The sequence below is a fragment of the Nipponia nippon genome, unplaced genomic scaffold (assembly GCF_047370975.1).
Source record: "Nipponia nippon isolate SJK-2023a ecotype South Korea unplaced genomic scaffold, ASM4737097v1 scaffold_1, whole genome shotgun sequence".
NCBI lineage: Eukaryota > Metazoa > Chordata > Aves > Pelecaniformes > Threskiornithidae > Nipponia > Nipponia nippon.
Genome location: NW_028262290.1, coordinates 76,572,497 through 76,716,675, shown reverse-complemented (window position 1 = coordinate 76,716,675; position 144,179 = coordinate 76,572,497). Strand labels below are relative to the sequence as shown.

At 41.2% G+C, this 144,179-nt stretch overlaps 1 protein-coding gene across 4 annotated transcripts; it reads left to right on the top strand.

Annotated features, from left to right (window-relative positions):
- Positions 1-74,595: 74,595 nt before the first annotated feature.
- On the top strand, positions 74,596-139,050 carry VWC2 (von Willebrand factor C domain containing 2). 4 transcript variants are annotated; one of them, XM_087736669.1, is made up of 5 exons: positions 74,596-74,722; positions 75,810-76,591; positions 83,317-83,446; positions 85,835-85,916; positions 138,577-139,050. In XM_087736669.1, exons 2-5 carry the CDS (start codon positions 75,878-75,880, stop codon positions 138,632-138,634), a joined length of 984 nt encoding a protein of 327 aa, XP_087592795.1. In that variant the 5' UTR covers positions 74,596-74,722; positions 75,810-75,877; the 3' UTR covers positions 138,635-139,050. The 4 variants fall into 4 exon arrangements, with proteins under 4 accessions (XP_087592795.1, XP_087592783.1, XP_087592802.1 ...); XM_087736657.1 differs by lacking the exon at positions 138,577-139,050 and adding an exon at positions 86,012-86,135; XM_087736676.1 differs by lacking the exon at positions 138,577-139,050 and adding an exon at positions 86,001-86,112.
- The last annotated feature ends 5,129 nt before the right edge of the window (positions 139,051-144,179 follow it).

Here is a 144,179-nt window from a genome sequence, read left to right as displayed (position 1 = left end):
ATTTTTTAAGAGATGTGTGTTATTAGAAAATTGAACCATCTCAAGGAAGAAGCACAGCTACATGCTAAGAGTATTAGAAAAAGATAGCCTGAGAGAGAATGTAAGTGGCTGGCTGAGAAAAAGTGAAATGTGAGTCATTACACCAGCAGAAAATACAAACTAAAAAATTGCATTAATTCATGCTGGATTGAAATGGGAAAGTAACTGAACTTAGTTATTTTGTTTTCCAGTTATTCTGAAAGACAGAATGAACCCTACGCTACAAGGCAAGAGAGATGCTTTAAGGTGCATAAGTGTGTAAAAGTTGATTAAAATAGTAAAGAGACATTGTTTGTAATAGTAAGCAGCCTTAGTTTTTTGCAGACAATGGTCTAAAAGTTTAAGAGTCAGCAAGGTACCACTCACTGCAGGATGAGGAGTAACACAGTTGTTGTTCTGTTAAAATTTTACTTTAACCTGAGAAGCTGTAGCACTGAGACAGAGGACTTACTTACAAACAACTTTGGAGAAGGCAAGCTGCCACAGCCTCTGCAGTCATTGCAGGCAGTGCTCATCATCAGCGCCCAAAGGCTGTATGCAGGAGACTAATTACTGAAACTGTCAAGATGGTATGGGAGATGCAGAAGTCACAAGAGCTGACCTGGAGAAGACCCTGAGGGTTCAGCAGAACATACAAACATCTGTCACCCAAACACCTCCAGGGAAAGAGTCACATCCAAAGTCCTCCAATCTCAGCTGAGGAATGCCAAGCAAGCTTATATTGATGAAGACCAAGCAAAACAAGGTTTAATTTGAAAGACTCCATTAGCTGGTGTTCCACTCTAAGAAGATGTTTGAAAGTCACCTCTCAGCTGTAGTGTTGAATATCTCCTAATATGTTAACCACCTCTTCATAAAGCAACTTTTCAACAGTTCTGCACACTACAAACTCTTTCTAAATTAATACAATCCCCTATCAGTATCAGGACATAGAAGTAAATTACTTTATTGGTGTGCAGATGTGTATGCATGGAAGCTCAATCAAAACCCCAGTATGCATAAAATTTTCTCCATTCAAGAAATGGTTTTGCACTATCTTACAGTTTCTCAGCAACTTTCCCACAATTATGTTGATTATAGACAACATTTGAAATGATACCTGGCCATAGATGTTGGGCCAACCATCTTTCCAGCAGTCCATTCTAAATGAATAATTTTGGCATCTTTAACATTTGATGAATTGTTAAAACAAGGAGAAAAGGCACTGCTTTCTGTTACTGCATTTGTTACACATTTCAGGCAAGTTATGTCTATGAGTTATTTACACATTGTATTTCCACTAATTTCTATGCATGGTGTGATCCTCTAAATCTCATAGTTTGTTTCTGCTCCTATTAGGGAGCCCAAAATGTCTTAAACAGGAGCACAACAAATATTGAATTACAAATATCAGACAATGAAATACACTTCTTCAACACCAACTTTAATAGATGAACAATTGTTTTTCTATTATTCTTGAAACATGCTGGATTTAGCAAGGCAAATTCACTGCCGGTTATTTGTAACATCTTTTGGAAGCATTTTTTTAAAAAAACATTGAAAAGTTCTAATTTCAAATATAATGTCTTCTGTTGTACAGTTATATAAATCAATGATGCTGACTGAGGGTATCTAAATAAGTGGAAGCACTTACATGACTATTCAGATCTGGTAATCTCAAGTTTTCTTTCATTTTAATCACATTTCATTCTTTAGAACTACTCCATTTTTTCACATCAGAGGATAAGATGAATTAACTGATTGACATGTCTATCCCTGTTCTTTAGAATAAGCACTGTAATTGCTTGGTCACTATCTATAATTGTATCATTTAATTGACGTTATAAGAAGGGGCAGTTTTAGTCTATGTGTTGTCCCATTTGACTCTCTTTACCCCAAAAGAGGAGAGAAGCAACAGGGATGAGACATGGATTTCAGTTTCTGCATATGCACAGGGCAGATCCTCAAACAGGGGAGCTCAGAAAGATCCAGTGGGAGGGAGCAGTAGGAGATGCACATGACTGGGCTACGCTTCTACTGGCATGCATTCCTAGGAGGACCCATTCTTTTTAGTTCAGAGAATCAAAGGTGAGAAAATTTGTTTCTTCTGTGCATGTCACAAGTACCAAAGAGTAAGACGTTGGAAAGAATGTGCTTTGACAGAGCAATATCTCTCCAAGACTCTCCTTTGCCACCAGGTCACAACATGGTCTGGCAAATTCACCTGCTTGGAAGGAGATTCTTTGCATCACTTTATCTGCTGCAGGCAAATAACACAGATTATATGATATAATCTCATGATATAAGAAAAGAAAATGAGACTCGTGGAGCCAAGATACCGAAAAACTAACATTCTCAGTGGATGAAAATGGTGTGACAGCTGCTCTCATGAGGGAATTTGCCTCAACAGTCTTAGCCAAAATGTTAGTTTGTCCCTGTGATAGCTGAAGTTGCTGTTTTGCTAGCTTCCTAACCTCTCAGAGATGACGGAATCTCAATGTTGATGTAAGTGAATCCAGTTCATAAGAGAGATCATTTATGTTGAAAGATGGTATATAAGTATGATTTTTTGAAATAAATGTACTGTAAATTATGGGAGAACTTTGATTTAAAACTACTTAAGGGGTTTTAAATGTTATATTTCACACAGTCACTTTAAGAATTTGGATGCTACCAGACTTAGTAGTCCAGAGCAATGCAAAGCCAGAGGGAGAGAATATTAAAGGCCCGTGATTTTTTCTCTTTCTTTTTAAGGATAAGGTTCACCAAAACCCACATTTAAAACAAAATGGCATTTTCATTGGTCAGTCATTTGAGGAAATAAAAGCAATTAAATGGCACATTGATTTTAGATTTCCTTCTTCCACACTTCAACTGTATCTTCTTTGAGAACTAACAATGAAATATTGTTATTTTACATCCACTTCTAGCTATGGTACAGTACTTCACAAACCATGCTTGCACAGTGTTATGCAACATGGAGCCCAGCAAATTAAGCTGACCTCATATTCCCCTTAAGTAAATAAAGTAGTGAGGGATGAGATGCCATTTTAGGAATAATTGTGTTTAGGTTAAGCTAGGGACAGGCAGCTTAAGTAGCTTAAATGTTGTGTTGAAAAATTTGTCAGAACAGATCTTCTAAGTAATGCTGAGCACTAGACCAGCTTTTCTCTCGTATGACAAGGGAAGTATCTAGATGGACTCTGCCTGTATTAACCATAAGGCCAGAAGAACTGCTATATCCAGTCCAGTTAAAGATTCCTGTTGCCCAGCAGCCTGCCTCTGACAGCACCCAAGATCAGGCATTGAGGGAAGAGTGTAAGATCAGTTAAACTACATGCTCATATTCTCCCAGTCTCCAAAAATTTGCAGCTCATATTTGAGCCAAAGGTGGTATTTATATTTAATAGTCCTTGGTGGATTTTTTAACGAATTTGACCATTCATTTCGAACCCATATAAATATTACTATCCACAGTATTCTGCAATAAGCAGCTTAGGTAGCTAGTTCATGCACTAAACCTTTGGGAAAAAATGGCCTTTTAATGTGAATTTTTACTTCATGCAAATAAAATTAAACAACTTATAAAGAAGGTTAAGGTTCATTTATAGGCAGAAAAGGTACTTCAAAATATGATTCCTTTCATTATGTTTTCTCAAATCAATTTGGACCATAGGAAGAAGCTGGTAAACTGTGTATACTTCACAAAACAGCAATATAATAGATTGTTTAGCACAAACCAACTAACAAGGATACTTGCTTTCAGGTAAGGAATCCCTTTGTTGTAAATCAAAGAAATTTTTTTTTTTCTTTTATTTGGAAGAGTTGGCTTACAGTCAAGGAATACAATGTTGAATTTTGGATGGACAATAACTATAACAAAGTTATCAGATTAATTTTCAGTAAGTTGATAGTTTTAACCGGGAAACTATTTTTCCTTTAAAGTGTTGTGCATTTTTTTTTAAAGAAATTGATCTAAAAATATTCTGTGTCTTTTGTTCTTTTTGTGATGAACAAAATTTAACTTTCCTTAGATATAAGTGAACTATGATCTCCAGGTTATAAAAAATAGCTTCCAACTCATTTGCTTCTTATGTGGATGCACTCCTGAACTCAGTTCAGTTGAAACACTGGAATCCAGTCATAATTTACAGACTTGTGATCGAGACATGTCTCTCTGCATTTTCAATGGCAAAGGTTGCTCTGTTATCAGGTATGATACCAGCTGCACTCTTGACAGCCTACTTTGGGGTATTTACTTCCACGGCAGGCAGACAGCTCAGATGATTAAAGAAAAGCTACTGTGTGTGAGCTATCGGTAATCAAATCCTTCATATGCCCTTAGTGAAGAAAAATGGATTTTAAAATTCAAAGTTAGATAGGACGAAATGAAAAAGGAAGAAAGAAATCCCCCATCTTCATAGTCAGAAATTCAAGTTTGGAATTGTTATTTTGTGTTTCCTCTCCCATAAGAGAGAGGGAAACACAGTTATCATCATTAAACACAATAGTAAATCCAAGGAATTATACAGTACTCTCCATCTCAAGACCCTGGGCAGTTTATAATCACTAATTAATTAAGCCCTGCAGCATTTCTGGAAAGGATATGCAACTTGAATAATGCATTTCTCAGGGGATCCAAATTGTAGGCTTTTTGTGTGACCCACAAGATAACTGGGAAATTCTGGATCCCGTATATCTCAAGACCTGAGATGTTAATGTATTTTTAAACTCTTTCAACTCCAGTGAAATTGTCCCACTGTGATGCCTGTGCCACAGAGGGGGAGGAAATAGAACACAAACAGGGGTGTGTGGTTATAGTGACTACAAAGTAATGGAGAAGGAAAGTGATGGGAATTTGAGCCAATTGCACTTTACTCCACATGTTCAGAATTTCATTTAAGGTTTGGTTGTCAGGTGTGTTTTTCCAGAGAATTTCTTATCATGCAAAGCAGGCCTGTAAAAAATTGTACAATGATTATATGTGCCCCACCTTCATTAACGCCTTCCATAGATATAAGGTATAACACAGCTACTTTATACCTAAGGGCCACAAATACTTTTACAGATAGCATATTTGCGGTATCAAAACCCCAGTCTGGTGTACAGTCTGCTGTCACTTAGGTCAGTAATCTAGAACAACTTTGATGAAGTCGTTAAGTGGGTTCAGATCAGCACTTATGAAGTCTAGTCCAAATGTAAACTGACAATATTAAACAATAATGGTCTCTGAGAGAGACAGAGGGAGAAAAAATATGAATAATTTTGGCCTAAATACCAGTGAAAGCTTTCAGTAAAGCATTTTCTGATTCCCACTCAACTGGATTTTTTCCTTTCAGATATATCCAAAGCACAAACATGCCTCTAACATTCCTCCAATCTTTCAATAAACCTAAATTCTGCTGCTGATTTATAAAATACTTTCTTATAATTTACAGTACTTAAAGGACTATAGATCCAAAAGTGTACAGAGAGATTCTGAGCTGCCGCCACAGTAAAAGCAGATGTCTCTTTTACTTAAAATATTAATTATCTGATCTATCGTCAGAATTTGAATGACTGTTAAATGATATATTGATGATCAGTTTGTAGTACTGAGTTATAAAAACCTGAACCACCCTCTTAGAGGCTGGCAGAAGGGAAGATTTATGTTAAAGTACTGCTGTGCTAGTATAATGTGTGCTAACCAAGAAGACGACAAGACACATTTTAAACAGTGCACATACTAATAGAGTAGAGATAACAAAAGGGAAAAATAAAGCAAACTGTAAAACTAAAGGCATGATCTGAATTCTTCTCAATTTAGAAACATGACACTTGAATGGGATTTTCTCCAGGTTAGGAGAAGGAAACTATCCTTCCCTGGTTTAATATCTGGTCCTCACCAAAACTGATTAATCTAAGGAACACTCTCATATTCTGAGGAAGTGGTCAAAAGTTCCAAGGTAATTAAAAGTGAAAACCAACAACAACAAAAAAACCCCACAAAAAACCCAAGAATGTTGACTGTTTATTAGTTTAACAGTCTCCCAGTACATAAGTAGGTGAGACAGATAATCAGTTGTGTTTATTCTGTTCAATATATCTCCATTTTGCATGAATCCAACTATGATCTGTAGATCTCTTGGATTCATCCTGTGATAAACCTAAGATTTGACTTTTTTCTTTAATGCATGTGCTAGCTACCTGCATGGCTACGTGACTGTGCTTTGCAGAAACATTTGCCTGAAACTGTCCTAATGCTAGCATGTTTCCATATTAAGTCATTGGTACAGAATTACTCCATGCAGTCTAGTCAATCTATTTGATAATCCAGACGTCATCCTAATTTTATTATTCTCAAATCTGGATACCTTCTCGGCATATCCAAAATGATAGCAGCCTCTTGGCAACTGTTCAGTATGCTCCTGTTCCCCTTTCCCAGTTTTAAACTAAGACCAGACAAAGAAAACCACACACATATACTTTGAAAAGGTCAAGTTCTGTGCTCAGCGACAGCAGCGTACCTGAATATAGATTTAGGCCCTAATGGCTGCTGTCTGTCAGACTATGTGATGACTAAAAATGACAATAATTTCTCCCTTTCAGTAGGTAATGAGTTATAAAAAATAATATTAGAACAATAAAAGTGCTGATGATGAGTGAAGCTTTGATTAGAAGGACATAAATATGTTCTCATTGATCTAAATAAGAAAGTAGTAGAAAAATAGTCATAGTGAGTATATCAACACAGATGATGGTTTGTGGCTTGCATAGCATAACTTCTGCATGTATATCCTATAGCACTTTTGCATAAATAGAAAAAAACACACGTCACTGTAGCTCCACTTAGTCTGAAGTAGGCCACTTAAAGGCCACCACATCATGATATGGCTGTGACTCAGTTAAACCACCATCACCACAAACCTGTGTAGAAGACAATTAATCACTAGTTTTATGAAAATCTATCAACTGACTTGGCTGCATAAATATTTTTGTTCTTGTTATTGTTGGTAGTTTACAAATTTGGATATGATTCATTTATTTACTTCTCCTTAACTGGTTGTCATCTTGCAATATTGAGACAGATTTAGGTTTTCTTTATGTCTGTGTTCTGTAGAAGTTTTTGTTCTAAACCAGTATATTTCCATACGCCTCAGAGCACCACCCGCACAAGAGACAGCCACGTCCTCTGCTAAAATGAAATCATACAATTTGTCAGTGCTTTTTCAATTAAAGTCAAAATAAGCAAAACCCAAAACTTTGTGAATCCTTTTTTACTGGGTCTAGCATTTATGCATAAAAACCTTACAAAGTGTCAGCTAGGGAAAAAATCTTGTGAATACTCAAAAAAATCAATGTCTATTTTCTTTTAATGTCAACTAAAATAATTTGTGAAAAGCATCTTCTGGAATTGACTCACAACAGGTGAAAAAGGAACTTTAAATTCAGTGAAAGAATTAGTCATGTAATCTGAAACTTGGGGCTGTGAGATAAAATCAAGTGGAAAGAAGGGATGCACAGGTCTGATTCTTGATAGCAGTAAATTAATGAAGCTCCTTTGCAGTAGACCTTTACCAAAGGAAAGCAATGAAGAAAGTAATGACATGATGACATATGGGGTTTGCTATACGAGTTCCTTCTATGCAAGATTTTTCTACGGAATTTCTCTGTCACTATGTATTCTTCTGTATTCTTCAAAAGAAGTATTTAAAAATATGGTTATGCTACTATTTTATTATTTTTATTTATGTCATTATTTTTATTATGTACTACCAGCAAGCTCCAGCTGGGTTGGGACATCACTTGTTTCAGGCACTTCAGGTTTCATAAACCTGAACTGACTGTTTTCATCCATGAGTTGATCAGATAAGAAATATATTGGGTTTTGGGAAAGGTATTTGAGACATGAATAGAGTGAAAAATATGGTGTTCTGCAAGTCTAACTCAAGTGTCATTTTACCTGCTGGTTTTTTACTTTCAGCTGAGACTGGAGGAAAAAGGGCAATAAAGAGTAAGTGGCTTCAGCTGAGGACAAGAGACCTTGAAGGAGAAAACTGGAACAAGACTGTTGACAGAACAAAGAGTAAAAACTGTGTCTTGGCAATAGAAAATGGATGCTTCTCTGCTCATCCACTCATTGCTATTGCTATGCAGTCTCCACTCACTTCTCTCTAATATTCTGACTGGCAGCCTCTAGAAATTTTTTCTAGACATGCGATCACACTATTTTTGAGGTAGGCTGTCTGGAAAAGCAGACTGCACAGTTTGAAAGGAGTTTGTTGGATTTTGTTTCTCATTCACAGAGAACAGTACCACTGGTAATATTGGAGTTGTGAATATGGATTCCTGATGACTATTTGTTTATGATTAATATTTTGTATTTACCTCCTGTTGATGCATCTATCGGTTTCAAAGTGCAGCAGGATGCAGGAGTAGCTCAATCTGTAGGTAGGAGGGGCAAGCAGACCCAGCAGAGCTGCCTGGGTGCTCCTGTGCCGCTGTGCATCTAGCCAGAACGCACACACGTGCATGCGCGGTACTTGCCTGTGTACTGTGGCAAGACCCCAAGGCTTACGCTCAGTAATGGGGGTCATAAAATGCTTTAAAAAGGCTTTTTTAGGGCCTTCAAAAGGTAAAAAAGAGAAGTCTCCCACTCATTGGGAAACAAGCCTTTGTTTCCCAGTCTCAATGGGATGTTGGTGCAGAAAGCTCCAAGAAAGAGGATGAATCCTACTGCCTGAAATTATGTATGATTTGAATATTACACGGTCAAGGAACAAAGGTAGCTGCAGCCTTTAGAACTTGTGTGTGCATCCTGGAATGATTTTAGGTATTTCCAGTAAATCCACAGTGCTGTTCAGATTCTCCTGTGTATTACCAACAAGAACATTCTTTTGTTTCTTTTTTCATCAAACCTAGGTGAGCTTCTGTAAGGATATCCGCAGACCCTGACTGACCGCAGGACTTCCTATGTTTCAGACTTTGGACTTTCTACCTGATGGCTCCACTATATATTGGTGCTGGAAAATTAAGATGAATGTAGCCCCAATATTTAAATGGCTTGGTGTTACACATGCACTGTCTGCAAGTCAGGGAGGAATTGAAGTACACTGAATATCACCAATATTGTAAAACTGAGGATTTATGTAGAAAAAAAGACTGATATTCCTGAAATATCAGTTCTGACAGAACAGCATTTTCTCACCCCTAAGTGACTTAGCTCCAGGAAAAACAGAACAGTTTTTGATCAAACTTTGCTGGGACTGAGAATAACAGATAAAGACCAAACTTGAAAAAATAAAATTAAGCATGTATACTGTGATAAAGTTACAAGCAACTGAAAGAAGGGTAATAATGGAAAGTGTTGGCCTCTTAACATATCTGTTGCTACCAGCTTCAGACATACTCTAAAAAAAAACCCTAGATAAACATATAAAGACACTCAGACAGCTTTGGTCTCCATCTGGGCTTCCTCCAAGTTCTCTGAGCTCTAATTGAGACAACAAAGAATTGTGTTGGTTTCCAATGTGTCACTTATCTGAAGTCACAGAAACATTATCTTTACTCAGCAAAATGTACTTTGCTTTTGAAAATCAGTTCATTGAACGAAATGACCTGCTGCTGGCATGACTAGATGGAAAAAGATTTGATGTGCACAGTATCTAGTTCTTCAAAAATACATATAAGCTCACTTATTTCTGTTGCTTAAAAAGATCCAAATATTTCCTGTTCACAATAACATTTGAAATGTGGAACAGAAAATATAAAGCTTCAGCTTTTGCCAGTTTTCATAATTTGATGTAAACCCCTGTATTGCTTTCCTTACTAAAAATAGAAAATACTGAAATGATGTGCGTTACAGCATCATGGATTTGTCAACAAGCCATGAAATCTTCCCTTGACTTAAACAAAGGCAGATTATTTGGTATGGGTATTCTTTAGGCACAGTAATATTTGCCTAAAATTGCATAGAGCCTGAAAAACAATTCCACAGAAACATAAAGAAGGAAAGAATTTATAATCATAATTATGAAGCCATGCCTCAGAAGATGATCGGTCCTCAAAGTGAATTGCAAATTGGAAAAAGCAAATACATGAAAGGTATATTTGTTGATTATTTATTTATTTTAGATTGTGTATTAAGTCTTACACAAAATTGTTCCTTAAAGTGTATCTGGCAGTAGGAGGCCAAAGTTTTTGTGGTTTCTTTTATAAACTCTATTTGTGATAAAGGCTAGCCACAGCTCATAAGAAGGAACATTGATAGGACGTTAGTACTTAGAAATAAATTCGGCCCTGTTGTATGGAGCAGCATATTTCATGTGGGAGAAACAGTAATCTATTTTTAGTTCAGCTGTACTCCTAAGGAGTGCACCTTTACTCCCACCGTAAGAACGTATTGTACTTTCACACCTCAGTGGACTGTTAGTAAAATATTTCAAGCACAAAATCAAGTAAGACTCAGTCAAGTGTATTACAGACTTCAAAGTCACTCACTGAAAATTGCAAATTCTCTATATGAGTTAGTTAAGTCTAATTCCTCCCTGATTAGTACAAATACTTCAGCTCTTCCTTCTCATTCTTTGGGCAAATCCCTCATGTGCAGTATAAACCCCTTTTCAGTTTGTTTGTTTGTTTGTGTTTTGTCTTATGATATTAAAAAATCACTCATTCAAATTCTGCTTATTTAGCAAGTTAAGTTTCCAATGGCATTCTGTAGATAATATGCAGCTCAAGCTAAGCTTTCAAAAGTCATGTTATATCTAATGAGCTTTATACAGAGGTTTTTCCACTGTTAGGAATAATATTCTGTCCACAGAATAAATTAGGCAGTCTTATAATTGAAAAAAAAACTAGTAACGTCAAACACTTTTCATCATATAACCTCTTTCTGAATTGCTTATAATAGTAACTATTTGAAACTATTAGTAACTTATTGCTTAGTATAGTAACTATTTGAAATGAAAACTTGTCATAAGTGCATCAAGTATTTTTGTGTGGTTTTTTAAATGATTTTATTGAAAGTAGTTTGTCTATTGTGAAATATACAACAATACAGTTCTGTCAAAATTTAAGATTTCCTTAGCTGTCTCTTTGAAGAAGAGAATCTACTCCGTGCTTTGGAAGATGTGCTTTTGAAGCCGGCACAAGCATAATCCTAGAGAGAGTGGTAAGATAATCAAACAAGATTTGGTCAGGCTGCACTTCTAGGAAAAACATCCACTTGCACAAGTTCAGTAGTTGGCAACATGCCCTTGCTAAAGTTTCTTCAGGTTTACCTAAAGTCAGTCAATCCAAATGATCTCACCTATACTAAAACAGTACCAGACTACACCTGAGCACCAGCATGCAATCAGCTGTGTCCTCTGATAACTCACACTCTTCCAAGCAATTCCTAGGAATAGGTCAGAGTTTAGCACAGATCAGGGATGAGTCCCAGATAGACAGAAAAGTTGGTGCTACTCTGGCATGCTTCTCTGTCTTGATTCCCCAGCCATATCTTAGCAGGCCTTGCCTGTTCACTTGCACATGCAATCCCAATCCACCTGCAGGAGCGGTGGAGATGCCCTCATTATTTTCCACAGACAGGGAGGAGATATGATCAAAGGAGAGCCTCTCCTCATTCCAGGGGCCCTCCACTGGGCTTGCTCCAGGAAGTCACTGCCTGGCATGCACTGACAGGAAAGCCCAAACTGGATATGGTCCTCCCAGCAAGGTCTCACATGGGCCAAAGAGAGGGGAGGAATCAGCTTCCTCGAGTTGCTGACTACACTCTAGAGTCTTGTGTGAGTATCCTCCATCATCATAGAGGTGCACCGTTAACTTGTGGTCAGCTGCTTCTCCACCAGGACCCAAAAGTGTTTTTCTGCAAGGCTGATCCCCACCCAGTCTGTCCCCAGCCCACACTGCTGCATGGGGTTACTCCATCCCAGGTGCAGGACCGTTCTCTTACCCTCGTTAAATTTTATGAGGTTTCTGTTAGCCCGATTCTCCAGTTTGTGGAGGCTCTTTTGAATGGCAGCCCTGCTCTCCAAAGTATTCACCTATGGCCAGTTTAGTGTCACCCACAAATTTGCTAAGGGTTGTGACATTACCCAGTATTGGTCCTAATGTTGTCCTGTGATGGCACCACTAGTAGCCACCTGTCAATTTTGTACTGCCTTTGATGCCTTGTGATCCAGCCAGTAGTCAAGCAACTTGTAGTCCTTTTCTCAAGTCCATGTCTCACCCATTTCTCTTGCTAAAGTCAAAGTAAACAACATTGTTTACCTTGCTTACATTACCTTTTCTCTTGCCCACCAAGCCAGTCTCACAAGTGCCAAGCAGAGGGGCAAGAATCTCTTCCCTCAGCCTGCTGGCTGTCCTCTTCCATGTGAAGGAGCTGACTACTGCCCAGCTTGCTGTCCACCAGGACCCCCAGGTCTTATTCTGCAAAGTTGCTTTCTAGGCAGCCAGCTCCCAGTTTGTATTTTGCTGCTTGGATCCATATCGGGAACCATTGCTCCTGTACAGGTTGGTATAGATACCCTTTTGTGCTCCTTAACTCTACTGGATGTCTGGCCAAAGGGATAGTGTCTAGTGATCCGTGGCCTGGGGTTTCAATTTAGTGGGTGCCCTGACCCACATCAGAACTGGGCCTCATTTGGCCTAGGATCATGGGAGAAAGTGAGGATGCCCGGGAGAATTGTACTCTTGGCTACCTCTGTTCATTACCATCACTTGATCACCTATTCCTATGGCAAAAGCGAGACCATATCTCAGATAACATGTAGCCACAGAGGTGTACCTCTGCATAACTACCAGCTATGTCACATCTCAGGGTACCCACCTAGGAGCATCTGTGCCACAACTGAGGTAAACATAGTCAGATACACAGGCCTACCAAACATGAATGATCCTTTCAGACATCTATAAATGGCTATGCCTGAAAATCTCCCCTGACCTGTTCATCCTCAGTAAAAGGACAGGCTGCTGCTTTCAGCATAGTCCCAAAGCCACTCAGAAAACCCCCTGATTTTCCACATAACCCCAGAAGCAAGAAGTAGAGCTGGCAAATCCAGATTTTTCTTGATTTGCAGGACATAATTTATACAAAGAAATTGCTATAGTAACCTACCCACCTCTTTCATTCCTGTGTTTTTAATAGTCTGCAGCCCAAAGTTCTTGCAGTCTACCACAAAATCGCAATTTTCGTTGCCTGCTCCCTTACCTGATGCATGTCTTCCCCTACCCCCAGTTCCTTTTTCTTCTGGCACCTGCTCCATTTACCACTCTCCATCAGGGCTTTGTAGAGGCCATATTTGCACATTAGGCAGCAGGCCTGTGCCTCATCTGTCATTCAGGAGCCAGGTCCTCAGACCCTCAGACAGGGAAGGTTCAGAGCCCAGAAATGAAGAGCAGGAGAGGTAAATCTGGGTGTGGACTCTTCCATTAACCACCATCTGCACTCCCATCTGCACCCTCACTGTCTAACGAATCATGGTATTCATGGTTATCTGTAGAAGAATAGCCCTTTCAGTGGCCCCAGTGGATGTCTGGGAATAGCAGGAATTCAGAGGTGCCCTGAGGTGTGTTGGCAGCAACAGTGAGCAGGATGCTCAAAGGGCAGCCTCCTAAACCTTACAGACAGGTTGATGTGTCATGAATGGGACAAACAAGAAAGGAAAATATACCCTTAAGATGTATAGAAAGTAGGTGCCAAGGCCAATGACAACTAACAGAGTTACAACAGGCCAGTTACACCAGGGAGTAATGAGTTTAACAGCCTAGGTGTGAGTTATCAGCTGTGCCATGCCAATTAACCTCAAGAGCAAATAATGGGTTTGGACATGTCCTATTTATTGGTGTAAACATAGCAAGGAAGTTCCCATCCTCAGTAACTTTGCTTCATGAAAGCACTGGTTCAGGGCATATAACAACAAAAACCACTTTGTTTTGCAGTTGTACTTGGTTGCAAGCCTTGAGGAAACCTGTTAGTCTCAAATTGTATGGCAACTATCCTTTACTTTGTACACTTAATACTCCTTTTTCTAGTGAGCAAGACTTCACATTGCTACCTTGTGAAACAAATAAGGATGTCATTTATATGTTAGAAAGAAGGTTGAAAATTAATAGAAAGTAAGACAATCAGTAGTTTGTGCAAAATTATGCTTTCTAGCGTAGAAAATCTAGGTCTTACATAGCCTCAGGGCCTTTTAGGATGAATGGGGCACAGTTTGGAACTTGACTCTGTTCTCTGGAGTAACCTAGTTAATTACTTCCACAAAGGAAATATACCCACTTTCCAGTGTTTCTCTGCTCTTTAGCCAGCATGATTAGGAAAGTGGGGCATGTCCCCCTCGACTGGTTAGTACTTGTTAAAGGTAATACTACACCTACTATGTATTTGAAGGTGACCTGTGCTGTAAGTATTAGGGGATTGTACTCCAGCCTGTTGACAAGAATGTATTTGGAAAATAAGGCAAAGAGGCTTCCAAGTTCAATGAATCCAGCATCCTGCTATTTCTGGCAACCATGGTGATAATTTGCCTAATTTGTTGTTGATAATCACTAAATGAATTGATCTTTTTTTTTTAATTCTTGCTGTATTTTTTGTTTTGGTAATTTCCTGTGGCAGTAAGTTCCACAGTTTAAGTTAATGAATGGAAATCTCCTTGAATCAGTTTTTAATTGACAACTTTTCAATGTCATCACATTTCTTTGCATTTGCATTATGAGACAAAGGAACAGAATTTTCTAATTTCTAATGCTTTTCTTATATAATGAACTTTTATCATGCCTCTTTCAACTCTTTCTTCAGTGATCAGTCCTAATTGCTCAGTTTCTTTTCATATGCAAGCACTTCTAGACCACTGGTTATACTTTTCAATATCCTAAGAACTAACCTAAGTTCTGGAATGCCCCTTTTGGGACAGGTGGTCAGCACTGTGCACTCCAAATGAGGTCGTATCATTAATTATAAAAAGGCATTATATGCCAATGTTAATTACCCTATTAGTCTTCATGTAACCTAAATTCTTTTTGGACTCCCAGCTACATCTGCATATCAAGCAACCTATCGCAATTTCCAGGTCTGCTGTAGGAATTTCTTCCATAAATTTAGACTCCTCTGAGATGTCAGAGAAGTGTGAACTTTCCTTTTCAATGTGAAATGAAACATTTATTATGTTGATGAGTAAACTACTTGAATTAGGCCTCTTCAAAGTTTCTTTCAACCTCTGTAACCTTTCACGACTTAAATGACTTAGTGATACCCGCAAACTTTAATAAGTAGAATCACCACTGTCCTACAGTTCTTTTGGAACTATTGATAGGCTTTAAACAATAAAAGCTTGAGTGTGGTAAAGTGCTTGCTGTGTTTGGTGGGTTGGGTTGGTTTGGTTTGGTTTGGTTTGGTTTGGTTTGGTTTGGTTTTTAACTGGTCATTTAATTGTGCTCTTTGGCCTTTTCTGCATGACAATGTTGCCACTCAAGATTATTTTATTTCGTAGAATCATAGAATATTTCAAGTTGGAGGGGACCCATAAGGATCATTGAGTTCAACTCCGTGCTCCTTGAAGGACTACCTAAAGGTAAATTACATGACTAGGAGCGTTGTCCAGATGCTTCTCGAACTCTGACAGACTTGATGTTGTGAGCACTTCCCTGGGGAGCCTCTTCCAGTGAGCAACCACCCTCTCAGTGAAGAACCTTTTCCTAATGTCCCATTTGAACTTCCCCTGACACAGCTTCATTCCATTTCGTCGTGTCCTGTCGCTGGTCACGAGAGAGTGGAGATCAGCACTTCCCCCTCTGCTGGCCCCCTTGGGGAAGATGTAGACTGCGATGACATCACCCCTCAGCCTTCTCTTCTCTAAGATGAACGAGCCAGGCAATCTCAGCTGCTCTTCGTAAGTCTTGCCCTCGAGGCCTTTCATCATCTTGGTTGTCCTCCTCTCAACATACTCTAATAGTTTGATGTCCTTCTTAAATTGAGGTGCCCAAAACGGCGCACAGTACTTGAGTTGGGCCACACCAGTGCAGTGTAGAGTGAGACAATCACCTCCCTTGACTGGCTAGCTCTGATGTGCTTGATGCACCCCAGGACACAGTTGGCCCTTTTGGCTTGTTTCTTCTATAGAATCTTATTCAAGGACGATGTTAAAGGCTCTTCAGTAGTTTTATTAAATTATGTAAACCAGTTTTCCTTCATCTATCCCTTTATAGATATGGTCAGAGAACTAAAAAAAAAAAAAATTATTAAATAAGATTTTCCTTTGCAGAAACCATGCTGGTTTTACTCTACTTCATGATATCCCAGACACTTTATTTTTCTCCCTTGGTAAGTGTCATTTCAACTAATCTGCTAGGTACAGGTTTAGGCCTTAATTATCTAAATATTTTGAAGAGCTTTTTAAAGAGTAAAATTCTTACTATGAACTGGTACAGCTGGCTAATCTAAGAATTCTGCTGAAAATAGCTCTACCAATATAACAAAATTTAGGTATTCCTAAAGAATAGTACTGATGTTATGGCTTTAATGAACAATAGAAGAAGATTAATTAGCCTAGAGTGGGCACTGTGCTAGTAAGTTCACTAACTCAGGTCTTATTCTATCTGGCGTTGCTTGGAATAGTTGTACTCTGAGATTTCCACTACTTAAAATGCTTCTTTTAGTTTGAAGAAGAAAACAAGGACAAGAAAATCATTTTCTTGAAAACTGTCAATACCTTTTTCCTAATATAAGAATTGATGACACCGAAGGTCTATTGAGTTGAACAACTATGACTATGGTCAATAGAAGGTATCTAAGATAAAGCATAAGAACAGGACAAGTAAGCAGTGATATTTCTTGAAAATACTCTGCGGCCTTCAGAAATGTGTACTTAGGGATTTCTTCAGCTAGATACCTTAACTGTCTGTTTAATAACCCTCAATGGAATTTTCTATAATATTTTTCAATCACTCTAAACTTCTGTAAACTTTTAGCATCCACATTATCCTTGCTAGCTGGAGATCAGGTGCTGAGTAAAATTGTTAAGTCTGTACTTTTTAGTTCAACCCTTCAGTGAATCTCAACAAAAGTGAATTAAGTTTTATTGGTTTGTGAAAGGTGTTCAAACCACTCTACTGATGTTAGATATGGTTTAGTAAAAGAAGTATAGCTTTTTTCCAGCACCGAAAAGACCTTAGGATTTACAGTGAAATTCTGTCTTGTTGGAGGGGTTGTTTCTGCTGCTATTAATGACTATTTTGCACTTGGCATCAGAGCAGAATCAGTCCATTAGGGAATAAGGTTTCTGCAGAATAGATGTGATATTATAAGATTCCATGATTTCACCATTAGAGCCAATGTATACACAGAGGTGCTTATACTCTTTTTAGCATCAATTTGCATATATTCCTCCTGCCTGGTATAGTTCCAGAGGTGATTAGTCTTCAATAAAGGCCCTGAGTAGTGATTTTAGCAAAAAAGGCAGAGCCTTCTATCACATTCTCAAAGCAACCTTTGTGCAAATGGAGAAAAAATGGAAGAGCTCAAAGCAGAAAGTTATACTGTAATAACCTCCCGTATAATTTCACTGCAATGAAATTTTCCAATTATAGGGTCATGTTTCCCTCAATTAGTATGTGAAACTTTTGTTGTCACTTTCAGTGGTGTCAAGAATGTCACCTCTGAAGTATCAAGAAACACTTTTCAGTTCTGTAATGACAGCTTTGCTTGGCATCAAAGTTTTGTTAACCAGAATCTCTCCTGTCCTTGCCTTGTAAGTAGACAATCAAATCAGACAGTTTTAGACTTTCTGAAACTAGCTGAGGTCCATGGATTTCTGCCTGTTTGAGGACAAGAACATCAGGATAAAGTGTGATATAAAAGAAGTCATACTTTAACCAAATGTTTCTAAGATTTGTCCTGATTTTTGACGGAGGCAATAACAAACAAAAGCAAACATTTAGCTTAAAATAAAAGATCCTGACATGCTCTAGAGATGTGTTACCAACATGATGGCAAATCATTTCACTTCTCTTTCCTTCTAGTTTGAAACCTACAAATTCGCAAAGCTGCTACTTAAGTCATCTTTCCATGTAAATTGCTTTAAGGTAGCTACATGTAAAGATTCACAGAAAGAATTAGTAATTATCATTGCAGACAGCTCAAGCTGAAGAGAACTCTACACTTCACAGCAGCAATTAAAGAAAGCAAACTTGGTAAGATGGATAATGAACAGGATATAAAGCACACAAGCATCACATTGGAAATCAATGGAACACTCTCTTCAGATTTGATCCTGAAAAGGATGAAGAAATAGAGAGTGTTCAGAAATGAACAGTGAGAATTATTAGGTGTATGGCATACAGAAAATTATTTTACAAAGACATTATGACATCAAGATTGAGTTATTTGGGAAGTTGATTCATACAAGCTACCCATTTAAATATATATCACAGAGAATCACAGCATAGTTTAGGTTGAAGGGACCTTTGGAAATCATCAGTCAAGTCCCCTACTCAAGCGGGGTCAGCTAGAGCAGGTTTCCCAGGACCACGTCCAGTCAGGTTTTAAATATCTCTACAGATGGAGACTCCACAGCCTCTCTGGGTAACCTGTTCCACTGTTTTACAACCCTCATTGTGAAAAAAGGGACGGGGTGCTGGGGAAGGTGTATATATAGAGACAGACATGGGTAGGTAGATATAGATATAGATATAGATATAGATATAGATATAGATATAGATATAGATATAGATATAGATATAGATACAGCTACATAAGTACAGACACATGTATTTACCTTTATCCTGCAATCCTGTCTGTGTAGGAGTGGTATGTGTGTGCAGGTAAGGTTAAATTTATCTAAGAATTCCTACTTACTGAATCTTTGTTTCTTCCTGCCATTTTATATGTGATATCAGGCAAAGCGGTTACCAGAGGCTGTGGGTTTGCTAAGAATTTATTTTCAAGTTCCAGTACCTATAAAGAGATATGAATTGTCTGAGGTGAGTATTAATTGTATGAAAATATGATTGCTTGTTTAACTCATTCTCAAAAGATAACTCAGAAGCTTGGTAGGATACTAAGCAAGTCATTGCTGATGTTATTCTCATTTTAAATAGTCATTTAAATTGATAAAAGGATATGTCTTTCAGAATCAGATTTAGAATTTCATTCTTTTAAGTTTGAAGATATTTTGGAGGAATACTTCCAAAGATAGAAATATTTTAAACTTAAAGCAGATTTTTCTGTAACTGACTACTGAAGGATTTCAGAATCTTCCCCTAAAATATCAGCTATACTTTAGTGCCAGAGATTTGTCACTGGACTGTGGAAATGTTGTCTCTGCTCTGTTGTAGTCATTCCTGGGTAAGCACAAACATCACTGGATTTTTCCAGCAAAATGTTTTGCAGTATTTTACCATTTCTCTTGATTTCTGTCTGTAAATAGTAATTTCAAAAATATAATTGTAAATTTTACATAATGTGAGAAATACCCCACAGTGACCTACCAGCACATTTTTCTCAGTAAATGACATAGAATGGTTTACCAAATAATAAAATGAAAGAGTACTTTTTTCCAGAATATTCAAAAAGCAAATTTTACAAATCCTTTTCCCTTTTTGGTTTAGGTTTCTTAAGTATCCAAATTTATGTGGTCCAAATTAATCTCTGCAGCCTCTCCTATTATTCCCACATTGTATTCTGATCCCAGATACATGAACATTTCCCAAAAAACAAATGTCTTGTTTGCAGTGCAGAAAAATACGAAAGTATCCTGGGGCATTTCTTGTGTATTAATTATAGCTCTGGTTGGTTTCCAGGAACAACTGTTTTAGAAACCTGCCTGTGGAAAGTGACACTGATGAAAGAATTTGTTATTGAAAATACTGCTTATTAAAAACAATCAGATGGATTACTTTCAGACAGAAAACAGAATAGTGGATACGGAGATTTAGACATAATATTCATGAAGAAAAAAGAAGGAAATAAGAAAGCCAAAGACTTGAAGCATCTTTAGGGACATAGCAGGAGATATATAGATATAAAACATGTATACATAGACACACACAAACACACACACATGCATGCACACACACATATCCTTCCACTTGTTTTGTTCTCTGGGTATTGCTTAGTATCTTGTCAAACATCATCTGCAAAGATAATACAATATTTTGTGTACTAACCTATCCTCTGGTCCAGAACTGTGCCATACGCGTCATTATATATTAAAAGTTTTCCAGAGCAGCGTCCAATTTTTACATCTGTCTCAGATTTTCAGTGTGCTGTTTGAGTCTGATTTCAAAAAACCTGCATATTCTTAACCATAGCCAGAGAGAAAAAAAGCTGCAGAATCCTAGAAGTAGATGGGAAATAGACATCTATTGGGTATCAGACATAGGCTGGTAAAAGAAGATCTTCTTGCCCTACTATATCACGGTACTTAAGGAGAGCATGCAAAAAACATCGAATTATCAGCTGGTACCTGGGAATTATGGATGATGTGGCATAGCCAAACATGAGAAAGATTTAGCTCCACCACTCTCAAAAGTTGCTAGTAAAATGTTGAATCAACTATCCTTCCCTAATGTAATCATCAGGTCAACTAGGAAAGGTTATCCCTTTAAAGTGATGTCCATTACAAAAACCACTGATCTACAACTTCTTTGATACCACATTGTTTATTAAAACAGTGGTCCCCTGCTTGCAAGGTGATTCGTGCCATTTCCAGTATAAAGCTACCAGACCCATTTAAACTCTGTCTTCACTACTGCGTGATCTTGTGCAAAAGAAAATGGCATGATCTTGCCATATCAAGGTAGACCTAAAAACATAAACATGCCTAGAAACTGTAGAGTGCAATGCAAAAAGATTATTGATAGTGTGCCATAGGCTGTTTCTGAAGATCTCAAGCATTTTATGCTCCACTCACGATTGTTCAGGACTTCTCTCTGGGATTCAGAATAACCATTAGCCTTCATTTTAGGAAGAATTCCAAATCGTTCACAACTGCTGAATTCAGCATTGCTGGGTTAATGCATTGTTGTAAAATCTTCATTGAGCAGTCCATGAAACCTCTGGTGACAGAAGGAGAATGACCACAAGGATGGTGGCTTACCATAGTCAGCTCTGCTGTAGTAACATGACTGTATATTTCAGGTTAAGGCATCTAGCCTGTAGGTGCTTATTTTTTCTAACTCACACAGATTACAATGGAAATACCAAGTTCCCAACAGTTCAGTTTGGTTTTTGTCTAAATTTTTAAGAATGGCATACTTTTAATCACCTTATATAAGTAAAAAGTTATGGTCCTCTTTTGCTCTGTTTTCACTTCCATCCTATGAAACAAAGAGTTCTTGTCTGCTTCTTTGAGGGAGGATGAAAAGGCACTTTAGTAACTAGTGTTTGCAAAGTTCTAAGAAGTAGAAGTCCTAAATTTCAGTCACTGGGATCAAAATAATATGAAAAATTCTCTGTTCTAGAACCTCTGTAAATGTCCCCAAGTATACACAGCCTTTGATCACATGATCAAGAATGTTCTGACAGCTTTACTCACGTGGAGTAGATTATCGTACAGCATAAATAGTCCTATAGAAATCCCACTGAAAGTATTTGTGGTTTGCAGTAGTATTCAATGCAAACAAGAGCATCTACTACCAATTGATAATGAGTAAAGAGGGTCCACTTCAATTTTAATTAAATCAATAGGAGTATTTTCATTTGCTTCGCTAGATAGGTGCTTTTCCCTTTTTACAAGCTTTCTAATAGTCCATTTTAAAATATGTTTCTCTCTAGTGAGATCAAAATGCATCCTGTATTGTCATTAACAGAGCACATTCTCACTGCCATTCTTCTGATCAAAAAGGATTTTCAATATGGTTGCAGTCATTGTGCTATTTACAGAGTGTAGCATTTACAATGCTTCTTTGGTCATTTGTGTGCCACTGAAATAACGAGACAGACACAGAGTGTGACGTGCAAATAGTAAAGAATACTTTCCTTAAGCTACAGAACAGATAATAACATGCTCAGCCCCTTTAAATAAAAAAGCATCACTGTTTTTAACCATAAAAGAATAGGAAAAAAAATTGTTACATTGACTAAGTAATGTAAAGGATGCAGTACCTCCACCCCCTAGACAGTTCTTAAAAACTGATAGGTCTTGTAGCTTGCCAAAGCTTCAAGCTATTTCAATACACAATGGTTTTTCTAACAACTGAAAAAAACCCTCAGAACAGACTCATTAAAGTGCATGCAAATATTCAAACAGAACTTTCACCTAGTAGAGCTTTCTCTTTAAAATGTAAATGAGGCTATGAAGTTAGCAGTTTAGAAAAAACAAAACAAACCCCTTGAACATTTTTAATAAAGATCTACATTATCTGAAAGTGATTGGGATGAGTAGTGCTCAAAAGGAAAGAAATGGATGGCTTGTGTATATGCTAATACTCGTGCTATTGTAGCTCATATACATTCCTGCCAGCAACTGTTTACATTGTCTTTTCATGTAATACTGAGAATCAGACTTGAAGCGGAACTCTTATTGGTTTTTAGGGCCATGTTGTGAAATAATGTCTTGAATTCTGTTAGGCCACCCATGCAATTTCTCACTACTACACAACCACCTGGATAACATTTTTAAAAATAGATGTATTTTCACAGCCAACTGTTTCTCCATTTAGGGTTAATTATTATGACCCAGAATTTTAGCTTGCAATATACAAAATACAAGGCTACTAGTAACCTACAGACATTTGCTCATTTCTAATTTAAATAATGGATAGATTTACTCTCCCACAATTGCTGGAGTGAGTCACTCAGTGGCCCAGAGTCACTGCGGCTGTACACATGCAAATGAGAAGACAATTTGGCCTGCCATCTGGGCTTTGCAGTGTAGATTTACCTATGTTCCGTGAATACAAACCAGTTCTGCTTTCCTTTTGTTTAGCAGGCAACATACTATCATAGTTATTCATTTAACAGCGTCACACTACTGTCTGTAGCAAGCAAGTAGTTTCCAGTGTCTTTAGAACACTTCCTCTGTCACACAGCAGCCAGGCTGCAGCTCTTGAGCATAAAACTTGAGGAAAAAACATGCACATGATGAGTACATTTTGTGTATGATCTCTATATGCAAGTAAAAATGCTGCAGGAAAGAAAGCTAAGTTCCTTGAAAGTTTCAGGAATTTTCTAGTATACTCCATGAATGCGAATTCCAAGTTCTAAACCTGTCTGCCCATATTATTTTGGTAATCTACTTTAAGTTTTTTTATAAGACCGGATTCTACAAAGAGACAGCCTTGAAAAAAGTGAATGCACTGATTGAGCTCAATTGAATTAGCTTACCGAGAAGAGTAACTATAAATGCCTGTAGAAAAGAAAAAAAAATCACCTTGATTTACTTGGTTACAAATATGCTTTTCCATAACTGCAGTTAAAAGCGAAGTCCTAGTTGCGTGCTCCCTTTGAGTACTCTAGTGAGCAAGGACAATATAGGTAATCCTTTAAAGTGGACAGTGATAAAGCACTTTTTCTCAGCACAGGTGATGTCAGCAATTCAGCAATGGCATCGTAGGACTTTGGACCATCTATGAAATCCATTTGAAAAACCTGAGTAGACTCTCAGGTGAGTAATCCACGCTCATCTCAACCAGGTATTACAGGCCGTATAAAAAAGGACTATCTTTCCTTTGACAGATTACCACTGACTCTTTCTTTTCCACCTCTCCTTTTAGTTACTTTTGCTAAGTCTTTAAACCTGGAAGAGCCTACTAACTGCAGCCCCCAGGGAGCCCTTACATATTCTTGCAATTTAGTGGTGGATCCTCTGATTTCTTTTCTCTCTATCCACTAAATGTTTGGACTTTTGTTGCTTGTGGTGGTTTTTTCTTGGGTCTTGTCTCCAGCTGCTGGTAACTATTTGTGTCTTGATGTAGCTGCCTGGATGTTTTGGAAAAGGATTAATTTTTCCATGGGGTGGTTTAAGGGCTTTGGTACTCTGGTTTTTTTGGGGTGAGTTTGATGAAGAGTTTTTCCCCGAGTGTTTACTTTGCCTTTGCTACCCTGAAACCGGTACTGAAGGTAGCAGGGAATGTCCTCCTGACATGTGTGTGTATAGCTGTTCTTCTTAGCAGGGTTGAATATTGCTCTTTATTTTATTACATGTATAATTTACCTTGGGTTAAAGTAAACTCCAGGTTAGCTCATGAAAGGGGGTTAAAGTAAACTCCAGGTTAGCCTGTGGAGGGGGAAGTATTTCACTGCCCACAGGTCTGTCCAAGATTTTTTACAAATTCAAAATAAGGACATAAACTGTATCTGGTCTAAAGAAGTTACTACTTAGCAAACTCTGTAGAAGTGTTTATAGCCTTATGTCTCAGTATTTATGATTGAACTCTGTTCAATCTGCACAAAAGTAAGAGTAGGATTAAATGAGGTGTGTTTGGTATGATTCTTTCCTTCTATTGACTCCATCTCCTTTGTATTTTCTCTTTCAGTTTACTATGGTTTACCAGGTTGGCTTGGATCTAATTGCTGAGTTTCATCTTGATTTGGCAGGTTCTCATTTATTGTCCTAATATAATACTGATAGTGTTTGGGTTTGTTACTTTACAAATACCCTGTAATATATAAAATATATTGTATTTTTCCAGTGGTAAATGCACAGAAGAAGGATGCTTTGTAAATCTTCTAGTATTAGGCTCTGTAACCAAGGTTGGTTTTTTTCTGAAATTCAATGTAATTTTCTTTTTGAAATTAATAAGAATCTTGATTTTCAAAACATATATAAGAATTTTTGTTGGCAAAGTTCTACTTACTACCCTATGACAGGCCCAGCTATAGTCTTTTCTCATTGAGGATTATATATTTATTAAGCCATTACAAATAATTGGAAAGTATCTGAAGAATTGACTTAAATTCCACAGTGAATTTAATCTGGCATATGTTCGTGCTGTTGCTGAAAAGGTCATTTCTACTCTTGTTTTTATGATGGAGCTAATGTTTATGTGGCCTCAGCATGAACTGATTAAAATAGTGCAAGGTGAAAACTAAGCCAGAGGGGAAGTGGGGGGAAGCTTGTTCAGGATGAGCAGCATTTTTGTGAAGAAGTTTGTGGCTGCATGAATGCCAGCCTTGGCACTTGGGAACACAGAGAAGGAGCTGCAGGACACGATGGCTGTGACTGCTTCTTTGGGTACTAGCCCATGCCAGATTTAAACCTGAATCACTGAAAGACAGCGTTTAACCCTCTGTTTCCATAGCTTGCGCTCTGTTAAACATCTGTTCCTCTGCCTCAGAGATGTGACTAAGCTTCTTTGTACTGAGCCACTTAAACATGAAAACAAACAGCACCCAGCCAAGAAGTAATTTCTCTTGTGGTGAAATAAAATGTAAATCTTGATATAGCACACTGTATTCCCCAAATCCGTAGGCTGGTTTTACTTGTGACCTAGCAGACAGTGACCTATGTATTTTTCACTAATTTAAGTGATTTCTGACCATGTCAATTTTGTTTCACGGTAAAGTAAACATATAATTTAACAGTCCCAATAAAGGGAGGGTCTGCAGAAGCACAGCTAACATTACTGTGAATCCTTACGAAACAGTGAAGATTGTGTGTCCTAATGTGTTTGGGACTAGTCTGAGATAACACTGTCTCTGCCCACTGTGTTTATTCTTCTCAAAATGAGCATAACTGAATTTTAGCTCTAAAGCCTTTACAAATTACAGGCATCTTCCTTTGACAAATATTGTTTGGTTAGGGTTTTTTTTACATTTAGACTGAATGAATGTGTGTTTATTTTCTAAATCATAATCCCATTCCTGTCTCCAATTTTTGGTTTGTTTTGGTCCTCTGACTTGAGAAAAATTTAATTTCAAAGACCCTGCAGAAGTAGTATAAAAATGTACTGTTCCATACATTAAAAAGTACTCCCTTTGTCTTCTACCATAGTGATTTATAAGAACAAAGAAAAATACCTGTTCACTACACATGAAAATCCCTGGTGAGTTAAATTTTTCCATTTATAGTGCTGGTTTTGAGTGATTTATGGTCTATGATGTATGGGAGTGTATGATGCATGGGTGGAAATACACAAACATTTAATATGTTTGTTCCAAAACCTGAGCAACTTAAGAAAGACTGAATATGGATTGCACATGCTATGTGTTGTGATCAGTATTTAACCTTATGTGTAACAAGAGCCACTACCTTATGACAGCAGCTGATGTCAATACAACGTATTCTGACTCACAGAAGTAAATTTGTGGATTTCTGTGCCCAGTATTCCAATCAGAGATTGCTTTTAAGTCTTGCAGGAAGAACATACTTCTGGCTGTGCTCACCGGAGAGGTGTTGTCATTAAGAACTTGTTTAAGCTAAATTTTGTGTATGGTGAGGAAGGGTGAAATGCATATAGTTTTTTCCCTGTGCCAGTGTCTCCCAGCTCACTCTCACTGGCATTACAGTGCCTAGTGATGGCTCTAAGATAAAAATGCACTTCTGTTCCAGCATGCTGTGTGTTGCTCTTATTAGCCATGGGACAGCCTTTCATTACTGTTTCTGCACAAACCAGTAATATCTTAAGTGTATTTTTATCATTTTCCTTCTTTATTTACAGCACTATGAATAGTTAAATGTTTCTTATTGCCTCTACATACATACGTACATATGTACTTCCTTCTCTCATAGTTATTTGCGACATAGTCAGTGAAATTATAGCATGAAACCAATGAAAGTAAATGCTTTTTCCACTTATATTGTAGAACTGATGTTTAAGGCTATATCTATGGTTTTAGTGTCAAAAGATAGTATGCCATATTGTCTCTATTGCATTGCACATTCTTTCTTCTTTTTAACACAGCCACACTGAAAAGAAGGGCAGATAGCACAGTAAATGCATACAGAATCATTGACACTTGAAAGGTGTGAAGCTGGGTCAAAACAAACAAGCAAATCTTAATTTATCAATCAGTTTTAATCAATGTTTATTCACATAAAAGCTTATATAGTAGCTTAAAAAATAACAAATGACACATAGCTGCTGGATATTAACCTGTTCACCTAGACTACAGCAAAGTAAAATATTCTGTGGTGCTGCAAGGCTAAAATGAGTGAACACTTTTCAGTCCTCAAATAGGAGGTGCCATGTAAAAGTAGTGTATGATCTTAGATGTTACACCTTTGATGCACCTTTTGACGTTGATAATTTTGTGATCCTGTCACTAGTGGAAGCAATCCGTGCTTACAATTTGTTTCTGTGTCACACCTTGGGTCCAGTAGAAGTGATCTGTTGAAATGTAGTCCTACAAAATGCCTTAGAGCATGAATGAAGCTGGAGAGACGGAGGGTTCTTGCATCGACCATGTGAACTGAACCTTTAGAAGTGTAGCGATTACAAGACAGTAATTGGTATTTCATTGATGATGCTATTGAGACAAGAGCTCAGAACAGAATGCACTTCCACACACCCCCTTCATTTGAAACACTACTGACTGGGAAACAGATTGAAGTGCCTACAGCTGAACCTTGATTTGGCCCCATACTGATTTCATGTATCATTTGCCTTTGTTTTTCGAATACAGTTATGAAATTGCTCTGTATAAATGGGAGTGGTACAAGCATGGGAAAGAATTATCCACTTAATTCCAGCCTGTGAACATGATCTATAATAATTTAATGGAAAACCATGCTCTCATGTAAATGTTCTCAGGGCTAAGGAATTTAATAAACCCTCCGTATGAGCATCCAGGATTCTGAACTGGGTCCCTTGCTTCAGGATTATAGCCAGAATATATGATTATAATTAAAATTTGCTTATTTCAACAATAAAAAAATCCCTTCCCCCTCAACATATTTGTGATAGAGATTTCATTTTCAGAAAAACAAGGCTTTTTAAATGCCTCGATAGCAGATGTTGCTGTTAACAAAGTATCCCAAGGATATATGCATTATGAAACAATCACCTGGAAAGGATGTAAACTGAGCAAGGAAATTTCACTGCAGAGTCGTAAATATCTCATTCTGCATAAAGTAACTGCTTGATACTGCTATCTATATAAAACAGCCATGTAACACAGAAAGAAAAACAAATGTAAAACAAATTAGCCATAGACACCTGGTCAATGAGAAGAATTGTTGCCAGGGCTAAAGCAAGTAAAACGAAGCTGCAGGCAGGTCAAGAAAGCTTCCAACAAGACAGACCTGTCAAGTCTCAGTCTTGAGGCCTTGCAAACTCACTACAAAGTACCAGCAATACTGTATTACAGGGCTACCCAGTTACATATGTAAAGTAATCATATTAATGGGTGAAATTTAACAGTGAGTCAGGAGAACATGTAGGGACCACTGACTCCTTAATAAATTAAATGAACAGATGAATGTTTCAATATGTAATTTTACTTCTTGTTAATGGTAAATGTGAAGTCTTAAATTGATGCATGTAATTCTGACCCTGTAGTTATTATTACAGTTGATTAACTCCTTACTGCAAGTCATGATCTTTTTTAAGTCTCTCTGGATATCATTGAATGACTTTGTGTTTTACATTACCGCTGCTAAAATGTTTGAGGTGAAACAGAAGTGAACCTCATCTGTATTTCAGGGAATAATGAAATAAATATATTGCACTTCTCTGCACTTGACCTTGTTTATAGGTGTATATCCTGCAAAGAGAGACTGGTCTTCCATGGCCTTTGCAGAACCAGAGAGCACTGGGAAAGCAATAAAGAGACCAGTCCTAGTCAGCCAAAAGGAAATCAAAAGAGGATCTGAATGGGAACACTGATTTAATCTCATTAGCCTCTGTAAGGTCATGGGTCCTTCATGACCTCATGAGACTTTCTCTTGTTCTGTAAAAATGAGTGACATTTCTGTAAGGAAGCTCTACCTCCATACACTGTCCACTTGCAAAAGGCAGTAGGAAAACTGAGTTGTCATTCTTGTGACTCACTTTGTTGGCAGTTGCAGGTTCATACCCTTCATGACTGTCAACAAGGAACAATACTACGTAAGAGCTCTATGATGTGAGTTGTTCTTTTCCACCTTTCATTTTGCCTTTCTTTCCTGTGCGTGCTTCACGGTCCAAGTTCATTAGTTTCTAATAGAAAACTCTCTTATTATACATTCTTTCAAAACTGCAATGCAGTCAAACAGATGCGAAATCTCTTCCTACATTTTGGGCACATCTTAAGCTGCCAACAAAGTGCTCTTGTTTTGGTGTTCTGTGGTCTGCTCAACTCTTCTGCATGAATAATTCCAGATTTTACATGAATTTTCTTAGCAAACATCTAGATCTTGGCCTCCATCTCTCACAGTCTGCTTTTGGGACTTTTTTTTTAAACCTTTCACCATCCTTTCCATTTGGATATCAACTCTCCAAACACCTGCAACCTACTGCTATAGCAGTGGCTCCAATTCTTGAGCATTCTCTTTGCTTCTCCTTAGCTAGGAGCTAAAAGTCTAAGTTCAGTGTTACAGCACTAGTCTTGAAATCCAGAGCGCAACATGTTGTGCCTTGGATTTTAAGCAGGAGACTCACTCTTCATGATGCCTTGTGCTCCCCCACTGTGTGGCTTCTGGTGCACTATCTCTGCCCCTTCTTGCTCTGGGTCTCCGTAAGCTAGATGAAGGTCATTAGCAGATCTGTCATGCATCGACCAAGTGAAGCTGGTTCAGGGAGCCTGAAGGAAAGCAGAGAAAGCTGAAAAAATATTTTAAAGGAAGCCATACTCCCTAAAAGTAGCTTAACACTGTGAACCCAGGCCTAGATATGATACATAAACTTATGTGATACACAAAATCATTATATAGTCTTTCTGCAACAAGGCATCCATTCCAAGAGTTGAAACTTGTCTCACAGACTACTTACTCTTGCAGTAGTTCAAGAAGTACTGACTTCTCTTCAGTCCTATAAATGGAACTGTAGTACCTCTAACTCCATGAGAAATGTATGAGTGTTTCTGTCATGTTTTATGACACTAATTTAATCACTTTTGTACGGGGTTAACTCATCCTTTCTCCACAAGAAGCTATTGTGTTTGAAATAGGGAAGTCCTTGCTGAATTTGTATGCAAAATGGAAGTACACAGAAGGTGGCAACAGGGGTAGTCTGCCCAGGAGCAGTACAGGAACATTGCCTGAGCATGCAGGGCATGTGGACAACGTCATCACAAGGCTGCTGCCTATCGCCTTTCAGAAGTTATGGCAATCAGGGAAGTTCCCAAAGACTGAAAGGAAACAACTGCTATGACAGTCTTTAAGAACAAAAAAGAAGATCCAGGTCAGCCTCACCTCAGTTCCTGGGAAGGCCGTGGAACAAATACTTCTCAAAGCCATTTTTAGCTACTTGAAGTACGAGTTTATTGTGAATGGCTAGCATGGATTTAGAGAGGGCATATCATGCCTGGCTAACCTTATTGCCTTCTGCAATGAGATCAATGGCTCTGTGAATAACGGAAACATTAGATATTGTGTACCTTGACTATAGTAAGGCCATGGTCTTCCATAGTGTCTCTATAGCCAAAGTGATAAATTTTTGTCTGGATAAGTGGACAAGAAGGTGGATGGAAAATTGGCTGAACCATCACTCTCAAAAGGTGTTCATCAGTGTCACAAAATTCAACTGGTTCCCTGTTACGAGTGGCATCCCTCAGGGACAAATACTGAGGCCGACAACATTTAATGTCTTCATTAATGACCTGTGTAATTTTGCAAGTCTGCAAATGACACTAAAATAGGGAGGAGGAGGAGGAGGAGGAGGTCTGATATGCTGGGGGCAGGACTGCTATTTACAGGGTCCTCCATAAGAACCCATTTTGCTTAGTCAAAATACTCCAAGGTCTTTAGTTTTTCATTTTCTAAAGCATTTTGGCTGAATCATGATTTTCCAAAAGCAGCTCTCCAAGGAAGGGAAATGTAAGGATTTTATAGAGAACAGCAACACGGGAAAACAGCATTGCAGTTTGGCAAAAGCTGACTCTAAAATAAGCAGCAGAGAAGTTGATCCAGTTGTAATCCCCAAGGAGCTGTACCAGCAAGTACTGATTTGGCCCTAGGAGCAAAGAAACTATCCTCTTCCTTCTCTTCTCTTGCATATGTCTCTTACTATCTTTTCTCCACCTGATGGTGAGGAGGAGGAGAGAGGAGAGCAACAGTTATCAAGATTCCTTAATTCTGAATCTCAGGGGAATTGCCTCACCTTATTTTACCCCATTCCCTATTATTTTTCTTGGTTTTGCTAAGAAGAATCTCTTAGATTTAAAAACAACAAAATCTCAATTGAAAAACCTGTGGAAAGACGTGACCTACTATTAAGGATAAGAATACCCAGTGTTCCTGAGCTAAGTTGGGGGTGAGAAGACAACCTGTTTGGCTACATTTATAGTTTTATGTATGATTACAGCTTTGTTTAGTTCCAGTTAAATATAATTATTTCCATGTTAATTTATTAATAATGCAGAAGAAACTTTTAAAAATTTTTCCTTTAAAATTGAAGCTTTAAACCAGAAGAAAACATAGGTGTTTTGGTTTGGGGACTGTGTATCCATCACTGTGTTAGGAGAATAAAGGCCGATCCGTTACAGGATGCTTATGCAGATATGAAATGGTACCATTTGCAGAACAGTTTTATTACATGAATTATTTTGAGTCAATTATTATTTACTCTTGGAATTTAACACTCAGCTGAAGGCTTTGAAGGCAGCCTCTGGAGAACTGTTCCCTCTACTCTACTCACTTGGTGCTTGCTTATGTTTAATATAATCAGCTTGTAGCATACACTGTGGCAAAAACAGCAGTAAAGGATTCATGACATGTAGTTAGGCAAAATTCCAGCCATGCTTAACGTCAGCAAAGTGATGTATTTGGGGATCAGCACAGTCCCTGGGTACAGATGACAAAGTCAACAAGTGATTAGGAGGATAAGTGTGCAAGGTCTGAGAGGAAAAATTTCTAGATGAGAAAAGAATACATCTGGGGGGGAGGGATGTTACAGAGACTTTCCCTGAACTGGTGACAGTCTTTGATTTAGAGATGGAGTTTATAATTTAAGAAACATCAGCCAAAATGAGATGTAAGCAAAACCCCAAGGGACAGCATGGGGTGAGTGAATCTCCTAGGCAGCAGATGTAATTAGCATCATCCTGGCCAGAGCCTGCAGGTAGGCACATGCCTCCCAGGACTGGGTCGGCAGTGGGTGCATCAGCACGATGCTTATAGCAGCTAGCCTGAATTCAACGAGCCTCTGGACCCTCTTATAGATTTGCTTGTCGTGAACCTGTACAAAATGGTACATAGTAAGAAGTTACTGAACTCCTGGAGGTAGGAACTCCACGGCTGTGCAGCTGCTTTAACACTGTCTTAAGAGTTGTGACTGCATGTTGTATCGCAGCCCTCAGTTCTGCATGCATGTGTACTAGGAGAACATTAAACACTTTACATATGCAGCAACCTTTGTCCTGTGTTGTACTTTCTCATTTACATCAGTTTTGCTGTCATGGCATGGTAGTGACTGAGCAATCTGACGTGCTCTATCCTCATGACCTAAACAGAAATTGAGTTACTCTTGTAAGTCAGGTTCTGTGTGCTGTGGGCACTTAAAGTCTTCATTTAATTCACTAGGAAAAAAAATATGCTCATTATCTGTCAGAATTTGGCCCTCTTATTGATTGTCTACCTTTCTGCATTTGATTTTCTAATATTTTTCTTACTGCATATTTGAATACTAAAGGATATTTTAATGCCACTCCGAAACATAATTTCTAGACTTAAAATTAAGACCCTGCTTCATTGTGCAAAACATACGCAGTGGGTGAACCTGAAGTATTTTCTATTTTAATGATTTCTTTTCTTCCCAGTGATATTTAGTCCAAATCACTAAATTCCTCCTCTTGGTTATTAGAAGCTTCAGTCCTAATAGTTCCCCAAAACTGATAGAATCTAGCAATATTCAATTACATTCTACTTAATTCAGTGAGTAGATTATTTGTTTCCTTATGTGAACACGTTTTGTGGCAGAATATGCTCGCATTGCTGTGGTGACTGAGCTTGATTCTTTCAGGTCAGGTATTTTTGCACTTACATCATCTTTTCAGAGATATGTGCTACGTGCACCTTGCTCCTTTTCTAATAACCACTGCTTACAGTGGCATGAAAAGCGGTGTCAGGGCTGGTGCCAAAGCTGCTGTGGCTTGGAAGCTTCCACATCACACTTCTATGTGTGTGCGTGATGCTGCTTCTGCCTGAAAAACCTCCCTGAGAGCCAGGAGCTGCTGCCACGTTCCCCATAGCACACAATTAACCCGTGGGGAGTTACTGCCGCAACCTGCAATCCAGATCAAGCGTTTCCAGTAGAGCTGACTCGTTCTGAGGACGACGAAATAATTCATCGTTTCATAGGATGAGATTCCCTTTCCAGCGCTGCCTTCAGTTTAAGAAGTAGGAAGCTGACTGTGATGCTGTAAGTGCCGAGCTGTGGTTGGGAGCACTTGCTACATCTGTGCTTAAAAAGGAACGAACCATTTCTTAGAGCGCAGCGCTGTTGTCCTGTGAAACAAAGTGTGAGGGAGAGCAAAGAACCTGGAATGGACCCGATGCGAAGGAAGTCACAGTAGGCAGGGCACTGAAAAGACAGGTGGAGCAGAATGGACTATGGCAGGCCACTGGGAGTTACAGAGAGGGGGGAGGAAGAAGAAGGGAAGGATGCGCAAAAGCTGGTTAGACAGATGGAGAGTGTAAGTCAGCAGGGAACCTTCCTGGGAAATGCAAGCACCCTTGCATGAGAAACAAAAGAGCAGGGCTGACGTGTAAAATATGTTAGTCACCATCCTATTTCCACAGATCTCTATTATTCTGGTTTTTAAGGATTTAAGGATTTGGCCAAACCTGCAAGGACATTAAGCAAACTGGCAACAGTTCTTAGGAAAAACATTGAGCTCGGAGATTAGAAAAATCGGTATTGACAGTAGCCGTGCTTCTCACACTTTCCAATATGCCACGTTATCTGTTCTATCTCCCACCCCCCAGGCTTTAAGCCTGCTTCACCACTATCATACCATAATGGGTTGCATTATATGAGAACAAGGAATATACGAAGATTTCAGGCTTTTGGCTTTTGCGAGTTTTTTGTTATCTTTCTTTAATAAGCCTCTCTTCGTTGCTTGAAAATGTCATTCTAGCCAAAGATCTTCTATAATTAAAGAGCAAAACTGTCCAACTAATTAGAAGTTTTCTCTTGCCCTGAGCATAGCTCTGGGCACAGAAACAGTGAGTTTAAGGCAAACTGCACAGCAGTAGGAGTAATTGAATTATTTAAAATGAATGCCTACTTTCTAAGCCATATTCCATGGAAAAAAAATAAACAGCAAGATCAGGAACAACAGAAAAATATAGGGGATTTTCCTCAGTAAAGTAATCAAACAAAAAGTTACAAAAATCCTCTCTAAATTGCATTGAAACAGTGGGATCCTGTGAAAGCCACTGGCTGTCAGGCCCCTAGGGCTTCTGGCCTTGATTATGCAATTGCTGCACACTCAGGACTGGCTGCCAGCAGTGACTTTCATATGAATTTCCTAAAGAAAATACTACAATAAAATACACATTTAGGTGCTTTTCATTCAGAAGATATTGCCTGCGGTAGAAATCCTTGGGTTTGTTCTCACTTTCTGATGATGGAGGGAGAGAAGAGACTTGTCTAATTAGGTACATCTCATCCAAGATTCCCTCTTGCAAATCTCCCATCTCTGATAATGAGGTGTTCCTGCTCCCTCTGCAGGGGCTAAGCAGGCTGCAGTCATAAAACAGCCAGCTTTTGCATGCCTGAGAACCAGGTGAAGGCACAAACCCAACCATAATTGTCCTCTCATTAGTGCAGCATTGAAAAATTTCCTCAGCTGAATGTTTGGGGCAAGTATTATTTGGGGTATTTTATAACTGCCTTTCTCACTGTTTTTTGCAGTGTGATAGTGGCAAAAGCATAAGTTAGTTTATTTTGTGCTTGTGCTGATTGCATTTTCTGGTTTGCTAGGCTGGTTTTCAGGGTATGGGATGGTATGGCATCCTCAGGGACCAGCAACTTACCTTCTTTCACTGGTGGAACATCAGTGCTATCAATGCTGCTTGGTAGAAAGGAGGCAGTTAAATGTGACAGAACAAAAGAGAAGCAATATATAAGCATGCCTGTGCTAGCTGCAGCAAAAGTTCCTTATAGCAAACTTTTTGAACAAAACTCTGCTTAGTGTGCAAAGTCCTGGACTGCACCCATGCATTTCAATAGAGTTTCATTCCTTTAATGAAGTTGCACTTCACTTATTTACCTTAAAATACTTATGTGGCTGTCACCCAAGTGTTTGGAATAGAGATAACAACTACTCCCCTTTCTTCTTCCTTGGAGACAGGAGAAATGGCTTGATTAATTTATTATAGGCTTTTGTTTGCTTTATGTTTGTATGGATGACTGGGCACAATGTGTTGGAGACTGAGTGGGAATAAATTATCAAAGGAGAGCTGTAGCAGAGTTGAAAAAAGGGAGATCTGTGAATGTTCCTTTCACCTGAGGGTGCTTTCCATAACCTGAAGTCGTTCTCCCAGCGAGTTCTCTTACTAATAGGATGTATTTGCTAACAATTTTGAATTTTCATGCTGTCTGGCTTCCTGTCTATATTTTGTTTGCTACCATCCATTCTGGCACCCATCACACATATTTTATTAGTTTATACTCTTCCTCATAGCGATCATCACAATTTTTTGTTACTTGAATTCTTTGAGCAATGTGCTCATCATCATGTACATATTCTCAGACTTTGCATGAAAAAAGACTTACAATTAAATTCTAATTTGCTATGATGTAAATATAGTGTTCTTAGAATACAGGCTAAAAAGGTATCCTTTCTTGTAACTCCTTAGCTGTGACAAGTGCAAGAGGAAATTTATTTCTCACTCCCCTCTGTGGGAAAGGAAGAGGAGGCTTCCATTAGAGATTGAAAAGATGCCCATCTCCTAAGGGAGCTTTTAGCTGGAAAAGGGAGATAACTGGTCTTTAAATGATGCTCTACAATTATTTGGACCCAAAGTGGTGGAATTTTGTCAATAAACTCAGTGAAAACTTCAGCCTTGGCTTTGAAGAAAGTCTCTTCATCCAAAGCTAGTAAATCCCTTTCCAGTGGTGAACAGGCTGTAACGATGCCTCTAGGGTGAAGAGAAGTGTAAACTGGCCAGAGAGACCTTTCCTTATCACACTGGAATTGCAGTGATGGGGAGCTGGGAGGAGCACCGCGACAAACCACACCGCTGCAAGGGGGCCTTACCTGCACAGAGAAAATGATGTGAACGCTTGTTCTTGGCATCCCTGACGCCTCTTTGGAGTGCTGTACGTATGTACAGTTATCAGCCAACTGTGCACAAGCAGCACGAGAGACAAAAAGGCCAGTCCGGCACCAGGTAGAGCCTGGAAGCAACTCTGTTAAAAACACTGTTGAAATTTCATGCCTTTGTCTCTTGGGGTTTTAAAAAACACTTTATTATCCCAAACTGCATTCACCTAAATGTCTGCACACACATTTCACTGGTGCAAGATTTTGATTGTGTTAATATTTTCCTAAAAGCTGAGGCAAAGACAGGAACTGGTACCTGCTCAGTGAACTCTCTTGCCTGCTTTCTAAGATAGCAAAGATGACTGATTAGTATGAAATGAAATTGTGCAGCCATATTAAAACCTAGAGATTTTGTAGGCTGACTTATCTTTCTATTACCCTTCAAATTAGCTTGTGATTTCCTTTTAGTTCTTTCCTGCACTGTCAATGGGTTTGTGTTCACCCTTGCTGATTATTTTTTCAACTGTTCTTCCCTCTGCTCCAATAGAATACATAGTATAAACAAACACTGTAAAATTTAAAAAATTGCAAGACTAAGAAAACAAGCAAAGGAAGGAGGAGGCAGAAAACAGTGAGAATTTAAAACACAAAGGAAAGAGAAATTAAAAAGACTTTACCGCTAAATTTATATAAGTATATAACCCCTCTAAAATGGATTTTTACTTTGAGGCAAACAAACCCTCAGACTATGGCCAAAAAAAAAAGTTAGCAATTTTATATGACCAACTGGAGATACCAGGTAAGGACAGAAGTATTCAGGAACAAGTGACTAGGACCTTCTGAAATGTTCAAATTTGATATCTAGATATTTAAACACTAAGTAGTTCTGAAAATTTCAGGCCATATTTGTATGATAGGGTATTAATATTATTATTATTATTGTCTATGGCCTGTAAGTGGATTGGGGAAAACTATTTTGGGGCACGTAAGATTCTCTGTTTTCCACAGTCAACCTTTCGGAGCTCAGAGACATACCCCAAAATTCAGGATGCTCGTTCAAATGGACATGTAGATTTCCAGTTCATCTATCTCTGGAGATCTGCATTAACCGTGCATTTGAATCCCTTTGTAGAGAATCTAGGCACTTAATTTCTGATACATTTATTCTTCCCCTTGAGGAGTCAAAAGAGATCTATAGATCTTTTGGGGAAATGGCTGGCTTTATAAATTATTGAGGCATAACTGCACTAATTAGCTAGCTTTTGTCAGCATCAGACTCCATATATAGCAGAGCTGCTAATCTCTTACTGGTTTTCAGTGCTTTTGTCTCCTTAGTAGATTATATCTGTATGATTGGTTTTGATCACTTCATAATGAATATTGTATCACAGTGTGCTAAATAGACTAGTACCAACGTTACTTACTTCTTTAGGATTAAAATGTATGTGGGTAGTTTTAAAAGGTATTTGCATCAACTAGAAAAATCCAGTGCTTTCCAAACGATTAGATACTGCAGATTAGGACAGTCTTTGATTGTACGGGATATTACTCCGATGTTATTGGCCATAGTAAGTCCACGTGAAGCTGTTTTGGATCTAAATTGGCTCACAAAGACAATTCATCATTGTCTCCATCCTGAGGTGTATACATCCATCGTGTGCTTCAGGGGATGGTGGCAAGTATTTTAATCCTGCTTTACAGATGAAAAAAATCAACAATGAGAGCTGAACAGGTTTATCAGACACCACAGCGCAGGCCAAGTGAAGCAAGAAATGTAGCTATAGGAAACTCTGATGTCCTAACCGTTAGAAGTACGTGGCCTTCCTAGAAAAGTTCGATAAAGATGGATCCGCATTTTACTTAATTATCCAGACTCAGCTTTTGAGAACTTCTAGCTGAGAAATTAATCTGATTTATTTCAGCATGCTAATAGCTGCAAGTGTCTCAGATGTAACTCACTATGTCCACCCTCCTGGCTTTTCTCAATTCCTCTTTGTGCTTATACAGTGTTAATTTGGGTTGGTTTTTAAAAACTCCTAGGGCATGTACAGTTTCTCTTCTGTGGCAGATGGTGCTAGGTTTGCATGTTGCAGGGCTGATGCTGCAAAGTGATGATCTTGCTGAGTGTGGCCTTGTAATGTTTCAGTGGTTTGCTTCTCCAGTCACCATGCTTCAACGGGCCATAGAAAATAGCTTTGGGCGACCTGTTGACCAACCTACACACTCTGAAATATGGCAGAGGGTAGAGTCAAATGTCAGATATGATGCCCTGTAGCCCCCTGATGCATCTGACTATTTAAATAAAGATGATGCTCATGAAACATCAGTTAATGTGTGCTGAACTGAGCCTACAACTTCTGTATCTGGTTTAGATGCTCTTCTACAGAGTTGAACAGACATCGAATCCCAAATGACAGAGCCATTTGTCACCGCTGTCCAGAACCATTCTTTCAACTCAGGCCTGTGAAATGAATCAAAATGCTGCACTCAAACTCTTGAAAGCATTTCACACACAGAGCATTGCTCTGCTTAACACATTTCAAACTACAGTAACTGCTAATAAGATAAAAAGCAGTGACAAATCAGAGAATATTGCCTCCAACAATCATGCATGGCGAACACATCCTCGCTGAGGAAGGAAAGTGCTCAGCGTCCGTTTCAGGCCTCCTGCTGCAGCCTTTTATGCTTTTTATTTTTATCCCGTTTGTCAAAATAACAGCCCTTTATCAGTGCTGATTGCAGAGATTTTGACTCCTCGCCTGCTGGGTTCCCCCTCTGCTCCATAGGGGTTTCCTAATTGAATATTTCCCCTGTGAATAGAAAAGCTTTGAATAAGAACAGGAAAAAAAATACTAACAGTCTTGAAACCTCCCCCAAATCTTCCACCCCAGTCCTACACACAAGCTCCATTTCTCTCCCCAAAGTGCAGAATATTCTTTCAGTGAGCAGCCTCAGCTCCTTTTCTGAAACTAATCACATTTATTATACGCTGAACGTTGTAAATGAATGGTAGTAAGATCCTAACATAAGGACCAGGGGAAGGAGAGAGAGATATTCATTCAAAATAAGCTATAAAGGGTGTCTGGTTTGGTTAGAGTCATCAGTGCCTCATTTCTCACATTTGTGAGTCAAAAGCAAGGAATCATTTACTGCCTGCGTTGAGACCTTGCATTAACAATTTCTACCCATGTCTTGGTGGATGGCATAGGACTTTGAATTCATCAAAGGATGAATTGTAAACTCTCTTTTCTGGCACTATTATTCCTATTAAAGCAACAGCAGGCTGCATGCTGTGGTTCATTTGAGGAAGGGCCAAAAACTTCTGTTTCAGGTCTCAATGTGTGCGGGAGCTGGCACTTTGAATTAAGACACGAGGAGGGCTTCATCTGCCAAGTTCTTATCCTGACCATGACGGATACTGCAAATGCTCACGCTTCCTCCTTTCTCATCAGAAGATGCTGCTCAGATGACCTCACTGCATCCCTCAGCAGAAGAGGCACAAAAAGCCGCGGCTTCAAAGCCAGCTATGCAGAATGGAACCTGCCTGACTTGTCTGTGAAAAAAAAAAAAAAAAAACAACAAATAAAAAATGTCAATGAGGCTGTTGTGCACACCTGGCCTCTTTAAAGCAAGGCAGACTTTCATAGAAAAGGGAGGCTCTGCTGTATTGTTCCCTGGGATTTCTCAGCTAAGTGTTTCCCCAAGTTTCGGAAAGCTCCCTACCCCTCTGTGTGCACGTGCGCGCGCACGCACACACACACACACGGTACAATGGATGGGGAGGATGTATGAAAAAGGAGGGAATGGGAGAGGATACATAAGCATGGAAGGACTTAAAAGGGCTGAAGGGAAATTTTTCTCTTTACAGCCCTGCTTCTTCAGCCTCTATGCCAGCATGGATTTATTTTTTCTTCTTTTTTAAAGGGCACTTTGTTCTTCAGATGCTTGTGTCAATAGTCTCACAAAGATATTCCATGTAATCTTTCAATAGCATCAGCTCACAATAATGAGAAAACCTGAGGTGTTCCCACTCTCCAATTTAGGCCAATTATATCCTATCAAGGGAGGGCAATCTGCACATTCTGCTCCTGCTGTCCCATCTCCAGGGCTATACATCCCTTAGCGCCTTTTCCCATATCATTTCTGCATTGTATGAAGCAGGTTGGTGAATCCATTTATCTGTTACCCAGCTGCATGTGCTGCAAGAAGATTACAGCTGGCAGTTATCTCTCCTAGTGAGAGTGAGCAAAAGGGCACCCCTCAGTACCCATCTTCAAAAATCATCTGGTCTCCTATCAAGTGACCAGCTGTTGAATTTCAGCTTTGAAGCAAAACAATCTTGAGAGGAATGCCCATTAGGGATAGTTAACTGGACTCTGGTACTCTCCATAGATCATTAACAAGAGGTTAATTAGATCCTAATTCCTTGCACAAGCCAGCTGAAAAAAGCAGATTTCAGCAAGTTTTGCTATGTGTGTACATTGTTCTGCACAGCCAACTCTGGCTCAACAGAAAGGGAACGCCCAGAGAGAACTGCATCTGCAGCAGAGCAGGCTCAGGTGTTTTCATGTGGGTAGGTAACACAGGATTTTTTTTGCAGGACGGATTCAGCCATCACCTGAGGAGGAGAATGGGCTGGGCGAGATGACCAAGGTGGGGGAGTCCTATGGCCACAGGCTGACTAGACAGTCGGGTTTGGGGGAACTCCTGAGCACCTGAGTCTGCTGCCTCTCCTGTCAACATGAGGGTAGGAGACAGGTTGCAATCACTGCTGGAAAGCACTGGAGGGAGCCTGCCGTCTTACACCCCAGCTCTGCTTTTGTCCCTTATCTGAGCAAAGCAGTGATGGCCCTGGCTTTGTAGAGTGCATGAGCATTGGGGAGAACAAGGTCCTGGACATTTAGCTGCTGCTGAGAGCTTGCTGCCAGTTTTGATTGTGCCTGGAAACAGCTCTGGCTGCAGGCAAGAAAAAGTAAATCATTCTTTTGTAAATGAAGTAGTTTGATACAGCTAGGTACAGAGACTAAACGTGGGACCAGAGCTTTGAATTCCCACAGGTGCTCTTTAGTGTGCCTCTTCTTATGAGTCCCCACCAGATACGTGGAAGAGCATAGCAAGTACTTTGCTCTGTGTAATCACATATGTTGAGTAGCAGAGAAATGGTTAAAGGCCATAGCAGAAGGACACATAGTGCTACGTTGCTGCGGTTCTTCTGGCTATTCACAAGTTGCTCAGTAAGTGCAGCACGAGAGAGCGAGCTATTAATAGTTCTGCTCATCATGGCTGCACAGTGAAACAGCATAATCCTAGCACATGGGAAGATGTGAGCCATGAACTGTAAAGCAAAAACTTCAGGCACAGAAGACAGCCTCAAAACTATAAAATAATTAACAAAAGAGGGAAACAATATGTTTAATAGGGGCTAGTCATGAAGCTACAGAAGAACGCCTCTGCATTAAATAAAATTTAAATGAAGCCTTGCACCTGAGCCAGAGAGCAGAGTGTCCCAGCTCACTCTCACAAACTCTATAAATGTTTTTGTGAACAGATCAATTAAAGTGTTTGGCATACAGGTACCTAAAAAATATTATGTGTGCTGGAACATGTTCATCTCATTTTGATACACATCCATGTCTTCATTAAGGTTCATGTGTGCCTCTACAGCTATGAACTAATTCTACAAGTCATATGCTTCTAGAAATTGTTGGCAGAAGAGTACAGGCCTGCATTTCTATCAAAAGCATTGATAGAAAAATGCCCATATGGTCAGTTTGACCGTGTCCTTAGATAGTAATTTCCAATGAAGTCTGTGATAAAATAGATTTCCATTATTTGTACATGCCAAAGACTTACATAAATACGCATCTAATTTTACTGCATAAAGTGCATTCACAGTTTCCTGAAATTACCAATGTTATGGTCATGACTCTCAGACAAGAAGAAGAAAACCCTATTAGTGCATTCCCACAGAGAAAAACAGTATGCTTTGGAATAACCGAAGGCCTTGAAGATAATATATGTAGGAGGTAATATTTGAGTAAATATTATAATATTTGTATGTGAGTATTATGCACTATATTTATGAAAAAACCTTCTCTGTTAAATGCTTATGCCTTGATTAAATTCTGTAAAAAATGCTAAGTATGTTTCCAAGCATATTTCTATTACCACTTTACAACATTTGGATCACTTGTATTCAGAAGGTATGCAAATGGCCTTAGCTGGGTCATCCTTTATCTAGTATTTCTAACAAATATAACGCCATGGGGCATTCCTCTCATCAGAACACATTTATTTTATTATCTAGATGACTATGGCTGTATTTTTTCCTCACATATTCTACCTTGATGATATGCTGAATTCTCAGATTTTCAACAAACGCTTACGATGCAATTACTTTAAATATAACATGATTCAATATACGGTGTCTTTTATCCCCAATTTTCACAGACCTTTAAAGTTATTAAGTTTCTATCAAAACTAACAAAGCGAACAAATTGGTTATGGCCCTTCTACATAGGTGGAACTATCATTGATATTAGGCCAAAATATTGTCATAAATGTTAAAAACATGTACAGTAAAGTATGCAAATGCTCACACACAGAGTTTAGAAAAGATAGAGCTATAGGCTACTTATTTCAATATTTCCATTTAATTAATAATAACAATTCCAATTTATAGGAAATGTTATTGTTGAAGAATCTGTTTTAATTCAAGATGTGGAACAAAAAGAAAAAGCAATTTATACTTTAAAAATGGGGAGTTGAATGTGAGCTCTCACCCTCCAAAATGTCTTATTAATCAAGCCCTAGTGCCATTTCTATTACTGCTTTAACATGAACAGTCACTGGGAAAAAGAAATAAGAAGGTATTTGAAATCATGTCCCCCACATTCTTGCTGACTGGCTTTTCAGCTGCTAGGCTAATAACTCATTTCTAATGGCTCTCATTTGTTTCACATTCTCTCAGCTTTCTGTTAAGGCTTTATCAACATTTTTATTTTTATTTTTTATTTTAATTCACTCTCTTCTTTCTCCAAATACATAAACATTAACGTTTGAAAAATAGCCTGGCTAGGAAGGAAATATATCTGCAGTACAGAATACAAACTGTCTTGGGTAAGGTTTATCAGAGGAGAAAGCACAGGTTTACGAAACAATAAAAATTCAGATATACCAGAAGTGGGGTTTTTCCGAGTCACCATGCTCCTCTAGAAATAGCTTATTTGCAATGAACAGGAAAAGAGAGTAACATAAGTAATTAATACCAAATTCATGTAAATCTTCTGTCAATAATTTCATTAATAATGTGATTCATGTACTGTAACCTTTGTCCTGGTTGTAAAAATGACCATCAAATAATTAATTAATCCTTCTATGATGAACAATAGGCAGGATTAGACAAATCTGTCTGGACCAAAACCTGGGCAGCCTAACTCCAGGTGAGGTCCTGTCAGTAGGTGTCAGTATGTTGAAGGTGTCAGTATGGGAGATGCCCCAACCATGCACCAAACAACCTCTACTATAATAGAGCCTTTGACCTTAAAACCAGATTAGGGTGGGTTTGGTCTCCTACCTGGCAACTGTAATATAGGCATATACTTAAATGTTGTCATTTTATGGCTATTTTATCAGTTTGCTACAGGCAGTATGAAAATATTGGAAAAAGTAAAGTCTGCAATGATATTAGAGCCAAATAAAAGTTTCAGAAATGGATCCTGAGTGTCTGGATCTCTATTTCCATCTAACCATGATTGCAAAGCATAAAGGCTATGCCAGTGGTACTACAAGAAGGCTACATTTCTAGGGAATCCAGTCTTTGGTCTCTGCTAGCCATAAAACATTCCCAGAATAATTATTTTGAACGTGCTGTGAGTTTTTTTCATGTTAACAATACTGCAATCCTTTAACTTCTTAAACACGTCATGCCATGTGATTGAGAAGAAGCTCAGAGGAGGACAAATGAGGATGTGATGTATAGGGCAGCACCTCTGTGAGTGGGGGATGATGCTCGTGTCCGCCAGCATCTGCCTTTGTGTGGCTGCCACCCTCCCTGTGTGGCACGGTGCTGCCTCGTGGGCTTGGCCCCTTGGAGACTGTCAGCAGGAGATGGGCTGGCACCATTTGGAGAGGAGCAGGGCATCTGGCAAATGCCTTCCACTTTCTTTCAATGGCATAGCATGTTTTCCAGAAGAAAGCATTCTCCAGAGGAGCACACAGGCACCAAATATTCACCTGTTTGGAAAAAAGAAAAAAAAAGTTTTCATGAATTGTTTCAGTAGTGTAGACGTATTAATCCCCTGTTGCTTAGACTGATATCAGTCCATCCCACATTTTATGTACTATCTTTGCTTAAAAAAAAATAAAAGGAAAGAAACGCCGTGAAATAAAGTGATGTACTATTGAGCTTGAGCCACTCCCTCTGAGCAGGGCTTGTTGCTATGTGCTGTTAGTCAACAAGGGAAGAACAACCACAGAGCTGCTTTAATTACTTGAACTATTCACCTAAAATCCAGATAAACTGACTCTCCAAAGAGAAGGAAATCATTGTTTTCTCTGCTACTGGAAAGGAAAATGCTGAGCTAAAAAAAAAAAAAAAAAAAAAAAGCTTCATTTGCCTCAGGTTTCTACTTAGAATTCCTCCCATGACAGTTGGATAGGGGAAGTGAATATACAAGACGCACAAAAAGGGATCCCATTTTTGGCAGGAAAGGTACTGCCAGCAGCACCTCCTGCACTCCAGCCTTAGTCTTCTGTCACTAGGGGAGAAACGACATGAAGCTGGCGTCTCTGTGTGATAACATGCAATACCACTGTCTTTTTGTCCAGACATTCAGGGACAGTCTTCCCTGCTAAAGAAAGTTGAAATCATGAGAGCGGGACTAGCCTTTTCCCAAGGTGCTGGAGACAGTTTTGCCTGAAGGCACCTGAGATTTGGAGAACAGACTACTGTGGTCCTGGAGAACTGATAGAGACCAGTGGGATGCACTGCTTAGTTGCTTAGAGGTAAGAAATCAATCTAAAGGTCTCTGCTCCGCCTTTTATCAGTAACCCCCTGCGGACCTCTCTTTCTGTGCTTGAGTTCATACTTTTCCTACCCACAGACAGGTCATAATATGTTTTTGTAACTCCTTTATGCTAATGCAGTAAACTTTGTAGAACAACTCTCCTTTTCTGAGGAGCTGTTCAGCAATTAACTGTTGATGGAGACATGTCAGCAGACTTTATCAGTGTTGTGGTTTAACCCCAGCCAGCAACTAAGCACCACACAGATGCTTGCTCACTCCCCTGCGGTGGGATGGGGGAGAGAATCAGAAGAGTAAAAGTGAGAAAACTCAGGGGTTGAGATAAAGACAGTTTAATAGGTAAAGCAAAAGCCGTGCAGGCAAACAAAGCAAAGCAAGGAATTCATTCACTACTTCCCATCATCAGGCAGGTGTTCAGCCATCTCCAGGAAAGCAGGGCTCCATCACAAGTTATGGTTACTTGGGAAGACAAAACGCCATAACTCCGAACATCCCCCCTTCCTTCTTCTTGCCCCAGCTTTTATTGCTGAGCATGACGTCATATGGTGTGGCATAGCCCTTGGGTCAGTTGGGGTCAGCTGTCCCAGCTGTGTCCCCTCTCAGCTTCTTGTGCATCTCCAGCCTCCTCACTGGCAGGGCAGTATGAGAAGCTGAAAACTCCTTGACTTAGTGTAAGCACGGCTCAGCAACAACTAAAACATCAGTGTGTTATCAATATTATTCTCAGCACAAATCCAAAACATAGCCTCATAACAGCTACTATGAAGAAAATTAACTGTATCCCAGCCAAAACCAGCACAATCAGACAAGGTACAAGAGAAATGATATGGCAAGGAGACATTTACTTATTGAAAGCCAAACTGCAAAGGGGGAAGAAGGAGTTAATTGCTGCTAAAGTTGCTTCTGGTAAGGGGCGTGTTTTTTTTTCATATAACCACTTACTGTGTTTCTGCAAGTTGAGGCTGCACCTTCCATAATAGATTATTCCTGGATACTCTAGAAACTAATCAGGAATTAATTTCAAAGAAATAACAAGATGCAGAGAGCTAAAGTCTATTTTCACTGTGAAAACCTATTTTTCTGCAATATTAATCAACATGGCTCAGCCTTTGAGTACAAATTTTTCAATTTACTTTTTCTGTCAGAAGGTGCTAGAAAACACACGTCCCATTCTGGAAACACACAAGAAAGACAAAGTCAAAATCAAATTGCAATCATTTCTGAAACTGGGGCTGAGGGGTTATGCAAGCCCAACTACTGAAGTCTATGCAAGCCCCTTTGGCCCAAAGAGGCTGCCAGATAATCTCCTAGGCTGTCAAATAAAACTGGAAAGAAAGTTGTGTTGTTGACTTTTCAAGTTGATTGCTGTGAGAATGGAGGTAATTTTCTTGCACTTGACAAAACAGACACAAAAGAGAAAGAGACAGTGTAGCAAAAAGTAGGGAAGCATGTTTTTGTGTTCATGTTCTCAGGGTATGTGGCAGCTGGTCAGTCACAGATGAATGCTCTGGGCTGGCAGGTCGGCCATGACAGCTGTTGCTTTAAACCTTGGCTTGTTTCCCTGGTCCACAGCATCATCAGGATGGGTTGAATAAATCTCTTTTCTTCCCTCATTCCTTGCAGGCTAGGCTCAAGTGAAGGGGTCACTCTGTGCTATGGCATTGGTGGGACGCAATGCAGCTCACTTCCAGGACAAGAGGAATGATGAGAGAGAGGACTGGACAAGGTTGGGATCAGTGAATAAGGATGTACAGCCGCGGGATGATGGACCAAGAGCTCATGCAGCTCAGAGCATTCGAGCTGGATAGCCCAACAGCTGATACTTGTGCATAAAGATCTGAGTTATCCAGCCCTGCCAGCCTTATGCCTGTGCATGCTGCAGCAACTCATCACCTCTTCGTTTTGGTCCATAGTGTTGTGTTTCTCTTTGGGTGTGTATATGTAAAGCTCCCCAGACTCTAGACTAATGTCTGATATAAATAAAGTAATATATATTGGAGTCACCAATTAGACCTAATTTTTCTCCTTCACTTAAAGGTCTTGACAATACCACAGCCCTTGAAAATTAATAGTTTATTGTGTTAGAATTATCCTATATTTGTCTCCTCTTTGTATGCCTTCTGTCATTAGTCATTAGAGACTATCTAATGACTACTGACTACTGTCATGGGTAATGACATATAACATATGATGAACTTTCACCAGTTTCCTACAGCTAGCAGATCAGTGGCCTCAGTTAATACCAGTATCTTTTTCTATTACACACAATTGCTACTCATAATCAACCATTTCTTCACAAGACTGCAAACACAAAAGGAAGAAATAAGAAAAATATAACTGATAGCTTTGTGTTCCTTGCCCCAGATTGCCCCAGAGAGAGTGAGTTATGTACCAAACCTCTATTAATGCCCCTTTCCTCTCCAACTTTTGAATGCTTGCAACCCTTGATCCAGCAATCACTGTCCTGATGTCACCAGGCAGGACTGGCCAAATGAACAACATTTTTAAGTCTCAGCTTAGGTCTTCCTAAGCTCTCAGCCCCATGGTACACATCTTTGCAGTGAGACATGCTACAGTGTGGGATGTCTGATGTGAAGCCACTGCTAAAAATATCAGCTAGCTGTGCTTCCTGGGTAGGAAGTCCCATGAGGAGAAACTTCCTCCCTTGGATGCAGAGCTGTAACTTCTCTATTGCTTGGGGACCACAAGAGCAGCTGTGAGAACCTGTGGCAGGGAAGGGGAGATGTAAGACCGGGACAGCTAAATGAACTCTGTGCTCGAGGTATAAGACATGACGTCTCATGCGTCGAACGCTGCTGAACAGTAGGGAAATATCTGTGTACTCTGAACTTGCAGCTGCCGAGACAGAAACGTTTTATTTGTCATTTCTAGCAAAGTCTGAGAGCACATGCTGAAGAACCAGAGGAGCTCTGTTGCCTCCAGGAAATTCCAAAAGACTTTTGGATTTTGGTGAAATCACGACTGGGATGTCCTGAAAGAGATTTGCTTCAGTACACTGTACCAGGGGACGAATGTAATGGTAGTGCACTTACTTTCGCCAAATGTCACTAAAATGTCATTTGTCTCACTGTTCTGGTAGTAATTGTTGAGGTATAAGTATTATCACAGTCAATGTTTACTAAAACAGATTACAGAGATGCCAATCTACATACCTAAATAGTGCTACAGCATGGCTAGTATTGAATTAAATAATGTTCACAGTCTCATGTTGGTTTGGTATTGGAAGATATTTATTCATTTGTATTATTTAAAACTTTTTTTTTTACACAAATGCACTCATTAGAGAAAGAACGTTCTGTATGGCTAAAGAAATAAAAGGATCTTTAACAATTAATCTTAAAAACAGGATATGTATGTATCTAATGCATATACGCATAGTATTTATATAAGTATATGCATATAACTCTATTATATGTGCAGATTTTTAATATGGAAATTCAGGAATGACAAAGTGTTTTCAGTTCAAATAGCATGAGCATATTAAATTTGAAAGCACAAACAAGAGCAAAATATAGCATTTGGTCTTCCAAACCTGAGAGAATATTCCAGTTAAGAGGAAATGGGGGCCAAAGCATTTCAGCATTTGGAGAATGCAAATTATCATGTAGCTAATTTACCCTGGGCAAATGAGCTGCATTTCCTAGAGGGCAGGACTTCTATCTAGACTAAAAAACACGCAGATTAGATCAAGTTTACATTTATGAAAAGGAAAAGGTAAATTTGTTTACAAAAACTGAGTACAGAGACTTTCCCGTGTGCAGAAAATGATGTCTTCTGATTTCATTATGCATGCTTTTTGCTGTGCTGGGAGTCAGGAGCTAAGCAGTGCTTTTCTCTGCTCCTCTAGCCCCCGTCCCCAAGACACATGAGGAAACTCTTGGCAGCCTTCAGCTCCTGGGGACCACTGCAGAGACGCTGACCAGCCTGCTTGGTTTTGTAGCCTACCACAGATAGAATAAAAATATAATGACAAACTGGGATTCCTGGAAGAGCAAATCTGATAACCTGGCCGTGATGGTAGCAGAGGAGGGATTTGTGCCTCTGCCACACGTTGCAGCCAGGCTGCCTTGCAAGCACGGGAAGAGGGAGATGCACTCTGTACCAAAACCTGTGTAAAGTACACCACGGAGCACTCCTGATGAGGGAAGTACAACTTCCTTGCTGCCCTCTGCCCAGCAGAACAAAAAGAGGGAAAACCAGCTTCTCCCTCAGGGACTTCAGAGCCCTGCTGACAAGGAAAATACGTCGTCAGTGCTTCAGTTTAACAAACCTGTGGCTAGACAAATGAAAGAACGACATTTCCCACAAAGCAAGGCCTCCTTTGATGTAAAAGTAAATCTAAATTAACTTTTCTGTAGAGAACGAGATTACACAGGGTTAATTTCTATTTCAGAGAGGAAGATGAACTGAAAAATGCTGAAAGTGAATACATGTATAAGAATTTCTTTAGAGTATATATTCCTCTACAGCAGATTGTGCAGCCAGGCTGTGTGTAAGACTTTGCCTGCTGAGGCTGTGCTTTTTTTTTCAGTTTTACTCTAAGTAGCATCCATAGAAACCTTGCCAAGCAAGACTCTGGTGCCAACTCATATGCTGCATATGGCCTGAAGTGCTGGGCTGTTTGGGGTTTTGTCTGGGCACTGGGAGGAGAACAACGTTGTTCTGGTTCACATGCACGATCCCCGAGTTCTCCCATTTCACTGAGTTTTCAGGAAATGAACATATGGCTTTGGAAAACCCAGCTCTTCTTCTTGGGCTGTCAGCTGTAATGAGGAGAGGAGCAGCACAAAACACAGGCAAGTCACTCACACATATGTGTCTAGCACAGGAGAAATAACTTCAAAGAATGCTGAAGGAGTCAGATATTTCATTCAGGAAGACAGCACTCGGATTTGGGTATTAAACACTGTCATCATCTTTTTGGAAGTCACAGACATATGCTTTCAAAATGTGCTGCAGAAGGGACTGTATTGATCTGCTGTGCATCGTTAGTGAACAATTCTCACAATCTCTTAATTCTCAGGTCAAAAAAATGGTCTTCAGAAGGAAAACAGATGTTCACCTTTATGAGGGTTGGGCTTCAAACCACGATTTGTCTGTGATGCTGCTCAAAAAAAGGGCACAATTTATTTTTTTAACATAAGGAAATACTTTCTCTTCCACCTCTCACCCACCAGTGGCTGAAACTGTGATATTTTCAGACCTGAGAATGCAACAAGTATAGATAAACAATTGAAACTCTAGGGATTTTCAACTTGATAGCTGGAAATTTTAGCAAGTTAAGTAAAGAAAAGAGTATTATTTAGTGTCTCTGGACACTGTAGAAGTGACAGCTTCTGCTGTTTGCTGCAATAGGTACAGATCAGGCCATCCATTAAATATCACTAGCCCTGCTGTCGCATGCTGTATTAAGAGAGTGAATGTTTGCAAATAATAAGAGAGAATAAAATTCTTGTCTACTTAGGTTAACGTCAGTAATTATTTCATTTCTGCTTTTCTTCTGAACTCCCTCACTGAAGACTCTTATCACAAATGTCAAGAAAATAAGTGCTTCCCCAGGAATTTCTAAGGCTATCAGAGATGGGAAGCGCCGTACTGTAAAATCCATTGTCATTAAACTAAAGCTCAATAACTGATAAATCCCACTATTATGCAAATTTGTGGTCCCAGTATTGGAGGAAAACAGTTAGTACTTTGCTAGTCTGCTTCGAGCCTTGTCAGTTAAATGAGCGGCTATAACTTCTTGTTCCATGCACGGTATCTTCACAATTTCTACCCAGTGAACTTCAAGGGTGGACATTTGAAATGAAAATGTAAATGAATGAAGTCAAGCTTCCAGCACCAGCTAGGCAGTAAAAGACAGCTGTAGTACTGAGAACTACAAACCAAGATCAATGGCATTTCAAAAGTACCCTGAAATTGTTTACTGCCATTAAAGCACAAACGCCTTTGACTGGACGTGACACTAGAGTATTAGGTGTCTGCTCTTGTTCCGATGTCTCTTAAATGAACAGGCTTTAAATACATTGCTTTTTATATGCTGCACTTTTGTTTCCTCTTATGTAATGGATTATTCAGAGCACTTTCTTTGGGGTAGAGTTTGTCAGTCAGATGGAAGTTATTTGATTTCACAAACACATTCACATAGCAAGACGTATGCCTTTTATACTGAACATTAATGCAAATACATGCAGTCTACCTAATTCAAGGAGATGCCATTCTGTTAGAGCTTCTGTGCTGATCTGCAGCTTTGCTCTGGCTCCTTTAAGCAAAACCAAAGTGAAGAAAAGGTATGAAGATGTTCAAAAGTCCCTGGCAATAGCAACTGGGGAACTCCTCTGACCATGCACAGCAGAAGCAACCATGAAATTGCCCTTTGAGTACTTCATGCAAGTTTAAACATGGAAATGATAAGTGTAGGACCTGACAGATGGGTATCAAAGATGATACAGAGTTTTAGGGCGAGTCTGTATTACATGGGACAACCCCAGGGAGATGACTGGAGTTTAAACATTCCCAGAGCTGTCTAAGTTACATGGCCGCCAGGGCAGACTGAAACACGCAAGTATTTATGCCCTATTTTAATGACCTGCTGTCAGTTCCAGAGCCCTGTTGTTCTGCCTACCTGTGGACAGCAGGATGAAGCTCACTATGATTTTTTTTTCCCCTCCCCATAGGGATTTTCTGGCCAGGAAGACGAAAAAATCAAACCTGCTGCAGTGTGTTATGTAACTTCTTTTTTTTTTTTCTTCAGATGAGAAAGTGTTGATCCTTTCCTTTTTCACAGGCTGGCTTCCCAGCTGCTGGCTTCCTCACTTTTATTACAAAGCTCTGCCACTTTAATCTGATCCTTTCTTTGTGCCACATCATTCTCTCACTTTAGCTTGTGAAGTTTGTTCCAAGTGGACTTCATTCATTTTAGACAAATTGACTGCTTTCAACTTTAACCAGCTGAGGTTGTGATTGTGTGCTGTTTACCCATAGTATGAAGGGGGAAAACTCTTTTTGCTTGGGAGAGATCAGAGGAGATCGTTTAGCCTGAACTGTCTCCAACTCCCAGGACTGAGACTTCTTTCGGTAAGCTTGCTGACACATGGAACATCACTTTCTTTACTCATCTGCATTATTTCCTCTGCCATTTTAATATTCCTCCCCCAACTACCTATCAAGGTTACACACTACTATCCTGAGATTTGGTTTATTTGCTGCTGCAAGCAGTTTAAGTTCTGTAGCATCCTATATTATTTCTTCATTCATTGCAGGCACAAGGTGGTATATTTTCAGAGAGTTTCACTGGGTTTTAGCTGAGAGATTTCCATCAACACAGCTGCTTTCTACGCAGCTACAACATTTGAAAAGCTAAGGCTTATGCATAGCAGCCAGAGCCACTTGTAAGAGGTGCTTCATGGCCCATTAACAAACCTGTCATATATGGCTTGCCTTTAATTAAATATTGATAGTGATTTAGTCTTGGTGCAACATTTCAGATTAATATGGAAAAATCCTTTTAATCTGCATGACAGATAAACATGCCACTACACTGCTCACCCCTGTACTTCTGGCTGGATGAAGCTGAGGCACACAAAATGAGAAAGTTCTTCAGCCTTTGGTGCCAGTTGAGTCCCTACTGTCTTTACTAGCACTATAATTAAGCATGCCAGTTAATGTCAGCGATGGTTTATGTGAATGGTTGTTTATACACTATGGGATTTTAATTCTCATGAGGGGAATCACCAACCTCTTTCACAACAGTTCATCAGTAGGGTTTTTTCCTGCGTTTGAATCTACTCTCGAAAAATTAAGAGGTCTGTAAAAGTTTCCCAGTTCAGTATCAGCCTTATGCAATTCAATAAATGAATAGTTTTCCAACTGAATGGTTCTCATCCTGAGAAGAATTTCATTACATGCTGCCCACTCCCTTGCACACAGCAGGTACTCCTGAAGATCGCATGTCTTTTTGGAACACTTGCCTTTAAGTTAATTGTCTGTGTGTGCAATTGCCATGGCTGCTAAAGGGTCTCATGTGATTTAGATGGACAATGCTGTAATGCACAAGAAAGAAAGGCAACTCCTTTTTTTTAAGCTGTAGCCCATGTATTCGAGATTCTTTCACTTTTAGGCCTGCCTTTTTTCATTAGCCATTTAATAAGTACTTGTAACTAGAGAGCTCTAACCATTTTTTTCATTGCTTGGAAAAAAAGAAAGATAATGTGCTGACTGTCAATCTGAGTGCAGCATTGAGGACTTCTTTTCAGTTTTTTAAGAACACATTTCAGCCTCAGGAGACATTCCACAGAATCAGCAAATTCTGACAAGTATGAATGATTCACTTACGCTGTATTTTTCTATTGTGTGGTACTCATTTCTTCTGATGCTCAATTTTACTGGCAAAATTGTCTTTGAAGAGTACAAATGAGCTCCTACCTGGATGTACAACATGCTTTGTGTTGCAATTTTGCATGAATGGATCAGTCTACTTCTAACATGGATTTCTTCTAAATTTGGGTATTTTCACTATATTCAGTCTCACTTAAATATTTTCCTTTCTGAATTGATACAGAATTTAATGAAAGAAAAACATTAACAAGCTTTTTTCTATCGCTTAGAGCATTTTATTATCTTCATATCTCGTCCATAGGAATGGCATTCTTTTCTCACCCCTAAGCTTATAAACATCAGCCATAGCAGTATTGCACAAAATAAGCATAAGGAAAATGCAGCTATAGAAACATTTAACTTTAAGAACAAACAATTTCAAGCAATTTACTTATTGGAGTCTGATCTGTAAAATCTGGTCCTGGCATTTTGCTCAGGAACCGTTTCAGGCTAGTAGTGCTTGATAGAGGTCCTGTTTGCTGATGTATTTCCAAGTGCTGTTATTACTAGACCGTGTAGTTCTACACCTGCCTTCCTCCAGTGAGGAAACTAGTCTTTTTAAAGGAGCAATCTCTAATGCCGTGGTCATAGAATTATAGAATCATAGAATCGTTAAGGTTGGAAAAGATCCTTAAGATCATCGAGTCCAACCGTTAACCTAGCACTGCCAAGTCCACCACTAAACCATGTCCCTAAGCACCACGTTTACCCATCTTTTAAATACCTCCAGGGATGGAGGCTCAACCACTTCCCTGGGCAGCCTGTTCCAATAAATGGTCAATGGATTCTACTTCTTTGTGCACTTACCATGTGGTTTTGAGTTGTACTGAATGAACAAATCCTATAGCACTAGGTCTTCTTTCAGGATCTGAGCACTGGCTGGAGGTAAATCCAGCTCTGCAGATGTTTTGTTTTGGCAGGACTAATATTCAGCAAAACTGTACTTTGATTATTGGGTACACTTCTTCCAGCACTCGGTTCTGAGTTGTTAGTTTGTGGAACCATGTCCTGAGATATAAAAGGCCCTTACTTTATTTCCAAACCCCTGAGCAATGGATAGTCTTTATAACTGTTTCAAAACCCCTTCACATTTGTGTTCTTTTGGCCTGCTCTGCATCTGGATGCATCTGCATCACCTTACATTACGGGGAAAAAAAAATACAAACGAAAACTGAAATTAAACTAAAAAAAAACAAAACAACAAAATAAACAAAAAAAACTTTGAAAACCCCAAGATGCTCCAAGAGCTAAAGAAAATGGAGCAAATTAATAAATAGTAGTTAAGCATTACTTTGTATTGGGGAGTCACAGAAATATTAGGCAAACAAGCACCGCATGAGTTTATCTAATAATTCTGCAAGGCATAATGGCAATGTTGGTCTATTTAGCAGCTATTACAGAGCAAGGAAGCTGAAAGAAACTCGTAGGAAGCAAAATAAGTGGTAGCAAATTCTTCTCAAGAGAGTTTAAGAATCCTGCCTATTCTGTAAGAAGAAATTTTATTCAGTGATGCTGAATAGCACCTGTAAAGTAGAACACTTTTCAGTAAGAGACGATGAATATTGCAGCTTCAAGAATGTATTGATTACTGCAGCGACAAGGGAGGTTGTGCCAGTGAAACTGTGATATGTTCATTCTTCTGAATCCAAATAATGGGATCATGTGTTGTGCCTCTGCAAGAGGTATTTGAGTACATGTAACATTCACTAATGGGTCTTTATAATCCTCAAAAACACATATGGGATAGATAAACAGTTTCCCTATTCTGTACACGTAGAATTGAAGGGTAGGCTAGATTAAAAGACTTGCCCAAGGGCATAGAGGAAGACTGAATCCAACCATTGCTCTTGTCAACTGGCGCACCATTTATCAGGTTGCTGATTAAGTGGAGGGTCCTACATTCTATTATTGGTGATGCTGGTCTGACAAGAAGGATGCATTAGTCCTGGTAAGGTGGCATACAAATGAACCATGTTAATTTAAGTACCATTAGAAAGACAAGACAGAAGGAAGAAAATCAATGCTTTGTTTTATAGTAAAGAAAAAATCAATAAGGAAAGAAATGGTATTTTATAGGATCTCAGAAAATGTGTTGGACAATGGGGAATAGTTAGAGGGAATTAAAACTATTTAATATAAGTTGCTGGTGTCCTTTTAGAGAACGATGGTCTAGAGCTATCATTCTGTAATAAAAACCTGAGTAAAATCCAAAAGTACAAAGTTGTGAGAAGGAAACAATATGAAGTAGAGCCTGGTGTTTGTTTGTTTGGGGTTTTTTTTAATTAAACTGGCAGCCAGTTGCAGTGAATCTGTGAAAACTGCAGAAAAGATGCTAACATATCAAATTTAAAAATAAACATGTATGGCAAATGAGAGGCTACATATAATCCCAAAAAACACAAGGCAGGCTTATGTAAGAAAGCTGCCAAAGGTCCATGTCTAGACTTGTTTTTCTGTCTCTTACAGTAGCCCATAGCAGATGGCTAGGGAAAAAATGTAAAAACAAGCCAAAAATGGAATAAAGTTTTCGTGGTGTTGACTCTTGCTCTTGGCAGTCTCCAGTTTAGAGACATCGTGAACCAGTGGTTGCATCTGGACCATCCTATTTAATAGTCTTTGGCATTACTTCCATAATTTTTTAACTGCTCTTTGAAGACAATATTCTGTCAAAACAAATCCCACCATTTAAGTATGTATTATATTAAAATCAGTGGGTTTGGTTTGCTTTAAACTTGTTTACTTGTCATTGGGTACCCCTACTTCCAATAGCACAACAAATGTTGAAAAATTGTTCCCTTAACTCCTTCCTCATAGAGTTTCACAGTTATCCAACAGATTTCTTTTTCCCCTTGCTCCCTGTGCCCAAAAGTCATTTCTTTGTTAAATTGTTGTGGTCTTTGGCATTTATTTTCTCTGAAATATAAATCATTCAATACCTTTAAATATCATTTTGCTCTTCTGTTTATCTTCATAGGTACCTTGGATACCATACATAACATTTAGGATATGAATTTATGCAGTGTCATAATGATGGTCTCCTATTTGTTTTCTGTTTCTTCCTAGTAGTTCCTAATGTTTCTTTTTTTCTTTTTGACTGCCAGTGAGTTTTGTACAGTAGATTTAGAATACCTACCAACAGTGCCTCAGGAGTCTTTCCTAAGTGATAATATACCTGATGTTGAGTCCATCAGCTGTTTGCCCTTTGTTTTAATGTTGATTGTCACACTGTATGAAACTTTGTCACTCCTATTTTCACCCCTTCTCCAGACCTCTCTTATTATGGTGAAAAAAAAAAAAGAGCTGGCCCTGAGGAATGCTGCCACTCCTGCCTGTCCCTGTTGCTTCCTGCCTTTTAGCTAGTTTTCTGTACACAAGCAGATCTTTCTCCTGTATCACACTAGTTTAATTTTTAGCACCTTTTGGTGAAGGACTTTGTCTAAAGTTTTACAGAAAACTCCAATTTAGTCCACTTAACTAGTTGGATCATTATTTGCCATATTTCCATGGACTTTTTTTTGAAAAATTTTAAGGAATTTGTGAGGCATGATTTATTCCTCATTATAACACATTTGCCATCTGTTTATACATTCATGCATGTATTATGGACTCACATAATTTGCGTGTCAGATGAATCAAAACTGCTGATCCATAAGTACTTTTGGGTGCCTTTTAAAAAATATGTAACTGGCATTATAAAAATATCCTCTGTTTCTCTCACAGCAAGGCCAATATAAGTGGTATACCACACAGAGTACTTAACGGTTACCAATTTCATATTTAAATTATTTTAGAATTCCTGGAATTCCATTAGAAATCTTAGAACTCTCTTCAGATGGTTTATTAAGAATTTTATTTATTTGTTGCAAAGGCTCTTTTGCTGACACTTCAGTTTTGGCCACAGTTTCATAAAACAGCATCCTGTAAAGAAGGACTCTGGCCCAGAAATCTACCTAAGTTTGTTTCATGGCAATAAAATAAGATTACTTTGATTTTTTTTCCCTATAGTCTTATGCCCCCTCACTACTCCTATTGCATTTAATTTTCTATCTGGTATTTTACTAATTTTCTCATTTTTAAAGTTTTGGAAAAAGTTCTTAACAGATTTGAATTGTTTTACCAAGTGTTCCTCAAAAATCCTTCTTTTGGTCTGTATGTTGTGGGTTTACATTTAACTTGCCGGTTTTGTAGTTTTATAATTTATAACATCTCTGTGTGTGTATATACTATAAATATATTGTGTTAACATATCCCTGTAATACATTCTGTATTGTATACAATATATTTTATTGAAGTTCTACATTTATACCACCAGTTTCTTATTTCCTTCATTTGAACACAATTTCAAACTTTGAAGTAGTCTACTAATTCTGTTAACCTCCTCTACTTTGCTATTAAAACTACGCCATCTTTTTCTTCTTGTTCTAGTAATTTCTTCTTGACAGGAAATCTTGGTTTAGTCTGGGCCACCAACACAGTGTCTCTAAACAGTTTTCCTAGTATCTGAAAGCATCTTACCCTTTCCAATGCTTCTTTCAGTCCTTTTTCATAGCTGTTTATGTAGTTCCCATTTTTGAACCTAAATGTTATGTAGTGGATGCTTTGGCTTTTTAACTACTGTGACAGAGTGGATCATTGTCAGATACACATTTACCAAGTTCTGTGTTGCTTGGGATTAAATTTTCCTTTTATAGATTCTTATTGTTCCAAAAAATAGTCTAACATAATATGCAAATCCATTATAATGCCTAAAAATCTAGTCTCTGCATCACTTCTTGTGAAATGTATCCAAATGCTTACCACTGGGGATAAGTGAGTTCTTCGATTATTGAATTTTCTATACTTCTACTATATGTAATAGTTTTCAGCATTATGCAGTCTTTACCACCATCCTGGCTGGGTGGTCAGTTATACCTTATGTCACATATTTAATACATACTGATTGTATTTAGGAATGGAATTTTAATACATAATGATTCTGTATGGTCAAAGTCTCCCAATTCTTTCATATTTTATCTGTATCCTTTTGCTCCATTCCACCTTGTTCTTTTTTTCTTTCCTATATTTAGAAAAAACTGTCCTAAAAGACGTATCATTCTTCTTGGCAATCTATCATAATCTGTCTCCAAATTTAGACAGGTCAAAGTTGGTCATAAGCACTAACCTAATTTTCAAAAATGGTTAGAAAAATTGAAATTATAAACATTACCACGTGGCCCAACACTGTAAGCATTTCTGAGACAATCCTAAAATCATAAAACACATGAAATACCACAAGGCAGTATCGTGTAGAAAATTGGAGGTGAAGTACTGCATTGTGCCAGAAGTTGCATTGAAACTGGAAGCTTCCCACCGCTCTGAACATAAGATTAACTTCAGAGGGACTAGGCACTGTTGGGAAAGAAGTTCAGAACATGCAGAATAATTCCTGAAATATCAGTTCACTGGCCTCCTAGAGGAGATGGAGGATACACAACTCCTTGCTAGTGCAGTGAAGGACACAAAAACAGCTGTTGTGTTCTAGATTAAAACTCCAAAGTTGGGTATCTTCCCTCTGAAAGGGGACAGTAGTAAATGACAAGGGGAGAGTAGAGCTAGCACACTGTAGAGTTGTATATTTGTATCTAACTGAGTTTGTTTCCTGAACCCATTTCCACCCGCAAGATCTTTTGGCAATGAATTTCACAGTTCAATATGGAAGGTATGGCCAAAATATGTCTTCATTTGCTTTCTTCTAATTCTGCTATTATGAAAAAGGGTGAATCATCATTCTCTATTCAACTTCTTCATGTCACTCTTGACTGTCATGTGTTCATAGAGTCATCTCTTTTATAGGTTGAGGAGACTTGGTATACGCAGTCTTTCCTTGTTGGCTGAATTATTTGTTCGCGCTTGTCGCATTTTTCTGTTCCTTTCCTCAGCCAACTGTATTCATTAGGAGATGATGGGAATCAAAACTGCATGTATGGCAGCTCTCCATACTCTTCAAAATAATGTCTAACATCCTAGTCCCCTTTTGATTAGCATCAAGCGATATTTTCTTAGAGCTATCCATTATAACTCCAAAATCTCTTTCCTTAGTGGTACTAGCTACTTTACAGTTCATCATTATGGACTAGCTGGAATTCTTTTTTTTTTTTCTTTTTCCCCTCATGCTTTACTTTGCTTTACTGATGCAGAGTTTCATCTGCCATTTTATTGCTGATATTTTTTCGGTATAAGACATCCTCTGCAACGGCTTTCAGTCAGCTTCTGTTTTTACCACTCAGACTACTTTCTTCCCATCCAATCTCTTTTCCAGATCATTTATGAATACAGTAGATCGAATAGGACCCAGCACAGATGCCTATTTCCTTCCATCGTGAAAACTAATGCTTTATTCCTGTCCTTTTTTTCTATGCTTTAGTCCATTATTAGTTCATGAGAATGCCTTCCCTTTTACCCACCTTAGTTAAAGTCTTTTGGGAAAGAACTTTAAAAGCTTTCTCCCCTCCAGATTGATGTTTTCAGCTGGATCACGTTAATCTACACCCTTCTCAGTTTCCTCAAAGAATGCCAACAGATGTGTGAGGCATAAATATCCTGCTTGACTCTCCCATAGTATATTATTTTGCTTATATGCCTACTGTTTTTATTCTTCAGTATTGTTTTAGCCAGTACATAAGTCAGATTTTCTTCTACAGATTTTCACCTACAGATTTTCACATTATGTCAGGCTTTTCTGGTGCCATCTCTGGAACCCCACGAAACCCTTAAAGTTCATATTACATTCTTCTGATAACAAGGCTGATGTGAGAAATTGCATGTTGCTGTTATAGTTCAGTATTAGGCTAGAGCTCTTGGCTGAATCCTGAGAAATCACTGCTGTATTTTACATCAACTTTGTTCTGAAACCTTCAGTTTGTGATACAACCTTTGATGCACCCCTGTAAAGAAAGATTCTCCCACAGTGAACAGAGACAAAAAATTCATTTAGCTTCTCTGTTACGGCCTTGTTTCTGCCAAGAGCTCCTGTTGTAGTTTGTTTCAAAGAGATGTGTAGGTTTCTATTTCCTTTTCAAAACTAAAATATTTTATTCTCCAGTTAGAGGAATCAAGGAATAGAATACACTGGGTCATCCTGTTGTGGTCAGTACCAAGAACGTACATGCACTGACACATACATGCACTCTTGGGTTGTACCCACATTTTGGATACTATGGAGGAGAAGGGTGTATGGCATAGAAGAATCATAGAATCATAGAATCATTAAGGTTGGAAAAGACCCTTAAGATCATCAAGTCCAATCGTTAACATAGCACTGCCAAGTCCACCACTAAACCATGTCCTCGAGCACCACATCTACCCATCTTTTAAATACCTCCAGGGATGGAGACTCAACCACTTTCCTGGGCAGCCTGTTCCAGTGCCTGACTACCCTTTCGGTGAAGAAGTTTTTCCTAATATCCAACCTAAACCTCCCCTGGCGCAGCTTCAGGCCGTTTCCTCTCGTCCTATCACTTGTTACTAGGGAGAAGAGACCGACCCCGACCTTGCTACAACCTCCTTTCAGGTAGTTGTAGAGAGCCATAAGGTCTCCCCTCAGCCTTATCTTCTCCAGACTAAACAACCCCAGCTCCCTCAGCCGCTCCTCATAAGACTTGTGCTCTAACCCTTCACCAACTTCGTTGCCCTTCTTTGGACACGCTCCAGCACCTCGATGTCCTTCTTGTAGTGAGGGGCCCAAAACTGAACACAGCACTCGAGGTGCGGCCTCAGCAGTGCCAAGTACAGGGGCACTATCACCTCCCTGGTCCTGAACTGCACTCCGCTGGAAGACTTTTTAATCAGAAGTTTCTGACAAACAAACAGATTGATTGAGTCAGACTGAATGCAGCCACGGAAGTGTAGCTGCTTCACTGGGATTTTCATCAGGAGGTATTTGAACAGCAGTGGAATAACTGTTACTTGGGGATTGGGCAGTTGCATAGGATGCAGGAAATCTTCATGTTTATGCTTTACTGCCCTTGCTAGTGAGTTAGTTCCATTGGGTGATCTTTGATGCATGTATTTCTTTCTCCACACTTATGTAAAAAATCCTTGATTTGGAGAGAGATGTTGAGGTCTATAAATCATAGATATGGGGCTGGACAATATGAAGATGCAGCACTGAGAGTGTTACTGAAGTAACTGTGGCTTTTGAGAATGAAAATTAGATATTCTGGGATGTCATTCAGCCCTTCACCACCAAACACAATTTAATATGAATTATTTAATTTGATCACAAATCCACACATTTGATCACAATCCAACTTTCTACTTCTTAAAAAGGATGGAAAATCAATTTACTTATTATACGTCAGTGATCCAGAAACACTGCAGAAGTCTCTCTCAGATGTATTCCCCCTCCTGAACACATCCTTTCATATTCTACCTTTCATGGTGTGATGATCTCAAACCTGTAAATAGAGACAGCTAACCAGAAGATTCCGCTCGTTCAGTAAACTTTCTAACCATACTTTTCTATGAATTTACATACCTGTCAAAAATCAAAGGCTTTTGCAAACACAGTGTGATGATGCTGAAGTTCCAGCGCAGCCTTCCCTGCGAAACTTGCCCACTTGTGCTCTGCCGCCTTCTTGCTTCCCCGCCTTTCTCCCAGGCAGGCCACTTGCTGCATTGCCAGAGCAATTCTACAGGCAGAGTTGAGGCATTTTTTATTTTTCATTCCAGTGAGGTTTTATTGTGTGGGGGAGGGAAAAGATCAGAGGAAGGAAGAGGATTTTTTGTTTTGTTTTTTGTAGGGTTTGGTTTTGTTTTCCTTTACTGTTTAAAGTATGCAATTCTGGGATGACATTTTCAGGTCTATTGCCCAAATTCTTCTTAGGTGACTAGAGCTAAAATAATTCACTATTTCTTTATGCTAGTTGTATTCTGAGTATGAAAAATCCAAGTTGTGATGCCCCAGCAAGTTGGACAAAGCACTCCAGCTTTGCCTGTATTACTACTTCTTTCTCTCCCTGATGCAGCATCAATGCAGCTGACAAAACATTGCATATATCTGTGCTGAGAGATTTGACCTGAGGCTTGTCATCAAGCTCCTACAGCCTTGATATAATTGACTGTTTGGCTTTGACAGCCCTTTTCAGCAATTGTATCAATTAACCCTGAGGACTGAGGGCTCCTCAACACCAGCACAACACTAAATTTCTCTCCTCTAGACAAGAACTTAATGGATCATCTAAAGGAGGTTTCTTCCTGAATCACCTACTGAAACCTCTGTTTAAGATGAAGAAGAATTGTGGGACCCATTTGCCATAACTCAACAACCAAATAATAAAACATTTCTAATAATTCAAGAGCCCTTGATTGTCCAGCTGCCAACTGGCAAGTAAAAAGAGTAACATATCTATCCACGCAGCTTCTTTTATCTTGTGGTGTGTTTGGCAATCTTGAGTTGCTAAGAATAAGGGAAAAATGTTATTCTTTAATTTGAACCCAACTTCCCGGCAAATTAATCTCTCTCAGGTACACATCAAAACAGAGTAACTTTTTCTTGTGTAATCTGAGCACTGCAGCACAAAAGAGCACAGAAATTAAATTACAGTTGTGATCTGTGCAATGCAGACTCTAAAAAGCAACGTATAACACCAAACCTGGAAACCAAACATATGAACTAAGGCAGCAAAGGAAGCTGTGAACATATTCTCATTAAATCTTGCTTCTATCAAAAGCCTCAGTCAACCTATCAAAGAAATCCCATTAGTACCAACGCCAGAGCCTAGATACAGACCCGGTGAACTACTACTGGATTTTTGCCTCTGCTGCAGGGATTTTTCTTCCATCTACAATACACCGTGGATTTGTTTAACTGCAGGAACTGTTTGTTTAAAACCTCAGGTGTGCTTGATATTTTCTTTTTCCAAAAGCAGTTATAACCTCTATTTTTCTAAAGAAAAATTAATCCCAACTGAGAAAAAAACATTGGAGAAGGAAGGAGGGTTTTTTTTCCCCTTTATCTCATTCACTTCTGTTTAATTGAAAAAGTAGAAAAGTTCTGAGAGCCTGTTCTTACATGTTTACTCCTTACTTAAGGCCTCACTAGAAAAAAAATGGGGTTTAAAATAAACTCCAGGCAAAAACCTTTGAGAAGGAGAGTTGGGAGTCTGTGCCATAATCAACCATCTCACTTCTGTGAAAAGCACAAAAGTGTTTTTCACTAGGCTTTTAGCCAAAGATAGCTAGCTCGTATTAATAAATTATTCGTACTCTAGGAGAAATCCAGCCTAGGGGTCTGAACTATAGAGGCACCGGTGACCTGCAGCTCTGATCAACTTCAATGGGAAGCAGATGTCTCTGTAGATCAGAATTTACTGGAACAGAAATTCAGCCTCAGGATAAAATGAGACTTTTTAAAGAAATTTAATTTACAGTGAGAAATGTGACTGCTTAGGGTGGTTGCAAGCTGCTATGTATAGGATGTCTCCAAAGGCCCCAGCCAGTGTTTGATGGAGTAGTGGCAAGGGCATCTACTGTTGTGGCTACAACTCATATAAATTGTTAGTCTCCTTAATTAAAAAAAAGAAAAAAAAACCAAAAAAACAAACCCACAATTGGAATTGATTGATTTCCAACAGATACAGGAGGAAAAAGAAACTCCAACAGAATATCAGGCATAAAAGAGTGAATGGTATTATAGCTTTAGCACTAAGGAGTAACTTAGGTTCCCAGTCCTTTGAATGATCTTTATGTAGAAATTACTGGTGTCAAACAAAGCCTAATTTCTTGAATAAAAGTTCTAGAATTCATCCCAATAGTCCATGAAAATTGTAAATGTGCAAATAAACACCTGTTCTTGAATCTGTCAGGAAAAAGAAATTTAAGTGGAGCCTTGTAATAAAAGGAAGGCAAAAGATGACACGAGGAAAAAAGAATTGTAATTGCCTAAGTTTCAGAAATCAAACAGCTAGGGAAACAAAGCTCATTTCAATGTCAACACCTAGATTGCTTTCTCAGCTGATAGCTATTTTGGAGAAAATAGTGACAAGGGATGAACTGTTGTTAGGAACCAAGTAAAAGTACTAGGCAGCGCTTTTAGGGCATGCTAAGGGCTAAATTTTTAGAAGTCCTGGACATTTGTTTCCACTGTGATTCGAATTGCTACATTTTTCAGAGCAGTTCAGTGCCCAGTAGGCTGAGGTCCTTTGACAAACTGGCTCCTTGTTATTGTATTTACTTGCTTGGCTAGCTAGGACTGTGGAAAGGCTTCCTGAGCCTTGAAGGTACCAGATGCATTGATCTTCCTTTTCTTCTTCTCTACTCCTGCTGCAGTTCTTAGGCAGAAGCTGAGGTATAGCTCTCTATGAAATTACCACACTGCTTCAGCAGCCTGAATCTGCTTTAGCAGTCCATAATTGTGTTAAAGCTGCATTAATTTTAATAATGGGGGAAGGCAGGATGTATTTTGAAAACCTTTGAAGGCAAGAGTTTAACACTCTGTGAGGATTACCAAGTTAGGGCTGGTTGGTTCAGGCAAACCAATTTATGGCTGATTCAGTTTAATATCCTCATATGTCTCCAACAACCATTTTACCCCTAGAGCAGGATGCAACTTTTTATTTTTTTTTTTAGCCAGAGTTTTTGGCAGTTCTTGCTCAATGACCTCTGTTCTAAAACCAAGTTGAACAGGCTTTGCAGAAGTAGGGACTGACACCTTAGGACACAAGTTCACATGAAAATTTATTTGGGTCATGTCTATGGAACATTTTCTGGTTACGGTTAGATTTCACAGAACTATTTGAAGAACACGTCTCAAATCCAATCTGTTTCTAAGCTCTGAGCAGAGATGTAGACCAGCGTTAGACGAGGTTTGCTTACATTTTCCTGGTGGAGTTGTTCTGCCTTGACAGTGGTGATGACTGAGTCCTGGCCTCTTCTCCAACAAAATGTTTCATGTGTATAAAGCAGAACAGTATTAAGTGAGAAACTAATCACCAGTAGCCTGGTGCTTAGGGAAGGTAGGACTATGGGGTTAAATGTCCTCAGGCAGGGGAGGGAGAAACCTTGTAGCTCTGCATGGTGTTTGGTCCCTGGTTTACTGGTCACTAGTGTCATAGGGGAGTTTTTGTGAGCATCTAAGCTGTCACTTTCTTCACTGACCTTGCAAGCACCTAATCCGAAAAGTCAATTATTTACCAGGCCCTGCCTGTAATAACTCTCAAGCAGTACTGTCGGTAGTGAGGGACATTGCATTGTTCCCTTTTATCTTCTTCCAACAAATAGTAAACTCGAGCAGCATGACCAGCTTGCATTCATTATCACAATTACAGAACCCCTCTATTTCTTTCATGTTAGACCTTGTAACGTGGTGCTTGAGCACCCTGCTTGTTACAGTGGTCCTAAGGACATCAGTACGTCAAGGCCTGGTGGTAACAACCAAACAAGGCACCAAGTTTTTTGCACAAATGAGCACCTAAATTTTTGTACACATATAAGGACATAGTATACCAGCTACTCAGCTATGCACTCAATATCTTACCAGGGAATAAAGTCAACATGGAGTAGTAAATGGTGCATTGAAAAGGGAAGACGAGGGAAAACCAGGAGCTTTATATTAACTTCTCAACTCAGTTACTGACCTGCTGTACGACTTCAGGCCACTCATTTCTGCTCTCCTTTCCCTTCTTTCCTGGTCACTGGAGAACGTACAGTTCTAGGGATACCAGCCAATTTGTTAAGCGTTTGTGCAGTGCCTACACATGGGGGACCCAGTTGCATCTGGGGTGTCTACATCCTGTGTGCAAACAGAAAAAATAATTCTTCTGTTTGTTTCCCAACTCAAGTTCTAGCCCAAAGATTGTTTACTCTGACTTTTTTTGCTCTGCTCTGACAGCTCGTAGCCTAAATCATGATTTCTGAGGCATGTAACTTTTTTCATTAGAGAGAAAACTATATCACTAGCCTCTGTGATTGCAGAAGGTCCTGGATGTAATCATCTCCAGTAATTAGATCTAAAGACAGAACACTGGGGAATCTGCAATTCATGAAACTTTCAATATCTTACAAATCATAATTTGCCCAGTTTTTAAAACGATGACATTATCAAATGTATATGAATTAATTTAAAGGCCTCACTGGGCCTTTAATTTAAAAAGAGCAACAAAATAATCCATTGCTTACCTGGTACTGTAGTAGAGGCACTTGCTAAGGGACACAGGGACTTCTACAGTAATGTAGGGAAGGGTAATGACAGGAAAGCAAAAGGATTTGAACACCAGAATTAGCAGAATTTTCTTGTAGATTGGTGTTTTTAGATCAGTTAACTCCAGCATCCAAGGAGGTGTAAGCTCTACTCGTCTAGCATAGCCTGGGCATTTATATGGGTACTGCCCCACGTGGAGCTGCGGGTATGTAACAAGGCATGAGGTCACAGCACATCTTCAGTGACAACCAGTATAAGGTTGCTCTTCTCTACCAATCCACCTCTTTTTGTGAAACTTTAAGAATTCAATTCCTTCGTCAAGTTTGGTTGAACTTAGCCAGCAGGTTCAAAAAGTAAGGACGGCAGCAGGATAAGATGTGTATGCATTATGCATGAAGTGTCATTGCAAAAGCTTCAATTTTTACAAACTGGATAGTAACAATGAGAGAAAAGGAGGGCAAAGAATAGGAAAAGTTTGAAGATATGTTCTAGAAAACATATCACTGAAGGCTTCATATCTAGGGGTTTATGCTCAGTAAGTTTTGAAGAATATCCTGTAAGAGGCATGATGGTTCTCTGAGCCTGCAAACAGTTACATTACAGGATCAGATGTCTGGTGGTTGTATTTTAATTCTATAAACCATGGGAAGAACGCAGGCTTTTCAACATGTACTGTGAATTCCTTAACTTTGGAATTCTTGACTTGACAAACTTAATTTCAACATATATTTCATCAGCTTGTCCAACAAAAATGAAAAAAATGTAAAAAAAACCGTTCAGTTATGATATAAAGCATTTTACATGTTTGATGATGCAAAAAATGTAGAAGACATTTTTAAAATTATTTTTAAGGGCTTGTCATTGTGCGAGACAAGACTTTAAAATTACCAACCACACAATAAATGTTTTTACTCTACACTAATTCAAATGCTCTACACAGAGCATTCGAATCAGAATAATGTCTCTTAAAACATTTTTATTTCTTATACATATATTGTCCAGAAAACAACCTATGTTGTTTTTCAAATAATTTAAAGAAAAACAAATACTAAACAGTACAATTCCTGTTATGGAAGTTTTAAAGAAAGCTAGAGAATGGAAGTAAATATTGGTGTGAACTACAGTGCTAAATCAGTTCTGACAATAATAGCTTTTATTTTTCCCTACCTTACTATAAGCTACATAAGAACTTTTTTCTTCAATCCCATTTATTCATTAAATTTAGTTCAATGATTAATACAATAAAAGTCAGAAGTCCTGTGAGTACTGAAGAGAGAGCAAAGCTGGGGTTTTGTTTTGGGGTGTGTGTGTGTTTTTCCTCTAGTAATATTAAAGAGCAGTGAAATGATGAGATCTATTAACTTAAAATGTGGAACAATACAGGAACAGATTTTCTTTCATAAACCTTGGGATAGTTGATGTTGCCTTTATTGAAGAAATTTACTGTAAACACCAATGTATCTAGAGAAACTTAAATATTATAAATAAACAAGAATGCAATTATAAATAATAAAGGGAAAAGTAATACTGATCTGTACTTTTAACTGAATTTCAGATTCTATCTGAAGAGAGCTAAACAGAACCTTAAGAAATACTTTGTTCAGTTTTCCAACAAAATAACTATGTAAAAACTAAAAATATTAGTAGTGTATCCTTGGGCTTTGCAAAGGGGAAGAACAAGGTATAGTATTAAGACCTGTTTATGCAAAAGATTGTGTATTTAAATGTTTCATGTTATTTTGTGCATGTCCATGTGTATGTACATGCAAAAACATTTTCTTACCTCTTTTCAAGCAAAAAGGCACAAATTTCAAATAACATTGTGAGCCATGATTAACATTCAATTTCTCCAGCCTACTGAAATTGTGGTGAAAATAGGTGCATCAAAATCCATTTATAATCACTCTTGTGTCCTGTAATTACAAGCACAAAGTACTGAGCTTTGAATAGACAATTATTTTTTCCTCAGAATGAGCCCATACGCACAGGTCCTGAATTGAATCCTCCTTGCTCTCCAAAGGTTTCACTATGCAATTTTTAATATTATTTAACTACAGTGGTTAAGATGGTAGTAACACTTTTCTGAAGTTTATATTGACAAAACCTCTATTAGAGATGCAACAGGCATGTAAGAATAGAAAAGTGATTTAAAGTGGTAGAACTTGTAGACATCTCGTATACAAAAAGGCAGCATGTATTTCCCTCTCTCTTTCATGGACCTAGAAGGGAACCGTTGCTGAGGTGAAATAGGTGCATTAGAGTCTCCTCAGAGCTTACAGGGCATAGAAATTGATCTTGTCACAGAAAGAGAGCCTTTCTGAGTTGTTTTAAACAAAACCAGTCGTCTTTCCCACATTTTAGTACAAGCCGCGTTGTGAATACTTTTAATTAGGATATTTTAAATTTAAAAAAAGAATGAAGTATTTTATTTCCATTTGTCGTGGTTTAACCCCAGCGGGCAGCCAAGCCCCACACAGCCGCTCACTCACTCCCCTGCGGTGGGATGGGGGAGAGAATCAGAAGAGTAAAAGTGAGAGAACTCACGGGTTGAGGTAAAGACAGTTTAATAAGTAAAGCAAAAGCCGCACACGCAAACAAAGCAAAACAAGGAATTCATTCACTGCTTCCCATGGGCAGGCAGGTGTTCAGCCATCCCCAGGAAAGCAGGGCTCCATCACGTGTAATGGTGACTTGGGAAGACAAACGCCATCACTCCAAACATCCTCCCCCTTCCTTCTTCTTCCCCCAGCTCATATACTGAGCATGACGTCATACGGTGTGGCGTAGCCCTTGGGTCAGCTGGGGTCAGCTGTCCCGGCTGTGTCCCCTCCCAGCTTCTTGTGCACCCCCAGCCTGCTCGCTGGTGGGGTGGGGTGAGGAGCAGAAAAGGCCCTGACTCCGTGTAAGCGCTGCTCAGCAGTAACTAAAACATCCCTGTATTATCAACACTGTTTTCAGCACAAATCCAAACCATAGCCCCATACTAGCTACTGTGAAGAAAATTAACGCCATCCCAGCCAAAACCAGCACACCATTATATTTACATTTTCCTTAATAATGAGAGAAATCATAAGAGTTCTTAGAACATCAACCATTAGCAGCAAAATTCTCCTTTAAAAGATGTTTCATAAATTTATGACCTCTAAAGGTTAATCTCCCACTGGTCTAGAGAGATTAGTTTTTATTACAAGTAATAAGCAAAATTTAAAATAAAAAATCATTATTTATTTCCCAGCATGCAAACTGTGATTTACAGAAGTGTAAAGAGAGTCCTTGTACTGAAGATCCTAAACTCTAAATGACAGAGGGTTTTTTTTAAGTTTTGTTTTCACGCATGCAAAGCAGAAAAAATAATGTTGTAACCTGTGAAAAACTGAATAATTTAAAAACAATTAATGAAAACACGATTGTAACTACAGCTTGTGTAATACTTCTTCAACAACTACTTATCAGTCAACTAAAGAGACATCAGACTAGTGAAAAAAGAAAGAAGTGGAGCAGTACATGTTCAGTATCCTTTGACAAGTGCCATAAAGAAAATAGAAGAAATAAAAATGAAAAGATGAAAGCTAACCTAGTTTAAAAATAGTTATGGAAGCTTCCTTTTTTATTTTTTTTTAAGAGTTGTTTAAACTGCTTATTTATAAGCGAGCCTTTCAAATCCACATGATTTGTTAGAGTAATATGTACTTTGCCTTTGTCTCTCTCTTTCTGCCTTCAGACTGACTGCTATTTGAAGGCCTTATTTTATATGGCCAGACTAATACTATTGCACAAATTGCTAGCTTTCGAAGGCTGTGATGTGAACCTGCCTGAACAACTGCCACTTTAGCACCACAATAAAAAATACCTTTCATATAACAACTCTCTTCCTTTCAGGAGGAATAATGACACGAAGCAAAATAAAAAGGCGCAATCATCCGTTTTCCCAGAGGAGTCAGGCTTTGGGGACGTTTTCTCCCCTCTCAGCTTCTGGAGTTTCAGAGCTGCTAAGCTGAGATGGGCACCGGCGGCCCGCACCTCCTGCTGCACGGCTCCCCGGAGCGTGCCCTGTCCTCTCCCGGGTCTCAGCAGACGCCCTGCCACCGAAGCCAATCGCGCTATTGTGTGGGGTTTTCTATACACCCCTCCTGCTCCCCAATTGCACTGGGGCTCCTCTTCTGCCCCCCTAGCCCTGCCCTGCCCAGCTCCGCAGGCTCTCAGGGAGCTTCCTCCTCCTTTCTCTCTCCCTGTCTTCTCAGTGAAGACGGGGGACACTTTTATTAAAATAGGAAAGATGGGGCACGCTCCCTGCATGAGATCACATGAAGGGATGCATGTGTTTGTTAGGTGATCCCCTGGTGTGTGGGGGCTGCATACCCATGTTGGGGTGAGTATGTGCATATCCCGGGCCTCACTTTATCCATATATTAGGCTAAAAGTGGTTGTCTTCAGTGCTCTTAGATGTCCAGATGAAGTGTCTGCATGGCTGTGACGTTTTGTTTTCATATTGCTGTTAACCAGGCAGAGAACCAATTTTAACTTGGTAAAAGATACTCCTACATTCGGGTTCTTGTCATTCACACCAAGGCCACTCTTAAAAAATATTTTTCAAAATTTCAGTCCCCCTGATCTCATGGAGTAGATGTTTACTTAAGTTTTTCTGACTAATAGCCAGCTATCTTCAGCATGGATGCCCACTCTCACTGTCCTGAGTCTGGTCTAATGGAGACGGTCATCACACCAGTTTAATTTAAGTCATTCCTCACCAGCACCATTTTTATTTCAGCTACTGAGTTCCTTTTTGTTTTCCCTTCAACAGCTTCCTAGTAAAATTAAGCTAAAACCAGCATAAGCCATTTTGTGCACGACAGCTCTGATTTAGCTAATGCAAAGTTCTTTCTCATCATGCAGACAAGACCCAGCAGAAGGGAAAGCGTCTTGAACGGGATGCAGAATTTGATTCTCATCCAGAGACACAGTTGTCCTTGCTACTGTTGCCTAAGGGGAGAGCAGAGTGGGGAAACTTGGACCTGTGTTTTTGTGCCGTGTCTATCCTGTGAATAAACAGAAGGACTTCAGTCTCCAGGGCCTTACATGTTATACCAGAACTATAAAACTCACATTAAAGACATTGTTAAAAGCAGCCTTCAAATAACAGATTTTCATGTTTCTTCTTCTAGATCACAATTCACACTGAAGAAAACACCAAACATTTCTTACATATCTGCTGTTTGCCCATTTGGACTAGAATATATCGCAATTTGGTACTACGACACTAATGAAGCGGTCAGGTGTCCGTTCTGCAAGGGTCCTAAGGTCAGGTACAATCTACCACCTAATATACCTATGAATCTGAATAAACAGAGGCTGAAGTCCAATGAGAAATCTTTTAGAAAAAGAAACGAGGGTATTTACTTCTTAACTTTGCCAAGAAGGCTAGGATGGGCTGCAGATCGTGGCTATGAAAGTGCTCTGAGGCTTTGCCCATCTTGTTACACAGCGGTATCTTGAAACTTCAGCCCTGGCTGATCTGTGTGCAGTGTAGCTAGGTCTGGGAGAGGCAGAGCTCCTACAGAGAGTGCCCCGGATGCTGAAAATCTCAGATTTTGTACAGAAGTTTCACCTGGGAACACGTGAAAAAGTCAGAACCATAAATTGGCTTCTCTCTCCTCTTTATCACAGGCGTAGCATTGCCTTCCCAAGTCCCCTATTTCCTTCTGTCTTGCTCTAGCCATAACTGGCTGCTGCTCGGCAGCAAAGCTTACAGCCTTGTGAATGCAAAGTAAGGACGGTCCTTCGACTTGTTTTTCTAGAATTAGCGATGTGGTGTACTGCTTGCCCACCCCATAGCAGGGTTTAAGCTATATAGGGCATAAAATTACTTTTTTTCAGAAAAGATTCAATTCTTTATTCAGAGGTAACGAGATGATAATTTGAAGGCAAATACTTCTTAATGATTATTAGTCAGGTGATGAGAAAGGTCTAGCTTAACTTTGTAATACTTTGTCTAGAAACCCCACAGCAATCTGGAATTTCATTTTACTAGTGCAAACTATGGAAACATTTGACTTCTTTGTATCCTTCAAAACTTTAGTCTTGTATTTTAAAGTTTCAGAAGACTAAACCATTATTTAGCTGCTGAATATCTGACTGAGCGATAAGAGATGGTGTCAATAGAAATAATTTTGTAAACTAGACAGGACTCATAGATGTTTATAGCGAGAAACCAGCAGCCAAAAGAGTTTAGCACCTGCATCCTCCTGTGGAGGAGTTTAAGTGTCTGGGTTTTCACAAATAACAGGCACTCATGAAGGTACTTAACAGTGAAACATTGGTATCCAGCAGATTTTCATTGCTGTCCTGAGTACTGATATTGCAGTGCTACCATTTTAATGAAAAACAAAACAAAACAAAACAAAAAACCCTGAAAATTTTACCTAGCCTAAAAATTTCAGTTCTAGTGCCAAGTACTTTGGGAAATCCAGCCCTAGCCACGAGTAAGGCACAGGAGGCTGCTAAAGAGCTACTGTGGCAGAAGGGTTAGTGCAGCTGGGACTGCCCTGGAACATCCATAAAGCAAAACTCATAGAAGAAGATTATAGTGGTACGTCATCTAGTGCAGCTTAAAAATAAATACATAAATAAATAACCTTTTGGGTTCCGAGCCCTTGCTCAGCTCCAGAGTAAAAGCACCTCTGGCTTTTCTTTGCGTTCCTGTCCCACCAGCCTGACTATCCGTGGTTCAGCCATCATCTTTAAAATAGACCGTTCTGTCCCTTTTTCTGTATCAAAAATTATAAAGGAGAAAAATGCAATTATATTTAAGCACAAAAGCGCCCATCGGCCATTCAAAAGCGTAAGTAAACATTGCAACAGTGAACCACGCACCACTTCACCGCCAGAACAGGCCAGCGGGAGAGAGTTAAAGCAGCGCCATCCGATGCTGCAGCGCGGACGGCCAGAGACGGGCGCAGCCTGCGCTGCCCCGGTTCAACGCCGCTTAACGGCCCCTGCCCGCGCCCCGGGCTCGGCTACAGCGCGGGTCTGCGGCCGGGCCCGCACCCGCACCCGCGCTCCCCCCCAGCGGCCGAGGCCCGGGCGGCGGGTGGGCGCCGGGCACAGCGCGGGAGAGCGCCCGTCCCTGCCGCGCCGAGCCGAGCCGCGGGCTTTGCGCGGGCAGGGCAGGGCAGGGCAGGGCAGGGCAGGGCAGGGCAGGGCAGGGCAGGGCAGGGCAGGCAGCCGACGCCCCGAGCGGACGCCCGGGCACCGGCAAAAGTTTCCACCGTCGGTGCGGGGGCTGACCCCGAAGCAGCCCGCGCCGCCCCGCGCGCCCTCCCGCTGTCTGAGCCCCCCCCCCCCCCCCGACCCCCGCGCCGCTGCGCGGCCCGGACCGTGCCCGCCGCGAGGCCCTGCGGGACCCGTGGGTCTGCCCCCCACGCGCCGCCGGCGGGGAGGGGCGGGCAGGGGCGCGGCGCGGCCCCACCGGGTGCTGCCGCCCCCCGGCGAGCGCCGAGTCCCCTCCCCGCGCCCGGCCCGGCGGCGGAGGGAGGGAGGGGGCGTCCCGTCCGGCCCCGCTGCCACCGCCCCCGCGGACGGGGGCGCACGGCCGCCATGTGAGAGAAACGGGGGCCGCGGCGGAGCCCGCCCCCGGGGCGGCGGGGCCGGATCGGCTGGCCGCCGCGCTGCGCTGCAGGCTTTGCAGGTCCGCGGAGGAGGAGGCGGCGGCGGCGGCGGCGGGCGGGCAGCAACAAGGCGACGCCGGCCGCCCGCCCGCGGCCCCGCCATGGGAGCTGGGCGGGGGGCGAGGCTCGCCGCCCCCAGCCGCCGGCGGGGCTGAGCCCGGCTCCAGCGCAGGTAGGGAGCCGCCGGGCCGGGCCCCGGGGGAGGCCGCCGGGCTGGGGAAGGGGGTGGCCCCGGCTGCCCCCCACCCCAGCGGGAGGGGGTCGGGCGGCGCTGCCCGGCCCGCCGGAAAGTTTGGGCGGGCGGCGCAGAGCCCCGGCTCCCCCGCGGCGGCCGGGCCGGCGGTGAGGGCCGGGGGAGGCGGGCGGGCAGAGAGGGAGGCTTTAAAATGGCTTTGAGGAGCGGTGGCTCGGAGGTGGGGCCGCGCCGGGAGGCTGGGGCGCCTTTGCTTGTCGTGGCCGGAGTAGTGTACGTATTTTGGTTCGGTGTGGGGTTTTTTTTTCCGCTTTAGTGTGCAGCGTTTTAAGGACAGGAGCCGGGAGCGCTGCTGAACTCCTGGAGGATGGGGGTTAAATGAGCCTCTGCTGCGGAAACTCTGAGCGGCTCCGCTCTGCTTTAAAACGGGGAGAAGGAGGTGCTGTGGGCTTGTTCGGGTACTTCGGAGGACAGGTAGTTCGGCTCTGCTCGCTTTAGCGTGCTCGTTTTTAGTTGTCTTTGACAGAAATGTGCTCACTGGTGGGTATTAAAAAAAAACAAACAAACAATAAACAAGCCCAAACAAAACAACAGCACACTTCAGGCTGAATAAGAGGTTAATGAAAATCATCGTGCATGCAGTCAGCGAATAGGACTCAGTTGGGTGATTTCTGTTCCGGACTCTGCTGTGTTTTGGGGAGCTGCATTTCATTCGGCATGCGTCCATCCTCTTCACGTGTTGTCATTTGAAAGGAAAAATAACCCCCAGATGTTCTGCTTTTTGCATGCACCTGCCTTTGCAAATCCCAGCTCCCCGGAGTTCTGCGTGGTGCCCTCACGGAGCCGAAGGCGCCCGGTCGGTGTCCAGAGCCCTGCTATTTATAAGACTTGGCAGAGCGGGGGAGGAGGAGGAGGGATGCAGCACCAGGCTGTTGTTTGCCTTTTGCATAAACTACCGAGACAGGTTGCATATTGTTTGAGATGTTGCATCGGTGGAGGGGGGGGGAGGGGGTGCAGGGGGGAAGAAGTGCAGAAGCTGAAGTGTTCCTAATCCTTCTCTTCCTAGGGAGTGTGGATCTGTGAAGCGCTTCCCTCCGATGTGAATGCAGTGTCCCCTGTGGGATGCAGTAGGTGATGCCCAGCTCTACTGCAATGGCAATTGGAGCTCTCTCTAGTTCTCTTCTTGTAACCTGCTGCCTCATGGTTGCCCTTTGTAGCTCCACCATACCTGTACAAAAACTGGCCAAGGCTCAAGACAAACAGGAGATAAAGGCGAGCCAGGAAAAGAGGGATCACACGTCTACAAGGGACAGCCAGACAGGCCCGGGGAAAATGAATGAGATCGGCAGGAGCGGGAGGGAGGAGGGTAGCAGAGACTGGAAGAGCAAAGGAAACAGGAACTACTCGAACAAGGAGTCGTGGACTAAGCAAAAGCAGGCTTGGAACAGCCAGGGGACGAGCAGTAAATCCGGGAGCATTCAAGTGCAAGAGCAACGGGACGCCACTCCCGAGGAACCTCAGGTGGCTGAAGATTTGCCTCTCCCAGAAGCTGTTGCGAGTGTCACTCCTGAGCCTCCGGAGGAGTACGCCTACCCGGACTACCGGGGGAAAGGCTGCGTGGACGAGAGCGGCTTCGTCTATGCCATCGGGGAGAAGTTTGCGCCGGGCCCCTCTGCCTGCCCCTGCCTCTGCACTGAAGAGGGCCCGCTGTGCATCCAGCCCGAGTGCCCCAGGCTCCACCCTCGCTGCGTCCATGTGGACACCACGCAGTGCTGCCCGCAGTGCAAGGAGAGGAAGAACTACTGCGAGTTTCGAGGGAAAACCTACCAGACCCTAGAGGAGTTCATGGTAAGGGCTGAAGCCAAAAGTCATTTTGTGGGTCCGTCTGTCATTTGAAGGGGCGTTACGTTCTTCAAGTGGTTTCGCAGAAGGCGTTCTGGGTCTCCCCCTCCCCTTTTCATTTCTGTGTTAATACTACTTCTGCAGTGCTGTAAAATATTCCCCTTAAACATGACCTTTCTTGCTCTATGAAACTGTAACATTTTTAAATGAGGGGGCTGATCTTTATTAATTCCTTTGGTATTTACAGTAAAAAACGCTCCTTGAAAGGATGCTACTTGGTTGGTGATGTGGATTTTATGAGAATTCCCAGCATTACATTTGCTTCCTTATTTAACTGTTAACTGTGAAACTTCTACCTTGCAGGGATCAAGCGGGGTTTTGTGGGCTGACTTCTATTCCTAGTAATCAGTCTGTGATCATACCTTCTTCCTAACAGTCATTTCTCTGTTCCTTTTTTGCTGTTTAAGCTGTGCTGCCAAGGTTGCGTAATGTTTGCTTTCTGAGGATGACTGTGGGCCGTCTTTCTAATGAGAGCATGGTTTGCAGTCTGCATTACAGTGATACCTAAACAACAGACTTGAAAAGCTTTATGTTTAGGGAAATCCTTTTAGAGTAGGGCCCTTTTAGCACCACTGTGCAAGGTCATTATCATTGAAAATGCAGCTTATTACAGTGCACTGAAGAGTTTTGGAGTTGAAGCCGATTCCCTGGTTGCTTACCTTGCCTTTTTCCGTTTAGTATTTTATTGTGGCTGAGATCTGCGAGCAGGCTCTGAGGATTTGCTTGCGAATGACTGTTAGGTACAGGGCTGGTTCAAAACCCGTGTCTGAACACACCTGAGATTCTTCAGCTGAATATGTTGAGGGGAGTACAAAATCCAGTTCAGGGTTCTGGCAGCTCGAGCCCGTCTCAGGATGGAGAAAAAGAAAGTGCATTTGTGAAGGCTGTAAATTAGTTGCCATCTCTGCTCTCTGTGGTAGTTGTGTGTTCTTGGAAACTTCGCTTCGATTCATAACGTCTTTCCACATTCTTCAACTTCTTGAATAATAAACAAATAAATAAAGGAGCAGAATTACTCTCTCTGGAGTAAATCACAGTGTTTCCCCTTGTTCTCTTTAGGCAATAAAGTGTAGATCATCAGTGATTTTTCAAAGCATGGCAGAAAGCATCATATCATCCTCCCTTTTTCCATGTTGCCCTCAAGGATTGCATTCAGCTTTGGGGTGGCAGCTTTCTATTTTAAGAGGGAGAAGGTACTTCTAATAGCGGCTAGTCAGTGTGACCTTTTTGGAGATGGATTGTGAGATTCTTCCTTTTCCAGAGAAGTTAATTCTGAGGGGTGGCCAAAACAGTGATGCTTCTGCACATGGTGTCTGTAGGTCTCCGTATTTAAGAAGCTTTAAAGGCTTCTCCCCCACGCTCTTCTAAAGAGTTGCATTTCTTTGTCTTTATGTAGTGGTGTTGTATTAATGGCTGTAAAGCAAGCCTTAAATACCTTATTGTGTTAAGCGTGTAGTGAGGATAAAATTGTGGTGCTGCCTGTTACATTTGAACATGGCTGGCAGTCTTGGTAAAAAGGGAGTGTTGAATGGTGACATTTACAGAAATGTTCTGGAAAGGCTTTGGCTTTCAGATTTCTTTTTAACCCCATTCAGCCTTCAGCCCTTGCGTTGATACCTTCCTGTAATGAAACATCGGTTCCTTTACTGCTTTGTGTTAGCCAGCTTTGGAAACACGAGTGAGAAGGGATGCCTGCTCGGGATGCGCGAGGGAAGTTACCGACGCAGTTAGGCAGAGGAGCTGCAGCCTGTTTATTTTGACGTGTGAGGACATGGGTTTTTAGTTGGGCTCCAATGTTGGTTCCAATATTGTGAGCACAAAACTGTAAACGCAGCTGTTTGCCCGTGCCACTGCAATCGGTGGAGATGTCTGGTGAGGTAAGGTACAGATGTAGTCAGATTGCTGCTGCTCACTGGAAGCAATTGCAAATGCAAGTAATTGCACACGATTTCAAAGGCCATTTTACAAGTTTAAAGTTGATGGTCTTAGAGAGGTTACTAATATGCTACCTCTTGATTAGGGTCAGGGAAGGAGTTAGTTATAAATGAATAGCGATCTGATTTTTCTCTGTCTGCACCTATTTTTCATGGCAAAGATTACCAGACATCACTGAAGGAAGAAGAAGATGATCTCCTAACTTTTAAGTGACGTTATCTGCACAAACATTTATGTATAGATGTGTAAATTTTCATGCAAGCTTGGGAGTTTGCTTATATAAAATTCATATATGGCTTGGCGTGGCAAAAAATTGCCCTGACTGGAGCAAGTGCTAACTTGGAAGCTGAGTGTGCCAGGGAATGGGAGGTTTGATGCAATTTCTTTGATTCACAGTCCTTCCTGCAGGCTTTGCTTGTGTGTGTGTGTATGCACGCGTTTTTCTCTTTTTGAAAAGGACATGGATGTTGACGCAAAAGACAACACAGGTGTGGGGGAAGGATGAGGTCTCATAAAACCGTTTCCATCAGCACCACTCTACTCTCCTGTGGGTATTGTGAGGCAGGATGGCAGAGGGATCACAGCATCCATACGAGTGGAACTGGGAGCAGAAGCCTTAGTTGGTGAAATGCAATGAGGATAAAATTCTGCACTGGAGCTGGAGATTGCTGAGCATGTGCTCCACTGGATGTTTTTCACTCTTACAGTAAGATCTGAAAATGCAGACTGACTTACAAAGTAATAGCCTTACAAGGACCATAAATTCTCTTCAGAAGTGTAATATGGTTTGGGAAAGACCTACATTTTTTTGAAAGTTGTTGCTTCGTGTGTTTTGTTTAGAATTTCTCTGCTACCAAAATTTGTATTTATTTGTGAATAACTTGGAAATCTGGAAGCCAACAAGCCCAAACGGATTTTGAAACATCTGTGGTATTTTGAAGGCATAGAGAGTAAAAAAAAAGCCTGATACGTTTATTCTTGTCAGCCTAACCCCCATTCGTGTTCTTCTGAGTTGTGTATGTGGCAAGGAAATATGAATAAAAATTCCAGCACAATAGCAAATCAGTTTGGGATTATGATTGATTATTTTTTTTAAACTTAAATGTTTTCAAGGCTCAAGGAACCAAATGTAGGTTATATATATATATTTTTTTTTTTAATTCAGATTTTTTGTTGTTTTGTTTTTTAATTAAAATTTGGCATGTGGAAAGGGGGAAGAGAAAGCTCAAATTACTTTGGACCAGAACTTCGGTGAGTGCAAATGATTTGTCACTTCTTAATTATGGCAATTTACACTAAGTTGCTGGATAAGCCTACTACCCCTACTAAGCTGCAGTTTTCTTCATGCCTCACCAGTGGGAAATCTGCCTGTTTACACAATTGTGTGTTTGCTTTTTTACAACATCTACAACTCCATTTATGCATCTGCTCATAAACTTCCCTTTAAACAATTCTAAAGAAGTTATTTTTTTTGCCATCTGTACTCTATTTTCTACAGGTTTTACAGCTGCCTGGTGACTACTTAAGACTTCTGTGCCTCTCGTTGTCTTCCCGCAGTTTTTGCATTGGCAGAACTGCTGCTGCTGTAGAGTTAATAGCTTCATCTGTAGACCACAGAGACGTGGTATCATTAGTCTTCAGAGAGAGGTTGATAGGTCGTATTATTTCCAGTCCAGCCTGGTTATGTCAGATGTGCTAAGCGTGAATGCTGCTGGGCTGGTTGTTTCCCAGATGAACAAGTGGAGTGCTGGTTGCATTGGCTGCCACTAGGAACTGCACCGCAGGTAATGCGCTTACATTACAGGAGCAGAGGAGAGGAAATGAAGGACCAAATGTGTCTTTTCATTCTGATTTATTTAGCTGTTGTTATATATACACGCTGTCTTATTGTCTCTCTCTAGTGATGATTATGTCTGCAAGTATTAAGCTGCCATTAAGATGCAGAAAGAAGTGGGTTTTTTCTACAGTTCCTGCTACATCCTGATGATGTATAAAAAGCAATACGGTACCGTTTAGTCCAAAGATGAACAGATAAAGGTTGACACTAATACCATTTTAGTAGCCACTGTGGTTCACTTACATGCCTGAAAAGAGCTTTGTAGAAATTAGCACATGGAGACTTCCCTTAACTCTGCCACCATTACTCATATTGGTGGGTTGTGCAGATGACAGTACTTCTTAAATGTGTGCTATAGTTATTCCCCTGAAATCTCATGATCTGTTACACAGGAAGGGTATTCATGGCTGCGGTATCACATTAATAGTGTACTCTGTTCATGAAAGATATAGCCTGCAAGTGTCTGTGCTGTATAGGATGGAAATGCATTATTCTGAATCATCATTATTAGATAAAGATCAGATGAATTTTGTTTCTCATTCAATAGTATTTTCAATGCTTCATTAAATGGTGTCTTGTTCTGGGAATTTTAGGCTTCTGTCAAATTTGGAATTCCAGTAAACAACCTACTTAATTAGAATATGTTTAAATCTTACAGATGACAGATTTTAGGAATAACATCTGTGTGCTGTCTTGTTTCCTGATTATCGTCAGATATTCTAGTTTTTACATCACTTCTAATATTGAATGGCACAGCTACTAAGTGGAGTCCTGGGAGAGGGAGTATCTATTGTTGTAGCTACTGGTCTCATTGAACTGTGATCATTGGCAAATTTGCATCTTTTTCAAGTGATGGCAAAAATGTTGAAACGAATTGAAAGCTATAGGTTTGCCTTGTTGAGCCTGATCCTTGGAATGGCGTTCTAATAGCATTCATCAAATAGGATTAATTAAAAATAAATCAATAAATCAATACTCCACAAACAGCATGTTTTCATAACTTAGTAAGTATTGTTTCTGGATATAACTTCAGAGGGAAGGATTCTTACTATTGACTTGCAGATAGTTAGGAACTCAGGTTTGCTGACGCTCAAAATTTCGCCTGCCTTTCAAGTGATTACTTGGAATACCTGAGCCTCTCAACTCTGAACACTGGATCAGAAACCTCCTCATCCTCTGACACTCCAGGTCTGCAAGTGAACGTGGCAGTTTATAAACAATCACAGGACAAAGTTCTTGTCCCAAAGCCTGCAATAAAAATCTGCAGTACTGGGCTGTCAGCCTCCTTGTATCATTTTATAAATGTATGGTGTGGTGTTACCCTGGGTAGAGTGTAAAGCACAGAGAAAACTGAAAGTGAGTAGCTGGCAAAGGAAGCCTGAAATAAATAATAGTAATAAAAGCAGAAAGCAACACAGCAAAAGACCCTATTTAGGCTTTCTAAGCAGAGGGGACGGCGTGAAAAGATATGTGAGTGCATAAGCAAATAACAGCCCTGGCAGGTGGGAAGAGAAGTGGCAAAGCATGGATGAGCATTTAGTTGGAGATGATGCTGTGCAAGCATCGACATGTTTGAACTTTGGAAGTGTGAAGGATGTGAAAGAGGCAAGCAAGCAGAGAGTGGATTTGAGGAAAAATGTGTTGGGCTGCTGAAGAAATAGGGAGAAGAAACCAGATGACCTCCAACTTAGACGTCTGGATGATTCTTCACAAAGAATAATTTGTTTTAGATATGAGGTTAGTCTGCTTTTGTTGGAGAAATGCAACGGGTGGTTGTTTGGCATCAGCTGGTATCTGGAATGAAAAAGGGTCTAGAAAAAAATGACCTCATCCTTAAGTACACCTAGAATCTGCACAGACTGTGGATTTAGAGGATCACTGGTAATAACATTCAGCTGCATTTTCATCCTGCGCTCTGAGGATGTATGCCAGTGTGGTTTTTTTGCAGTACAGCAATGAGATACAGTATACCATTTATTGCTCTTCAGCACCCTTGCTTCCCTCTACCCCCAGCTCCTTGTGTGGTACGAGGACATCAGCGATGCAATGTGCAGCGCCTGGTCAGGAACGCTGAAGAGGACAGCTGGAATTCTACATGTGGCAAATGCAGACATTTTGAAGTCCGTTTTTTCCTAAATAGGGCCTTGATGCTGTTTTGTTTGGAATTAATTTCATTGAAGTAGGTCATTCGAGTAATTATCTCATGGTACTCCTATTCTGTAGAGTTCTTCAAAACCAGTAACATTTCAGAAGGTAAAAAGGATGACTTGTATTTTTCTTCACCTCTTTCTTTGGATTGCAGTTTCTTTTCAGAAAGTTACAAGTATTACAAGAGTGGTCCAAATACAATTAACCTATGGGAAATACCTGAATTCAAAGGATTTTTTTTTCCTGACTTCTCTTTGAAAATGATAATTTTCAATAAAATGCAGCTTCCTGCTACCAAAAAGCTTTCAAAGTTTCATATTTCATTTAGCAAAATTTTTCTTCTTTAAATACAATATTTTTTGCTAAATTACTTTTTGAACCTGTGATAGAATTAAACCAGATTTCATCTAAATTATGAACTTAATTTGCTGGAAGTTCATTAGAAATGTGGTAGGGAAATTTTTACTTTATTTGTGTTAAAAGTCTGAAGCGTTCATGTTCCCAAGATCCCTTTGACTTTCCCATTTGGGGCACAGGTTCAGAGCAGAACCTGTATTTTTTTTCTGCGGCGGTTCTGTAACCTTGCAGGAGGCCAGCTTCACTCTGCATTATTCAGACCACAAAAAGCATTTTTTTGAAGCGGGGAGGAAAGAGGTGAAGGAAAGCACAGTGCAGATGGGAAGGTAGGCGTTGCACACTTCGGGAGGGCATTAAGTGAAAGAGTTAAAAGATGACTGGATTTGTGTTTCAGGTTTCTCCGTGTGAGAAGTGTCGCTGTGAAGCCAATGGTGAAGTGCTGTGCACTGTCTCGGCTTGTCCCCAGACAGAGTGCGTGGATCCGGTATATGAGCCTGATCAATGCTGTCCTATCTGCAAAAATGGTAAGTGATGCCTGCAAAACTAGAAGGCGAGAGATCCGCATTGCTCTGTTCTGGTTTTGAAAAATAATTCCAATATTTTCCCTTTTCCCCAAACGGAGATGGAGAAGAGTTTTCTGTGGGTGATGTCTTCCCAGTGTGAGGAGCCAGATCTTCCCCTGACTGGGGTGGACTCAATTAGGACCTACAGGGATTTCTGTTACCCAGGAGACAATTAGGGTGTTAACACCAGATATTCATGTGGCTTCTGAATACAAATTTTGCATTAACTCATTGTGGATATGTTTTATATCGGCACATAAAACAGAACTGAGGCTTTTCATGTTATCCACCTTTCAACATGAGCAGTAAAAGTTACTTTTGTTCTCCCTTCTTACTTGTTCCCCTTTCAGAGATTCTTCTCTTCTTTTTTTTTTTTCCTGAGGCAAATCAAATGTACTTTATTGAGCTCATTTAATTTTCATAACTAAATGAATTAAACTCCCAAGTTTAATTGAATATTTTTCGTAACTAAATTAGACAGAAAGTCTCTCTACTCCCAGCAAGGGCTCGCATTAGATCAAAGTCTTGGTCTATTTAGAGGAAAAAATTACATGACACACTAGCTCATCACTTATACAGAAGAAATGATAATTTATTAATAGAAATGAAAGCTGCAAAATCTCAAATGAAATTACATTTAAAATGAAAAAAAGATATTTAAAAATATTCAGATAATTTGCAGCCATATATTATTTCTCTAGAATAGGTGGGTTCCATTACATTAACTAAAACAAACTGATTAAAATTGTGGAAAAGCTAGGGGAGGAGAGAGTGTACAGCATATGCTTTCCGCAAATTCAACAGTAGATGATAAGGGATAGTTAATTGCATTGGAGGAGTTTCATTTGTATGGGTATAAAAGTAATTGCTTCACATCCCTTAATTGGTTGTAACAACCCTGAAGGAATTTGTTCTCGGCTGTACAGCTTAAGGGCACTCTGCTTATGGAGATGAGGACAGGCAATTTTTGAGGCATTTAGGGACAGTTCCTGAAAACAGGCTGAATTTGGGAGCTGGTGGTATTATAGCTGGCTGGTCCAGAGGATCCTTTAGCGCTTGTTTGATGGCAAGAGCCTTCTGACATGCTCACAGGCTTTTTCTCTGCACCACGCTCTGCGGCAGTTCCCCAGGTCGGGGTGACTCTTGGCAAGCAAAAGGTCTGTTTTCGGTATCGGGGATGGAGTTGCAAGCATAATGCGTGAAGTCTACGTGGTCTTTCCCACTGAATTCCTCCAGCAGTGTTAACGCTGTTTGGAGCTGGATCGACTTTCCATTGGTGCACGTTCTGCCACAAGCATCAACATAATGCGCTGCGGTGGCCGTCTCCGAGCCGTGGCTTGCCTTTGGACTAAGGTGGTACGGTAGTGCAGGGCTTGGCTTGGCTGTTCACATAGATCTCCTGACATGTTTCCCAGAAATGGGGCCTGTTTAAAAAAATCATAAGTAAACATGCCTTAGTTGTGAGGAGGCTGCCTTCTCTGAGTGCTAAAGCTGAATTACTCGAGTTCTACCTGCAAGAAAAGGGTGGTCTTGTTCATCAGCGTCTGAATCCCGAATATTAATTGCATATTCCTTGAGTATACCCACAAGCTGGCATCCCTGACCCAGTTTCAGACCAAGGTGACCAGAGCTGGCTGTTTCCAGTGAGCTGTACTGTCACTTCTCTGCATGTCAGAGAACCAAGAGGGGCTTGCCTTGTTAGCTTTTAGACGAGGAAAAAAGCCATTAACAATAACAACAAAAACAAGATCGTTCAGAAGAAGCTCTACTTTTCCGGTTCAGTGGCTTTGGTACAGTATCACAAAGATATTTCTGAGGAATGCTCTCCATCTGGGGAGTGCATTTAAAAAAAAATATCAGGCCGTTTGCTTTCAGAGGTTATTTTAAAGCGTGGGACACGTGCAGTTTGCAAGGAACTTCAGTGAATTGCTGAATGTTTTTAATTAGATTGGAGCAAAAACCTACTGAGCAGGAAAACCTAGCCTGCCTCATCCCCTCATTTTCAAGCCTACTGGAACAAACGCGCTGTGAGTCGAGGAAACAGTCATCGTGTTGTGCTTCAGGGTTGATTGTTGCAGTGATGACATCAGCAATATCATGTTCGTGACCCAAAAGAGCTTGGGTGATGTACAGGGAGCTCAGCCGCATAACCTGAGTGGTGGGAAAGGTGGATCTGGGGAAAGCGTATAAGTGGGGTGACTGCTGTCATGCTCTGCATCCCACCCTCGGTAGAGCAAGAAGGGGTGGGAGGTGAAGTTTGGTTTCTCTACATTTACTAACGTTTGTGTCTTAAAAATGCACAAAATCCAACTCAGATTTCCCTCCCTTTCCTGGCACTTCATAACATAGGAGACTTCCCCAGCTTCCCTGGCCTGTGGATTGCTGGCAGTGAACCAACAGAGTCGGGGCTAAGCAACTACATCTGTCACTGGTAAGACCACATACAAATGCCTGATTAAGAATTATGGAGGAGATCTAGTGAAAGCCTGCCATTATTTGAAATGAATGAATCCAGTCTCTTGGCAGGTGTGAGGCAGCGCGTTGTCCCCTGTGGGAAGGAGGGGGTGTAATCGACTTCCCCAACCTCATTCCACAAAAGTGCTGGCAACCCTTCAGCCGAGGGACAGACAGGTAACTGCCCATCAGGCTGACACAGCTGCGACCATGTATAGGTACGGACTTACTTTGAATGTAAGAAGTAGTGAACGGAAAACTTGCAGAGCGAAGAACAGTCTTATGTGTAGGATTCAATAATCTTCTGTATCGCATCCCGACTTTCAAGAAGGAGCCTAGATACTTCCATAGCTGAAGGTGTTATTTTCTTCGTGGGCAGAGACAGGGAGTACTTTAAAGAAGTGTCTGCTCTGAAAAGTAGTCTATAGAAGGGACAAAAGGTGACACCTCACTGAGAAAATCTTGGGGTGAGGGGAATTTTCCTGCTTTTTATGTCTCAAGTCGCTACAGCTAAGGGAGCTGTTTTGTGTTTATCTTATATACATGCCCTGCAAGGAAGCAGGGTGGGGACAGAGGGGAATGGAGGGGAGGCTTTCTTCTTGTGGGGGTTGACATGCTGAGCTTCATGCTTTCGGTAACCAACAGCAGCAGCAACAAGAAAAAATGTCTAGAAAGTTAAATCTGACTTCAGAGAGCTGCATTAACAGGTGCCCAATTCAGATCTCCATCCTGCTTTACAGTACTAGCAACGTAGTTACTTCTGTGGAAGCCGTCCCTGTTAACAGTGATACCAATAAGCTCAGAATCAGGTACAGACATTTCTACAGTTCATATGGAGTGAAGGGTAAATATAATAGGCATACAATTCCCTTTCCATTAGGAAAAAGCTGGGCACTTGTCACTGATTCATTTGGGGCAGTGGGAGGGGGGTAATACTGAAAGTTGAATTATCTTGCTAAATTAAATTACCTTGGCTGTCTGTTCCACTTCTGTTTCCAGTATTAGAGCCCTAATAGGCGTACACACCCGAATGCCACTTTGCCTGAAGTATGCAGCCCCAGAGCACTTGATGGATTTAAGGGTGGCGCTGCTCCTGCCGGTGTCTTTGCAGGAGGATGAGATTAAACCCACAGCCCACATGGAGCCTGGAGGGGGAGGCATGGCTGCTAGACCAAAAAACATTTTGTTCTAAGGTCCCCGAGAGATTTTTATTTCATTATATGGCTAAAAGTTTGCCCCAGATAAGATGAAGCTGATCCTGGTGCCTTCCTAGTGTTTATCTGTCTGTACGTCAGTGTTGTTTCTGTGTCTGCAGCAGGGAAAGCTGAGCTTCTTCTGTCAGCGAAGGCTCGTAGCTGTGGAGTCGAAAACACAAGCACTGATGCCCAGGGGGTCACGTATGTTCTCAGGGCTGTAACGTCCATGGGAGATGTCTTGTCTGTTCGCACTGGCTGTGCAATAGGGAGGCTTTACTCTGGATGCAGTCATTTCAGGTGCCTTAGGTGGAATGAGTCAGGACCTCATTTCATATTTGGGTTCATAGTTACGGTTGAAATATATGCATCATGTGGCTGAAATGGGTGCTGCTAGTAAGGTGCAGGTCTAACGTGATGTGGCCAGAGAGGATAAATGGTCATGGTTTTGTATACCCGTCCTGCGAGGTTGACTCACTGAAACTTGCTTTAGTACCTTTATGTACAGGTACAATGTTTAGGCATGGGGTGACTTGAGAGTGCCTCTGAGTGGCAGGTGGGGACCTCCGTCTGTGCGAAGGAGCTCTCAAGGGGGGCAAAACCCTGATACAGTCTGGGAAAGCTGCTGTCCCCTTCTGTGACTGTTGGTACAACGGGACTTTGTCTCACTGTGGGACTTGAATCTATTAAAAAATGGTGCTGGTCAAGGCAGTACCATAGCCCCTGTGAGCCGTCATCCCTCTAAAATCCGGGTGGAGAGAGGGTTTGTTGGGCTAAGGGACCTGTCTGGCCATAACACGGCTGAGGATGTCTGTTCTGGGCGGATAAAGGGGGGCTTCACCTTGGCAGCGAGATGGATGTTTGCTCTTCCCTGCAGCCCCAGCTTTGCTCAAGCACCATGGAGAATCTGACCTGTAAAATTTAATGTCCTTCAGTGTGTTTAAATAAAATATGATATTCCTTCAACCGTATATACCTTGATCTCAGCAATGAAGAAAGTATCATAATGCTGTCCAGATAGAGGTCAAGGCAGGACTATTGTAAATATCAGGAATTTAGCTGCTGTGAAATTTAAATAAACAGTGCCTTTGATTGTCCTCTCTTCCTCTTTCTCTTTTCATTTTAAATACCTTTTTCAGTCATGCTTTGGCAGCTAATTTATATATAGCAAAGAAGACCCAGAAGTTTTAAAGCCTGAGAGTGGTTTTTCAGTCGATGTTAAGGAAGGGATTAAATCAGGTGGTCATGGTAGTCTCTTTTAGATGTAAAATATAGGAATCATAAAATGATTGTAAAGTCTAGTTTCTAAGATTGAAACAGTATTTCATTTATAAAAAAAGGAATTTACATTAAAAAATAATAACAATGAACAAGAAATCATTTCAAACTAATCCCAGTTCTACCCATACTGTATGTGCCAATGTGATTTTTTTTCCCTTCTGACGTGTTTCGTTCAGGCATTTGAATGCTTGTGTATGCAGGGTAGTATTTGTTCCATGTTTCTGTCTGCATGAGTCGCTTAGCAAAAACTTCTGCACAAACTTCCTGCCTTAACAGGCTGTATTTCACAAAATGATTTATAATATGGGACTCGTAACCAGGAACATTAATGTTTCCGGGGGAAAAACACCATTAAAGTTGCATGAACAGCTGTATGTGATTAAAATTGCCTAGTGAATATGCAGGTAGGTTGAAAAACTAGCAGATATTTTGGCAGCTATTTATTGAAAACAAAGAAATATCAGACTTGCTTCTTTTTGGCTGCATTGGGTGTTTAAAGTGGCTTCCAAATCTGGTAGGTGAAGTCGGTAAACTAGTCGCCGTAGTTTTTGTTGTTGGTTTCTGCTGTTGATGAGAGGAAGCTCAGTCTGTGCTGTCTTAATTCAAGGAATTCCTTTAACCCCCTTTCATTTCTTCTCACCTCTCTCATTTTCTCTCTCTACTCTGGGAAAGTTGGTGGCTACACAAGCTACCTGTGCTTCCTGTGCAGAAATCACAGAATTTTCTTCTTGTGCTATTTTTTCCACTTAGATCAGAACCTGTTTCAATGTGCATGGAGTACCACTGCAAATGGGGCTGAGCAAAAACTTGTGCCAAAACCACACAGGCCTTGTTGTTTCCAACTCACATACATGTGCACGCATGCACATGCTTATGGGATCCAGTGTCGACTTGGTATTTTCATGTTGAGCTGGCTAAGTAGTGGTAGGTGGTGGTATTTCCTCTAAGGGTTTTTATTTAGGGTACAAGTTATGTTGACTTCCAAGGTACGTGATTTTTTTCCTAACGATAGAAGGCTGCCAGAGGATGAGAAGGATCTGTCTGAAGACATGGCAAAAGTATTCAGTTATACTGAGCCTAAATTGGTTACCAGGACAAATCTATTTATATGGTGTGTATGTATTTATGGCATATACATATTGTGTGTATATATATATTTTTTTTTTCTTTTTCACCAAGAAGCCAAAATGCTTTCAGTTGGGAGTTCTGCTGCCAAAAGGCAGCAGTAAGTGTCCCTGAGTGTATAGCGTCCTGTCATTTTGCTCAGACACATGAGGAGAATCGGAAATTATACTAGTGTTCGGCAGGAGGATGTAGAAGAACCTATTAAAATACAAAAGCAGTGTATCCTATAAGCTTTCCAGAACTCACTTTGCAATATTTTCTCATTACAGGCTGCTACAGTGAGCCTGAGAAGCATTTCTTGGGCAGTCGATTTTTCTCCTCTTACCTGATAGTGCAGGCTTAACTCATGTATCCCAGCTAAATTCTGCTATATCAGTCACTTTCATGGCAGCTGCTTGCAGGGGGTGTCACTTTACTGTAGATTGGAGCAATAGTCGATGATGATGTGCCCCAAACAGTTGTTTAGCAGTGATGGTCCCAGGTGAGTGTGGGAAATAAGCTGCCAGCTCCTCGTGGTAGAGTCAGAATTTCAGTGTATCACAGTTCCTGGGTTCTTAAAAGACGTTTTGCTTCAGCTGCAGGAGCAGAATGATGAAAATGCTCTTTGTGCTGATAGAAAAAAAAGAAACGCTGAAATCCTTGGACGGAGGGAAAAGAGTAACTTTTCTGGCAACTTTCATGTATTTAAAAAAAAAAAAAAAACAAACAAAAAAAACCACCACAACAAAAAAGAGAGAGAGAGAGGTCTGATGTACCTTACACTGCTCGCCATGGCAGTTTCACATATCTGCCATCCTGTGTAGTCCTGGATGCTGGTTCTGGTTGAGACAGAAAAGTCCTTCATGCTAATATCCACCAGGGTGTTGGAGTAAACAGCGTGCTATTGCTTGATTTGTCTTCCCTGACAGCTTCTCTTTTACATAGAGACTCATTTGGGGATTTGCTTGTTTTCTAATGAAACAGCTAACCTGTGCTCCTCAAAATGAAGTCATCAGTTGCTTTACAGTTTTGTTTGTTTTGTTTTTGAAGTTCTTCGTATAAGAATTTTCTGAATTTGTATTGCAGTTTTATTTACACACATACATGGAGATAGGCAGGATGTTAAAATAAAAAAAAATCTTGGCGCTCACACTGTGCCCCCTTTCTCCTCCACACTGCCCCCAGTGTTCATTCTTTGCTGGTTGAAGGAAGTTCAGAAAACTAACATCAAGGGAGTTGAATTTCTTCTTAGGTCCAGTCTTGTTCTTTATGCTATTCATTAGAGAAAGTATTCCCAGTGTTAACTTTGCTCCCCCATTCTGCTACTGGATGTCTATTTTAATTTTGTATGTGTCACTAATTGAAATTGTGGCAAAGATTTGGGAGGTGTGTACAATTTCAAGGTCTGAAATACTTACGTGCATCTCGCTGTATGCTATATCCTTGGAATACTATTTCCTATCAGTAGAACACTATACTATTTGATTAAATTATGAGCTCTTAGATTCTGAAACCCTGTCTTGCTCCACATTGAGTTACCATAGGTTAATGCATTACCTGATGTTAGCTGAGCCACTGACACTGTCCACGTGAGCTCTTAGTTTTATTCTTTGCAGATAATCCTGTTTGTAAATAGAAACTATTTACTAGCTAGGTGCTACAGCGATACAGTAACAGGACTACATGACTGATTAGTATTTTGCAGTGTGATTAAAAGGAGCAATGAAGAAAGATATATACATAGTGTGTTTTGCTTTATATTCTTTTGGGTTTTTTCATTGCTATTTCATTAGGTTAAATAAGGCATCCAAGAGTTTGCTTGGCTTTGAGGGGAGGTGGAGGCTTATATTAAGTGTTGTGGTATGTTAGTATATTGGCAGTGCATCCCTCTGATGATAAATGATATATTCAAAATCTCCTTTTACTTCTAAGAGCAGTGTAATTTTCCTTGCTTATTTTTCACAGGAAGTTAAGGTTTAGGTGTTAAAGAAGATGTGAATTGATCCAGGTGACTTACTAATTGATGGAAGCAGGGAATTGGCTGATTCATTAAACTTCATTTCTTAACACGTTGCTCTTCTGTGGTTTGTGTTTTGCAACTCTGACGGCCTTTCCACGCAGTGCAGGATTTCTAATGCAAGGTCTGCCTTAACTGCTTGTAACTCCTCATTCTTTGGGATATGTCTTAGGTCTTACAGGAGCATGACAGCAATCTCAGAAGTTTTCTTCCAGTCCTTTTTTAACTGTATTTGTAAATGAAGTACAGATCTGATGAAGAATAGGAAAACCTCTTTCCTTTCCTGACATCAGTTTGACGAGGGGCTGACTTGTATGCCTCTGCCTGTGTTTGGACAAGGGTTCTGAAGGAAGAGGAGCGATAGGTTCTTAGGGGAGAGGCTAAAAGCTTATGGTATTTTTTATTAATATGTGTAAATTTCAGTGCTTGTTTTTCTTGTTGCTCTAAATAGCATCTTACTGTTTTCAGACTACTGTACTGGGGAACTCCCCTATGCTGTGTGCTGTGAGTCCTGAATTAAGTCCCTGATGATTACCTTTGCCCAGCACTTCAGACATCTTTATCAGCTGGAGACTCAAGTGCTTTCCTAATTTAAAACCTTGATCTTTAAGTTGGAAGCAGCTTTTACTTTGTGAACCTTTGGATTGTTTCCATGGGGGTAATTATCCACGCAGTTTTGCTTCCTTGAGCATGTTCATCTCTACAGCAGTGATTTAAAAAAAAAAAAAACACAACACTTTTTAAGTAAGTTCTTTCCTTCACCAGCACAGTTAACCATAATGATTAGCATTCCAAAGTTGATAGGCAACCAAAAACTTTGATTGCTCTTTTCATTTAGGAAAACCCTCTAATGGTTTTTGGTTTTGGTTTGGTTTTTTTTTTTTTTTTTGCTGCCTACACTGGTGCTAGTTAAATTTTCATTAGAGGAGTGACTTCCTACTGGAAAACATCACTTTCTTCTAAATGCCCAGTTCTTTTGCTGAGTCTTCACATGTTTGCTTGTTTCTGTGCCAGTAGCCCTTGGATGGAGGGCCTATTAAAAAGTTGCATGCATAAATCCAACTTACCTTACAGTCTTGTAGATAATGTGTGGTTTTCTTCTGCATCACTTCTTCTCTCCTTGTAGCACATTGCTGTTGCACGCTGGTTACTGACCACTTTTCTTTGAAGTGCTTGCAAGCAGCAGGTCACACGCTGTTTATCACCCGTGGAAAAGATAAGTGTATCTTCACTGCGTGCTCTCCCAACGTGTGATTTATTTCTTTTTCTTTTCCAATGGAATTGATCAGATGGAGCAGTGGCAACAAGAAGAGAGCAAACCATGCATTGTAACAGGACTCAAAATACTATTTGGTGAATAGCATTGAATAAAGAAGATTTGTATCCAAGCAATTGCTTTTGGGCCTCTTGTGTTTGAAATACTTGCTCGCAATGTTATCTCCTTTCTCAAAGGTGGTTCCACAAGAGTGTGGTGTTAATTACTTTTCCCAGAAAAAGTAAAGGTATTACTACTTATGCTCCAAAATAGTTCCTATTCCCTTCTGATAGCATGATCTCAAACCCTCTCCAACATTTTGAGTTCAAAAGAGAAATCGCTGGTTAAGCTGGGCAATTTTGAGGGAGATATGCAGTTGGTGACTCCTATTAAAGACAGAAGGAGTATTAACTGTTAATGATATCTTACGAAGCCAAGTAACAAGACAGCACAATGGTAAATGAAATTCAGCGAAACCATATGTCAGGTAGTGAAAGAAATTGCTTGGATATTTTGATGACCTCTTGTTAAGATTTCTGCCAAGTGGTTTTAGTTAAATATCAATGTGAAATGCTGTATGTAAACATCTGTCAGGCTTCATTAAGAAAGGCTTGCATTTATTAAAGTATGCTATCATATAAAGACTGGTTCCTCCCACCTGATTTGTGTAATCTTCCATGTTTGCTGAGCACTCAGCAAGAAGAGGCTGCAGAAGTACAGAGAAGAGCAGCAAGAAAGCTGAATATTCCCCTGTGAGAACAGATGAGGTCTCTAGTAGTGATAGCACATGAATTAAAAATCACGCGATAAAGTGTGGTACTGGGGGAGAGGGGTAGTACCAATGAAAACCTTCCCTGTGCTCACAATACAAAGTCAAGGGAGAAGCAAGAAAATCACAAGGCAGTGTACATAATGTCTTTAATGCACCATGTAATTAACCCATGAACACACTGCAGAAGATAGTGCTGTTACACAGTTTCCTAGGATTAAAATAAAGATCGTAGCTTTGACAGAAGGAATAAAATACCGTAACCTAGCTACGGTGAAACTGCCTGGGGTGACATGCTGTAGAGCCTAGTTAGAAACCTGCTTATAAGGAGTTCATTTTCACATGAACAGAAATGTAACATTATTGTTTCTTACTGTCCACATCTTAGAATTTCCTTTTTGAACTGCCTCTTTTTGAAGCACTTTGCAGAAAAATGGTTAGGCTATCTTGACTTTAGCCTAGCCAAACCCATCCTGGAAGTCCATGTACCTTCTTATTAAGACAAGAAGGCAGACCTAATTAAGAGATCTTTAAAACAGCAGCAAACGTTTTCCCCCACAACCATTGCACAGTCATTGTGGTGTGTGCTGGGACATGATAACACGTTACTTGGTACGTGCAGACGATGGAGGAGAGACCTAATGAAAATGCCTTTTGGCATGGTCTGTTTTCAGCTATTCTATCAAGCTGTATTTAAATAACCTAAAGGTAGGTCACCCATAAATTGCTTGTGTAATAGCTATTCATACTGTCTAAGACTTCTGAGATTGGTCAAAGGACTGTCTAGTTATAGTTCGTGTGTATTTAATACAATCTACTGAAGGGCTAATTAAGGGGGGGGGGGAGCTCAGAAGCAAATAAATTATAGCAGTTTATGGAGTTACTTGTTATGTCAATGCAATAGAGAATGTTGCCACCCCACAATGGAAAGCTAATTATTTTCCTGCCATGGCAGCTTGCTAACCTGTTATATTGCTAATGAATGGATTAGATGGAGGTTTGGCAACCACTAACATGAGTGAATGATTGTTTTTGAGACCAGTTCATACCAAGCCAGGTAATGATTATGACAACTTAGAGGCAATTCTGCATCCATTATTTAGTGCATCTCTCTCTCTCTCTCTCTTTTCCTATAGATATTTAAATCTAATTATACGTGTACATCCATAAGCACTCATACATACAGCTGGAGTACGTGAGCAAGTCTCATTACCTAGTTTGTAGCCTAAACATTAAATCCGCAGGTTGGGTTTTGATTTCAGTGTGTTTAAATAAGGTATGTTTTCCTTCTCCTGTGGCTGTCGTGTTTTGCTGCGATTAGGTAAGCTGCTAAGAAGAATCATCAGGTCCAAGCGTTGGGGGAGGCGAGGTCCAGGTGTGTTGCCAAAGGCTCCCTGGCTTGCGGGCAAGCAGGCATTAGTCAAGTGCACCATTTAGATGCCTGTGGTGCTGGAAAATAACTGCTTTCTTGATTTTTCTCATTCAGCAGACTAGTTTTATCCATTGTGCAGTTTTCATTATGAGCAGGTGATGTATTTGTCAGTATGAGAGGACTTCTTAATTTCACATCTGTCGAATGTTTAATCTTCAGTCATCTTAGTTAAGTTTGTTCTGACAGCTGATTCTTTCCAGTCAAAATGACTGGAGAGTCAAGTCAATTATCTTGAAATACGTGGGCTTGTATTTGTGCCTAGGTATGACTGATTTGACTTTGGCGCTGAGGTCTGTTGTGGTGCACGCTCCCTCAGGGCCCTGGTGCTCTCCCCCTGGCTGTGCTGCTGGCTGTGCGGTCACCTGGCTACGGCTGTGCACCAGAGGATGCTTCCATGAAAATCCCTGTGGTATCAGCTAAGTGGAGGAGCAGTCTGGAAACCTTTACAGTCCTTGAAACAAGTTCTGGGGAGAGCAGAAGTTTTCTGGACTCTGGTTTTGAGGACTGCTACCAGGGACAAATATTTGGGAGGGATAGTTGACAGAAAGTGAAAATCTCCTGATGCAAGTCATGTTAGTGTAAATGAAATAGACGGATTACAACATCTGGACAATGAAAAGGGAACTGTCTAGATTCAGATGACATAAAACCCAGTCATATTTACCCCCAGCTGGGATCAGCTCCAAAAGTGGTTCTCACCCTTTGAGGTCCAGCTGGCAGATTTCTAGCCTCCTGACTAAGCATGTTCTGTATACGTGTGTGTGTATGCACATATGTATATATACACATGCTACAGGGGTTGTCAGACACCATGCTTAGCGAAAGCACTTCCCACTTTTGAAACTCCTTCTCGAGACGCTTCCCTGCAGTGGGCCATGGCCATCACCTTCTTACTTCACCTCCCAGACATTGGGGACAAACTTTTTAGTAGGGCCTGTAGTAATAGGACAAGGGGTAATGGTTTTAAAGAGGATGGATTTAGACTAGATATAAGGAAGAAATTTTTTATGATGAGGGTGGTGAAACACTGGAACAGGTTGCCTGGAGAAGTTGTCGATGCCCCATCATTGGAAGTGTTCAAGGTGAGGTTGGATGGGGCTCTGAGCAACCTGATCTAGTTGAAGATGTCCCTGCTCATTGCAGGGGGGTTGGAGAAGATGACTTTTATAAATATGTTAGTGACAAAAGGAAGGCCAGGGAGAATCTCCCTCCTTTGTTGGATGCAGAATGTAACCTGGCCACAAAGGATGAGGAGAAGGCAGAGGTACTTAATGCCTTCTTTGCCTCAGTCTTTAATGGTCAAGCTAGTCATCCTCGGGTTTTTCAGGCCCCTGAGCTGGGAGATGGAGATAGGACGCAGAGTGAAGTCCCAGTTATCGAAGAGGTGGCAGTCACTGACCTGCTCCTCCACCTGGATGCACACAAGTCCATGGGCCCAGATGGGATCCACCCAAGGATACTGAGGGAGCTGGCAGAGGAGCTTGCCAAGCCACTCTCCATTTATCAGCAGTCCTGGTCAACCGGGGAGGTCCCGGATGACTGGAAGTTAGCAAACATGATGCCCCTCTACAAGAAGGGTCGGAAGGAGGATCCCGGGAACTACAGGCCTGTCAGCCTGACCTCGGTGCTGGGGAAGGTCATGGAGCAGGTCATCTTGAGTGCCATTATACAGCAAGTGCGGGACAACTGAAGGATCAGGCTCAGCCAGCATGGGTTTATGAAAGGGAGGTCCTGTTTCACTAACCTGGTCTCCTTCTATGACAAGGTGACCCGCTTAGTGGATGAGGGGAAGGCTGTGGATGTTGTCTACTTGGACTTTAGTAAGGCCTTTGACACAGTCTCCCACAGCATTCTCCTGGAGAAACTGGCTGCACACGGCTTGGATGGGTGCACTCTGCGCTGGGTTAAAAACTGTCTGGACGGCCGAGCCCAGAGAGTGGTGGTGAATGGAGCCAAATCCAGTTGGTGGCCGGTCACGAGTGGTGTTCCCCAGGGCTCAGTACTAGGGCCAGTCCTGTTCAATATCGTCATTGATGATCTGGATGAGGGGATTGAGTGCACCCTCAGTAAGTTTGCAGATGACACCAAGTTGGGTGGGAGCGTTGATCTGCTGGAGGGTAGGAAGGCCCTACAGAGGGACCTGGACAGGCGGGATCATTGGGCCGGGGCCAACTGAGATTCAACCAGGCCAAGTGCCGGGTCGTGCACTTGGGTCACAACAACCCCATGCAATGCTACAGGATTGAGGAGGAGTGGCTGGAGAGCTGTCTGGCAGAAAAGGACCTGGGGGTGTTGGTTGACAGCTGCCTGAACATGAGCCAGCAGTGTGCTCAGGTGGCCAAGAAGGCCAATAGCATCCTGGCTTGTATCAGGAATAGTGTGGCCAGCAGGAGCAGGGAGGTGACAGTGCCCCTGTACTCGGCACTGGTGAGGCCGCACCTCGAGTACTGTGTTCAGTTTTGGGCCCCTCACTACAAGGACATCGAGGTGCTGGAGCATGTCTGGAGAAGGGCAACGAAGTTGGTGAAGGGTCTGGAGTACATGTCTTATGACGAGCGGCTGAGGGAGCTGGGGTTGTTTAGTCTGGAGAAGAGGAGGCTGAGGGGAGACCTTATTGCTCTCTACAACTACCTGAAAGGAGGTTGTAGCGAGGTGGGGGTCAATCTCTTCTCCCTAGTAATGAGTGATAGAACGAGAGGAAACGGCCTGAAGCTGCGCCAGGGGAGGTTTAGGTTAGACATTAGGAAAAACTTCTTCACTGAGAGGGTGGTCAAGCATTGGAACAGGCTGCCTAGGGAGGTGGTTGAGTCTCCATCCCTGGAGGTATTTAAAGAACGGATAGATACGGTGCTTGAAGACATGGTATAGATGGACTTGGCAGTGATAGGTTGACGGTTGGACTCGATGGTCTTTTCCAACCTTGACGTTTCTATGATTCTATGATTCTATGATTCTTTAAAGGTCCCTTCCAACCCAAACTATTCTATGAGTCTACATGCAAAGACAGTAAGGTGGGCTGCGTACTGGAGTGGCAGCTGTAGCTTCCTTACCACTTTCTTGAGACAAGGTGGTTGGCAGTTTGCTGTAACATGCTTATACTTCCATCTGGACTATATTGAAGTGGATGCACAGGTGAAATACCTGCTCCTGTGGGCACACAGACCATCACACCCTCGTTTGCACAGAAAGCTGCCCGAGTATTGTACCAAGAGCTGCAAGGCTACTTTTGCTACAGAGCATTAGAGGAGAAGAGGTTGCCTTGGTATTACAGTCCCTGAGATGAAAGATGACATCTTGGTTGGCTGCCTGAAGATGTGGCCAGTTGTCATGTCATTAGTTGTGCCTAGCTTATGCTGTAATAATTTGTTACAGTTACGAGGCTCGAAATCTAGTGTTTGTATTCCTTTTTGTTGCCTTTTCCTCTTCTTAATAGGTGAAAACAGAGGTTTGGATTTAACCATAAAATTTCTACAGACTGTAGCGCGTCACCCATAATTCACCCGTGACTGTAACTAATACACACGAGTTGGGGGCCCTCCGTGGCTGCATGCTCCTTGCGGTGGGGGTAGCTATGGATTGGAGATGCAAGAGCCAGCTCTGTAATTAGAGTGGCCCGAAGATGCGTTCCCAACTGAGCAGCTCCATAAAGAGGTAAATTCCCACCCGTTGTCACTAGAGGTCAGTGTTAAAGTAATTTTAAGGTCAAATCTCTTTTTACCGTGTAGTGGATTGTCTGTAAATTCAGGCTGTGGGTGGTTGTGGCATAGGTGGGACTTGCATGAAATGAGCAAAATACTGAGCTTAAATATTTGGGTTGAGTCGCTTCATATATTCTTGTGACCCCTCTTGTTTTGATGGAGTGACTGCTGATTTACCTCCAGATCAATGAGAAGATGATTTGATCTGTTATCTTTCGTTTTCCCTCCCTGCTTACTTGCCTGCTTTATAATCAAAAATCTGTGTTCCTTTTTAAATTTGTGGGTTAGTTCATTAGCAGAGTTCCAACTGAAGAGCTGTTAAAATAATTTTCAGTTGGGGGCAGAAGTTAGATACACAGATACTTTCACAATTCTGTTGTGATTCGCTGTTTTTGCACATCAACAGCTGTTATAGGAAGTGGTGTCCACATGTGTGAGTGCATCTTGCGTGGAGTAGGAGACATAAAACTTCCTCACTAAAGCCCTGGCTCTTTGGTGTAGGTCCCTTCAATAACCTTTAAATATCCTAGCCAAAGAAGAACTGTATATACTAGGCAGATCTTGCTGCAAGTTGAATTTGAGTATTTAGTTATTTTGATTTTTGGAATATATGTGTTTTGTTAAAATAAAGACTAGCTTTTGATGCCCAGTTTTTCCTTGTGGAAGTAGTGTATATAGATACAAGTCTCAAATAGCAAGATGGATCCATTCATGCAAGAACGTCAAGTGTATGGCCAAGTGGAGCTGCATGTCTGTGTTGGGCTATTTGGAACGTGTTTGTAGGCTGTGCTCATAGAAAGCTGCTGGATTAACTAAATTTCTGGCTGCCTGAGAACACTGGGTACAGGAAAAGATGCTGCCAGTCGCTGCGGTTCACTGACCCAGCCCTAATCTCCATGGGAGCTACAGGACTCTTGAGGAGTTGGTGTTATCTTCTGCCTGTGAACTTCCAGAGCTGCTTGTCTTTGGGGTTGTGGTGCGTGCTTTGTTCATAGAAGATTGGACTTAGCAATGATTGGCACTGTGTCTAACCCTTTCTGGTTTAGGGCATATTGGCAAGGAAGAGAATTATATGACATGACAATGCCTGGAAAATAAGAGAGTAGCCTCATGGGAATGTGATTATTCATCAGTATGGGTTTGAACATTGTGTTACACATCGAGAAAGGAAAAATAGACTTGATGGAGAAAGGAAGGAAACCTCCCTGATTTCAGGGAGAGCGCAGTGTCTCATGTGGCCTTTGTAACACTAAAATAATGAACTTATTTTCAAACATAAGATTACTTGATTATATTTACCTTTATAATTCCAGATAAAATAGTGTTATTTAAATGGGTGTCATGCCTTCCATTTATGGAAGGTGAAATGGCATTTGCATTTTGTGCTGTCTCAAAGCCTTGACTTCCCCAAAATTGTTTTAGTGTGACAAACCAGCCTCAGTGATAATTAAAGAGAGAATAGCTTAGCATAAATGCATATATATGTGCTTTCATAATTTTTGTAGAAAACCAGCTGAGTAGTTCCCAGTAGTGAACTCTCAGTTCCTGTTTTCCATAAAGAAAATTCAAGAAATACTGAAGAATACCCCAAACCCAATGATTTCATCGCTCACAAGATGCACCCACAGGAATACCAAGCTGCTGGATGAGTCAGTATAGATGGCTTTCCATGGATTGTTTGGGAATTTGATAACGTGACACATTTATTCAGTCAACCTCCATTTCTGGGGTATTTTTGTTAGGAAGGTCAGTGATCTGTCTGAGCCTAATTATCCCATCTGGTGAGTGCGCTTGAGGCACACAAATTTCCTGCAGTTCATGTGCACAAAGAAATGATGTGGTTAGCGTGTTATTTATTTAGCTCTGACGCCTCAGCTGAACGGAAAGGTATCTGCTGGCAGTTGCATTGCCCAGGGTACCCTTAGATATGGCTCTGGGAACAGGCTTGAGTTTGCATCTCCAGCTTTATGGGGAGAGCTGCTTCTGCTGCTCCACTACTGGGACTCTCGTTTTCATTCTGGGTTTTTTTTGTTTGGTTTTTTTTTAACTCATTCTTTTAATGGTCTCAGAGAACAGTTAAAAGCTGTGTGTTGATTCAGAACTTCTTTTCAATTTTTCAAAAGTTTCTTTCATTCGTCTGGTACCACTGAAATGTTAGGTGGACTTTTCAGAAAGACCTCCAGGTCTTCAAGCTGCAGCATCATGCAGTTGGCGTTGTCTATTTCCAGTCTTTATACAGACCTCCATGAGCACAGTATGTAGTCTGCCCAACCATCTCCAACGCAGTTCAGCCACACAGCGCCTCTCTAACGTGTAGAAGTAGTGTTGGAGAAGAACGCTTCTGGAGCAAGTACCACGTTCATGGTCATGCACATACAAGACACGGACAAAAAAGGAAATGAACGTGTTAACTCTTGGGTTATATATTAGCATACAAACTGCTAAAACCATCCATTCTTTCCTAGGGCATCCATTCAAAATGCCAGCAAAAATTAATATGGATTACAGACAGTCAGTATATTTAAACCTTCACCAAGACTATGTGCAAAACCGAAATCTTCAGAGACATCATTATTAATGAAGCTGCTTAGTCATATGCAATAATATAGATATATATTTTAAGACATCCATTTCCGTGCTTTGTAAGCCTACGTTCTTTTCAGAGCTGAAATAGTGCATATAATTCTTGCTGGAAAATATTTTAGATAAATCTATGAATTCAGTCAAAGCTGTATGTCCTTTATCTGCTGCTAAGTTCTTTCATTAGTGGCTCTTGACAAAACAGTGCTATGTAAAAGATGACAGTCAAACTGATAAAAATCCAATTTTCTTTGTTTAACCAGAAACAGGTGTGCAGTCTATTTTCTCTGTGAGCTTTGAGACCACTGACGGGATTGAGATAGGTCTGTAGCTATCAGGTTTGCAGCTTGAATTCTGTCACTGGCCTTTTTCCCACTAGTATGAACTATACCTATTAGCGGAGGCACAGAGCAATGCCATGCCAAACTGTCATAAAGATTATATGCACTAGAATGATAAAAGAAAACAAAATATTATTGTATCCCAGGAATGTGCTGATATATAAAGGTTTCGAAAAACTGTAATAAGGGAGGGAAAACTCAAAGGAAAACCTTGCTTTTTTTTCTTTTCCCCACCTCTGCCTAGAATAATTTCATAAATGAGTAAAACAGAGCATGCTAGCCCTTGTTGTGTCTGTGTTTGTAAACATGCACACTTGTAGATAGAGTAAACCCATCTCTTCTCGTGCTGCAATGAAAATGTAGGTGCTTTTTCCAGTATAATCATTGAAATGTGAAATGTTTCAACAGAAAGCTTATCGTTCCTTTGTTTGAAAGATAAGTCTGCGATACGGTGGCTGTATGGAACTAAGTAACATTGTTTCCTTTCCTGATAAATTTAATTTGGTACACTGGTCTGGTAAGCAATTATATATAATTGCTCAGAGCAATTATAATTGTGGATATTTGTCGATCGTCTAAGCTGATCATTAATTCTGGCAACATCTTAGTTCAAGTAGTGCTTAAGTGATTTAAGGAAAGGAGATGGATGGTATGGGAATGAGGAAAAAATGAGAGAGAAGAATGAAGAGGAAGAAAAGGTAGAGAAGGAGTCAAGGAAGATGGGAGAGGGAGAATTAGAGTATGGCACGCTGAAGAAAAAGGTTGCGTACCCATAGTGACGTAGGCAAGAGGTGCTGTTACTTGCAGTCTGATGTATGTGTTTGTTACCTGTGTTTGGGGGAGAAGAATATACCTGGCCACAGGGTCAAATCCAAATGTTTGCAAGTAAAGAATGTGGGAGTGTGAGGCATGGAAAGCAGAGCCATGGTGGCTGTATGTTCTGCACAGACCCTGCATCTGCTTGGCTGGCTATAACCCTGCAAGGCAGAGAGGAGCAAACTTCATGGTGCACGCGTCTGTGTCTTCCCTGAATCCATCCTGCACTCCTGCGAGCACCAGGTTTATTTCATTGCTTTAATAATCCTCAACAAAGTCATCCATCAGAGTCTTAAAACTTTCGTCCTACCGTAGGCGCTAAGCAGCCATTTTATTGATGAGCTTATCGAGATTTTATATGTGTCTGACAGTGGCTTTCATCACAGCATGTTTCTATTGCTTTGGCAGGAGAATTTTATCTAAAATGCATGAGAAAAAGGTGGGGCTTGGCACAGCTAAATGTTTATTAAAAAAAAAGGGAAGTTGGTGGTAGAGTCTGTTGTCAGTAGAGGCACTGGGATGTTCAAGAAATAGAACTATTAGCTGAAAATTCATAGGGTTTTTTTGTTCTGTTTTACTTTTTTTTTAATTAGTTATTGCCTTTAGTCATAATAGATTTTTCATGACCTTGGAACTAATTGTGAGCAGCAGAGGAACTTAAGGAAAGATTGAATGATTTCACTTCTGAGTTGTTTTTCCTGGGTAAGCAGACATGATGTTTTTCATTGTTGGCAAAAGGCTTCAGTGGTGCAGATTGTAAAGATACCATTTTGTCTTTTGCAAGCACAAAAATCACAGGGAAGTTGGGGTTTGTTTTTGGGTTTTTTTTAGGAGAGCGGAGGAAGGAGGAGAAGCTGTAAGATGCAGCCCTACATGTAAAGTATCCTCTAAGTTCAACATCATACGCAAATTCTGTGTGATGTACTTTATGGACTCCCAGATTTTCAGTATCTAGGGCAAGCATCCCGAGCGTGAGAAACTCAGGGAATGGGGAGCCAAGGGTGTCTCATCCAGTCCATCATGCCCCTATGCTCTGTTGTTTGAGGGAAGACCATGATGCCCAGTTCTGCTTGTCACCATCAAAGCTGGTGTCAGCTGGTAAAAAAATATTTGAGGTTTGGGGAATGATTTGCTTTTTCTTCCTCTTTCATTTTAAGGAGACGACATCTGTTTCAAATGGGAAGTGCTGCAACAACCAGTTCTGATCTGTCTAGTGACACCTGTAGCTCATGTGAAGTTTTTGGTAGTGATAATGGATTCACTGCTTGGCTAAAATGACTCCCTCCCAGCTGCCTTCTTTGCGTAGTTTTATGTTTGCTTGCACAAGTAACTCAAAAAGGATTTGTAGCATAGATTTCTTGACCAGATCAAGCAATGTATTGTGACTTCTCAGCGCCTCCTCCCTCAAACCACGTGGTCAAAAAATTCATTTGCTTAGAGAGACTTCCAGTCCCGGGGCAGCTTTCACTAGGTCTGTGATTGGCTCGTTTATGTTGGCAACAGCACTAAAGACCCTAAATCCAGGAACTAGGACTAGATTAGGTAGTACGTCTTATGTGAATAAAGAATAACAGGTAAATCCCTGCTTTAATAAGTTTACAGTCTAAACGCCTATTTTTCATAAGAAGTACATTGTTATTTTCGTAAATGCAATTCTCAATGCCACAGTCCCCGAACTGTCAATTCCTGAACTATGTATTGCCTATCCTGTACACAGAGTGGTTTTCTCACCCTGAGACGCCACCTTCGATAGCCACAAAACATAGGGGATTTGGCTGGCGCTGAAGGGTGTGTATCAAGTATGGAGGGAAAAATTCTGATCATGATTATTATTCCTGAATGGGACAATTCAGTACAGTATATTGTTAATCCTGCACCAACGTGAAGTTTGAAAGTACTGAAAAAATAAGAGAGTAGCGTCAATCATTAATCTGGAAGCTTGGCCAGTGAACGAAGCAAGGAATCTTCAGGACACCTTTAAAAGTAATTATTATTCATTAACATGCTTACTCCAGTTTAATAAGCTTGCTTATTTGACCCTGACTTCAGTTTCTTTAATTGTTTTCATTAACGTGCAAAGAAGGTGTAAATGTTTACGTAAATTGGGAACTTTCCACTTCTTTGTCCAATCTATTTATTAAGAATATGTGTACTCAGGCATGTATTAGTGCCATCAATATTGCCTGGCTGCCTGGTTTATTTGGAAAAAAAGGTGTAAGAGGTATTCTTAGATAAGGATTTACATCCAAATGAAGGTGAAGTGTCTCTCAGGTTGTTTTCTTGTTTAGTATAATTTTAATTGCCAACCTTCTGACTCACTGGTTTGGACTGGAGCCAGGTTAGATTTGGGTCATTGCCTATTTATAGTGTTTTCAAAATAGACGGTGCAGGTGTTGAGTTTTGTGTACGCTTATAAATGTTTCCTGTGGGCTTCTGCTATGTGCAGTTGTGCAGTACGGGAGAATTCAGATTGCCATTGTAACAATCTTAGAGATTTTATTTAGCACAACTGCAAGGAAGGAGATCCTTGTCCTGTATATGGACATGTAGATAAAATGATAGAGCTTTGAGTTACCAAGACTGATGCATGGTTTGTGGTCATGCAGTCCTAACATTGAAATTAGGATAGACTTATCTCTCAAGAAAAAAAAAGAAAAAAAACCCAAACTAAACCGAAAAAAACCCCAAACTAATCAAAAAAAAAAAAAACAACGAAGAAGAAAACACCAAAACAGTACAACAGCACTGCAGCAGGATCCTGATCTAGGACAAGGTCCTCTGTTGCTACCCATAGTAAACATCAACAGTTGCATTTCACCATAGGAAAAAAATAGGAAATGACCCAGATTACTGTATATATTACATTCACTTTACAGAAAAGAGTTGTGTTATTTTATTTTGTGTTTATTGATAATGGAAAGACAGCTGTGAGGTGAGAAAGCAGACAGCCCCCACTCTGAACAACTCGCACCTTAAATAGATAATTGTGCAAGCGTAAGGAGAATGGGAGAAGGAGGAGGGTGACACTGAGTTTGCACACACGCTGTCTTGGTGTATGAACGTGCTTTGTAACTCAGTACTTCTTAGTGCCGGAAGCCTTCAAGGTATTGAACTATTCGGAAGGTCTCTTTTTCACCTCTGCCACGTGTGAGTTTAACTCTCTACCAAGCTGTGGTCCTGCGTGTCAACAGCTGACTTGGAGTGTGTCACGCCATGGGAGATAGCAGTGTCTTTCTGTATCTCCCAAGCTGATGACGTGGATGGCTCGGAAAGGTTTAACTGAGGAGAGGTCTCTGCACCCTTCCTTCGAGCAGGGCTTCAGGTTCCCTGCAGTGTTGTTCAGTCTTCTCCAAGACTTGTCCAAGTTCAGGGGTCTCCGTTTCCTATCTTTGGCCAGCAGGTTTCTGCACTTTTCAAGCTCCTGCTCGCCCATGAAGATGTGGTGGGTTTTGGGGGCAGGAACTCCCTTCCTTTCAGCTCTTCACATGTGGATTGCTGCTACCTCTTCTTCTGGCTTCTGGGTGTCCTGTGTAGTAAAACAGGGTGAACCTTAGTCCCAGGAGCTTGTGTAGCATGAAACAACTGGCAGTGGAGAAACCAACGCTCAAGAGAAATCTAACGGGACTGCAGAGGGTGTTTGCACATACGGATGGAGCTGAAGGCATGAGCTGCTGCGGTGCTGGGGGGAGCTGAGTGGACCGGCAGCGCTCGCTGAGCAGCGGCTGCAGCACCGGGAAACCGCCATCACGTGGTGCGGGGTAGAAGTGAATTGCCTATAAATAGCCTTGCGGTTTGAAGGATTTATATTAGTATGTGGCAGTGTGTGAGTCAGGTGTGCCATCAGACTGGTCGGTGGCAACTTTCTTAAGCTCTGGTGGAAATCAAGACAAAACTGGCAGCAGAGAGTTGGCGTGCCAGAGTTGTCATTCGTTTTCTCTGTAAGTCATCTTTGGATTACTGATAATTACAGGATATGTTGACTCATTTGCCTCTGCTTTGAAGCTAATGATTATTTGCAAAGGAAATAAAGCAACCTCTGAATGAGGCGGTGCTGGCTGCTCTGAACGGGGAGCTGCCACTGCGGGAATCGTGCACCCAGCCGTAGGTTTAGGATTGCACGTCTGTCTTTGCTGCAGGTTTAATGTAATTTAAAATAAATGGGAAGATTGAAAGGCATGGGACAAAGGGGAAAGTGCAATGGAAAACTGGATGTCATTAAACTGAAAAATCGTCTGTTAGAAAGTGTGCAGTTTTTGATGTCTTGGTTGTTTAGATTACATAGCATTAAAAATGGAATTAAAAAGTGTTCATTTTATGCATTTTATCTCCACCATTGCAAGCACTTTCAAGTTCCAGTCAGTTAAGGAGCTTTTAATGATAATGACCCAATTATTTTTAAGACTTGGTAGTAAACATATCATGTCGATATTTTAAGGGTTTAAATTAATGATTTCAGTTTTACAACTTGGTAAAAGCTACTGTAAGAAATAAGCATGCCATATGAAATTCCAGTGGCCAGGCACCCTTTAATCATACTTTGTTCTTGTTACAACAGGAAACTTTCATTAAAATTGGAAGCCCGTGAGTAATTATTTCTTTCTTTGGAGTTTTCTTTGAATGGCATTATTACATTCAAATCCTGCGTGAAGGTCGTGATTTAGGTGGTTTAAACATCAGTGAATAGTTTTCGGTCTTTCAGAGGCAAGGAACCACATACTGGTGTTTTCCTATACAGGATGCTGTCACAGTTGCACTGTTCTTTATTTTCTTCAATTTGATTATTAGAGTTTCTGATTACTTCCTTAAAAGGGGAGGAGGGAATTAAAATGGATATTTTATCATTAGTGTAAGATGACCACAGACTCTGCTAATAGTCTTTTGGGGATGATAGTGATTCTGGACAGGTGATATTACAGAGATCAACTCCTCTGTAATAATTGCCCATAAGCACATGCCCAGTAGTAATAATACGCTGAAGTAGTTTATCCCTTTTTTTGAGTTTTGAGGAGCAAGTAGCTTTATTCATTGCAGGGTTCAGACTCTACCGCTGCTCCTAGCTGCCTGGCACGGCAGCCCAAGAAAGTCCTGAGCCTCAGTCAGACCTGTAAGATACTGTCTTGAACCAGGTGGACTTGCTGCTCCTTAAAACAGCTGCGGTTTCTCTTTTAGGCAGGGCTTCGAGAGAAGGGAATAAAGAACTAAAGAACCAAGAACGAATTAATCTAAATTGTCCTCCTGTTGTTCTCTTGTATGCAGTTGCTTTTGCTCCAGTACCACACTGTTGAAATGGAGGTACCCGACACGGTGTGAGTGAGAGAGGGCTGTGCTCGCTACATGGGAAAAGGGAGGCTGAGCTCTTGTTTGGCGTTTTCTGGACAGCGTAGTGTTTTCTAAAAAACAAAAAAAACAAGCCAAAAACCTCAGGGAGTCATGATGAAGCCTATAACTTTAAATTTCATCTTGCAGAACAAAGACTTTGTCAGTCTTTTTCTGCTTTCCTTTGCTCTGAGTTTTCATGCCAGATGAACCAAGGCTGTTTACTCCTGGGACCAAGTATTCGGCTTGCACCGTGGACAGGTAAATGCTGACAGAGCTGAGGCCTCTTGCAATAATGACTTAAAAGTGGACTGTGCAGAGCCGGTGGCCTGAGCACCTTTCACGTGGAGTCTGGTGTTCCTCTTCTCAGGCTGGTTAGTGGACCACTAAAGCACATGTATATCCCTGCAACTTTGTACACTGCCTTAGCGTTAAAAAAAATTTCAGTTGCTCCTAAAGAAGCATAGGACACCAAACCCAGATCTTGGCAAGTATGTAAAAGAAGAAATTGTTTTCATTGACAGTCTTCTATTTCCTACTATATTTTAATAATTTAATTGTATACATGTATTTTATCTCTGATTTAGAACATTAAGTAGAATACTATCTTTCTCCTTACATTTTCTGCAATGTAGATATATGGTGTAATATATATTATATAATAATGTACTATAAAATACACGCAACATACAGTTATATATGTATGTGTGTATATGTGTGCATATATATATGTGTGTGTGTGCATACATGCATATTCTTAATTTAGAAAACCTTGCTCCTGCAGTGAGTTTTGGTGTAATTTCAGTATCTCATTGACAAGGACAGGGTATAAGTTGTGTATGAAATTATCTACTTATAGCAAGCTAATGGCAGGATCACAACTTAGTGCCATTAGTAATGTCCCCTGGTACGTACTCTGTAATTGCTTTAATTGGTCTGTCTCCCAGCTTTCCTGTGCAGAAAATGCTACTGAAAGGCTGCCATAATACACTGTAAATATATTGCAGTCCATGCTTCTAAATGGGTAGACGTCCTCCACCAGTCTGTTCTAGTCATTGAGCTGCGATCTGAAATTTCATCTGTTGCTACAAACAACAAGGTGACAAACTTTTGGGTTTTGTTTTGGCGTTTTTTTGAAAATGCCTGTTTGTAGATTCTGGTTTGGCCTTGATCACCGCCTCTCGGTGGTAGCCTAGAAGTGATGAATACATTCTAAATGATGGCACCCATCAATATATATGCTAGAGACATTTTTATTTAAATTTTTTAAAAAAAGGTTTAATATATGTATCCACGGATAATAACTTTGAAATACCAGAGGGGAACTAAATAATTCTGTGGCTGATTTGGCAAGAAAGGATGCAAACTCATTTCAAGAGCTTTGGGCTACTTTGGGATCCACTGAATTGCCAGTGTTCCTTTTAGTATTGCCTATCCATCCATAACTTGTTGGTCTTGGTAGGAGATGTTTGCATTGCAGGAGCTGTCTCCAACTGATACTTTCCTTCTCCTATATGCCGGATGAGTAGAGAGCGAATCAGGTTTTATTTTGGCAAGGGAGGTTTTGTAGCAGTATTAATTGATAACAGTTGTGCGTTTAGGGATGTGGAGGTGGTACGTGAATTCCTGAATTTTCTGCAAGAGAACAGAGAAAGCACTGTGTGCATTCACACACACGAGGAGGAGTATATTCCGCAAAAAACGCTTGTCCAAATGTTTAAATTTCCCAGTTTTCTTTGCTTACAAGTGCATTAGTCAAGTATCGCGCCAAAAAAGCATTCTGATTTGTCAGTGCTCTGCAGATTTTGAGCCCATATATTAACAACTTGATAAATCTTTGGTTAATTAGTGTGGCATGTTCTAAATTTCTGGTATACTGGACACGTTACATCATTGCAGAGCCCGAGCAGAATGCCATGCGTGTATGCATTTAGCACTATTAGGACTGACTTGGGTCTGTTGTGTGTAGGATGAAGCACAAGCAAAGTCATTTGTTTGTGGTGTAGAGGTGATTTGAGAAATGGGATTTTCTTGCAGGGGTTTTTGGTTAGCTGGAAGAATAATTAACCAAAGACATGGAGAAACTTGTTCTGCAGGACCTCTCTGTTGTTAGGTAGATTGGGTTAGCTTTCATTGACCCACAGGTTCTTAAGCCTTCAGTAAATGTTGATGAAGTGATAGGTTTTTTCCTCTGTTGTTGTAACTTGCAGCTATTTGCTCCAAGTGAATGTTTTTGCTCTATCCTGTGTTTTGTGTTAGAACGTTTTAGGAAATCTCTTTTTAACATAAAGCATGATTTAAGTTCACAGATTTTTTGCACTTGCATGTAGAGCTGATGGTTGAACACATTCCACAAACTTTATAGATGTTTTGTTAACACCATCAATTCCTTGGATCATGTTCAATTTGTCAATAATTTAGATAGATGGCCTTGGAAGGTTTTCAGCAGGGCTTGTGCTGTACTGTTCTTCTAAATAAAAGTACCCATTTTGGTTTTTGTAGAGTCCCATGTACCGTTACCAGCATGGTAGGAAAAGGGGCCAAGGCAAGTGTGTCAGAGACCCTCTTACATCCAGCTCTTGCTGTTTTGAGTATTATAAATATGTCTGAATTAATTTGAGATCTTTGCAGAGCTCTTTCTGTGGACCTCTGAAAACGTATTTTCTATTGGGACACCTAATCATAACGTTGAAGTGAAGGAAAACGGCTTTTAAGGTGATTCTTAGTGAATTTATTGAATGTTTGCATTTCTACTCTGTGTAGTCAGTGTATCACCAGCAACATCTGGCAGAGTTAACTGATGCATCAACAGACTAACAGGACCTGCTTGAGCAGCATTTGTTGGATTTTTTCCAAAGTGCTTAAGAACTGCAAGAAAAAGGCCTCAATATCTGAGTGATCTTTTCAGATACTAAATATCTGCCCAACTTGCATCTGTCCTTTGGGATTGTTCAGTTACAACATATCCCTCAGCAGTCGGGCAAGTGCTTTGACAGCCAAAAACTATGGTATATCTGTGTAAATTCCCAAGGTGGTAACAGCATCCTTATTCACTAATACTTCGTCTTAATTCAAGGTTTTGTCAGGAGCTGGAATTACACTTTGCATGCAGATCTGGGCAACTTATAGAAGAATACCCATGAAGATACGTCCTGCAGTGACACCAGCTGTGGTGCGTCTTCTGTAGCGTGCATTGTACTGTCCTGTAGGTTTGGAAAAATTTTTTTAGCATGTAACTGCAGAACAAATACATGATGCACTTCAAGCAGGTCTTTGTTTTCAAATGGTACAAAAACTTTCCATCACCCTGTGGACTGGTAGTAACTGAAGTACAGACAAAACTGACAAACAAAATTTGACACTGTGGCATTCAACTTTCATGTTGGTAACCATCTTGAAAAGGTGCCCTTGTGGCAAGTCAAACTTGTATAGAAAGAAAATTCTGCTGTGCAACTGAAACTTGCCTGATTTAGATTTTGCAGCTCAGATTCTAACAGTTCCTCTCTCCTCCATGACTAAGAGATGGGGACATGGAACAAGCATGTGGCTATCACACAGAGTTAGTGCTATTCAGTGGGAGAAAAAGTAGGGTTGTCATCATATTGCACGAATGGTTTGTGGTTGATTTCTATACTCCTGTTACTATATTTTAAATAGTGTTGCCACTGTGACTGTGGGTTGGTCATAGCTCCCAATGATTTAGGTGGTTTGAAACCAAAACCTGTATTTTTTTAACTTGTTTTGGAATTTGCTCCTGGTATTGAATTCAGAATTGCCCCATAATGAACAAACCAGTGATATCTGATTTTGCAAGGGTAAGACATCCATGCAGAGTGATCTATTTTCCAGTAAATGAGAGAATGGCATTTCTAACTGATGAAGTACGTTCTCACATCAGATATCTTTTGTATGCTTTTGTTACAAGAATCTGTTGCTCTCTGGAAATCTCTTCAATAAAAAGAGTCTTTTGCCCTCGACAAGCAGATTCTTCCTTTCTCTGGTTTCTCATCAGCCTGTGCAGTGGTAGCAGGACCAAGTGCCCAGATATCAGTGGAGGAGCGTGAGGCCAAGGGACGTTGGCTTTCAGTACAAGTTTTTTTCCACTGCGAGGAACTTCACTGTGTGTATTTCTGTTGTGAAAGCACGACCAGCACAGAGCGACGCTTTGGGAAGTTACAAGCTGGCATGTTGAGGAGACCCACGAGTACCTGCTGGGCCTGAGGAGCAGACTGATGGCCACCTGTGTTTTCCTGAAAGGGCTTGAACAAGTTCCATGTTTTGAGCAAGACGGACAAAACTCATACAGCCAAGAGCAGTCCTTGAGGTGCTTTTTAAGTGTGCTCTGCACTCATGTTTAATTACGCCTCTAGCTGGGTAAAACTTCCCTCAAGTTTTAAAAATCCCTGGCTCGTGCTTGGACTCATGCAGCTTAAGGGATATGACACTACTTCAGACTTGCTACTGTTTGTCTTCTAATCCTTCAAACAATCTTTCTCTTTTAATCCTTCAAACAAACATATTTTCAAAAGACTTTTTTTGTTTATAGATGCTGGAACGTTTTAGCATCTGTACCTATTTGCATCACCTACCAAGAGAGCAGGAACTGAGAAACAAATGCAAGTCTAGTCCAGCATGTCCAGAGATGAGGTCCTTAGTGATTACTTTTCCCCTAAACTCCTGTCCATCTTTGTAGAAGCTAGTGCTAACTAATGTAATTTCTGCAGGCAGTGTAAAACTCTGATAGGGATAGAGGAGTGATTTTGTGGGGAGGTTCTTTTTTTTAAAAAAAAAAAGAAAAAAGTATATGTTTTTGCAGAAAATCGTCCTAATATTAAAAGTAGGGCCTCAGAAGTTTACTGTCTTAAAATATATAGGTGCTAGTGAGACAAACATCCCAGATACGTCCATGAGGAAAATTGTCAGCTGCAGATGCTGAAAGAATTCTTTGTAAATCCTGTCTGCAGCTGCTGTGGGCAGAGCTGAGGTAAGTCAGCCTGCGAGCTGCTCTCATTTCTGCAGATGGTCCAAAGTACCTGAAAGCTTCACCCTGAGTGTAGGACGGCTTTGCAGGTTCCTGGTACCCAGTGCTTGTCCCGTGCTGTTCTGGGCTGTGCAGAAAGATGGGAGAGATGCAGAAGCTGGTCTGTGTGTAGTCTCTGTGTCATCAGCTGCCCCTTTGCTCTGGGGGAGCTCTCTGAGGCCCCTGTACGTTCCCATTTTTTAGTTCAGTTTCCTCCAGCTATGCTTTGCAAGATGCCTACCGTGAGCCCCAGCCTGGCTCTTCGCTCTCAGAGGCGCTGGTCACGGGGAAGGTCTGGAGAATGTCCTTGGCACACATGGGTCCCTGAAGAGCTTTCAGCTGGGTCTGGTGCAGACTCATGTTTGAGGCCATTTCAGGTGTTCCAGAAGTGTTTTTGACCACGGACCTAGCCACCGTGTGTCTCACCCCGACTGATCACTTTCAAAGCCTCATCCGATTGTTCTCCCCAGATTATCTCGTAACACAAAATGAGTATCTCCACATCACACATCACTGTGCCCCGCCGTGTGCCTGTGACTGTTCAGAAATGTGCACCCCCTGTACCAGTTAGGCATCTTTGCACCTAGCAGGTTTATCTCCTTCAGGCTGGACACAGTTAGCTCTACTTCTTTTCCATTTGCAAAGGTGCTGGTTGTATGCTGAAAGTTTAACCTTGCCTTCAAAAAGAAAATACTTAAATTCTTGCCCTCATGCATAATCATATAGTTAACAGCTATACAGCTATATAGCATTGGTCCACATTCTCAGCAGGGCTCAATTAATGCAAGTCACTCAAGCTCATACTTGAAAGTCAATGGAGATAATCTGGTGTATAACAACCATGGATCTGGCTCATTTTTCACATGCTATGAACACTGCAAAACATGTTCGTACAAACCTCTGCTTTGCCACAGAATTTCCTTGTGACTTGGAAAAAAAAGAGATTTTAGAACTTCCTTATGTTTAAAATGATGTGAATGGAAATCCCTTTCTCTTCCCTCATCTCTTTTTTCTTGCCTGACAGTGAATTATGGCAGAAGTTTTATTATATAGTAGTACATTGTATCACAGTTAGGGTCTCTGATAGAGCATTAGATATTACTATGTAGTTTTCAGTTAAGCAACAGTTCTTGCTTTTCAGTTGCTTTTCATGCTGGTCCTCTGTTCGTATATATGTGTGTGTAGATGCTTCATGTCACATTGCACAGATAGGTAGTTTTAAATTTCGTAATAATTTGAGCATGTATGTCTGTGTGCATGCCACCTTAACACAGAAACAACAATATAAGTTATATGTATGATCTAAGACTAATTTTTTACTGAACAGAAGTTTGGCGGGGGGGGGGGGGTGTCTCTCTTCTGAGTGGTGCATTTGAATGTGACTCCACTCTATTCTCACCAATGCAAAGCCTAGGTAGAATTTTATTGACTTGATACGTTCATTGCAAATGCAAGTTTCAAATACATGTAGAGATTATTATATCAACCAGCAATAAACATTTCTTTTTGCAATTGATCAGGTTTTGAATTATCATAGCCATACATAACATATTATTGAAGTAAAAAAGCTCTGATGGCATGAGTTTGGGAAGCCAGGTTATTCTGTTCTCCCCTTCTTCCCATCCTCATTAAAAAACCCTTCCTTCCAATTGTCCTGTGTCCTATTGACTAAATGTGTAGATGTATCCTAAGTCTGACATCTTGTTTGGTCTTCTGAATCATCAGCATTGCACATACTGCACCATGGTCAGAAGGAGACGGGTTTCTTGTGCCATGTGGTCTTGTCAGAAGACGTCCAGTGTCCGGCGTTAATGGGGGGGGGTGGGGGGGTGGGGCAGATGCCCCTGTGTATGGTGATGGGGTCCATGGTACACCCCACGTGTAAGACTGTTCTGGATCAGTAGGGAATGGGGTTCTTGGGATGCAGAGTACTGCACAGCAGTCCCATAAGCTACAGCTACCTGAAATGGCTCCCAGAGCAAAAGCTTTCATCCTTCATACTGTTAAAGCAGCTAAGCAAAATCCTACATAGAAAATAACATGATCTCTGAAAGTTTAAAGCACCAGAGGGATCTCTGGAAGTTTAAAGCACCAGGGAATTCAGATTGGACATGACATGATGGTTTTTCAACCTGTCAGCCCCTTGTGGTTAAACATAGATGAAATTACTGTAATTCCTGTTAAAGTGACCTTTGTCAAGGCCCTTTGTCATTTTACAGTATAAAGCCGTTCCATGTAAGCGCTTCAGAAGGTCCTGCACGGCAGCAAAAGTTGGAGTGCCTACTTAACCTGAGAGGCATGCAGGATAAGTGGAGGTAACGCAGGAAGATACTGGTTCTGCAGTGGGATCGCTCTCATTGAACAAGCTCCCAAGAGGGGGATTTAGGAAGCATTTGAATGGCTGTGGGCCCTTTCTTTGGGAAGGTGTGCATGCACGGTAATACCTGGTGTGTTCGTCACCATTTGTTTACCAAATTCCGTCTTGGGTGTTTTTTGTTCCTGAAGTATTGGTATGGTTTTGCTGATGTCATTGTGTCTGCTTTGCTCTACCCTAGGGGCACCTGTATTTCAGTATCAGATGAAATAATCTTTGTAGGCTTATACTTACAGGCTCATATAGAAGTGACTGGACTCTTAGGTCCATGGAATATGCTTTGTAAATGTATTAGTATTAAGTAGGAAAGAAGTGCATGTCCACAGGATTTTTTTTTTATAAGTCTTTCTCATATAATATCAGTTTTACTGCAAATGTGGTTTTTTTATTTTGGGAGATTTAAAAGTTTTCCTACTAAAACTACTTTCTACTTTTTCCCTTTCCCACAGCTAACCTCCCTTGTTCAATAAAAGCAAAGAGGAAGAAGTGAAAAAGTGTGGAGAGGCAGAAAGACCTTAATTTTCAATACCAAAAAAAACCCTTAAATTCTCTTAAAGTTTTTCAAAAGTTTTTTGAAAGGAAGGCTGCTTAGAAGGGAACAAACATGAAATATTTTTTATCTCATGTTCCATGTAGAAAAAGAATAATTTTGTAGTATGTTTTCAACATATTTTTAATCATCTCTAGTAAAAAATTTCCTCAGTGTATCAGATCATTTCTGAACGTTAATGTTTTAAAATACTGTTTCTGGTCTTGTACTCACAATCATAGTCTGAGTATATTTAAATGTTACAAAGCCCTGCTAGTGACATTGCAACAAGAATATTGTGTGTAGACTGACATAACAGTGTTATGAGGATTTATGCCATTAAATATGGTACAGGTTGAGAAAGTTGTGTGCCTTTTCATAGCAACCCTAGGCTTCCTTGTGTCAAATATCCTGTAGAGCTCAGGATAGTCCATAGCTTTGAATGCGTAACCAACCCATTTTGTGCTCACATTAGCTTCTGGTGGTCTGAAATATAGGGTAACCCGTGGCGCCGTTCATTCATTTCTTGAGTTTTTGGCAAAAAGAAAATGGAAATATTATTCCGACAATGAAAATATTTTATTGCAAATGAAAGATGAACCTTTTCGTAAAGAATTAATGCTTGGGTGAAATTGTTTTAGACTCCATGATGAGTAAAATTTTCACTTTTTCACTTTTTTTTTTGCTCCTTTGTGCGCCAGTGAATCGGCTTGCCCCCTCAGATATAATGGAGTATTTAATAGACTTCATAGAATGGTTTGGGTTGGAAGGGACCGTAAAGATCATCTGGTTCCAACCCCCCTGCCATGGGCAGGGACACCTTCCACTAGACCAGGTTGCTCAAAGCCCCATCCAGCCTGGCCTTGAACACTTCCAGGGAGGGGGAATCCACAGCTTCTCTGGGCAACCTGTTCCAGTGCCTCACCACCCTCAGAGTGAAGAATTTCCTCCTTATATCTAATCTCAATCTACCCTCTTTCAGTTTAAAGACATTACCCCTCGTCCTATCGCTACATGCCCTTGTAAAAAGTCCCTCTCCAGCTTTATTGTCGGCCCCCTCCAGGTACTGGTGGTACCAGTCTCCCCGGAGCCTTCTCCAAGGCTGAACAACCCCAACTCTCTCAGCCTGTCCTCACAGGAGAAGTGCTCCAGCCCTCTGATCATCTTCGTGGCCCTCCTCTGGACCCGCTCCAACAGGTCCATGTCCTTCCTGTACTGAGGACTCCAGAGCTGGATGCAGTACTGCAGGTGGGGTCTCACCAGAGCAGAGTAGAGGGGCAGAATCCCCTCCCTTGGCCTGCTGGCCACGCTTCTTTTGATGCAGCTCAGGATATGGTTGGCTTTCTGGGCTGCGAGAACACATTGCCGGGTCATGTGGAGTTTCTCATCAACCAACACACCCAGCAGAGCTCAGATTTTGTGAGAAAAAATGGTGAGATGACTGCTCCTCTGGGCTGCAGCTTTGCAGCAAGAGTTGATATTCACTATTTACTCCAAAAAGGAACTGATAGTGAAGTCTCATCTCAGGCCCTTATCAAAAAAAATGTCAGTCCTGGTGCCACTGCCTCACTTTCAGGAACCAAAGTAGACTTCTCCACAATCATCTGGCTCCTGCTAAAAGTTATGGACACACTCAAAAAAGACACCTGTAGTCGTCTTAGCTGCTTGCTGCGGGAAGCTTCAGAGCCCCCCATTCCTCTGTACGCCTGGTTCACCTCTCAGGCTGAGTCTGCCCCCATCCAGCCTACAGTAGTCGTTCATGTTTTGCAGAGTTGAGGTATAAAACTGATGCTGATATCCCTGGTCCAACCTATGGGCCCTCCCCTCCATGGAGAGGGAAATTAATCCATTCTGCTCACATAGCTAGTCCTTCTGCTTGCACATCCTTGCTTTTTACAGTAAAAGCAAAAGTTTTGCTACACAAACCTTCCTTCTTTAAATCTCTGGCATGGAAATAGCCTGAAAACCTGGTCTTTTTTTGATTAGTGAACTTTCCGAATCCTTCAACAACTCAGTAAAGCTTTTACAAACTAAAAATCAGGAAAGTAGCGAGGACAGGTTTTCCGCAGCCCTAAGAGCTTGCTACTAAGTATGTTCTGATGTATTCCTGCACCGGGGAGCGATCCTTATCACACATTCAGATAGTTCTGTAATAGTTCTGTAATACCTTTGTGATAGGTGGCAGTTTGGGACATAGGCAAAGGGAGTTAATTCCATTATCAGAAGAATTATCCTTCCCATCCCCTGGTTATACTGGAAGGAAAGAGCGAGCCCCAGCTGTGCCCTGCAGCTCCATTTAGGAAAGATCCCTCAGACAGAAGGATGGTTTCCTGTCCAAATTTAGATGGGTAAACTTGGTTCTCACTCAAGTTCATCCTCCAGTGTTTTTGGTGCTCTGACTGATTGTACATTTTGCTTTCTTACGTGCATTACATCTATGCCAAAAGAAACTTGAAGCATTTCTATTAAAATATTACAGGTATCAGTCTCCTCCTTAAAAGTTCACAGGCTGCAATTAATGCAAAACTGCTCTGAAAGATGCTTTAAAATCTGCTTGGTCTATGATTTCTGCAAATACCATTACTCCGAAAGCATGAATTAGGGAACATCCAGATAAATATATTTATGATATACTACAGTCATAGATTAGCAATGCCCAAATGCCCATAATTATTCACTGTGTTTCCTCAGTGTTATTTTCTCTGGGAGAGGAGATTTGAGTCCTCCTCAGCTGGCTGAACTGCTTTGGAGTTAATATTTTAGTTTATATGAGTGTGTGCACAGGTGCATGAATACAGCCATTTTCAGCAACATGACATCAATGTTTTGGTTTTGAAGTTGCATGTGCAACTTTTTTTTGTTAAAACCTATGGGCAATCTGTAGGTTTTGGATGGTTTAGAAAAGTTGATCAAAACATAGGAAAAACATGAGCAAAAATGTGGATGGTCACCAGACATGTAGTGCCTAAATTAGCAGCTCACTCTCAAAAACTGTAATAGCCATAGGGCAAAAAGTCAGAGCAAGGGACACCCGCAGCTGTGAAGGGACACAGCATATTGGATGGAGAAAAAAAAAAATTCAAACTTTTTTAGGTATTCAATATGCTACATATTGGGTAAGCCTTTAAAAGAAAATGTTAATGATCAAAAAGAAATGATACGAAGAAACTCTATATTACCTCAGTGCTATCAAATGAAGCCAATGTCTAGCCCAAATTAGAAACATGGAAATTTCAAGAACCCAAAGCTTTCCTGAAAAAACAATAGACAATATGTACTGTATATTTTTCTAGATTTCCATTAGAATCTTAACATGACTCTTTCGTTTGTGCTGGGGGAAAAAGACCAGAAAAAAAAAAAACCAACCTCTGTGAGATGCATGCTTACGTGTTGCTGTTGGAAAGTACCAAAGTAGTAGCAGTATTTTTGAGTCTGCCTTAAACACACCTCGGTATGTTAGGGACAACCAAGATGTCAGGACTAGCTTTTTTTATCGATATGTTCTGCAGGAGTTCAGGAGATGTGCGGGTGACTTCATGCAACATGCACTCCTCTAATGAAAACTGCAGCACCCACGATGAGAAAGCAAATCCCTGGCCAGGGCGTGGTGTTCCTGAAATCGATGCGCAGCTCGATATACTTGTGGTACCCGTCCGGGAGAACGTGATATGATGCACCTTTCTGGTCAGGTCTACTGTCGGTACTTGAACAGGCAGCATGAAGTTGTGTTATTGCACAACAGATGGGGTCCTGCAGCTGTCTCAGAAATCAGGAGGGGTTAAGGGTGAGAAAGAAAATCAGGTAAATCTGACTGGAGTAGGAAGAGATGGAAAGACCAGAGGTGAAGACAGAAAGATAAACAGAACGAGACCTTGGAGCTCTTTGATTACAATAATTTTATTTTACAGAATGCAAGTATTAAAAGGTAGGAAAATTGCATACAAGATGTTACTTCTTGTGTGTATGTGGAAGGTGGGGGACTTGGGCAGTAAGAAAAATAATGTGCCGGCAACGACGCTGGGGACCGCAATGCACATAGACCTGGCAACGGGGTAGATTTGAGAAAACTCGTTTAGATGTGAGGTGCTCATGCCCTGATAGCTGGAGGAAGAAAGGGTGCTCTTAAGTTTGATTTATATTACTTGAGCTCTTTTGAAATCTTTCTAGTGCCTTGGGCCTGGTTTCCTGAACGTGCAGACATTGACATTTCTGCGTGGGAGCGTTGCTTGCTTGTTTGTTTTATTTCCTCACTCTCTTATTTTTCCACAATTTCTTTTACCATCCCCGTTCCTCCTCTGCTGCTGTGTGACCAAGGTGCTTTATTCTCCTAAGTCTACATGGTTGAATGCCCTGCACAATCTTCCTGCCATCTTTTCACAGAGCTCACATTTGAAAACTGAACACAGACAGGGCAGAGGAGCATCTTAAGGGCAAAAAAATAAATGTGGTGGGCGTGGAAGCTTTTCTTAAAATCTTTCTTTTAATAGAAAGCAAACAAATAAGAAACCAAGCCATAGGAAGTCTGTCTGTAATAGGAGTTGAATGCAGTCAAATATGGCTAGGCAGGCTAGCCCTCTCTTTTAGACATTTTTTCTCACTTTTTAACAGCCTGGAAGGGGAATCTGGCTTTTAACCAGAATCCTGTATTAGAAATGGTCTTTTAAAAGCAATATGTCATGCACAGGAAGAACTTGCAATAGATTAGTTACTGGAAAAAATAAGTGACTGAGTGCAGCTTTTAAAGCTCCACTTTGAAAAGATGTGAAGGCTAAGGAGAGGAAGCACCAAAGGGATAAAAAGCAAAGTTTTTCTTGCTGCCTTCCTTATATCTGACATTTTATTCTATTTTAAGAGTTTGCCTCTTTCTGACTTGTCAGTATCTGCGTTCAATCATTACTTGTCAACACAATTTTATTTAATATGAATAAATATGCCATAATTAGCTAAAATATGAGTCTCATAATTACAGGTGTAGAGTTGCTTTATTTTGTGCCGAGGGAAAATGAGACAACATACCAAGAAGGCTTGAAATCTGGAATCTAAATTTATCAATCTGATTATTTAACCATGATTAAGGTATTTTCACTAAGTCCCAGTATTCTTCAACAGTTCAGGTGTTTGCAGCATAAGCCAAAGATGAAGATGCATTTAACTGTATTTTTTATTGCAGGCATTTTGAAGAGCCGCTGCTTCTGTTTGCATATGATTCCCTCAGGGAAACTGATCTTTGCAACTGGATTATTTTGCCCTGCTGCTGGGATGTTTTTACCCAGAGCAGTGTTCCTCATACAGTAGAAATCAACCGACACTCATGCTTGAGGGAAGAGACTCCTTGATGTATTTTAATCCTTGATGTAATTTGCCCAGAATGATACAAATTCTATATAAAAGTTCTCATTCCAAAGTGCTTTAGCTTATGTTAAAGCATTTAAGTGGTCTTATTCACAGCATTATGGTCAAGACTTCCTTTAAAAATTATTCTGGTTTTTTTTGCGATTGCAATTTAGAAATAAAATGATCCCTTGTTAGCCTGTAAAATAATAATACTGGAAACATTATTTCCACATGTACCTCAGATAGCAAGAATATATTTAATGGTTGTTAGAAATTGGTTGGTGTCTCTCTGTACTGCAATTTTAAGAAAAACTGTCACTTTCATCTAAAGGATTTAGGTGATTTTCCCTTTTTCAAAATAGAAGGGGAAAAAATGTATTAAAAATCATTGCTATTCTTGTGCTTAAGAAAGTGAACAGATCCTGAAAATATAAATTCATAGACCTCTGGCAATCTTACAGCATGTAAGTCCCAAGATATTGTTTGAAATCCTTGGCTGGAAGGCATCGTAAAGGAGAAAAGCCTTATTATCGAGAACTTCAGCTGTTCATTCTCTGAATAACACCTCTGCTGTCTCTCACATTAAAAGAAGTAGCCTAGCTCAATGAAATTATTAGGTGAAGGCTCAAAGCAAGCAAAGAGACATAGGTGCTTTTTCATACACGGCAGAGCGCGATTCTGGAAGCCATTGCCATGGTTTCCCCTGGCTGTCAGGAGTTTGCATGGATTTGAAAAATGGTTAGATACGTTCATGGAAAGAAAGTCCAATAAAGCAAAATGCAAGGAGCATGCAGGCCAATGCATTCTTGAGTTTTTTCCTGAGGGAATCGACATCTTTATCAGTGAACCGGTAACAGGGAGCATGCAGTTGATTTCCACAGTTTTGGATGGTACAAAGCTCTTTTGGATAGTCTGATGCTGTGCCAGTGGCAAACATCTCCAGAAGTAGCTCACAAAATGGAGTGGGTAAAAAGATGACAGACAAGGTTCAGTGTACAGTGATGCCCATAGCGTAAATAATCTAGATGGTGCCTCTGTGCTAGACTGGGAAGTGTCAGTTGTGGGTCAGGAGTGGTCCCTGAGTCAGCAGCAAGATGTGCCCTGGCAGGCAACAAAGCCAACGAAATATTGCCCGTAATCAGAAATACTGCCCATAATCAAGGATAATGAGAATAAGACAGAGGGTGCCATCTTTTCCCCACCGATGCAGCCATGTGTGAGCGCTGTGTGCAGTGCCGGTCTGCACCTGAGGAAGGGCTGTAGCGGACGTAGAGAAGGTGCGGAGACGAGCAGCTAACACGCTGGAGGGGGCTGGCTGATGAGAAGAGACTGAAAAGGCTGCCACTCTTCCTTTTGGAAGAACCACCTTGTTAATTTTTGAGTGTTACCATGTGTGGGTATGTTTGTGTTACTAATGTTAGAGCCCTGAAAGCTCTTCTGACTGTGGTCGTTCTTTATTTCCTTCATCTCTAACACACTTGTGAGAGAATTCATTTATGTTTTAATTTTTCCTTACTGTTCAATGAAATTTGTTACTTCATAATTTAGTAGTAATGTCAAATAACTAAAACAGTATTTGGACTGTCAGGCAAAGCCCTAAATGGTCCTATAGAAAGAAAAATGTTGATTGTAATTATTGTAATTAATTTCCAAATTAGGATCAGGGCTCTAACTTGCAAGGTCCTGTGCAAAAAAAATTTGCAAGAAACAGCCTCAGCCCTGAAGAGTTTACAATGCAATAAGCAAGAAAAAGTACAAATAAAAAGGGAAGGAAATCAGTGTAGGTACCATATGACTCTTAAGCTGTTTGCTGTTTGTGGACTGGATCTTCTGTCCTCCAGTCTTTGTGCATTCTCCAGTGGAAATAAGACCCCTTAAAACTCCTCCTCTCCTGACCACGTCCCCATCCTCTCTTGAAAACCCATCCAAAGCTTTCATTCTACAAAGATCCCTTACAGAACTCATTTTTTATGCATGTTAATACATGGATTTCAATGGCACATGCATAAATTACACACATTCTTGGAATAAAGAGTGAGAAAAGAAATTACTAATCCATCAATGGTTGTAGACTTTACAAGTACATATTATGCTACTGAAACTTCTGGTATCAAGTGCAAAGGGAATATTTGCAAGTTAAGCCCCTGAGCAAGACAGGAATAAACCACACCTTGCAAAAGGGAATGAGTCAGAGGAGCTGGTGATTTCTTCCTCTTGGGTTGATATTCTCGCCTTCTCTAGGACATCGATTCTTCTCCAGGAAACATTCCCTTTCCAGATCTCTCAGTCCCACGTATTTTATAGAATCATAGAATCATAGAATTGTTTAGGTTGGAAAGGACCTTTAAGATCATCAAGTCCAACCGTTAACCTGGCACTGCCAAGTCCACCACTAAACCATGTCCTCAAGCACTACTTCTACCCGTCTTTTAAATACCTCCAGGGATGGGGACTCAGTCACTTCCCTGGGCAACCTGTTCCAATGCCTGACTACCCTTTCAGTGAAGAAGTTTTTCCTAATATCCAACCTAAACCTGCCCTGGTGCAACTTGAGGCCATTTCCTCTTGTCCTATCACTTCACTTGTTACCTGGCAGAAGAGACTGACCCCCACCTCACTAAAACCACCTTTCACTTAGTTGTAGAGAGCAATAAGGTCTCCCCTCAGCCTCCTCTTCTCCAGACTAAACAACCCCAGCTCCCTCAGCCGCTTCTCATAAGACTTGTGCTCCAGACCCTTCACCAGCTTCGTTGCCCTTCTCCAGACATGCTCCAGCACCTCGATGTCCTTGTAGTGAGGGGCCCAAAACTGAACACAGTACTCAAGGTGCGGCCTCAGCAGTGCCGAGCACAGGGGCACTGTCACCTCCCTGGTACTGCTGGCCACACCATTCCTGATATGAGCCAGGATGCTATTGGCCTTCTTGGCCACCTGAGCACACTGCTGGCTTGTATTCATCCAGCTGTCAACCAACCCCCCCAGGTCCTTTTCTGCCAGGCAGCTCTCCAGCCACTCCTCCTCAATCCTGTAGCGTTGCATGGGTTTGTTGTGACCCAAGTGCAGGACCTGGCACTCAGCCTTGTTGAACCTCATACAGTTGGCCTCAGCCCGTCAATCCAGCCTGTCCAGGTCCCTCTGTAGGGCCTTCCTACCCTCCAGCAGATCAACGCTCCCGCCCAACTTGGTGTCATCTGCAAACTTACTGAGGGTGCGCTCAATCCCCTCATCCAGATCATCAATAAAGATATTCAACAGAACCGGGCCCAACACTGAGCCCTGGGGAACACAGCTCTTTGGGCCTGGCCATCCAGCCAGTTTTTTTACCCAGCGAAGAGTATGCCCGTCCAAGCCATGAGCAGCCAGTTTCTCCAGGAGAATGCTGTGGGAGACTGTGTCAAAGGCCTTACTAAAGTCCAAGTAGACAACGTCCACAGCCTTCTCCTCATCCACTAAGCGGGTCACCTTGTCATAGAAGGAGATCAGGTTGGTCAAGCAGGACCTGCCTTTCATAAACCCATGCTGACTGGGCCTGAGCCCCTGGTTGTCCCGTACATGCCATGTGATGGCACTCAAGATGACCTGCTCCATGACCTTCCCCGGCACCAAGGTCAGGCTGACAGACCTGTAGTTCCCGGGATCCTCCTTCCGACCCTTTTTGTAGATGGGTGTCACATTTGCTAACTTCCAGTCATCTGGGACCTCCCTGCTTAGCCAGGACTGCTGATAAAGGATGGGAAGTGGCTTGGTGAGCACTTCTGCCAGCTCACTCATTATCCTCGGGTGGATCCCATCCGGCCCCATAGGCTTGTGTGGGTCTAAGCGGTGTAGCAGGTCGCTAACCATTTCCGCTTGGATTATGGGGGCTTCATTCTGCTCCCCGTCCCTGTCCTCCAGCACCGGGGGCTGGGTACCCTGAGAACAACTGGTCTGACTATTATAAAGACTGAGGCAAAGGCGGCATGAAGTACCTCAGCCTTTTCCTTGTCCTCTGTCACCATGTTTCCCCCCGCATCCAATAAAGGATGGAGATTCTCCTTAGCCCTCGTTTTGTTGCTAATGTATTTGTAGAAACATTTTCAATTGTCTTTTACAACAGTTTCATCCACTCTGTAATTAAAAGCTCCTCCTTTTAATTTAGTTTTGTCTTCTAGGGGGTTTCTGTAAACTAATAACTTCTATTCCACACCAGCTTCCCAGGTCTTCCTTATGCCTGTGCTCTGTGTGCCGCAGGTAAGCAGCGAATATTTTCATTATCGCAGAGCAGAAGAAAGACAAATGGAGTAGCTAACATTGTAATCATAAATCAAGCGCTTAATTGTTGTTTGTAGGACATTTTGGTGTAATAACTTCATTAGAAAAGTAAAATGTAATTTTTGGTTTTGCTGCTTTCATTTTATTTACTACTCTTTTTCTAGTGCATTAATCTGAGTTTTATGAAAATCAGTTCAAAGTGTCTTGGGAATCATTTACAATTTCATAAGGCACTGGTTTTGCCTAGGAGAAAACAAACATAGCTTTCAGATAAACATAAAAGCACCAGCTGTTTTTCCCCCAGAATTTTTATTTCCATAATACTTGCCTTTGGAGATAATTTTACAAGAAGAAACATATAATATGTGGAAATACTTAAGAATAGGTTTACAATAATGCTATTACTGTAAATACAAAGACTAGCCTTCATGCTTCAGTAACTCCTCCAGAGGTCTGATGTCTTGGGAAGAAAAAAGAGAAGAGAGATGTAGGAAGCAGCCCAGCCTCCCAACGCCAGCTTGGCCATCTTGGGGGCCATTGCCTGGAAGCCAATTTGGTTTTTGCCAGGACCGAGTTTTCTTGACTGTTACTTTAATAAAAGGCCTGATCTGATTTCTTACTTTTCCCAGAGCATCTTTGCTGGAACTTGATGGCTACTCCTGTGCGCAGTAGCTTCAGTAATGTTGGCAGTGCCTGCATCCTGACATGCTTTTGGCTTAGTGGTAGGACATTTAAGTAGTTCAGCCGCTGACTGGGAATCTCTTGTCTCTTCCTGCTTAGAGGAGCAGACATCATTGCAACCTCCGTTATATGAATTTCAGCTGCTTAGATTGTGAGCTTGCGCTGACTAAAAACGGCAGGCTCTAAATGAGCCCTGATTTCTTTTGAAGGTGTATCTGTATCCTGCTGTCTGTCTGGGACAAACTGTTGCCCCTTCCTAGCCAAAACAGCCTGCCCTCTGACGTTACAGTTCATGGATAAATACTAAAACCAGATCCCTGGATATCTTAAAAAGCTGCAGTGGTGATGCCGAAGGAAACATTCAGCCTATCATCGTTGCCTTATGTTTCCTTCACTAGACCCTGACCCAGCTGAAATATATTCATGTACATACCACTCTGGCTGCTCTGAGGGGACTGACTCCTCTGCTGTGCTCTTTCCAATTTCACATGCCTGTGTAATGGAAAGAAAGAGTGTGCACTAATAACAGGAGAAGAGCATTGCAGTATTAAACGGTGGTCTTAACTTTGCAGCACATGGGAAAATAAGTGCTGAACTCAGACACCAGAAATTAAGAAGTTGAGCAATATTATGTGGAAGATTTCTTTTGGGTAGTGCATATCCTTTTATGTCTGCCCCATGAGTGACATGCAATTTCTGGGCTGCTGCACTTCTCTGAGGTGAAAGGATTTGTATAACTCACAGACGCAATCTTTGCATTTAACAAAACCAGTTCCCGTATCTTTCGCAATTCATGTCTCTCACTTCAAATCACCTGTCTTTCCATCTCCACAAAGAGACGATCCCTAAAATCATTTTGCCAGTCACCCTGCCTGCTTTCCTGCCTTTTTCCTTCCTGCTTGCAACCCCACTAATTTGGTTTCTTCCAACACCAGTGGCTTCCTACTCTTTTGCCTTTGCAAAGAATCACCCTTCCGTCTACTGGTTTCCAACTCTTTTCCTACCCCAAAGTATCTCTGTTAGCCAGTTGTTGATTCATGAGCTGTGTAAGGGTGATGCAGATGGAAACGAGAGGGAATTAACTTCTGATAGTGATGGATTTCCATGTTGCAACTTAATATATTTAGATTTGCTTAGTACTTGGTTGCATTTCTAAACAGCTGTCTTTAGACATTGTCCTAAGTTGAGTCTGTGAGGTCTCCTCAGGAACGGGGTCTTAAATTTGCAGCTCTGACTTGTTTACGGTTTCTGATCAACAGAATAATAAATATTATTTATTTGGTGCACCCCTTTCTGTCCTGAATATTTCAATGGTCGAAATTGCTATGCTATTTTAGCATCTCAGTCTTTATTCTGTTCAAGACCTCAATAAGGTAAGAAAGCGGTACGAGCCCGTGTCAGAAATTGGGCTGAAACGTGAGGAGGGCACCTGCTTGCTGGTGAAGGGGACAACCTGCAGACCAGGCTCGTGAACCCTCGTGGCAGCACGTGTCTGAAGGAGGTGCGATGGCTTGCCCCTGGAGGCGCCTCTTCCTTGCCCTGCGTACACGGGGGCCGCAGATGGCTGGCTTGGACCTGGTCCCTCGGTTTTAGGTGGCAAAGTTGGGTGCTGAGTGACTTATCCCCAGGGCTATGGCTGTCCAGGAGGAGGGCGCTGGAGCAGGGATGGATGCCAGACTTTTCCCGGGTCGCATCCTGGCTGGCTGGGGGAGCAGAGCTGCTCCGGGTACCAGGGGCAGGAAGGTGGGCTCTCACAGCAACATTTTTCTGATATTCTCTCTTCGGCTTCCTGAACGGGTACAAAATACAATCTTTCCAAAGCAAGCTGGCTCAGTGCTGTGTTTCATAACCACAAGGGGAAAATCATTAAAGGGGAAGAAAAGGTAGAATTATTGATTCAGCAGCATGGAGAGCAAAGCACAACCTCTCTTTCACCCATAAAAATACCGTGATTCTTCTCAGTCGTGGAGTAACTTGGGTGCATCTTAAAGTTGATAAAGAATTTTTTCTTAGGAAAACTTCACATCTCTGTTCTTTACAGGTATATTCACATAATATTAGTATCATCTTAAAATGACCAGCAATTACAACTCTATATTTTGTAAATTTTCACACCTAAAGATAGTAGTAATTCATTAGGACCTGGGGGTAAACAGGTTCTTCAGTGTCCATTCTGATTCCCATGCACTACACCTGTTTTTTAGAAATACATCTTTTTATTTCAGTGAATAAAGCTAACAATGCACAGCAAAGGATGTTGTTAGAATTCATTGTTTTTTAAAGTGATGCATGACGTGCCGACAATTGTAATTCATTTTTCAGCATAGATCCCTGTCACTTCTATCCCGGTAATAAAGGGTACTTACTATTTATCTATTTTTAGGAGGCAGAAACATTAAAAAAAGGTAGAAGGAGGAAAAGGAGGTGGTCAGTCTTCAGTATATATTAAAGAAAGTCCTTTGTGAAACTGTTCTGTTATGTTTTTAAATAACTGTTGTGCTGGGATCAGTCTCAGCTGGGTTCTCACCTTTTGTCCTGTAACTCAAAGGACATCGATAAAATGAGCATAACATCGCAGATACAGTCCAGAAGCTGCCTTAGGACCATGGGACACGTCTCTGGGTATGGAGCTGAGCAGTTCTGACGCGCTGGATCCGCCACTTATTTCTGTTATTGTACAGGCTTTATTCCCTCTAAGAGCCTCAACTTCTGTTCCCTTTTCCTGCAGTTGACAACGTTGCTCACAGTGTGTCCGTATGAGAGGGCTACACGGGTGTCTGACACCCCAAACCGCTGCTCCTCCGGTGGAGATGCCTTTTTCTAGGTTAGCATGTGTCACTTCAGCAGCAGATAACCTAGAGAGAGCCCTCTTAGGTACCGCTGTACAACTGCAACCAGAGCAAGCCAACTCCAGGGAATTTGGATGAGGGGCTAGAAATCTGTCTGTGTAGGCAAGCTCCTAAGGCCGTAACTAAAACAAAAAAAAATGAAAGGATCGGTTATGATGACAAAACCCAAAACAAAAAGGCCAAACCAAGCCCTTATAACACACCTAATTTTGCAAGTGGACTATTTAATCGGGAGAGTTGTCACTGTCTGCTGTGACAGTCTTTCTGGAACTGAATGATGCTACCTTCAGTATTTTGATATAAATCGTTCTCAGTAAGAAAGATAACCCCTGATTTAACAGTATTCAGTGTATTTATTCTAAAATGGGATTAAAAAATGGCTGATGTTTGACTGATAATGTTTTGTCAGTGTGATTGAGTAATTCCTTGTAGCAGCAGGTAGCCACTGGCCATCCTTGCGTACCATATTCTTGCTACCCAGTGTTTTATAGTGACTGGAAAAATATACTGATTTAGATTCCACTTCATTGCCAAAGCAGCATTATACTGTACTTTAGTACCACTTTAGGTTTTCAATTTAGTTGAAGGCATCAGGGATTTTTCCATAATAATTCTAAAAATCTCTTCCTTCATTAGCATCCTGCATTTAGTATGTGTTTCAGGACACATACATACAATCCTGTGCATTACTGCCTGGGTTGCTCTACACTTCTCAGCGACCTAGCTAACCTGCCTGATAGACGCTACAGCCCACCAGTGCTGCGGTGTTTTGGCTAATTAAAATATGCTTTTAGTTCCAGTGTTTGCAGCAGGTCTCTGATGCATTAAATTATTGGCCTGTAGCGCGTGCTTTTGGAGGTGCAGAGTCTATTTAAATTTGCATAATAGTTTTTAGGATAACTTGTTGCGGATCTTTCAACAAAGGCATTTCACGTGGCTTGCTTAGTCTGAAGAGTAAGCTGATGTTTCCCAGTGCGAGGAAGATGATGTAGTGCCGAGCAGGTCCTTTGCCAGGCCCCCAGTAACCCCGCCGAGCCCGGCAGGGCCACTGGGATGAATAAACAGTTAAAGAAAGGGAAGGATTAGCCCCGTTAACCTCGGCAGCAGAGCTTTTAAGCCCCCACGCTACGAGTGCTGGGGCAGGCAGCAGCTCACCCCGCTGCAGCCCACACAACTTCCCAGCACCGTTGTCAGTCCGTCTGTCCCTGCGGTGCCCGGCAATGCTTCTGCAGTTTCTGTAACAGAGGGAAAATTTAGCGATGCATCAGTTTGTTTTCTTAGACGTGACCGCCCTCTCTGGGCTTCAGAAATAGTTTCCAAGCAAGTAGCCGATGCTTTTGCTGCGCACCCCCGCTCCCATGCAGCTGCCGGGCTCCTGCCGCAGCACGAGCAGGATGCTGCGCTGCAGGGCATGGCCGGGACCCAAACCACCCTCCTCTCCGCCAGGCCAGGCTGGTTCACCGTCTGGCCGGGCTGGTGCAGAGAGGAGCAGAGAGCTGGGGGTAGCGCAGGTGGGTGGCTTTCTGCGAGCGTAACATCGGTGAAAACCTGGTCCCAGCAGGCAGGGCCGGCGGTGAGCTGGGCTGCAGGTGAGCAGCACCAGCCCCTGCGTGTTTCTGTTGTCTGAGGCATCTGATGTGAGTTTTCCTGATGCGTTCAAGCCCGGTGTCTCTAATTTCCTAATCATCTGGGTGGTGACTGAGCTGCAAGAAAGCTGAGCGCAAAATCGATGCGCGGCTTGCTGGCTTCTAAGTGTTTCTATAATTTTCTCTAAGATACACACAATGTTCAGTTCACGTCTAATTGGTGCCGTTCCTGGGTGGAACACAATATCCCTTTACAAGTCGTAGGACTTTTGAAAAATCATTTTAAGTAGAGTATTCAAGTCTTTCTATATTTTCTCTGATAAAGGAAGTTGTTTGATGTAGTTGATTTTTACGGCACTCGAGCCTCCTATTTAAGTGGGCCCTTTTATGCTCCGAGGCTTTCTGTTTGGCTCATGCAGTATTGGATTGTGTAGTGTTCGATGTTCCTTTGCTTCTTTTTGTTCGGTACACAAAAAGCAGATACCTGAAATTCTGCTTTCTGAATACACATGAAAATCCAAGGGGACAGCGGTGGCGGCAAGATTATGGGCTGTTCCCTTCCTGCAAGCAATTTCTATCTGTGTAAAAGTAACTGTGCAGCCCTGGTTTCCGTAGCATTTAGCATTGTCGTTCCAGGGATGCTAACGTCACCGCAAAGTGCAAGGCGATGGAGAATCAGAACTGAGACAAAGCAGTGGTGGAAAGGATGGGTCCAGTGGCTGTGGTGGCTTTGTTTTGTGTTCTGTGGGATTTTTGGACACTCGTCCAATTTCTAGGGCTGGAGCTGGAACAAAACATTAATAGTGCTGTCACATCTGATAAATGAAAAAGTAAAACAACAGAACTTAATCATAAACAGGGCTTGTGAGTCTCATAAGCAGAATGTTAAAACCCAACTCTAAGTAAGATTGTAGCTTGTTTTATCTTCCGGATTAAAGCACCTGCAGACACACATGGGCACACACTCAGGCACACTTAGACTACAGCAAGTGCCCGAGCTTCGATACCCACTTTGTCACAGCAGTGTCACTGAGGACATGGTCACCCCATTTAGTTACAGGAGAACTTCATTGAGCTTTCTTTGGTCTGTCCACTGACAGCAGATGCTGCTATGCCCACCCTTCTAAATTAGGTGGGAAAATGTTATTTTTAATTGTTTTGCCCTTGGCAGATTTTTTTCCAATCTGTCAGTTCCCTGCGTATCTAACAAAACATGACTGTAACAGAGGGAGGGGTTTTATTATTCGTAAAAGCACCAAGGCTCTATCTATTCCCATAGCAGCTAGGTAAAATTGCAAAATGAATGAATACCTTTATTTTTCCTCTCCCTGTCATAGATAGATAGATAGATAGATAGATAGATAGATAGATAGATAGATACACACACACACACATTTACTGGAAGTCTATTAGGATATTTGCCATGGTTCTCTGGCTGCCGGTATCTTAAGGCATTGATATACCACAGAAATAGTACATGGTTCTTCAGGGTCCCAAATTGCTCTTAAAATTGGGTCTACCTGAATCCTTCTTCTGTAATTGAAAACTCTCTTTTGGACTTGGTTCAGTAGCATCCGAAGGTACTGAGGCGAGTAAAAGGTTGCACTGGATTGGGAGCAGTCAGAATTGTGACAGCAGCAGGGGTGATGAACTTATTTTTGTGAGTGAATGAGAGTCTGCTGTAATCCTAGTCACAGACTACTTTTGCCAGCTGCTTTTTGTGCTTTATCTTCCGAGATGACATTTCGCAGGAGGTAGACGTATTATATATATATCCGCATGAGAGGGAAACAAAATCAAGTCAGGGAGATACAGACCCTTTAGAAGAGATTAGAGATTGGAAGGGCACAAAGTAGGTACCGATACCATCTCTGGAGGAAGTGATTAGATTTGAGAGGGATGAGGGACGTAATGCCTGCATCTCAAAAATCTTGCTGCTGCGGTGCTACGTGGCAGAGCAGCCTTATTTTGTCTCGCCACGCTGCATTAGCACGTTTCGAAACCTGTCTCAAATATCTCAGCAGGTGCGTGAGGGACTTTGTGTCCCAGTGCGCTGGGAGGCAGGCGCAGCCACCCTTTATCCATGGTTTGGTCCTTGGCTGTCCTAGCTCCCCGGTGTAACTTCCAGCTGGGGTGCAGAAGAGTTCTTGGTTTTGTGCTGTGGCATCCCAGGTCATCTGCAGTGCCAGACAGCTTGAAATGCAGGCAGGGAGCTTGTCTACATCTCTTCTTCCAGCTCGGTGTTCATTAGTCTCTCTAGCATCTGCAATAGGTCCTGAAGGAAGTCTCGAAATGTCAGAAAGAAGAAAGATCTGCAAGGTGGGAGGGAAGGCTTCGCTTTGCCTGGCATGTTCCTGAAATTACTGAACAACAGGAGCACTCTTGCTGTACATAGAAGACTGTCAAGTAGCATTGCTGGAAAGTGAAACTTCTCTATAACGCAGAAAGGCAGCAGCAGATTTGACTTGAATGTAATGAAACGTTTGTTTCTATGAGAGTTCTATCTGGTGTAAAATTCATAGTGTCATGAAAACCTCAGCTCAACTTTTTCATCAGTGGTCACAACAGAAAGGCACATGTCAGGAAGCAGGAGGGAAATGGGAAAGAAAACAGGGAACATCACCGTGCTACTGTACAAGTCCACGGCATTTCTCCAACTTGGATGTGGCACGCAGGTCCAGTCCTCACAGCCCAAAAAGGAGGTAGCAGAACTAGGAGAGGTCTGGGAAGGTCAGCAAGGACGGTGGGGGTGCAGGACCGGCCTCCTCAGGCTGCAGGCGAGGTGATGGGAGGGAGGGGAAGCATGATAACAGGTCTATAAGCTCATGAATGGCACGGCAAAGAGGGGGTGGTTGTTACTGCCTCTTCCACTATGAGGATTTGGGGATACCAAGTTTAGGTAGGGGGTGGAAGGCGTCAGACAACAACAGAAAACTGTTCTACTCTGTGCGCAGGAGCTGTAGACCTCCTTGCCACCTGGTGCTGTTTATATGGGTTCAGCAGGATGTTGGAGAGGTTAATCGTAAAGAAATCTATTAACTCCATCCATTAACTCCGTTAACTCAGCACACAGGAGCCATTTGCAAAGTCTCTGATTCAGAACGTGCTGGAAGCTGGGTGCGCGTGCTTGCTCTGTCCCCATATACTTCCCCAGGCATCTCCTTTCGGCTGCTGCAGGTCTAGGCGGACCTCTGATCTCACCCGGCACAGCTATTTCTTGTATAATATCATGGTTCTCAAGACTTCCAGGACAAAGTGTAGGATCTGTCTTTTCATGTTGTAACCATTGGAAATCTCTCCATGAAATCTGAAAAAAAGGTAAATAAAAAAAAATGAGGGGCTAAGCTAAATGTTGAAGATATGTCATTTACAAAGTGCTCTAATACCACAATGATGAATGCCGTAAAGCTCTTGGGGTAGATGGGGCTGCTGTCAGGTACCTTGGAAGTGACCTGTTTGACTGCTGCAAGGAGGTATTAAAAGGGCAGCTATTAGGGAATTTAGTATAAACCAGAGCCCAAAGTAGTCCTACATCAAAGCGTTATATTACAGAGATTGTCACTGGAGTTCTAATTGGCGAAAATTTGCCGTGACTTATTCTCCGGGCAAACACATTAACTGCCAGTTGCACAGATTTCTTTGTCCATAATTGGGTTTAACACATGATGCAAACGGTTGATTAAAACACGATTTACCAAATTGCTGTATCTTATATTTTTTAACTGATCGGAACACGTGCCCATGCAAAAGCAGGGGCAGGCTGCAGGGGAATCAGGCACAACTCCGTAGCGTACAGCTGTGGTTTCGTGGAAGGAGAGGAGGAGGAGAAGCTTCACAGAGCCTCTTGCGAGGTTGTCAAGGTTACAGGTGCTGCTGCTTCTGTAGGTGAGTGGCTTGGGCATTCTCTGCTGATAATTGGTATCGGCTGTTTTCTTCTGAGATAACAAAATTTCCATTTTAATTAGATTGTTGCATTTGTCAACACTGAAGCATAACATTGGAAGCTTTTCATAGGACCACCGTAAAGGCTTTGAAAAAAATTACAATAGCAGCATTTACCACAATAATATTTTTAAACTTTGTTAGTTTTTAAGCATTTAAGAGGTGAGGATCCTGTTATAAACTCTCAATGAATTAACCACCAAATATGCCTTCCTGGTTCCTTAGATCCCAGTATAAAAGTTGCGTTTGGAAGCTAGGCTTCACTGTTTGAGATGTAGGGAAGCCGAGGGCTGCATGCCAATCTGGAGCTCAGTGTGAGAACTGAGGATTTGCACTGAACTCGCTGCTTGGAGACATCGCTGAGATGGCAGCCACTGTGCCTTAGCCCTAGGGAAGAAATCTCTGCTGATACCAGCATGGTATGGCTCAGGCAGAGTCTGACAGCACCAGTGTATACTTTAGGAAAACAAATGATGTTGTGGTAGATTTCAAGCTGTGCTCGGAATAGGTACAATATGTCATATTGAATTTTCTGCCAGATTTAAGAGTGATACGGCAAGATCTTCATCTACTGTGAAGATGTGCAGCACCACCAACTTCCTTAGAGCTATATAAGTGTACGCAGTTGGGGCTGGGGCCCAGCAGGTTTATACTGGAGATCAAACAAGCCACTGCTGCACTGAACGAGTACCAGGTGCTGAAGTCGGGCAGAGCAGTGGTGTTACCAAGCGGGAGCTCAGAAAGCAGGCAGCCTGCTTTGTAGACCAAGGAGATGAGATTCACCGCTCCTGCAACAGCAACATCTAGTCAGAAAGCCCACCACTGCTTCGGAGTTGGAACAGCCCCAATTTACCTGGAAATGCTTTTCATGTGCTAAGTCAAGTAATTTTGCAAACTTTTTAAAAACTCAACAATGTCTCGGCCTTGGTGGTGGGAAGCTGAAAATCTTGCTCAATCAATATAAACTGCCCAGTTTTCAGTAAAGCAGTAGTTTCAGCAAATGCCATGCCTTCAAGGCAGCTTATCCACTCTGAATATGGAGGAGACACGTGCTTCTGCCTCCCTCTGCTAAGGGGGAGTGAGAAAATGGCACTCTTGAGTCTAACACCAGCCTTTGTGTGCCCGCTCTGCCTCCTTGCCCTCCTGTCTGCTTAAAATCTTCGATTCCTGTTTCCCCACTGTCCTTTTAGGCGGACGGAGAATTGGATCCTTAGGTGTTTCATCAGCACCATCCATCCGACTGGCAGGGGCCGGGGAAGGGCTGCTGGAGGCGCAGGTGCAGCCGGGGAAGCCCCGCACCGAGGGTCCCAGCGCTGCGGCCCCGCTTAGCCCCCGTTGCTGCAGGCTGGTCTCCCTGGCCGGTCCAGCCGTGTACCTCTGGGTTCTGTGGCTGCTCCTCAGAGGAAGAGGAAAGGCGGGAGCGTCGCCTGCTTGGTAGGAAGGGAGCCACAGGACACCAAGAGCCAGGAATAGCTCATACAGCTTCAAAATTGAATGAGGTTTGGGGTGAAGCTCAGGGTTTTTTTTCCCTAGAAGAATTCTGAGGATTTGGAGAAATGATAAAAGGAGAGCTGTGGAATTACTTTCCCATGTTTGGACCCTGTGTTGCACTGGCATTTATGTGCATGGTGTTGCTGTAATATAGTCAGTGCAGCTTTTTCATTGATGACCTTTTCTGTAACGTTAACCACGATATTGTGCGCATGCAATATTGCAAAGAAAAAGATGAGGCAAGGATGCCAGTTGACTATTGCCAGTCTAAGTACTATATAGGATTTGCAGGTACAATAACGATAGGTGCAAATGCAGAACCAGAAGATAGGCAATTTTCTGTAGAAAAGTTGCATGATACTAAAAAAAAAAAAATCTAGCTTGCTCAATAACGTACTTTGTTGCTGTCATTTATTTTTGTAGGGTTCCTTTCTCAAGTAGATGGCTATTGCTCTTCTGTAGATTTACCAACGCAATGACTTTCTCCCATATCAAACAGTTTAACAATTTAGGGCTAACTTGTTGAATCTTTACATTTAATAACTTTCTGATGTAAGAAGGACTAGTCACGCGTGACATTAAGGTGCTGCTAATTGTGAATGGAGGCATTTACATTCTGAATCCTAGTGAATTATATTACGTGTGTTGCACTGTGTTTACTTCATTCCCTGCTTGATTTTTATAACCAAGTATAGTCTGTAACATTTACTTTCCCAGAATGAAATAAATCCTACACAGGGGATTGACATCACTTTTGTTCCTCTTGTGCCTTTTACATAGTGTTTAAATTTCAAGTGGTCTTGTAGGTTTCATACAAATTCTCCATGGAAAGTAGATTCCACTTAATATTTTAACTCTTTATATCATAGAGCTTTGTAAATCATGGGGCTATTACAGGCCAGCATGCGAAACACACAGGTATCTTTACCTAATGTGCAGGTGAACCCGTCTTGGGATGAAAGTCTATTAGGTCCAAGAAGAATACTGTATTTAACTGAAACGTAGTTAGAATTATATAGATTAGAGTTGAAATCTTTTAAAGTTCCATCAAGGACAGCATAGTTAATAACGCTGCTTCATCTCAGCTGAGAGCTAGGCCACCTCCCAGCGTGTGGTGGGACCCGGGAGGACGTCTTCCACCCCAAAGTCCTCCTTCCTGTGTTGTCCAGCCCAGTGGTGCTTTGCACGGACAGACTGAGGGGGCTGCGAACACAAACGTACCGCAGCAACATTAAGTTAGTAAAGCATGCAACTTTACATGAGATATGCTGGGTTTTGCTATCCATTCTGCGTCCAAAGCCTTGAATGGGCCAGAAGCCACACAAAACTAGGGAAGACGCCACATGTTAGAGATCTTTGTCAACAGTCAGTCCTAAAACAAAATACTGGCTTAAATATTCAGAGGATTAATGGGTATGATTTGGTGAAGTAAATTTCTGCAAGTCTTGCAGGTCTCTTTCTTTCCTCTTCATTGAGGAAAGGCCTTCGTTATTGTCAATTTGGCAACTAATTCGCAGGCTGCAGTGTCAGTACACAAACACATAACCTAATCCAAAGATATAACTATTAAAATTGATTTGTGAACTGCTTGGGTTGTGTTTTAAAACGTGCAGTGTGCACCTAGCTTTGATCTTCAGGGGAAGCACTCAAAAAAAAAAAAAAATACATTGCCTTAGAAGAAGAAGCCATAGTTTGCCTTAGGTCTTACAGTAGACCCCTGGCAGTGGAAGACTGAACTTCACCTGTCATTTATTTACTTGCGTGGCAAACAGGTTGGCAGTTGATAAGCGTTTTGCACACCCGTATTTTTGGAAGAGTTTCAGCTGTATCAGATCAATATATGCTGGTCCCTACTGCACAGCCTACCCTGGTGGGCAGCGGTAGCAAAGTGGTGGTGAGTGGCCGGGCTCTGCCTGAGCAGCTGTTGTGAATGGAGGGGCCGAGTTCCCCTGCGGACATGCCAGTGTGTAGATAGGAGATGATTGGTAGGGTTTGGTGCTGCTTTACAAGTGCCTGTGGATTTTCAACGCAGAAGTAGACTGCTTTTTTTAACAGAACTGTAGATAAAACAGCACTTGCAGCCTTCTGCGGCAGAGAGATGTGAGATTGTCACCTCTTGAAAGAACCAGATTTGTTTTGTGAACGTTGTGCTGGTGGGTTGTTCTCCTGCATCGTCCTTGGAAAAGAAGTTATTTCAGTGTACTATGAAAAGTGATGTTTGTAGACTTGCTGACTTACATAAAATAGAGTATTTTATTTTGTACACGAAAAGCGTTCTCATTCAAAAGAGGCTGGAGCTATTCCATTCTACTGGAAAAGGAGTATTTTCTCAGGAAATGGAAGATAAACTAATCTGATACTTCGATTACTACACAAAACACAACGCTTGTTTCCAATGGGAAAAAAGTAATAACATTTATAAGCAGCTCTCTAGTAGCCTACAGTAGCACCGTTGCATTATCAACAGCTGGCTTTTTCTCCAGCTTAAATCTGTATTCGTCTGCGTACCCAGGTCTCTGTCACAGTTGCATGTTTCACAGTTGCACCTTCCCCTGCGGAGGGCAGGGCAGTCTGTACGGAAAGCGTCCAGCCAGATGGGACGGCAGGGTCCTTGCTCTCTTTGCCGCTTTTATGCCTTGTGCGCGATGCTCACGTTTGTTTAACGTCCCCAGCGTTGCTCACTTTGTGTTAGGTTTTCTGTGCTCGAGACTAAAACCAAGCTATGCTGGATTACAGTGCGCTATGGGTATCGCATAATAAACTCTCTCCTTTTTTTAGGCCCGAACTGCTTTGCAGAAACCATTGTCATTCCAGCAGGCCGGGAGGTGAAAACTGATGAATGCACTATATGTCACTGTACTTACGAAGAAGGCACTTGGAGAATTGAACGGCAAGCTATGTGCACTAGACATGAATGCAAACAAATATAGGGAATCTACAAATCTAAGTACTTTTCGTGGTTTTTATAAAATATCTCACAGCAGTGAGCACCCTAGATGACCCAGGGAAATCTGAATGAGAAGATTCTGGTGAGGAGCAAAGAATAAAATATTGATATTTTGTTTTTCAAAGTAACATAATACTGCAAGGCAAAGAAGTGCATATATTTAAAACGTTTGGACATAAGAATACCTGTCTTAATAAATGTGTTATTTTCACAGTGAGTACACTAAAATACACTCTATAAAATATTCTATGTATTTCTATAATACCATTATAGAGCTTAAAAATAAATGTTTTATATAGACAATACAGATTTAAGTACTGTATCATTGCCTGTCCTGTTGTATACATGCACCATGGCTAAAACATTACATTTCTGTTCTAGTTTCATCATATGAGGGTTTTCTTGGGGTTTTTTTGGTTTGGTGGGTGGGTTTTTTTGCTTATATTCAGTTTAGTGGGCCAGGAAAGAGCCAGCATATGACAAAATGTTGACGTTCTCACTTTTGAAAAAAATGGAGTAGAATATGCTTTCAGAGAACATGCGCTCATTTATGAATATTGCTGTAGTGTAGAGGTGGGTCAGCTCCTTCTCTTAGTTCCACTGGTGCATATCTACTGGTCCACAGCCAAGACAGCTTGGAGCAGTGGGTAATACGGAATGGGTCTCTCATAGCTGTTGTTATAAAAATTTAATCGGACAAAATCAATTCCTAATATTCAGTTCAGACATAACACATTTCAGCAGGACAAATTCCTCTGTGACGTAAACAATATCGCATCGTCCAGCTGGTGGAAATGATGGTAAGTAACCACATGGTATCGTTAATGGAACGCGTAACGGACGTGGAGAAGTGCGGCTTGGAAGGACTAGAGCAGCCAAACAAGCCTCCACTGATGTGGCTCCATGTTGTTAATCCGTGGGTAGGAGAGCTGGTTAGTAGCTGCACCATTCCCTAGACCCTGCTTTTGCCACCTTGCTGGTGCTGGGTCAACTTTTTGATCCTTTCTGGCAGTCTGTACAGGGTCTGTGACACTCTGTGTTGAGGAGAAAGGCTTTGAACCAGCTCTTTGAAGCCATCAAAGGATTTCTAGCGCAGAAGCTGACCCTGACTGCATGTGGCATGAATCGCATCTCCCTGCTTCAGCCACCAACAGCCTTTGCTTAGATTCATTTTGGTTTTAGTTTAGTTTATCACCAACTCCTACATTACGTCTGCTTTGAATACCTGTTAAGGCAACAGATCAAGAAGACACTTAAACATGGGCTTACCTTTAAGCTTTTGCTAGAGGGAAGACTTAATGAATCAATATGTAAAGCCAGAAGACTATTGCTTAAATTCCCACCTACCCTTTTGGTACTCACTCCTGTGGTGGAACCTGGTTACCAGGTTTCATCCATAAGAAGCATGATTTTCTGGTACTTCTGAAGACCATGGGACTTCCGCCAGTGACTTCAGTGGATCCCAGTAATCACCTCACATCTGTATTTTGAGCATGTGTCTGTCTGTTGCTGGGCGTTATTTTCCCCAGTGATGGTATGGGAGAGGAAGAGGAGTGACAGAATCAGAAACTGAAGAACCGCCTCTTGCACAGACAGTCCTGTGGCAAAGTCATGCGCGGTATTAGTCTAGTCACAAGAAGAACTCGAGAGGGGAAGACAGATTATTGGATTTAAATAGTTTTAAATCACACAAAAATCAAGTGAATAAGAACTTTCTCTGAAGTGGATGTGCACATATGTAAACATTGTACTGGAAACGCTGTTCTCCAGTAGCTGGAATTCCTAGCAGCGATACAGGAAATATTACACCTGGGTTGTCACTCAGTCTGCTGGTAGCAGTGGAGGGTGACGCAGAGTACAGATTATTTTCTTTCTTGGAAGAGGGGAAGAAGTGTTTTATGTGTTGTTTGTACCAAAACCATAAGTACAGTTCCAGATACAAACATAAACACTTGATTTTGCCATTTTATAAAAAGAGTACCTTGTTCGTTGTATACCTCTCATTAACACAGTGAGACGTTGCGTATTTGGCAGTAAAGGAGGTCTGATTGGCTAACAACTGTATTATTTTAAGTATACCTATCCATTTCATAAGATTCAGTAGTCATATGACAGAAAGCTAGCTCCTGAATCTGTAGGACCCGTGCCTCATGGCTATGTAGGCTTCTGCTTACTGAAATCAAGTATCTGCACAGCTCTGGGAAAGTGCCATGAGTGCCAATGGTCTTCCACGCATGTCCCTGCCAGCCGAGTGGAAGTACCCACGCAGGAAGCGGCTGTGCGACGGCTGTGCGACATGAGTAAGAGCAGTGAAGGTGGACTTGCAACTCAGTGTGGCGTTGCCTTTCCAAATAGGCTGCTTCGTGTCGCTTTAAGAGACGCGTGTTTTCAGTGAAATTATGAGAGACTCAGAATTTGTGTCTTTCAATGGATGGCCATAATGTTTAAGTTTTTGGAAATCTCACCTCGGACTAGCCACCCTTTGCTTCTCCTTCACTGGACGTTCTCGTTAAGCTTTATACTGTTTCCCAGGGCTTGAATTTCTGTTCTTTTGGGAAGTTCTGTCTTTATTGAAGTAGTGAGTGCAAAGTTAGAGGATATTTTAGTGTGTGTTTCTAGTGTAGCTTTTATAAATATTTTCTATTGCACATTTTTTCCAAAATCTTCTTCCGGCTTTCAGTCCTGGTACCAACGTATTAATGTCATCTTTACTGTAGTAATAGGTTTGTCCTTTCCCATTTCACATGGAATTTCCTGGGCAAATTCATCTTGACACCCAGCTCTGTGGGTGGTTTCTTAAAGAGATCATATTTCGAGATAGAATTATCTTTCTTTTTGAGAAATAAACTTCAAGTTTTTCGAGATCCTTTTTTTTTTTTTTATGTAGCAAGGTAGAAGTCATAACGAGCTTTGGACTTCTTCTGAGATGACTGGCCAGATCCATTTTGGCCTGTAGTATTACCACATGAGAGCTCTTTGGTTATCCCTGAGATGGGGAGGTGGGCTGAGGGACTTTTCCTGGGCAGATCTCATCAGCCTCGCCCAGTTGTGGAACCGCAGTTGGCACGCAGTGTGTTGCGGGTTAACCCTGGTAGTTAGCTAAGCACCACACAGCCGCTCACTTACTCCCCCACCGCCCACCCCCAGGCGGGCAGGGGAAAAGAAAGGAAGAGTAAAAGCAAGAAAACTCATGGGTCGAGATGAAAATAATTTAATAAGCGGAGAAGTGGAAGAAAAAAGAAAAAACAAAACAAAAGAAGTGATGCAATGGCAATCACTGACCACCTCCCGTGGGCAGACCGGCAGACAGCCAGTTCCCAAGCGAAAGATAGCTAACCTTACCAAAACGTCGCTCCTCTCCGTTTTACTGCTGAGCAGGACGTTACATGGCATGGAATATCTCTTTGGTTAGTTCGGGTCGCCTGCCTGGTTGTGTCCCCTCCCAAGCTCTTGCGCGCCTCCACTCTACTCGCTGGGCGTGAGTGAGAAACAGAGAAGACCTTGATGCCGTGCACAGGCTGTTCAGCAACAGCCAAAATACTGCTGTGTTATCAGCATTGTTTTGGTCACAAATCTAAACCAGAGCACCATACCGCCTGCTACGAAGAATAACTCCGTCCTGGCCAGGCGCAGTACAGGGTGGTACCGTCGGCAACCCCAGCACAGAGGCAAACACACCGAAAGACCCTGAGAGGCAAACTCCAGCAGGTGACCGCACCAAGCAGCGTGTGGGCCTCCGGCAGCGGAGCTGGGGAGCCGAGATTTGCAGTCTGCCGCGTAATGTTCCTTCGCATAGACAGAGGCTTAAAACAGAAACCTTCCTTTCTCTTTATAGGAGTGGCAAATGAGAATGTGAAAATTAAAAGATATAAAGTTAAAAATTAGCCATTGTGGAATGCAGTTGGAAACCATTCACCTTTAAACTAATTTAATCTCTAAGCAAAAAAAGTAGAATTGCTGTGGTGGCCACATGTAGTTATCTAAATGTTATGATTTGGTCATGTAATACACCTGTTCATATTTAACCTTAAAAAATAAGAGAAGAGCCACCTGCATCACTTCTGGTGAAGCTAACTCCAGAGAATATTGGCTTCTCTGCTGAAGCCTAGGTACTCAGCTGGTTTTTGCTTCAGTGCAAACAGTATTACACACTGCATATGAGGAGTTCTCCAGCTTTGCAGGTGGGTTGTGTCTATAAAAGCTCTATTTCTGGACACGCTGATAGCTCATGAATAATTTTGTATTTTAAAGTTTGTTGCTTGGCTAATGAATATTCTTCTCAGATATTCTTATGTAGCTGCATTGGCATGAATATGAGATTTCTGCTTCTACTTCACTTGCTTCTGCTTATTTCCCAGTTGAAATCAAGACAAATTAATTCTTGGTTTGGCCTCGTCCATTTTTGTTGGAGTGCACTGTACATGAATTTGGCTACAAACCTGTGTAAGTAGGTGCCTGAAGAGATGATATTCTAGATGGTTTCAGGTAATTATAAAATTGCACAGTTAGTATGCAGTAGGATTCTTTATACTACTCATTTAAACCACAAAAATGGAAGTGCTGGTATTCCCTTAAATACTTATTAAAAGAGAAAAGGGGAAAAAGAGGAAAGATATGAGATATGAGTCAGAGGAGCTGAGCGTTACGATAGGAATGTTCAAAAAAAGAAAAACATAACTACAGTGTCATACGAGTATGTCATAGGGAGATTTTCAAAGAATATCATAAGAAAAGTAAATGAGAAATGTATTTGGGCACAAATTGAAATACAGGAAATTCTAGTTGGAGATGAAAAAAAAAAAAATCATACAGTAAAGGTGGTTGAATCCTGGAAGATGTTGCCCAGAGATGTCGTGGAGTCTCCATCCTTGAGGATGATCAAACCCCGACTGGACGTGGCCCTGGGCAGCCTGCTGTATCTGAACCTGCATTCAGCAAGGTATTGGACTAGATGATCTCCAGAGGTGTAAAATTGAAAGCCAGGTTTAAATGACATTGAATTAAAGTCTTTAGTACAAGTAAGAAAGAAAAAGATATGATAAAAGGTTCCCTCACTTTGGAAAACAATCTCTTCTGTTCTCATATGGTGTAATATAAACTATACTGTCATGACGGTAAAGTATTTGATGTTACTTTTGATGGTAACTTTAATATCTAAACTATGATAGCTCCATAATCTGTAGGAGGCTTTGAAAGGCACGTATTATCTAAGAATCTAATGCAATCCAACTAAACGCTCCATTTATTCCCCTTATCAGGCAATGAATTTTCTTCACAGCCTGTGTTACCATGGGTTTTCTGTCTGCAAAAATACACCTTCTACCCTGTGTTCCCGCTGCATTAAAAACAAAACACAAACTGGGGAGACAGCATTGAACTGAGTATCACAGACTATTTTTCTGGCTATCCAAGAATTCAAATTTTTCATCACTTT

Excerpts from the sequence above, each read along its gene's own strand:
- VWC2 (XM_087736657.1), top strand. The coding sequence starts at position 75,878 with ATGCCCAGCTCTACTGCAATGGCAATTGGAGCTCTCTCTAGTTCTCTT. Across the intron at positions 76,592-83,316 it reads AGACCCTAGAGGAGTTCATG|GTTTCTCCGTGTGAGAAGTG; the intron begins GTAAGGGCTGAA and ends TTTGTGTTTCAG. Across the intron at positions 83,447-85,834 it reads CTGTCCTATCTGCAAAAATG|GAGACTTCCCCAGCTTCCCT; the intron begins GTAAGTGATGCC and ends TTCATAACATAG.